At 46.1% G+C, this 144,179-nt stretch overlaps 1 protein-coding gene across 1 annotated transcript; it reads left to right on the forward strand.

Moving 5' to 3' along the window:
• Nucleotides 1–436: 436 nt before the first annotated feature.
• On the forward strand, nt 437–113,048 carry LOC138527556 (acyl-coenzyme A thioesterase 1-like). The gene is made up of 3 exons (XM_069638810.1): nt 437–1,056; nt 102,551–102,753; nt 108,659–113,048. Exons 1-3 carry the CDS (start codon nt 492–494, stop codon nt 109,277–109,279), a joined length of 1,389 nt encoding a protein of 462 aa, XP_069494911.1. The 5' UTR covers nt 437–491; the 3' UTR covers nt 109,280–113,048.
• Nucleotides 113,049–144,179: the final 31,131 nt, after the last annotated feature.

Consider the following 144,179-nt stretch of genomic DNA (forward strand, 5'->3'; position numbering starts at 1 on the left):
CCTTAAAAAATGTGCAATGTTCATCTATAAAAAAAGAAAAAAGCATGATCCAAAAACAAGCAACACGCCCTATTTACACTTAGAGAGGAGTTCATGCATATTCTCAACAAAAAAAACTGCAGTTTGTGCACAAACCGAGCAAAGGTCTCGGCCACCATGGGGAGGGGGGGTGATTTATTTACGCCTGTTCTGGCAGAGACCCTATCTGGAGACCTGCATGTCCCAGCAGCAGCTCCACTCGTAACTGCCCCTTGATCCCTTCCCTCAGGGGAGTTGCTAGGTCTGGAAACGATCCAGGGCTAAACTGATGTCGGAACTGTTGGGACTGGGGGCTAGCTAGTCTTTTGGCTGTAGCTCCTGAAATTCTATCCGGGGCTACAACCAAAAGATCAGGGGCTATAGCCCCCTTAGCCCCCCCCCCTAGCAACGCCCCTGCCTTCCCTCGGGCCGCCATTGCTTTTCCTGGGGTGGGGTGAGGTGCTGCGCACTTTATGGTCATGCTGCTGCTGAGGGGACGTGCCGCCGCCGCCGCCGCACGGTTCACTCCACGGGCGGCTCGTTTCTTGAGGAGGGCTCTGGCCCCTGCCCGTAGGGCCCACATGGCCTCCGTGAGCCTGGACATCGCCCCCTCCCCTAAGTGCCTGTTTGATGACCCTGTCCGCATCTCTGTCAGGGGTCTCTCCCCCCTGCAGGCGGTCACGCTCCGGGCTTCTCTCACTGATGAGACCGGGGTGCTTTTCCGATCCTCTGCTCAGTACACGGCAGAGAGCAGCGGGGAGCTGGACCTGACCCGCTCCCCGTCCCTGGGGGGCAGCTACACGGGGGTCGAGCCCATGGGACTGGTGTGGTCGCTGCTACCCGAGACCCCTTTCAGGCGGCTGGTGAAGAGGGACGTCTGCAGCCCGCTGTACCTGGACCTGGAGGTGCACGATGCCCATGGACCCCCTGGGCAGCCCCTGGCCAAGGCTACCAACGAGCGGGCCTTCATGGGAGAAGGGGTGCGGAGGATCCCGGTACGGGAGGGCAAGCTCAAGGCCACCCTCTTTGTACCCCCGGGTGAGTCGCGTTTGCAAGAATGCGAACATGTCACATTCCCGGCCAATGTTCGCAGTTTCCGTGTCCGGCGAGTGGGGTTCATCCAATGCTGTTTTTTTGTGAGCATTCTGGGACTTTTTGTAGTGTATTTATAAAATGGAAAGATGAAATGCACCAGAATGCTAAACATTAAACCGTGCATGGATGGGCTAGTCACTCTTGATATGGGACATCTTGAGACCCGCGTTACATGATGATATTCAGTCCTTCTAATTATTCCTGTTTGTGGAGGTCTGCTTAAATGTGTCTTTCAACGTTCAGATGTAAAACGTTAGTAGAGTGACCGACGACTCTGTGTCCGGGACGCCTGGATTCCAGACCCGTCCTTTTATTAGTTATTTATTGTGACAATTATGGATATTGGCTTTTCAACCAACCTAATTGAGCGTAATGTGTAGAGTACAATGGTTTGCAAAAAATGACTCGAATCTTGACTTGGACTTTGAGGGGAGCACACCCTGCCCATAGCGACTTTGTGTTGAGTGGCCAAGTTACCAATTTGGCCAGTCGTGTTCCCTTTTAGCCAGCCGCATTTGGCATCCGTGTGCTTGTATGGCCATGCAAAGAAGGGGGAGGGAGAAACTACACATCCTAGTATGCAGAGTGGTAATAGCTGCACAGAACGCACAGACCGGTGCATAAACAGGCAGAGGGGACATACAATGGCAACAATCTTCAATAAACGGTGCATTACCAAGTATCGAAGGCATACAACTATGCCAAAAAGCAGAGTAGGCATAACGTTGCTTTTAAAGGCGTGGAAAGCAAAGAAAGGTGATTATTAAGTGATGAGCTGTGCAAAAGACATAACGTGCACCAAGAGGCCTAAAAAACACTCCAAGCCATAACCTATGCTATACACCCCTGGGATTGAAGACATGGAAAGGGTAACAAGGCATAGGGGGGGGCATAGAAAGGTGTGGAAGACAAATTTTAATGGTGCATTGAAGGCACAAGGGGAACATCGAGGTGCACTAAAAGGCATAACAAGGGTGCAGTTAAAAGTCATGGTAGGTATTAAGCGGCACAGAAGGCATTCTCATACTTAGAAGGAATTAAGTCTAGGAAAAATAAAAGTGCATTGGAACTGTAAGGCATGGCAAGCTCATTAACAGGAATGGGAAGCTTAAAACGGCAAATGGTGCATCGAAGACTTAAAGGCACACAATGCAAAGAAAGAGGTAGGTTAAGAAGTATGAGAGAGCTTGCATAAAGAAGCATGGGCAGCTTTAGAGGCTTAAAAAGGCATGGCACACAATAAAAGTACGGAAGACGGGCACAGCCAAGTCTCGCGCTCCCTTCCTGATCTCACGCAAGGCCAAGATACTCGGATGACTCTGGTTTTGGCACTAGGCTGCATCCCTTATCTTAAGCTATGTAGTATTTGCACTGCTCCTTGCAAGCTACTAACTAGCCATCAAGTCACTCAAAATGTTTACTATTCGCATACACACAGCACGCCATTTTTTCCTCACCAAGAGTCAATTCTCATTAGCTTATGGCAGGGATTGGAATTGAGATTTGATAAGCAGGCGCTAAAAGCATCTCCTGGGTATCCAGCATTAATCAGTCATCAGGAGCTACCACTGGGGTACCACAAGGTAGTACGTGGCGTTCTGCAAATCGAACTGCCACATAAGAGGGAATCCTATTACTTTGTCAATTATTTATGACCCCTTCTGCTTTAAATGTCATATCAAAGGGTCCTATTGTTTATCAATTGCCAGTAATGCGCAGAGTTAAAGTCACATAGGCGTGTTTGTTCAGCATCCGTTGGCCTGGGGCGCCAATAGTAGCTCATGGTATCAAGCTAACAGGCTCTTCTAGGCTACAAGCAGGAGCTAAATAGCCCCCAGCTCCACCGCTATTTCGAACCCTGTAATGGTTAGTGGTAAATGCACCTTTTGAACCCTAGCCAATCGCTATGATAGCTGTATTGTAACCAGACTTTAGTCTGCAGATGGGAACGAAGGAGGCTTGGGGAGTGAGATGGTGGGAAATGGGGTTTAGACAATGAATGTCACATTTGGGTGTGGAAAAAAAACTCAGAATCAGGGGAAGAGAATTTGGTTGAGGTAGTGTGGATGGATGTTTTTTTATCTGTGTTATATCAGCCATTGTGAGAGAACATTTCTATGATTTCCAGCTAGGTTTAAAGCACAGCTTTACATTGAAGGAAATATCTAGACTGGACGGTGCTAGATGTGATGGCTTGATGGACTTTGGAGCTTCTCAAGCGGGCCCTAGTGGCAGGCTGATGATGCCGTATTCATGAATCGGTCTTCTCTGGCATTGAAACTAGTGGAGTGTTAAACACCTTTTATGAATAACCAGGGACTGACCCTGAATACTGTAACCTCCAATGTTATGCACTTGGCTGTAAGACCATTGTCGAGCATCACAATTGTCTGGAGGCAAACCGCTACTAAAGTATATATAACCCCTATGATTAGCCAGATGTACTTGCCCTGGAAACACAATATTCAGCTCAAAATTATACAGGCAGTGGGAGGAGTTATATGTTCTGCTACCAGTCTAAAATATTATCTTGTCAATCGGATGCTAAGGATATAAAAAAGCAAGTTTATGTGTATGGTTAATTATGGCACAGGCATAATGGGGAGATTGGACGCCAACGGATGCCCTGAAAGTAGTCGAAAATGACTTTTCTAGAAAAATTCTGCGTATTTCTCACTCAACGTCACCTTTTATTAGATGCACATGAAATTAAATTAGCTGACACTCTACCAAATAATTACACATCTAGCATTTAATTACACCTCAAGAAATGTGGGTAAATATCTGCTCCATTAAACAAGGTTAAAAATTAAAGAATTGATGAGCAGGCAACAAAACCAGGTCCTGGGTGTTGTGCATCACCCGCTAGTTAGTGGCTACCACTGGGAAGCAATAAGCAAGTACACGGTGCAACGCAAATCAACTTCCACATGAGATGCAAACTTCAACCTTTTGCCTGTTATGTAATGTATTCTGGATGTCTCTCAATTCTTTATACACAGTTAATGTCACACAGGCATGTTTGTAAAGCACCAGTTGGCCTGTGGAGCTAAATGTAGCTCCTGGTTCCAGTTCGTGTCAAACTAAGACCGCTTTCTTAGGCTAGATCCAGGCACTGAATAGCTCAAAGTTCAGAGCACATTTTTAACCCTGAACAATCACTCAATAGGCCAGTTTGATTGACATAAGAGAATTGGCCATTGCTACAGAAATACCATGGCTTTATTATATGTATCCTCAATTTTAAAGACTGGATTTTAGACTTTGTATACTGACCCATGGAGTATGCCAAAAATGCAAAGTACATAATTAAACAAACCCTAGCGAAAGTGGGTATGGATCTCGGAGCAGCAATGGTGGAGAGTAAAGAAAGGTAAGGCCCTACTCTTCCTGTCCGTCATACAATACTGTACCTTTTCATTTGCTTTGAGTAGTGAACCATAAGCACAGAGTAGTGTTTAATCGCCTTGGCAAATTACCGCCTAGGTTTTAATGAGCTTGCGTCCAGAAGAGAATGCAGGGGATGAAAGCGTCCCTTCTAACCCTACATTGGAACTGTTGCGACTGGCATTACACCCTGAATGTACCCAAGCTACGGGGAATTAAATTGCAAATTGTTGAGCAGCTCCTATTTTTAAAGCATCGCCCAGTAAGCAAGGGCAAACTCTGGCGAACAAGGCACTAGTACATAGTGTGCCCCAAATCTAACTTCCACATGAGGTTCAAAGTTTAACATTTTGGTGTGTGTGTGTGTGTGTGTGTGTGTGTGTGTGTGTGTAAAGGGACGTTATGGTTAAGTTGCACTATTAAAAACCTATGAAATTCAATTAAAAAAAAACGTTGTTAAAAGGACGTTATGGTTACAAGTAAAATCGAAAAACCTATGAAATTCGCCAGTTATGGTAAGCTAAGCAACCATAACTCGCGCCACCACCGTCCACTGCTAAGACTAACACCAAGGACATCAAAGTAAGCTGTCTTCCTCCACCTCATCGTCCTTAACAAATACTGCAACTACACAGCCTGATGTCTACGGTCATTGGGGTGTTATAAATAAATAAATACATAAATAAATAGGGCTACGGGCCATTATCATCCATTGCAGCCCCTGAAATGGCGAATAAAGGCCATTAGCACCCTAAAGCGGGAACCCAGGGTGTAAAACATAGATTTTTCTTCCTATAGCGGGACACCTGCGGCGTCCCGCTGTAAGAAGGTAGGAAAATCCTTTTCTAAGACAGCCAACATGGAAAGAGAAGGCGGGGCTCCATACACAGCCCCTCTTCCCTTGCCATGGCAGCCGCAAAACCCTATGAACATATTACCACAAGCACTTTCAAACCTATCCTGCCTTCGAATAACTTTACCAATTTAGAGAAATACAAAATATAGAGAAACATAGAACTTAGAGAAACATAGAGAAACACAGTATTACGCCCCTTCAATCAGCACTGCGAGACCCTGGCTCTCATAAGCTAGCTGTTGCCAGCCCCGCTCAGAGGACAGCGCTGCAGGGTGCCGACAGAGCATCAGGTTCCGTACACTCGCTCTGGCGCGAACCAAGTCCACGGATCGATGTCCCACCTGATCCATGTGGGCATGCATTTTTGTAATCTCGTGCTGTCAGTCCATGACGCACAGTTCCAGAACTTTCCCTGTGCAAAAAATAGGCTTGCTCATGGAAAAACCCAACTCTCTCTGAGATGCTCCCTGCTCGCTCCTACTCCTCCCTTGGAGCCCTCTCTGCGAAAGTACTGGAATGTCCTTATCAGCGTGTGGGCAAGGCCGTACCAGGCCTTCTCAGGGAAACAGGATTTGTTTACGAAGCCATGCAGGGCTACAGTTAGAAAGGCAGAATATTCTAAGAGAAGCCGAGATGAATTAACCCGATGTGAGCAAGCTCTAAAAGGCATGCACTCATAGCTTAGTGTTCATAGCGCTTAAGATTGGCTATCTAAGCGCTATATATGTGCCATAATGCTCCAAACACTCCAATAATGTCTCTATTAGCTACAGAACTGGGGCCTTCGCCCTGCCTGTCTATCTACAATGTATAATGTGACCTACCACCCCTACTAGGCCTGCATATTCCTTGTAGCACACTACTGCGTAATGGAGGTGCTACAACAGACTACTGTCAGAATTTAGCACATACTTTGAATAAACTATTGGCTTTCAGCGGCTAATGCTGTCATCTAAAGCCCTGATTGGCAAATTTGCATTTTGTGTATCACAACATTCCACCCCTATTCAAAGTGTGGGCGACAATGGGCTAATACTCATCAACATAGTATGTAGTGCAGTGATAAATGAGGTGGTGAAAGACCTTGGGGCTTTGCAAGAGGTTTAAGCAAACTATCTTCTAGCGGTTAGTCAGCGTGGCATGCAAGGTTAGTAAAAACACTACCTAAACAAAAATACCTACACAAAGTGAACATGGACATTTACTCTAGCCAAAACCTGGCCTACACAAAAAATACCTACACAAAGTGAACATGGCCATTTACTCTAGCCAAAACCTGGCCTACACAAAAATACCTAAATAATTATCGTATAACTGATTGTCAGTTAAAAAGCAACATGCAATATCAAGGCAATCCGGTGTGGTCTAATCTACAATGCACTATTGCATTTATGTATGGTTACCAATTCTAAACCTGGCAGCCTTTCACTCTAAGGGCCTACCCTCGCCCTGATCCCAGGGCATTCAAACGTGACTATGGGCTGTGTGATTAGACACTTCCCCCATGTATATGGAACCCAACCAGAAACCATCTAATTCCATGAGCAAGGTGAACCCATGGGCACCAGGTTATCTAAATAAAAACAATTCTACTAATTTGCATCAAAGCATGGCATGTGTTATTCATGCAATCAAAAGCAAGCGGTTTAATCCATATGTTTGCTGGTAGCTGTAGCTCTGTGTGCCAGTGGGTTGAGGATGGTCGCCCCCACTCGGAGCGAAAAGCCAACACCTGTGAAAACAGAAAAATAATATGAGGCCGAGAAGCCCAAAAAGAAACACACCAACACAGGTAACAAAGAAACATACAAGTGCTTTATTTCAAGCTACAACAGTTACCAAGTCAATTGACAAACGGATAGCTATTCGGCTCTCAGTATAACATAACGAACTTCAACGAGGGTTCGATGTGTTAGTGAGAGAGAGCGCATATTGGAATACCCGGGCCTTTTATACAATTTGTCCAGCCCTTGGCCAACCCTCTTGCGGGTTAACCATTCTGCGAAATATTTAGTTCTGGTCTTAGGGTTCCTTGCCAGGTCAATCCTTTAATATATGCATTTCGATTAGTTTCGCTGAATAAGTAGTACATTTACATATAGGTCAACGGTAGGACAAGGTCTCAGTTTGCGACCCCGACAAGTGGCCTGCAGGCATATTAATTATTCAGTTGTACGGAGGTCACAACGGCCAGAATCTTACTCAGAATGTCATTTGGCCTCCATTTTGATGTTCAGGGTGATTTCTACTTAACAAGAGAACCTAAAATGGCAGCTCAATCCAAGATGGCGGCTTACATTGGTTTCTCTAAGGTCAAGACCTTGCCATGGAGTTTGTTCGCACATGATGTTTAGACAACTTGGCATAGGCCAATACACATACAATTGTTACAATAGGAGACATAATATTGTTTCTATTCCGACAAACCCTCCTTTTGGCCTATGCCAAGTGCTAATACCATTTCTAATGTCTTTGTAAATAACTCCATGCATTGTCGTCCATACATCCTGAATCGTTATCTGTAATATCTATAGCCATTAAGTCGTTCACCAGAACCTCTTGCAACACAAACTCTTTAGATGCTGTATCTGGTGCATACATTTTGTGCCCTATCGTGCTCACTGCCTGAGCGCAACATCCCCCTAGCATTGCACATATACTAGGTAGACATCGGATACAGCAACAAAGGAGTAGCAGGATTCCCAAAATAACCATTATGACAGAAAGCACCTTCCAACCCCAGGATCGTAGAGAATCCCAGAACCAAGCACTAATACTCCAATCTCCCACGGGAACATGCACTTCTGAACTAAGGACGTGCAAGTTCTGTATTGCTTTGAAAATTGTCGGTGAGGAATCTGGTACGAAAACACAACAAGGGGACCCCACTAATTTACATACTCCACCACGTTCTGCCAGAATGACATCTAATGCCATCCGGTTTTGGAGCGCTACCAATCTTATTGCTTTCTGTTGCAGTGTCATACTGTAGAGTATATCCGTGGTCCGGTTGATGGTTCTCTCCAGTACTCTTGCTAGCCCTCTAATATTTTCAGAATTTGCTATCTGTCCCCAAAATGGCACAACTGATTTTGTTATATCTCCCAATATTTGCCCTGGGGTATCTCCATTCTCGTCCCGTCGTGGGCGAGCCTTAGAAACTTCCAAAGTACTAGCTATGAATACCCCAGGTAACAGGATTCCTAAATAACAGGTTCCCTGCCAATCCTTGGGCAACCAGGGAAATGCTGTACTACCGCAAACGAAATAGACAGGCCCCCCTACATACAGAGGCCTGTTCTCTCCGGTCAAATTTACAATGTTCACACAACCTTCAAAATCTCCCATTGACCGAGTGCCATTTCTTTGTACACAGAAGGGGACTGAATCGGGGCTATGGTTAATGGAGTAGGAAGGAGGCACAGCGTCCTTATTGCCTATCGGAGCCATTTTAAAGGAAATTAGAGTTTGGAAAGGAAGAGACAGTTTATCAGATGGCCTAATAGAAGCAACATTAGGCTTACTTATATTTGCAAAAAGCGAGCATCCCAGGGGAGTCAATTCACGTTTCTCAAAATTATTTAAATTAGTTCCATCAAAGTTCCCTGAGATGCTGTCATTCCAACGGCCAAAGAATAATGCTCTAAGAGAGGCATAGCAAGCAGTCGTTAAAGGTAAAGGGTGAATATACCATCCTAGCCCCTTGTTCCGATGTGGCGGTAAATGGGTGCAGATCCAGCAATTAGTCTTATTAAAAATGGCATGCGTTGAATTCATTATTATCATTAAAGTGTTATTATGGTACTTTCGTCTATGCTGGGAGTCCCTAGGTGACAGAGTATGAAGGTGTACAGAGGGAGTCAAAGCAGTAGGTACAATTTCAATTGGCAGAAGAGGCTCTAGAGGATACATTTCTTCAAAGTACCAGAGTCCCACGGCAGTAACTATACAAATTACTATTATCACAACACAGCAATACGTTTTCGGGGCCCAGGCACATTGTTCATTGTCCGAGTTGGTCACCCCTTTATTTACAAGTCCAATGCGAGCAGCAGCGGTGGAGGTGGCAGGCATCGTACTTTCTCAATCGACGACCCCATTGTTCTTTGCTGGCGACACTACGGTCGCGCGACTTCTTAGTCCTTCCCCAACCCTAGCCAGCAGAATCCCTTTCTTTTCAAAAACTTTCTTTTGCAAGAACAAACTCTCAATGACTCTTTTCTTTTCCAGATGCGCAGGCAAAACCCATGCCGCAGTTCTATTTTCTTCATCGAAGGTTGTACCTGGTGATTCCCAGTACTGTTTGATCCGGAAATAAGGTAACATCACTTCCTCAGGGAGGCAACGTATCAGAGGCGACGGAAGTCGCAGAACTTGAAACAACGTTTTCCGGAAGTGACCTTTCCAAAGAGTGTGGAGACAAAATGGACTGTTCCCCAAGCTCCACGGGCTCAGAGAGATTCTCCGACACACTCACAGAGCTATTTGCTACTCCAGGATCTGAGATTGTAGCATCAGCGAGGGGTTCTGCTTCTTCTGTAACGTGTGGCGTCGGGTGAGGAAGTTTCTTGACATGCGTCCCGTGGATCCAATGCTTCTTTCCAGCCACCCGCACTGCTGTCTGGGTGACCAACAGCACCTGGTAGGGTCCCCGCCAGCGAGGCACGAGGCAGGAAGACCTTTCGTAGGCCTTCACCAGGACCCAACTTCCAGGCTGAATATTGTGTCCTGGGCCCGTAAACCGTACAGGTAAAGCTGATTGAACCTGATGATAAACGAGATACAGATTTTTAGTCAACTGGTTACAGTAGTACAAGCAATACATTCTCAACCTCCCTCAATGCTTTAGGCTTCGGAAGACCCCAAATATTAGCAGGTCTCCCCATCACTACCTCAAATGGAGAGAGCCCAGTCTTAGTTTGAGGTGTGGCACGCATGGCTAACAAAACAATAGGTAAGGCGTCCGGCCATTTCAGTTTGGTGCCGGCGCATGTTTTAGCAAGCTTATTCTTTAGGATACCGTTATGTATCTCTACCAACCCAACACTTTGAGGATGTCTAGCCGAGTGAAATCGCTTTTCAATGTGTAACACTGTGCATATCTGCAAAATTACTGCTGCAACAAAATGGGGACCGTTGTCCGACCAAATTACTCTTGGCAGCCCAAATCGTGGAAAGAATTCCTTTACCATAGTCTTCGCAGTGGTCATGCCAGTAGCATTCTTAACGGGGAAAGCCTCAACCCATTTACTAAAAGCACAAATGATCACAAGGACATATTTTAGATTGTTACACCGTTCCATCTCAATACAATCAAAGTGGATGACCTCGAAGGGAACAGAAGGAGGCCCAAAACTACCCCTTGGAGTTACTGTCCCCTTCTCCACATTGTGCTGTAAACATATGCAATTCTGGACATAGCGCTGCGTGATCTTCAAAATTTTATCATTTACCCAGACTTGTTTTAACATTTTCGTGATCTGCTGAGCACACACATGCTTAGGACCATGTGCCATCGTAACCATCGCCAGCACATATGAATCAGGGAGCAACCATTTCCCTTCAGATGTATCCACCCAACACCCATCTTCATCTAGTTTCCCCATCCCTTCGGCCCACTTTTTAGACCCTTCTATCGTGGCATCGGCTTGGATATCTCGTACAGACCCAATACCCTAATCCATTACATAGGCATGTTTTGTTTCTCTTAGAGCATACATGTCTGCGCTAAAGTCTGTGGCCGTTTGCCTGGCTATCTGGTCAGCAAAAGCGTTCCCTTTTCCCACATCATCTATGACCTTACGATGCGCTGCACATTTCATGATCGCTAACTGACTATGGAGCGCGAGTGCCGAGAGCAATTGCACTATTAGGGGGCCATGCTGAATCTTGGTCCCATGTGAGGTTAGGAACCCTCTTTCCGACCAGAGCCTCCCAAAGTTGTGAGCCACCCCAAAGGCGTACTGGCTATCAGTATATATGTTTACTGTATGCCCTTCGGAGAGTTCACAAGCTCGGGTCAATCCTATAATCTCTGCGGCCTGCGCGGAGTTATGCGGAATTCTCTTAGTTTCAACAACCGTACTCAATGTAGTAACTGCATAGGCAGCTGTAGATGTACCATCCGGGAGTTTGAAGCAGGAGCCATCACAAAACAGCTCCCCTTCCGCATTGCCCAAAAGAGTATCTACAAGGTCTATCCTGCCCTTTGTTTGCTGTTCAGTAGTATACAGGCAGTCATGTGATTCTTCGTCACCGCAAACAGTATTTTGAGGGAAAGGTAGGAGTTCAGCCGGATTAAGAACACAACACCTCTTAATTTGAATGTGAGGGGCAAACAAAGTTAATTCATACCTCGTCAGCCTTGCAGAGGTGAGGTGCTGTGTTTGGGTTTTATTCAATAGGATATCTACAGAGTGAGGTACCATCAGGGTTAAATCATGGCCTAGGACCATTCCCTCACTCTGTTTTACAGACACGGCAGCAGCAGCGACAGCTCGCAAACATCTTGGCAAAGCGCATGCGACAGGATCAAGGGCGGAAGAGTAGTAGCCGCACGGTCTATTCTTCCCTCCGTGTTCCTGTGTTAACACAGCCAAAGCACATCCATCACATTGATGCACAAACAACATAAAGGCCTTATTGTAATTTGGAGTACCCAGAACCGGTGCAGAGCATAACTCGGCTTTGAGAAGCTCAAATGATCGTTGATGTTCCGACTTCCATGGCAGCGGCGAAGAAATGCCCTTCTTCGTCAAGGCCAACATCGGTTTTATCACTAGTGAGAAGTTCGGGATCCACAGCCTACAGTAAGAAGCCATACCTATTAAGGCTCTGACTTCCTTCTGTGTATTTGTAACAGACATGCCAGAAATGTGTTTTATTCTTTCAGGTGTCAATCTTCTCCCCTCCTTTGACAGGAGATAGCCTAAATAGGCGACCTCCTGACAACAATATTGAAATTTCTTAAGCGAAGCTTTATGACCATGTTCAGCCAAATGAATAAGCAACAATACATTGCCTTCTTTACAAGCACTTTCAGAATCTGCAGCTAAAAGTAAGTCATCGACATACTGAAGTAGTGTACAAGTAGATGGCAATTCAAGGTTGTCAAGCTGCTCTTTCAAAGCCCTACTATAAATGCTTGGACTTTCAGTATAACCTTGAGGTGCACGAGTAAATGTGAACGAACGTCCCCCCAAGGTGAACGCGAACAAATATCTACTATCCTTGTGTATAGGAATACTGAAGAAAGCATTCTTCAGATCCACAACACTAAAGTGAGTAGCTATAGCAGGGATCATCGTTAGTATCGTTGTCACATCAGGCACAATTGGAAATTGTGGGGCGACAACTTTATTAATAGCGCGTAGATCAATTATGAAACAGAATGGGATTGCATTGTCGCCTTTCTTGTACACGGGTAAAATCGGGCTGTTACATAAACTACCTGCAATCTCTTCGATCACTCCTCGATGCACAAAATCAGAGACAATGCGCTTCAAAGCACGCTCACCCTCAACTGATATTTTATTTTGCGGAATGCGTGGTAGTTTAACTCCATGTTTCAAAACTATTTTAACGGGTTCAACCTGTAGTACCCCGACATCATTGTCGTCAACCGCCCACAAACATTCCGGGACAACGCTAAACTCAGGAGGCAATGGTCGAGTCAAAAACTGAGAACTGGGAAGTTGCTGTGGTGAAACCGTCAGTCGCACTCCGTCAGAGGAACAATGAATTACTGCATTTAGTTTCTTCAACAGATTTAACCCCAGCAAATTCTCTCCACAGTTTGAAGTCAAGAGGAATGGACAATGGTCCGTAAAGGGACCCAAAGAAACAGGCACTGGCGAAGAAACCGGACAAGCAACTGGTATGCCAGAAAACCCTACAGAAACATTAGTTTGCCCTGACAGTGGAATGTTTGGAACCCGAGAATGATCAATGGAGCACTTCTGTGCTCCAGTGTCTATCAAAAACTGATGTTTCCTATTCCCCACTAACAATTCAACGTAGGGACCTTTTTGACTAACGGGAATAGGTGAAGGTTCCAAACCCTGCTTCGGGCAATCCTAACGAAATAAAATGTCATCAGAAGGAAGCTCTTCAGAAAGGTAGGCAGCAGAAGGGTGATCAAATATGTTTCTCGTGTCCACACTTGAAGTCTGATTATCCCGTGAAAAAGGTTGCTGAGGATCTTGCGAGAACTGACCTCTATCAGGCCCCCCACTCCGGGGCGACCTCTAGGTCATTTACCCATACACCCAAATGTGTTTTTTGACCTCTGTCGAAGGACGGGGCACCGTGCACGCCAATGACCTTCCTGGCGGCAACAGACACATTGATTAATATTCACAGGACCCAAGGGGACGTTCCCTTTCGGAACATACTGACCTCTGGTCTGTGAATTACCTCCTCTGGGATTTCTAACAATTTGCTGTAACAATACTTTAGTCTTTAAATCTCCTTTCCTCTTCTCTATTCTCTCTTTTTCATTATTAACAAAGTTCTCATAATACTGAGCCATGTGCAAAACTTCAGATTGGGATTTCGCCTGCCAAGCGCTCTCAGAAGACATAATCTGTGACTGGATGTCAGGCAGCAATCCACGTACAAATTTGTCCACAAACAACCTTTTCCCAGACTCTGTGCCCAAGTCCTGTCCACTGAAGTCAGAGAATACCTGTTCGAATCGATTAAAGAATTCGGTGGCACCTTCAGATTTTCCTTGAACACAGGCCGTAAACTTGTCCCAAATAATTATTTTCGCAGGAATTATGGTTTTCAATTTTGCGACAATTCTATCAGGCAAAGTGAGTATTACCTGAGGTGGTTTCTCACCAGCTGGTCTTTCCCCATCAAACCTAGTTATGTTAGCCCACGTATCTCCCAACCCTGGCACATCGTCTATTGTTCGAACCTGCTTCTATAAATCTACGGGCAGGAGTACAGGGAATAGCAAGTCAATATCACTTAGGGTGAACACAGAGGACTGTAAAACAGACTCTATCTCTTTGTAGAATCCTGTCGGATTTTTCCTAATATCAGGAATTGATTGTCTAATAGTGTTCACTTCCTGTCGCGAAAATGGAACGTGAACAAATTGTGATACATAATGTGCAGGGATGTCCACAGCGGGTGCACCTGTCCCAACGTTAGCGGGAATCTCAACCTTTGGGACAAATGTCGGCGGAACCTCTCTCATTGGCAACTGAGATATAGGTAATTCTGATCGCTTACTAAGCAACAGAGCCAGGTCGAGCGCTAAGGCAGCCGAAGAAGTGTCGGGCGAAAAAGCCCTCTTACAAATACCCAATAACTCTATAGGACAACTAACCTTCCTTACACATTCATCCTGCAGGTACTGTACCATTACCTGAATCACCTTCCTCTGCATTTCTACTGTATACTGACTATACGTGTCATATACTTCATCTGCCGGTATCGATGAATCCGAGATCCATCGAATCGTATCTTTGGTACAAATTCGTACTTCCTCAGATGCCGATTTACGACACGGAAGGAACCGTTTCTGTACATACATACTGTCGTCTTCACAATCCTCATCCCGTAATCTTTCTAAGTCCCTCCTATACTCAAATAACCTCTCAACATGACCATGTACTTTCTCCTCAGTGTCCCTCGAAAGCGCTAAAGTATTTAGATCCCTCAACCCTTGTGGGAGATCCGTATTATGTAATCTACCCCACATTACACATAAATGAGTCCCCAAACCTTCAATAAAAACATTTTTCTCGGGAAAATTGCCCATATTTGATAATGTGGAGAAAACGTCAGCTTGATCACCTCTCTCCATACAATGCTTAGCCCATGCAAATAATTCCCGTTTCTTTTCTGCAGAGACAGTATTTCGAGTAACAATCTTTGACCCCCCACCCTGATCAACTTCAGTCAGTACAGAACCACTCGGGAGCGGAGGGGCGGGCAAATTCAATGGAGGTGCGACTATTGGCGCAAGGGGAAGGGGTGGTAGAGTAGGTGGAGGAACAGCAGCTAGAGGAATAGGAACAATACGTTGTACAGGGGGAACAGTACTAACAGCAGGAATAACAGCACGAATGGGCAGAGCACCAGGGAGAGGATCATACGGAGGTGGCGCAGAGGCACCAGGCCTGCGTTCGTTTAACAATTTATCAATAAATTCTTCGGAAACATGAAAATCTTTAGAGGGATATATTTTCTGGATACCGAGTGAGAAAGCCCTATCCATATTCTTGACTGACTCTGAAAGTTTTTCCTTATCATATAACAACGCCTTTTCGGCATTCGTTTTATGACGGCGTGCATGTTTATCCCTACTTTTAAGCTGCTGCAACGCTTCTTTTTTCCAATTCTGCAAAACATCAAATGCTGCAGGTCTGGCCTTCTTCTTTAGCAAGACCGATTCTAGGTATTCAATACGGGGGATCTCGAAACTACCATCGATTGGCCACTGACATTCGGAGGCATGTCTGGTTTGTCTTTGCCAAATATCATTAAATACTATACTTCCAATGCCATGCTTACAGTACATAGTACACGCCGGCGACCCCTCCTGTGGTGCCGGGTGGCTAAATTCCAAAGATTGTCGATCGCTGCGGAGCAGAGCCCTAAAGCAGCTAGACAATTTCCCAGGCATTTCACAAAAAATTGGTGTTACCTGGTCAATAATTGTGTCTGCAGATACAATACGCCAAATTCAAATTGTCAGGGTTAAATTAAGAGTCGGGTCACGACTACACCTGACCAAACCTAAGGAGGACCGTACGGTTTACCAAAGAACTTACCTAACGAATTTTACCTTGTGTTTGGTGGTTTCGACAAATCTGCCCGCCTCAAAAATGGACCCTCGTCAAGATGCCGTGTCAGACCACACGACTATCGTCCAAGGATCGGATCGTGCAGCGCTGCCAAGGTATCGCGTCTCGTTCGGTCGGGCCCGCAGTATCACACCGTCCGATCCTGGTTCGATAGTCTGCGTCAATCCTTCAATGATCCGGCATCAATCTTGAGGGTCCCTATTTGGGCGCCAACTGTGAAAACAGAAAAATAATATGAGGCCGGGAAGCCCAAAAAGAACCACACCAACACAGGTTACAAAGAAACATACAAGTGCTTTATTTCAAGCTACAACAGTTACGAAGTCAATTGACAAACGGATAGCTATTCGGCTCTCAGTATAACATAACGAACTTCAACGGGGGTTCGATGTGTTAGTGAGAGAGAGCGCATATTGGAATACCCGGGCCTTTTATACAATTTGTCCAGCCCGTGGCCAACCCTCTTGCGGGTTAACCATTCTGCAAAATATTTAATTCTGGTCTTAGGGTTCCTTGCCAGGTCAATCCTTTAATATATGCATTTCGATTAGTTTTGCTGATATAAGTAGTACATTTACATATAGGTCAACGGTAGGACAAGGTCTCAGTTCACGACCCCGACAAGTGGCCTGCAGGCATATTAATTATTCAGCTGTACGGAGGTCACAACGGCCAGAATCTTACTCAGAATGTCATTTGGCCTCCATTTTGATGTTCAGGGTGATTTCTACATAACAAGAGAACCTAAAATGGCGGCTCAATCCAAGCTGGCGGCTTACATTGGTTTCTCTAAGGTCAAGACCTTGCCGTGGAGTTTGTTCGCACATGATGTTTAGACAACTTGGCGTAGGCCAATACACATACAATTGTTACAATAGGAGGCATAATATTGTTTCTATTCCGACACACCTGCTGATTTAACAATGTTCGCCATAAAATGCATCGTGTGTATTTAGCAGTCCTGTTGACCTGCCCTATGGCAGAAAAAATGTCTTCATAACTAAAGTTTTACCATCTGCAGTGGTGGCCAATACTTGTAGCAGTGTTGGGCGTATCAATGGGCCCCACTAGGCCAGAAGTTTTATAGCAGAGCTGGCATCAGAACCCATAGTGGCTAGCTTATTGTGCACAGTTTCTGTGTTAAAATCATTTAAGGCTCCTGTTACCCCCTGCTGCTCACGCAATTAATGAATCTAGCTCCCTAGCTACGCGCACTTTGGTGATGGGGCATAGAAATTGACTCCATTTGTAGCAGCTTGGTAGTACTAAGGAAACATTGCCTCGTGATAAATCTATGTCTAAGTGTATCACTGTAATAATAGAGGTGTGCATTACCAGCCTACAATTTAAATGTTGCCTTACTACTGGAAAATCTAACATGTTCACAGTTTCTACCTTGTGTGACTTGGAGAATACCCTTCTCCAAGTGGGATGCCTACCATATACAATATTAGATTTAGCTACAAACACCATACTACCATCCGGCAGTGGCTGTTTCATCGTACCATTGTGTGAAATGCATTTAGTCAAATTATAGTCCATAAAATCTTGGCGAGAACACTCGCTGCAGTTCTTGGTCAGAAAAACATAAAACATCAAACAAATTATTGGATCCATTCACTGAAACATTTGGGCCTAGGATTTCATAAGCACCAGTCATATGAGTCAGTGACAAAAAATGCCCGACAATGTGCCAGGCCAGTATGTTAGCAATTCCATGTGGATACTCATTTGTAGCGCTTTTCTAATGAATTACTCTAAATGTCTACAATGAAAATGTGACTCCTTGCATCAGTGTGCTGGAGACAGCCGTCCCCACAGAAACATGAAACTTGTTGGTTTAAAAAAAAACGTGTCACACACTGTGTCATAAAATCAAGTATGGCGTGTCTTGGTTTCCTTTACCCGCCTTAAGGCTGGCTGTAAAAGTATCCAGTGTTTCAAAGGTTACCATCTCAAATTAGAGCTCACACACTTGGCAGCATTACTACAAATTAAGAACCTTAACCTACGCACAGCTAACTTTGGTGTGCGCACTCATTTTATCTCAAAATATATTACGCTCCTGCTTGCATAATCCTGCTGCCCCAACAATTCATAAATCATTTTCCTGCCTACGTGCAACGTAGTAGTTTAAAAAAAAAAAAAAAAAGCATCTCTGGTTAAAGCAATTCAGTTGGAAGAGCAAAACTTTTCGTTTTTTCAGATTCATCTCAAAAGTGCATTTAAAAACCATTTTTCAATGTGTTAGCATTCAAGTGCTGTGTCACACAGCTGTTTGTGGTGCATGATGTCACAGTCCACAACCCATTGTCCACAGTCCTTTAAACAAGAAAGGCAAAACATATCAACCAGGTTATTTCCAGCAACTGAATCATTTGAATGTGCAGCATCAAATGTTTGATAACTAGCCAAGTCTGCACCGTGCCAGTTCAGCAAAAGTTATTACTCTGTTGGACACTTCTCGCAGGTTACAGAATAAATGTCCTCATACATCATGCATGTTAGCAGCATTGAGTGCGGTGCAGGACAGGTTCAAAGCTCACATATCATCTCGCAGTGACCTGCTTTCTCTGAGAATGCGTCTGCTTGACTGATCAGTGTCACCCGCAAATTGCACACATCTACCCCAATCATGGCACGCAACTGTCTTGGTTTTTTTGCCTAGGCAAAATACAAACAGAAATGTTAGGATTTCATCAAAAGTACGTCAGTGTTCTCCACGTTAGGATGTCATCAAAACTACAATATCAGCGTTATCCACCCCTTCCCTTAACACCACCCCCACCTTCAGAAGTCTCATCAGGTAACTACACACTTTATCATTTCTACCACAATTATTGGTCACCCTTCTTTGTGTTACTGGGGGATTATTTACACTCAACCATACAGGGTGTAACTGCCTAATCACAAACTCATTTGTGCAATGCGATCATAGTTGGTCAATGGTACTTCAGACTGATCTGTGATTTTAGAAATGCCATATAATAAGTACCCAGGTCGCACTTCTCAATGCTTTTCTTTGTCACCAAAGCGATCACGAATGCCAGGCGCCAGGCGCCAACTTGCAGCCAGTGTTTCATGATCTTGATTTAGGTTGCCCTGCTGGCATCACTCCATTTTTCAAAGGTAAAGTCTTTCAGTCCCATACCGCCTGCAGTTGCACAAGCAGCTTTGTTTATTTTTCTCCATACAGCTAGTGTCTTTCAAGCCTCTGGTTTTCCACCTGTCATTTTCCCAAATGGTGTCTGCCGATTTCTTGGGCCACCCCTTTGAGTGCGATAGTCTAAGTCAGTTTCTTTATTTGCTTCAACAAATCATTCATTCTTGCACTAAGCCGTGAGGCTTCTGGATCATGGCTAATGTGCAGTGTTCATGTTATACTCCAAAGCCCCGCTCTGCATGTTGTCTCTTGCAAAACGGCTACCTTTGTCAGTTTTGCTTCCATCTGGAACGCCATAATGTCTTTGTCAGTTACTCCAGCCCTGGCAATGTAGCTTGCATTTTGCCAGCTGTGTATTTTCACTTCTCAAAGCGCCTAGAGGTTTCTTCTCCAGTGCACAGCGCATTACTTCAGTTCACATCACATGGAGTACTGGGATGCAGCTTACACAGCAATGTCTCTTCACTTCACATCACATGGGGCATGGGGATGCAGCTTGCACGGCAATGTCTCTTGAAATGGGCGGCTGTCTTTTCTTAGCCCATTCACAGATGCACAGGTTCCCCAAATGTTCAGATGCGTGATGCGCCCAGTCTGCCATCTGCATGCAGCATTTATTTTCCTTCCAGTGTTGATACTGGGCAAATTCTTTACTTCTGATCAGCTCTGTTATTGCATGCCAGTATCAGAAAGCATGCGTACATCAGCATGTGTAAGGTAGATTGCGTTCTTTTTCATATTCTCACTCACGGCAATTATTGATTAGTTTTGTTTCAGCATTCTGTCTTTGCCCCCCCTCCTCTGTCTTTGCTCACACTGACGGTGTCTCTCACAGGGGATGGAATACAGGAATGTCATTGTTTATCTTTCCTGTGCACATGGCAGCGCCATACACACGCAGCAAGCTTGTCTCTTTGCTCTTAGGCCTATAACTCTTAAGGTGGGGCGGCCTCAATGGAAGGCACTCGTTTCAGACAGTTCATCCAGATTAACTGTTTTCTGCACTGCTCCAGCAACTCAGAAAAACTCCCATATCTGCCAGCTTCTATAAACCCCATTTTACTGAACAGGAGTGCAGCATTCTGCTTTCCTGCCTTCCTCCAACAGTTTTTTTTTTTTTCGCGCACCTCGCCCAAGACAGTGCAAGTTATCTTCAAGGCACAAGCTCTGCACAGCAAGACTCTTATTTTCAAAAGAGGCACTTTTTCTTGTCATCAGATTCAACTCCATGTAATTTTGCAAATCGGCAAAGCGTCTTTTAGCCTGTTTTAAAACAGGCCACTGATCAATGTCCCATTTAAAATCATGTTTCTTTCTGGTGACATTGTAGTTTGGCTTCACAAACTCACTCCAATGCACTGTGCGATCTTTAAAAAGAACCAGCAACCCACTAAATATTTGTGCTGTCTTATCACACACAGATTTTTCATTATGTTGTACCATTGCCAGAATATAACCACTTATTTCAGTGCATTTAAAACATGTCATGTGTAGTGCAGCTCCCTGCACGTTTTCTGCAAGAGCAACCCACACTCTATATTGCTTGTGGGCTGTAAATGTGTCAACAACATTTTTCACCATGTACCGCAGTCAACAGGTCACTATTTCCAAAACATACATCACTTAATAGCAACAGTACTTTAATTCATGGCATAGCGTGGGAACAGTCACATACTCTAGGGGCAGTTTAGAAAATATAAATTGTCTTTTCCCCCAAACCATTGCAAACTGATACTGCAATTTCAAATCAATACACAAAAATCGAAAATTCACATGCCATTCACTCACTTTCTTTTTTAAGTGAGTCTCTCACCCATTGTAAGCATGGCACAGCTAAAATGCAATGTAGCCATTTTAGTGTGTTTCTTTAAACAGAATGCACCACCAGCACATGGAATTTACAGTTGCCAAAAAACAAACCCTTTAGGCTCTCAACACAGATATTACTCTTTCTCCTAAACACGCCTCATTCCCACGTTATCTTCAGGAATGTGAAAACTTCAAAAGCATAAATTTATAAAGCGAACCTTCGCCTCCTTACATTACAGCCCCCCACTCGCTAGCACACTGGGGCTGGATCTCAATGTTTAAATCACTATTCACAATTTGCATGTCAAATCCTCGCAACTATTTTCCTGCCCTCATGACAGAATAGAGTAAGAACTCCGTCTCACTTTGCATTCCAAATTACAACTTTAACTGGGGGAAACCGCATGAAAAAAATCTTTCCTAATTGAACATAAATCTTTCTTCACCATTCATCGGAGCGCTTTAAACATAGCCATTTTCCCGCTTGTTTATCGCCTTGTGCTCCCTGGCTCCGTTCCCAAGCAGTAAGTCAGCCACGACTGATTTACTGAAGGGGAAAGTCTTAACTACACAAGCTATCGGCCACGGCAAGCCGATACCAAAAATGCTGTCTATTTGATGTCTCAGAGCTGCAGTGAGACCACCAAGAAAATGCGACAGCCTGCTCCTCACTCTGCACTGTGCTCTCTCATACAATTTGTCATTTCACAGCAAGGCACTGCTCTGCACAAATCCCCAAGCTGCCACCAAATGTCTTGAAATTGGGAAAATCTTCCTCAGGACCAGCCCTTGAGAGCAAAAATTACCCAAATCAGCCCAAAATACAGTTCTATTGTGCCGAGCAGTGAACTCATGCTAGTGACAAATGACACCTTCAAAATGTTTACCATTTATTAGAAAAAGCATAAACAGTAAAATTTAGCAGCATCTTGGGATTCAAGTTAGAGAAGATTACAAAACACAACACTTAGAGAAATACAAAATATAGAGAAACATAGAACTTAGAGAAACATAGAGAAACACAGTCTTACGCCCCTTCAATCAGCACTGGGAGACCCTGGCCCTCATAAGCTAGCTGTTGCCAGCCCCACTCAGAGGCCAGCGCTGCAGGGTGCCGACAGAGCATCAGGTTCCGGACACTCGATCTTGCTCGAACCAAGTCCACGGATCGATCTCCCACCTGATCCATGTGGCCATGCATTTTTTTAATCTCGTGCTGTCAGTCCATGACACGCAGTTCCAGAACTTTCCCTGTGCAAAAAATAGGCTTGCTCATGGAAAAAGCCAACTCTCTCTGAGATGCTCCCTGCTCGCTCCTACCCCTCCCTTGGAGCCCTCTCTGCGAAAGCACTGGAATGTCCTTATCAGCGTGTGGGCAAGGCCGTACCAGGCCTTCTCAGGGAAACAGGATTTGTTTACGAAGCAATGCAGGGCTACAGTTAGAAAGGCAGAATATTCTAAGAGAAGCCGAGATGAATTAACCCGATGTGAGCAAGCTCTAAAAGGCATGCACTCATAGCTTAGTGTTCATAGCCCTTAAGATTGGCTATCTAAGCGCTATATAGGTGCCATAATGCTCCAAACACTCCAATAATGTCTCTATTAGCTACAGAACTGGGGCCTTCGCCCTGCCTGTCTATCTACAATGCATAATGTGACCTACCACCCCTACTAGGCCTGCATATTCCTTGTAGCTCACTACTGCGTAATGGAGGTGCTACAACAGACTACTGTCAGCATTTAGCACATACTTTGAATAAACTATTGGCTTTCAGCGGCTAATGCTGTCATCTAAAGCCCTGATTGGCAAATTTGCATTTTGTGTATCACGGCACCGGTCCCAGGTAGACATAGCCACTTGAACACCATTTTCCGTCCCTACCGGCCATGGCCAGTAGCCAGATAGTCCGTGTCATAACCTTATGCCATGGCCCAGACAATCTGTCTACTGCCCACGGCCACAGGCTATACCTCAGTCATCAAAGTGATATGACTATTTTTTGTACCTACATTAATACACTTGTCAAAAAATAAAACACAGCACATTTGCAAAACCATGCTTTATTGTCCTTGCCAATGCTCCTCACGAGTTTGCTCGAAATCCGCCCACGTTTTATTTTTTAAAAAGTGTCAAAATGTATGTACATACAATAGTCATATAACTTAGCCCCCACTCGACAAAATCCATTCAGTCTTTACACAAACATTGAAGGAAGGTTTGGTCTATAATCTTTCTCAAAACTTTTGTCCACATTCGTCAAATAGCAACAAAGTTATAAGCCATCTAAAAATGTTGAGACCCCCCTCTAATTTCGCCCCCTCTTGAGAAAATCCCACCAAACTTTAGAAAACCATTTATATCTAGATCCAAAATCGTTTTGCCAAATGTTGTGCAGATTCGTCAAATGACACCACATTTATATGCCTTTACAATATTTTGGGACCCCCCCTCTAATTTTGCCCCCTCTTGACAGAATCCCAAAATATTTTGCAAAACCATTTAGGATTAGTTCTAGAATAAAATTGCAAAATTACATGCAGTTTCATTGAGTGGCGCAAAGTTATAAGCCATCCAAAAACTGCTTTTCCCCAACCCTGTAATGCAGAAATAGGTACAGATGTCCCAGGACATCTGAAGTGTCCGCGAACACCACAGGACTGCCCCCACACCACAGGACTGCCCCCAGGAGATCCAGAGTGTTCGCTGACTTTCGGGGGGTGAACAACCCATTTTTTGGCTTTTTATGTCCATATCCAATCCAATCCTCATCCCCCCACATCCCCAGAGATTGTTTGTCGAGTTTGACAAGGGAAATGCTGCTTTTAAAAAAAAAAGTTTTCACTGCGCTGTTCGCGGACCCCAAAAAAAGTCAGCGACGCAAGATGGTGGGCGTTTCAGGAAAACAGACGCATTTCACGTTTTCTCACCATCCAATCAGCGGCCGCGTCCCGGTGTCCGCGGACCACGCAAAAATCCGGGAATTTTTCTGACCAATCAGAGGCCAGTCCGCGGACAGTGCAGCCAATCAGAGGCCAGTCCACGGACCCAACAGGGAAGTGAGTCCGCGGAGCGGACATAGATATTACTAATTTTTTTGCTTTACATTTTGGTCATTTAAAAAGAAACTACTGGACGGATTTACACCAAATAAATGAAACACGCTTTCGGGACCAAGCTGCCGCTCCTGCCGCAAATTTGGTGTAAATCCGTCCAGCGGTTTGGGCTGTAGGCGTGAGCAAAGTTTTTTCCCATTATGTCTATGGGAAAAAAAGAAATTTTGGGACCCCCCCTATAACTTTGCCCCCCCCAGGACCAAACTTCACCAAACTTTGCAAAACAATTCAGAGTGGGCCATATACATATTTTGCAAAGGTTGGTGAGGATTCGTCCAGGGGGAGCGAAGTTATAAGCCGCCCAAAAAGTGCTCTTCCTATAGAAACCGCAACTTAACCAAAACTACACAGCCACTGTTACGCTCACCTGGCTCCCACAGAGGCGTCGATCGGAACTGGACAGCTGCAGTCTCCACCAATGTGACAAGTAGGGCCGAGATGACGGACTGGACTGGCCCACCTAGCTTTGTTTGCTTGGCCCGTAGGAATATTCTTCTGCAAATGGAGAAAGGGAATTAACCACCCGTGGAGTTGAGTGTAAATCCCCCCACCCCTGCTGTTCTCCCCACAGATCGCCTTTGATGTCCCCTCTTATAGTCTCACCTGATGGTTTGAAAAGATGAGCTCTCCATCCTGCATTGAGCGCAGGGGCGCGTTGATAACCAGTTGCTTCACTGGCTCGAAGGAATTGGTGAGTTCCAGAACAATATTGACTCCGAGATTCCCGGCAAGACACCGTAAGTATAAAGTTCGTAAGAGTTCAAATGCCTGACTTTCACTCTTGTCCGATTCCTTGCAGGTCGCAGCTTGACCCTAATGAAGAGTTTCTCGTGGCAACCGGTAGTATTCTGGTAAGGATTTGTATTTTCCAACACAGTTCGATAAAATAATGTCAATATGTAACCTGTTGCTTTCTCCCTTATTCAGGCGCTGAGAGAAAGTATGAAGTCTTGGGGAATAATACCTCCGGCGGTAAAATCAGGTAAGTCTATTGTGGTGAGGAGGGTTCCCCTTGTTAGTCCCTTTATTTCACCTTGCTGTCCTTTTGTTTCCCCCTTAGGGGCCGGGGTTCGGCAAAGATGCAGTGGAAGCTGCGCCAACCTGTGAAGAGGAATAGTACCCCCGGTGGTAAAATCAGGTGAGTCTATGGGGGGGTAACTAATATTCCTCTGTGTATTTCCTTGGCTCACCTTGCTGTTCTCGTCTTCTCCTTAGGTGCCGAAGTGCGGCGGGAACATGCAGGAGGATGCGGTGGAATATGATGATGCTGCGAAGGCCGGTGAGTTCAGTGCGGCGCTGCAGCAGGCGAGGCAACGCGCTTAAAATAACTTCTTTCTTCCAGCTCGAAGGCGCGATGGATCGGTAATTTAGGTAAGGATTAAAGGTATTAACCTTTTCTCCTTCTTTCTCCCTTTTTCTAGGAGCTCCAAACTCGAGGCGGGCGTGGCAGAAGGCTGGATGCAGACTTGCAGGCACGGTGAGCGTTACGCTGCTGGATGCAGAATAACGCGAAGCGCGTGCTGCTCTTCGGGCGTGGTTTAAATAGCCTCCAAAGTAGTCCCAGGTAAGTATGCCTCCCCAGCTCCGCCCGAGTAAAAAATAGTCCCTAAGTAAAGTAGTCCCTTCCAAGCCTCTTTTGGCTTGGAGCTCTTGCAGCATGGTCTGCATCAGGTAAGTTTGCAGCATGGTCTGCATCAGGTAAGTTTTAATCTAGGAGCCTGGCACCTATGGTGCCAGGACTGACTCTCCATATGAGCCTGGTGCCATAGGCGCCAGGACTGGACCCAAATAGCCCCTAGCAGGGGTTGTTGGGCTTGCTTAGGATAACTTGATGCCAGCTTCCGGGGTTGCTGGCCCTGGTCTGGGTCCCCGGGGGTAGGCATCATGACAGCACTCCCCCCCAAGGACCCTCCTAAAGTCGTTCTTCCCTGTGGTTTCGGTTTGTCTGGGAAATTTTTGTGGAATTTTTACACCAATCGGGGTGCATGAACATGGTCACTAGGTTCCCATGACCTTTCCTGTGGTCCGTAACCTTTCCAGTCGATTAAATAAAAGAGTTTTGACTTTATCAGCTTGGAGTCCAGGATGTTCTTAACTTCAAATTCGGGTTCTCCGCCTACAAGGATAGGGTCTGGTGGCTTGGTTAGTCTTGTCCCTGGTTGCACTGGCTTCAAAAGTGACACATGAAAGACGGGGTGAATTTGCATATTAGCAGGTAAGTCCAACTTGACAGCCTGTCAGAAAGCACCAAAGTATTAACTGAAAAGGATACGGCACTTAAAAGGATACAGGTGGTAGGGTCTTCCGGATCCCTATTCACGCGTTTTGATAGTTGTGAAGTCAAGTTAAGACCTTCCAAATGATACAACTCTCTGACTGGTAAAACAGGCAGAGCGATGGATCACTGGAAAGGGCGTGGGTAAGGTATAAGAAGTCAGCCTAGAACAAAATAAAGTATCATGAATAACTGCCCCAACCTGGGTATGATGGAATAGGAAATGTCATGAATGCACACACTGACCTTGAGTCTAGGGCAGATGAATCCAGCAGAGTCTCTTGCGGAATCCAAGGTAGAACAAACGACAAGGAAGGGAAGATTAGTAAGGGAGACTTATCCCGAACGGAACGAGGCTCACGCTAGATACCGGGTTGATGCACCACAGGATAGCGTCCAAAGTACTGTTCACTGTCACCTTCCAATTATCCTTGAAAAGTTTCCTTCCCACGTAGTGTAAAGTATAGAAATGAATCAATCCCCCTGTTAATAACACAGGTGCAGGAGTTGGAAATAGCGTTCCTTTTAAGGTATAAACAAAGTACACGCGGTTCTGGACAGCCGCGAAGAAAAGAGCGTGTGTGTGTGGATTTACACGCGATTAGGGATTCAGGCAATCCAGGCCAGCAGCGCTTGAAGACAACATATGCGTGTGGATTTACATGCGAACAGGATTCACACAGTCCAGGCCAGATCAGAAGCAGCGAGTGAGGTTTCCACGCTGCTTAAATACGTAATGCCGTAGTTCACGTGACGAAGCAGAATACACGTGAGTTAGCGACGTGAAAAGTGCAAACGTCGTTTTCCCGGCAACGTGTCGAACAACCGCCATTTGGAATAGAACGGTCTAGCTGTTCTACGAGCGTAGGAGGTAGGACCACGTCCAGCATGCATGACAGTGCCATCCCCCAAAGGGGCAACCTCTCCCCTTCTCGTGTGAAAACGCTTCAATAAAGCAGGAGCATGAATATTAGAAAGAGGTTCCCAGGATCTATCTTCGGGACCATAGCCCTTCCAGTCCACCAGATAAAACGGCCTACCAGAACGTAGTCTCATATCCAGTATGTCCTGTACCTCGTATTCATCCGAACCCCGCACAGAAATAGCAACAGGCCGTACAGGCAATCTAGTAGCTTCAGAACATGGCTTAATGAGTGACACGTGGAATACGGGATGCACTCGCCATCGTTGTGGCAAAGCCAGACGGACAGCAGCCGGATTAATTACTTGGAGCACTATATACGGACCAATGTATTTAGGCAATAATTTCTTTTTGCCAGGAATTCTCAAGTGCTTAGAGGACAGCCATACTTTCATACCAGCCTTGTAGACGGGTGCGGGTATTCTATGAGCATCGGCATAGAACTTGTCGCGTCTTTTAGCCTGCTCCAATTGCTGCTTCACTTTCCTCTGTAATTTCTTCAGATCACGAAAGGTACAGCCTGCGGCAGGAGTATCCAAAGACAAGCTGGAATCCAAAGGTATTGATCGAGGGTGCTGTCCATAAAGCGCATAGAACGGTGAAGTGCCTATGGCACTATGATAGGAGTTGTTATAGGCGAATTCAGCTGCCGGCAGGACCGTGAGCCAATCCGATTGGTACTGCAGACACAGACACCGCAGATATTGTTCCATAGTGCAGTTGACTCTTTCGGTCTGTCCATCAGTTTGAGGGTGATAAGCACTGGACATCCTATCATCAATCAGTAGTGCAGAGGTTAGTGCTCTCCAAAAGCGTGACGCAAACTGTGAGCCCCTGTCTGTAATGATTACTGACGGTAGACCAAAGAAACGAAATATATGTTGGATGAATAGGTCAGCCAGAACAGCAGCGGTTGGTAAACCAATACAGGGAACAAAAAGAGCCAATTTAGTGAAATAATCCACTACAACCCATATGGTATCGAACTCCTGGTTTGGTGGGAGTTCTACCACAAAGTCCATAGATATCATGTCCCATGGTTTGTTAGGGACAGGTAGGGACTGGAGTAAACCCACTGGTTTACCAGGAGTGTTTTTACATTGGATGCATACAGAACAAGTAGATACATGATCTATGACATCTTTTGACATGGACGGCCACCAGCACCATCTTTTGAGTAGTTCTAGTGTCTTCTTCCGTCCCGGATGGGCTGCGATCAAGGAATCATGATTCCACTTGAGGGCTTTATTCCGCGTTGAAGTCGTCGGTAGGTAGAGCACTCCTTGTGTGAATGGTAAACCGTTATGTACGTCCAGATTCATATCCTGGATAACTTGTGGATGATTTTTCACCCACTCTTGTACTTCGGTTTTTAAGGATGGTTGAACAGAACAACTACATATAACATGATCTGCCAACAACTGATTCTGTACTTGTGCTTCTTCCTTTGCCTCTTCACTCATACGGGACAATGCGTCCGACTTAACGTGTTCTCGGGCAGGACGCTATGTGACCTGGAAATCGTATGGGGCAAAAAAGACATGCCATCTGGCCTGTCGGGCCGTAAGGCATTTCATGGATTTGAATGCTTGAAGATTTCGATGGTCAGAGTACACTAACACCTGATGTTTGGCCCCAAGAAGATGGTGACGCCATTCTCGGAAGGCATCCTTGATAGCCAGCAGTTCCCGCTCAGTGACGGTGTAGTTCCGTTCATATGGGGTAAGTTTGCGAGAGAAGAAAGCCACTGGGTGCTCCTCCTTGGTTTCTGTGCAAACTTGTGAGAGTACCGCTCCAGTAGCGACACTGGATGCATCCGCTTCAACGATAAACTGGCGATCTGGATCTGGATGTTGAAGCACGGGTGCAGTGGTAAATGCCTCTTTCAATTTTTCGAATGATGCTTGGGCATTTGGGTTCCAACAGAAAGGAACTTTAGAACTAGTTAAGGCCGTCAAAGGAGCTACTGTTTTGGAGAAGGAATGAATAAATCTGCGATAAAAATTCGCAAAGCCTAAGAAAGACTGTAATGACTTGACATTGTGCGGAATCGGCCAATTCAATATGGCCTTCATCTTGGAACGGCTCATTCGAGCACCTAGATTGGTAATGTCATAGCCCAGGAATTCCACTTCCTGTGAATGAAAGACGCATTTCTCGGCTTTCACATAAAGAAGGTTCTCCCTGAGTCTTTGTAGGACTGTAGAAACGTGTTTGACGTGTTCCGAAAACGATGATGAATAGATCAGAATGTCATCCAGATAAATCACCACAAACTGGTCCATTATGTCCCTGAATATATCATTCATGAAGAATTGAAAAGTGGCGGGAGCGTTGCACAGACCAAAAGGCATCACCAAATACTCGTAAAGACCATACCGTGTCTTGAAAGCGGTCTTCCATTCGTCGCCTTCACGAATGCGAACTAAAGTGTATGCTCCTCGCAAGTCCAGTTTGGTGAAGTAACTGGAGGTACCTAATTGATCCAATAGAACGTTTATCAGTGGTAAAGGATATTGGTTTTTTATGGTAATGTCGTTAAGTGCCCTGTAATCAATACAAGGCCTTAGGTCTCCCTCTTTCTTCGGAACAAAGAATAGAGGAGACGCAGCAGGTGATTGTGATGGCCGTATAAAACCCATCGCTAAAGCTTTGTCAATGTATTCTTTCAACACAACGTCTTCTTTTGGGGTCAGTGAATATAAACGACCTGTAGGGATTTTGGCACCAGGAATCAGTTCAATAGGACAGTCGTACTGTCGATGGGGAGGCAATTGTTCTGCCTGGCCCTTGTCAAAGACATCAGCATACTCAGCATATTCGCATGGTATGGTAGCGTCGCTTTGATGTACCACGCTGATAGTCGAAGCTCCCACCATAGAGGCCAATATGTGTTGCTTGTTTGACACCTCCTGACTGGTAAAGCAATGTTCATTGCAATGAATCGAAGGAAACTGGAGCAATCCCGAAACCCAGTCAACGGCGGGATTATGAAGGGTTAACCATGCAAGACCAAGTATGATCTCGTACTGCGGAGCAGCTATGACATCGAAGACGATTTCTTCCGAATGATTATTCGATAATGTCATCTGAACAGATACCGTCTCCTGGGTTACCATACCCAAAGTCAAAACAGATCCGTCCACGGTATTAACCGTTTCAGGTTTGTTTTTGTTTACAAGGGGTATGGAACAGTTCTTGGCATATGTGATGTCTATGTAATTGTTGGTGGCTCCGGAATCAACCATGGCCTTGGAAACCAATTCTCGTTCCCCACAACGTAACGTCACCTCAACAATTACGGGTGCGTGTTTAGGAATGGTACTGGAGTCCGATGAAACACTCGACATAGGGACTCCTGCTGTTGTCGAGTTTTGGCGTTTCCCGAACGCTTGATGGGTTTTTTAGGACATGTCGCCAATAAATGCTCGGATGAACCGCAATACATACATAAATGGTTCTTTCTTCGGTTCTCTCGTTCTGCATTGGACAATCGGCCTCTCACGACGCCAATCTGCATGGGTTCGGGGTCGTTCGAGAGGACTGCCGGTGTCTCTGAACGCCCCGAGGCTTGCATGAAGGGCTTTTTCTCTCCTTTCCGAGCATTCCTTCGGGCATCGATTTGTAAAACCAAATCGAGCAACTCTGTGAATACCGTAGGAACCACCGGAACTGTAGCTAAGGCATCTTTCAGTTCTTCTGAAAGACCCTTGTAGAAAACAGCCGTTTTCTTGCCGTCAGGCCATTGAGTTTCGGCCGTTAGTTGATTGAACCGGGCAATGTAAGGCAAAAGAGGTTGATTGCCTTGTTGTAGATTAAGTAACTCCAGATCCATGGCTTGAGTAGCATAACGCATGTCAAAGACTTTACTCATAGCAGCCAAGAGATCGTCACAGTCGTACAACAAAGGGCTATTTGTTTCCAACAAAGGGTTAGCCCAAGCAGCGGCTGTGCCCCCTAAATGGGAAAGCACGAATGCTGCTTTTGTGGTTTGGTCAGGAAAAGATGTAGGACGGCAAAGAAAATGGAGTCGGCACTGATTAACGAAGGTTCTATAGGTTTTGGGATCACCAGTGAACCGTTCCGGAGGGGCCAAGGGAAACTGAGTGGGCATAACCACATTAATAGTTTCCTGTGGGGGTGTCATAGTCCCAGATCCAGATGCAGTGGCCATTGGAACCTGTGCTCCCTGAGGGCTACCGTGCATGGCGTCTTGCATAACGTCCATACGGTGCCGTAACATGTCCTGTGCCGTAACCATTTCATTTCTCAAATCGCTGAGTCAAAACAGCTAAAGGATCCGTACCCTCCATGGCTTCTGATTCTGTCAGAAAGCACCAAAGTATTAACTGAAAAGGATACGGTACTTAAAAGGATACAGGTGGTAGGGTCTTCCGGATCCCTGTTAACGCGTTTTGATAGTTGTGAAGTCAAGTTAAGACCTTCCAAATGATACAACTCTCTGACTGGTAAAACAGGCAGAGCGATGGATCACTGGAAAGGGTGTGGGTAAGGTATAAGAAGTCAGCCTAGAACAAAATAAAGTATCATGAATAACTGCCCCAACCTGGGTATGATGGAATAGGAAATGTCATGAATGCACACACTGACCTTGAGTCTAGGGCAGATGAATCCAGCAGAGTCTCTTGCGGAATCCAAGGTAGAACAAACGACAAGGAAGGGAAGATTAGTAAGGGAGACTTATCCCGAACGGAACGAGGCTCACGCTAGATACCGGGTTGATGCACCACAGGATAGCGTCCAAAGTACTGTTCACTGTCACCTTCCAATTATCCTTGAAAAGTTTCCTTCCCACGTAGTGTAAAGTATAGAAATGAATCAATCCCCCTGTTAATAACACAGGTGCAGGAGTTGGAAATAGCGTTCCTTTTAAGGTATAAACAAAGTACACGCGGTTCTGGACAGCCGCGAAGAAAAGAGCGTGTGCGTGTGGATTTACACGCGATTAGGATTCAGGCAATCCAGGCCAGCAGCGCTTGAAGACAACATATGCGTGTGGATTTACACGCGAACAGGATTCACGCAGTCCAGGCCAGCAGCGCTTGAAGATAGTGTGCGCGTGTGGATTTACACGCGAGTAGGATTCACGCAGTCCAGGCCAGTCGTACTTGAAGATAGCGTGCGCGTGTGGATTTACACGCGAGCAGGATTCACGCAGTCCAGGCCAGCAGCGCTTGAAGATAGCGTGCGCGTGTGGATTTACACGCGAGCAGGATTCACGCAGTCCAGGCCAGCAGCGCTTGAAGATAGCGTGCGCGTGTGGATTTACACGCGAGCAGGATTCACGCAGTCCAGGCCAGCAGCGCTTGAAGATAGCGTGCGCGTGTGGATTTACACGCGAACAGGATTCAAGCAGCCCAGGCCAGCCGCGTTTGAAGATAGCGTGCGCGTGTGGATTTACACGCGAACAGGATTCACGCAGCCCAGGCCAGCCGCGTTTGAAGATAGCGTGCGCGTGCGGAATTACACGCGAGCAGGATTCACGCAGCCCAGGCCAGCCGCGTTTGAAGATGGCGTGCGCGTGTGGAATTACACGCGAACAGGATTCACGCAGCCCAGGCCGGCCGCGTTTGAAGACAACGTGTGGATTTACACACAACCAAACAGCTCCAGGAATCAGCGTGTGGCGGAAAACACGCTATAGAAGGCCAAAAAGATAGCTGTAGAAACCTGCAAGGATGCAGACCGGAGGTTCAGCTACACAACGCCAAATGATTCGATCAGAAGCAGCGAGTGAGGTTTCCACGCTGCTTAAATACGTAATGCCGTAGTTCACGTGACGAAGCAGAATACACGTGAGTTAGCGACGTGAAAAGTGCAAACGTCGTTTTCGCGGCAACGTGTCGAACAACCGCCATTTGGAATAGAACGGTCTAGCTGTTCTACAAGCGTAGGAGGTAGGACCACGTCCAGCATGCATGACACAGCCACCGGGTTGATAATGGCCTTAATAAAGTAAGGTCCCAAATATCTGGGGTTAAAGGTCCGTGTTCCCTTTAGCAGTATATGTCTTGTGGCTAACATTACTTGGTCCCCTATCTGGTATTGTGGAGTATCACTTCTATGCCGATCAGCATCTTTCTTGTATTTTTCTTTCGCCTGTTTTAAATGTGTAGTTGCTTCCTTAAAGGCTTGTGTAATCGTAGCGTGTAGATGGTCCACTGAGGGCATTTCTAAGTGTTGGGGTGAGTCAAGGTCTGAGGTTCGAGGATGGTGCCCATATAAGGTATAAAAGGGGCTTTGTCCAGTTCCACAGTGTACTGAATTATTGTATGCATATTCGTCGATCCAAAGAATGTCTTTCCAATTACTCTCAGTCTGATGTAACATACAACGCAGGTATTGTTCGAGAGTCTGGTTGGTCCTCTCCGTTTGACCATCGGTCTGGGGGTGGTGACTGGTCGATAACCTCACATCGATTTGCGCCAATTGACAGCATTTTTTCCAAAAATGTGAAATGAATTGACTGCCCCGGTCAGAGACCAATATGGACGGAAATCCGTGTATGCAAACAATGTTTTCGAGGAACTCCTTGGCCAGGATTGAAGCTGAAGGTAATCCCTTTAAAGGAATAAAGTGGGCCATCTTGGAAAAAAGATCCACAATAACTAGAATGGTGTTAAATCCATTGCATGGTGGTAGATCAGTAATAAAGTCTAACGATAAGGTGTGCCATGGTGTAGGCGGAATGTCTAAAGGTTGTAAGTGTCTAGCTGGTTTTTTCTTTTGACTTTTGTTTTGGGCGCAAATGCCACAAGACATCACAAATGATTTAATATCCTTTCGCCAGGTGGGCCCCCAGAATTGTCTTTTAATTTTAGCTTCAGTTTTTGCAATACCTGTGCGCCCCTCCATTAGGGTATCATGATAACGGGAAATGACTAGCTCTTGTAGTTCCTTGTGTGGCAGAAATAGCCTCCCTTGGTAATAAGGCAGATCATTGGTGACAGAGTAGTCCGGGCCTTTTTTTACCCAGTCCTGCAGGGCTGTAGGATCAAAGAGTTGCTGGATCTTTACCTGAATGTCCTCTAGTGTATGTAGAGTAGTCATGCCAAGAATTCTTTGTTCGGAAATTATAGGTACTGGTTCTGGGTTCACTTCTGCCTCTCCCATCCCTATTCGGGATAAGGCGTCTGCTTTACCATTCTTACAACCTGGTCGATAGGTTATTACGAAATCAAACTCGGCAAAGAACAATGCCCATCGGAGTTGACGTGACGATTGGGCCTTGGCTGTCTTTAAATACTGTAAGTTCCGGTGATTGATGATCACAGTAATGGTATGCCTGGCACCGAGAAGATAGTGCCGCCAAACCTTGAAGGCGGATTTAATGGCTAATAACTCCTTGTCGGTAACTGCATAGTTTAACTCGGGTGACGAGAACTTTCTGGACCAAAATGCTACTGGATGAAGCTGGCCAGTTTCAGGGTCCTTTTGAGACAGGACAGCTCCCATGGCTAGACTGGATGCATTGGTTTCCACTATGTATGCAATTTCAGGGCGCGGGTGCTTTAATACAGGTGCAGACGTGAATTTAGCTTTCAGCTCTTGGAAGGCATTTTCAGCTTCTTCAGTCCACATAAAGCGTTTATTTTTCCGTAAGAGTGCTGTGATGGGATGTACAACATGTGAAAAATCCAGGATGAATCTGCGGTAGAAATTGGCAAAGCCGAGCATGCTTTGTACTCCTTTAACTGAATTTGGTGATGGCCACTTAAGGATTGCGTCCACCTTTCGTGAGTCCATTCAGACTCCCTTTGGGGTCAGGATAAACCCAAGGAATTCAACTTCTGTGGCATGAAAAACACATTTTTCCAGTTTTGCATATAGTTTGTGCTGGCGCAATTTCTCAAGGAGTGCTTGGACGTGCTTCAAATGCTCAGATTCTGAAGAGGAGTATACTAGAATATCATCGATATATACGACAACACAAACGTCAATGAGTTCACGAAGGACATCGTTCATGAAGTATTGGAAGGCTGCTGGTGCATTGCACAACCCGAAAGGCATCACCTGGTATTCGAATAACCCATACTTAGTGCGGAAAGCAGTCTTCCATTCGTCGCCTTCTTTTACACGTACCAGATGGTATGCCCCCGGAGATCTAATTTAGTGTATATACATGCGTCCTTCACTTGGTCTAGTAGTTCAGGGATCAGAGTCAATGGGTATTGGTTCTTAACAGTTATCTGGTTCAATGCACGGTAGTCTATGCACGTTCTGAGGTCACCTTCCTTTTTGGGCACGAAGAACAAAGCTGAAGATGCAGGGGACTTGGATGGGGGAATAAAGCCATTGGCAAGGTACTGGTCTAAGTATTGTCGTAGGTAAAGGTTCTCAGGTTCCGTAAGTGCATAGATCTTGCGACAAGGGGGTTGTGCACCGGGTATGAGATCGATTTGACAATCGTACGATCTGTGAGGAGGTAAGGTGTTTCCCTGTTCTTTTTGGAAGACATCCTGGAATTCTTGGTATTCTGGAGGTAGTTGCATGACTGCTGTGGTTACTGTGGCCAGGCCTGCGTTCTGACTTTTCTTTGGGCAACAGGTTTGTGCACAATCCGGGAAGGTTATTCTCTTCTCTCGCCAATCAATACAAGGATTATGTGTTTCCAACCAAGGTATCCCCAGTATTATTTGGAACTGTGGGGCTTTGATTAGATCAAACACAATAGTCTCTCGATGCCCATCCTGACCCAATAGTGTCATCTCTGCGGTGGAATGAGTTACAGGCCCAGAGGCAATTTCAGTTCCATCGACTGTGGTGATGACATCTGAGGTGGTTTTTCGGCAGAGAGGTAGATTCATCCTGGAAGCCAATTCATAGTCCACATAGTTTCCTATGGCCCCGCTATCAATGTATGCCCTTACTGCGTGCATACGCGATGGCTGCCCTGGATCTACGAGGACCATTGGTATGATGAAATGCGAGGTCTAAGTATCCTTCTTCAAGCTCGGCAAGCGGACCTCTACGCTTGTCGGGCATAGTCGTTTCCCAAGTCTGACTCCATATGGCTTTTATCAGCAGCTCCTACCACCTTCTTGGGTGGTTTTACAGTGCAATCCCGTAGGAAATGCCCAGAAGTTCCACAATATAGACACAATGGCATTTGCCGTCTCCTTTCTCTTTCCTTCTGAGTTAAGGATCCTTTAACCCCTCCGATTTGCATGGGTTCTGAAGGATCTGCTCCTTTGGGGTTAGCGTGGGCTTTGACCAACACCCGATTCTCAAACTTGGCTCGATCAGCCTTTCTGTTCTGAAGTCTGTGATCTAACTGGACCACTAAGTCTATATATTCAGCGCAGTCTTGAGGTGGGTTCACGACTTGAGCCAAGACATCCTTGAGTTCTCCTTGAAGCCCTCGATGAAATAACGTGATTCGTTTTACCTCAGGCCATCCAGTTTCCACTATCAACCTATTAAAGGTTGCGATGTAGGATAGAAGGTCCTGGTTACCCTGTCGTAGGGACAAGTTCGTTATCCAGGGCCTGTCCTTGGGAGTGCCGGGCAAATAGTCTTTCCATGCTCGTTTGAAAGCCCTGAAAAATCCGAAGAATTGCGTCATCCTGAGTAACTAGTGGAATTGACCAATCAGCTGCACTGCCGCTGAGATATGACAATACAAAGGCTACCTTGGCTTGATCGTTTGGGAAGGCTCCAGGTCTGAATAAAAAGTGCAAGCGGCATTGGTTCATAAACACGGCGAACCTTTTGGGATCTCCGGCAAAGCGTTCTGTTACGCTCACCTGGCTCCCACAGAGGCGTTGATCGGAACTGGACAGCTGCGGTCTCCATCAATGTGACGCGTAGGGCCGAGATGACGGACTGGACTGGCCCACCTACCTTAGTTTGCTTGGCCCATAGGAATATTCTTCTGCAAATGGAGAAAGGGAATTAACCACCCGTGGATTTGAGCGTAAATCTCCCCACCCCCGCTGTTCTCCCCACAGATCGCCTTTGATGTCCCCTCTTATAGTCTCACCTGATGGTTTGAAAAGATGAGCTCTCCATCCTGCATTGAGCGCAGGGGCGCGTTGATAACCAGTTGCTTCACTGGCTCTAAGGAATTGGTGAGTTCCAGAACAATATTGACTCCGAGATTCCCGGCAAGACGCCGTAATTATAAAGTTCGTAAGAGTCAAATGTCTGACTTTCACTCTTGTCCGATTCCTTGCAGGTTGCAGCTTGACCCTAATGAAGAGTTTCTCGTGGCAACCGGTAGTATTCTGGTAAGGATTTGTATTTTCCAACACAAACACAGTTCGATAAAATAATGTCAATATGTAACCTGTTGCTTTCTCCCTTATTCAGGCGCTGAGAGAAAGTATGAAGTCTTGGGGAATAATACCTCCGGCGGTAAAATCAGGTAAGTCTATTGTGGTGAGGAGGGTTCCCCTTGTTAGTCCCCTTGTTTCACCTTGCTGTCCTTTTGTTTCCCCTTAGGGGCCGGGGTTCGGCAAAGATGCAGTGGAAGCTGCGCCGACCTGTGAAGAGGAATAGTACCCCCGGTGGTAAAATCAGGTGAGTCTATGGGGGGGGTAACTAATATTCCTCTGTGCATTCCCTTGGCTCACCTTGCTGTTCTTGTCTTCTCCTTAGGTGCCGAAGTGCGGCGGGAACATGCAGGAGGATGCGGTGGAATATGATGATGCTGCGAAGGCCGGTGAGTTCAGCGCGGCGCTGCAGCAGGCGAGGCGACGTGCATAAAATAACTTCTTTCTTCCAGCTCGAAGGCGCGATGGATCGGGAATTCAGGTAAGGATTAAAGGTATTGCTCTTGTTCTAACCTTTTCTCCTTCTTTCTCCCTTTTTGTAGGAGCTCCAAACTCGAGGCGGGCGTGGCAGAAGGCTGGATGCAGACTTGCAGGCATGGTGAGCGTTACGCTGCTGGATGCAGAATAACACGAAGCATGTGCTGCTCTTTGGCCGTGGTTTAAATAGCCTCCAAAGTAGTCCCAGGTAAGTATTCCTCCCCAGCTCCGCCCGAGTAAAAAATAGTCCCTAAGTAAAGTAGTCCCTTCCAAGCCTCTTTTGGCTTGGAGCTCTTGCAGCATGGTCTGCATCAGGTAAGTTTGCAGCATGGTCTGCATCAGGTAAGTTTTAATCTAGGAGCCTGGCGCCTATGGCGCCAGGACTGACTCTCCATATGAGCCTGGCGCTATAGGTGCCAGGACTCGACCCAAATAGCCCCTAGCAGGGGTTGTTGGGCTTGCTTAGGATAACTTGATGCCTGCCTCTGGGATTGCTGGACGTGGTCTGGGTCCCCGGGGGTAGGCATCATGACAGCCACTACTGTGGCTGTGTAATATATAGCTCTATCCCATTGTGCTTTAAATATCATGTAGATCGTTCCTAATATTCATTTAGCTCTGTTTGAATTGGAATGTGTGTAACGTGGCATAGGTAGGTTTTAGGCCTAATTTGGCCTGGAGAGGAGTCAAAGTGAGCTCAAGTTAGCTGTGGGCCCTCATGCTAACGAGAATATTCTAGGCTGCAAGCAGGAGCTACATCGCTCCCAGCAATTGCAATCCTTGCAATTGTCCTTTGTCTGTGGTTGGAAATAGTGCAAGTGCTGTGATCTCCTCTGGAAAGACTGTTGAGCATTCCCGAATCAAAGACCCATTTGCAACAGTGGGCCCCATTTTCAGCAAAAGGTACCATCCTCGCTGGACCCCCATGTGAGTCTAGCTAGGCGAGGGTCCGCCCCCCTCCCCCCAGCTGGGCAACAAAGCCCTCTCCGGAATGGCCTGGACCACCAGCCATGTGCCATGCGCATGATGATCATGCTGCTGCAGGGGCATACTGCACACTGCACTAGGGGAAAGATGTAAGTATGGGTTTTAAACAAACACGTAGCGTAGAAACAAGGGACTGTGCCTGGCATCTGCTACCCAAATGTGCCAGCAAACCTTGTGCGTGGCCAGTTATATTATGCACAGTAATGCCATAAGGTAACTTATTCATGCTGGCTCTCTCTTTTTCTTCCAGAGCCGCGAGAGTGCCAGGGGACCACTCCGGTGGTGATAGTGCGCGGTACAAATATCCTTTAACATTAACATATCTACATGGCTGAACATTTTCTTGTTGGCTTTTCTCTTAATGCCAGTAAAAAATCTCCTGCCACAGGAAGAAAAAGTATTATTGAGGGCTGCTCAAATGCTTGCCCAATTCCCTCATCACCATGTAAGAATACTCTTCATGTTGACTTTGCTCTCAATGCAAGTAAAACATGCAATACTACAGTAAGGATGCTGGCGGCACAAGTGCACCTACCCTCCTCACTTAATAACACGGATCATATTGGCCTTGCACTTTTATGTGAGTAAAAATCCATGCCACAGAAATAAAGTCTAGTCTGCCTGCACCATTGTGCTACCCCCCCCAAGCCTCCTCCAAGTAATAACATTCATCTAGTTGGCTTGCTCAAAAATGCCACTAAAACAAGAAAACATCCAGACTCCAGTGTCACCTTGCCCAGGCCCCAGCCTTCGATGTATACATTCTCTCATCCATTGGCGGCTGATGATTTTTCTTTCTTAAATGTATTTTCATTTTAAATGGAAGGCATAATCATTTCCCACAAACATGACAGAGCCGACTAACCTAAATGGATTCGGGAGGGTGGAGTGGAGGGACCTGGAAGAGTGGGAGGCTTCCCCCAGAGATACAGTTTTGAATACTGGGTTGCAATGGTGCATTATACAGCACGCTAGACCTTTTGCAATTGCTTTGTAGGGTAATTTTGTTTTGAGCATAATTCCAGTAATGCTATTAGAAAACATGCACATTTACATACTGGCTCTGCCAATATATGTAAGAACATAATCCTTTTGGCTTTGCCATTAAAAATGCCATGACACAGTAGGAAAACATGTCCAAATTGGCTGCACCAAATTAGGCCTGCTTAGACACAAAACAACACCGTTCTTGCTTTACCCTTCATGCCCAGTAAAAAAAAGTCATGCCTCAGTAAGAAATGGCTAGATTGGTTGCACCGAAATCCCAGCCACTTAACCCAAATCATGCTTGCTTGATCATGGATGCCCAATGAAAATGCTGTCGGGGAGCTTCCTGGTTCCTGACATGCTCAGTGAAACCAGAGCAAAGCCATCTCATGCTGGAACTGAAATAAATCCATTCTGAAGTCTGAGCCCTCCACCTACAGGATATGTGGCTCCGGGGTCCCTGCTACACCAGTGCTACCATCCTGCATCAGGAACAGCACCCTGCTCATCCACCCAGGAAATGGTCTTCCATGGATGGCAGTAGGGAAACTGACCAAGTGCTGTTCGAACCAGGCAGGCCCCACTCCCAAGGCACCCTTTGGGTACACACTGCTGAACTTTGCATCTGAATGTTGCAGCTGACCCACCCCCAGGTTTGCTGTTAATCTAAAAAATAAGGCCAAGTCCCACAACACTTTTGCGACAACATCCACTCACCCTCCTCAAGCTATAAATAGTACCCTTACAGCAACCTCTAGCGAAAGTAATACCATGCCACCCCAAACTCACATGTTTACCGCTGCCCTCTCAAGAGTCAAATATGATTGCTTGACCACAGTCAGCCCCAGGTGAGCCAGGGACTTGCAAAGGAAACCTGTTTGTACAAAATTAGAAGTGTGCACTTAACACAGAGATGGGAGAAATGTCTCCTAACATCTGGGAGTGATCCACAAAGCACAAAAATCTCCTACTAAAGAGGAGTATATTCTGGTCTTGCACGCTCTCAAGAGCTCTTCTAATGGTGAAGCTTTGAAGTAAATGACACAGTGGAATTGGGTAACTTCAAAACTTATAATTATACATATAAATGCTCTGGTAAGCGTGGAATATGCATACTTCAAGCCCTGCTCTCCTAGTGGCTCCAACTGTCCTCCCCCTGCGACCGTGCTGTGGGCTTGACACTCTGCATTGCGTCATCCATGATACGATGCAATCCCACTACTACACATCCTCTGTCTTTCACAGAGATGCTGTTATTTCCACTAATCTGCATAGTCGTCCAGGTGACGTGGTCTCCGATACCTCCTTCCCCATCTAGATGTGGACAGTGATATATCTGATGTATCTGACAAGTAAAACGTTCCACTTCTCTCAATATTCCTTTCCCCACCAACCTCAACACCCACATCAACATTCATTCTCCCCATCTCTTCAACCTTTCTCGACTCCACCACAATCACCCTTTCCATATTCCACACCCTGCCATCTTTTGTCCTCAATGCGTGCTTGAACACCTCAACCATCTCAATAGGCACAGACCACCGACAACCATCACCACTCAAAGGTTAACTTGATCCTGACCCAGCCCCCTCCCCCACATGGGGAACACTGCGTCTCCTAAACAGTCTGCTGTCTTGGACAGCCTTGTCCTTCATATGACTCCCTCTAATCCTCTTCCACACCAACAAACCTCACCTCCATGCCTGACACATATCCCATCCAACCGGAAAGAGCCTTGTTGTACCCTTTCTTTCACTAGTGTATTCAAACAGAAACATTCCTGTGGTACAGTGTGAGGTAGATCTATGGGCAGCAATTGTTCTCTTTACTACCTCCTTCCACTCCTTTCCATTGGACCATGCCCATCTGATGGCATCCTTAATTTTCCTGTTATCTATTTCCACGATTCAATTAGTTTGTGGATGATATATGGCACTTGTCTTCTTTCGAAGTACTTTTCCATTTCTTTTGATTTAAATTGTGAACCATTATCAGTAAGGACCACACTTGGGTAACCCTCACGCTTACATAGTTCTTCCAGAAATTCACTTATACTTTTTGTGGTGGCATGAGGTGTCATCTATACCTCCACCCACCTTGTCAAAACATCCACAACCACTATGCAGTATATCTGACATCCATCACTCCATATTGGCCGAAGCACATCAATCGCCACTTTCTCCCATGGTCTTCTCGGTATGTCAGTTAGGCCATGGGACTTTTGTCAATCACACTAGTCAATATTAGTACAAAGGATATAATCCCTAACTCTCTTCTCGGTCTGGGCATCACATGCTGGCCATCAATAACTGTTCCTTATAACAGGCTTTGTCTTCACAATCCCTTGATGACTTTCATGATCAAGGCGTATTATCTTCTCCTTCAATCCCTCCAGAGGTACCAGTTTGTCTCCCCTCATGAAAATACCATCACATACATGGAGTTCATTCCTCAAGTTCCATAATCCTTCAACGCCTGCTTCTCTCGTAGTGTCTTTATTCGGTTCCCCTTCCAACTAATCTTTAATAATAATCTGCATTTTTGTCATCTTTTTCCATTTCTCCATATCATTCCTGTTTAGAAATTGTTGGTTCCCATACTTCACAAATTGCATTCTTCTCCTCATTGTCATTTCCAGGTTCCACACTATTGGTCATGTGTGACAATCGGCCGCGTAGTTCTTCACTCCTGGGATATATAGGATTGTAAAGTCGAACTCCTGAAATCTGGACACCCACCACCTTATTCTGCCAGAGACTTTATCCAATCCCTTAGTAGGGAAAATCTCGATCAATTGTTTGTGATCTGTATGCAGTTCAAATTTGGTACCTCAGACGTAACTTCTGAACTTTTCAGTGGTCCACTTAACTGCTAGAGCTTCTTTTTCAATGGTTGCATAGGCTTTCTCTGACCCCTTGAACAGGCGTGATGCAAATGCAACTACATACTCCTTCTTGTCTTCAATTTTGGAGAGCACAGCACTTGACACTGCATTACTTGCATCTGTGGTAATCACAGTCTGATGGCCCCTTTTATAATTACTTAACTCCGGTGCTGCTGCCCAAGCATGCTTGATGTACCGGAATCCTTCCTCACAACTCCTATTCCATGAGAATTGCACATTTGATCTTGATATACTTCGTAGAGAACGTGTGTGATCAGCGAATCCCTTGACAGACTTTGAATAATATTTGGCCATTCCTAAAAATGTTCTCACATGATCTTTCCAATTATTCATTTTTTAAATTTATAAAGCGCATAACAGCCCGCTGGCATCGTGGCGCTGTTACCAGAAGGCAACTTAGTTACATTGCACTTATAAGGTGTTATCCATGCAGATTACATACAGTTGGGTATTTGATCAAATGGCATTTTTATATGGTATAGTGTGCGTAGCTAACAGCTGTTGATTTCAAACAAATAGCAGTGTTTTGTTAGCTTTACGGAAAACTAGGTGGGAAGTTTTCGCTCTGAGGTGAGGCAGGGAGTTCCATGACTTTGGGCACTGTGAGGAGTTGGAGTAAGGTGTTCTAGTTGGTCTGCAGGATGCTGATTGTTTATTCTCTGTGTTAGGTAGTTAGGGGCTGAGTGATTGATGCATTTATGGGTGATGGCCAGAGTTTTAAAGAGGACACATTCTTGGATGGGTAGCCAATGGGTCTGTCTCCTAGCAGCAGAGATGTGTTCTCTTCTGGGAATGCCAATGGCTCAGTGGATCGCATTGTTTTGGATAGATTGGAGTTTCTCCAATTTTGTTTACTGATGTGCCAGCAAAGAGAACGTTGCAGTAGTCCAGACAGGATCCTATTATGGCTCTGGCAGTGGTGATGCAGTTTTCCTTTGACAGGAAGGGTCTGGCTGCATTGAGAAGCTTGGAGTGGTAAGCTGCGGAAGATGCAATGACGTTGACTTGCCTAGACATGGAGAGGTTGGAGTCTAGGTAGACTCCAAGTTGTTTTAACTGCCTGGGATACTGTGATTCGAGTGTTGTCGATCGTGAAGTTAAGGTATTGGCTGTCCAACTTCTTTAAGGTTTCAGTGGAGCCAATCAGGAGTAGTTAGGTTTTGTCCCCATTTAGGCACAACCCATTTTCTGCCATCCAGGCTTGGATGGTAGAGTAGACAGCGTTGAGAGACTTGGTGTCAGACTCATAATCACCAGATAGGGGGAGGAGGACTGGTGTGTCATCCACGTAGTTCGTGTATGTGATACCCAGCAAGACCAGAATGTTGAAAAGTGGTCTCGTGAAGATATTATATAGAGCAGGGGATATGCATGAACCCTGTGGAACTCTGCATTGGGTGTTGTCTGGTTTAGCAGAGGCTTGGTTAGAGAAAACTCTCATGGCTCTGCCTTGCAGGAATTATGTGATCCAGGCTGTGGCGATGGTGGAGAAGTGCGCTGTGTAAGAGAAGCTGTGGCAGGGGATGTTATGGTCTACCAAGTCAAAAGCCACTGACAGGTCCAAGAGGAGGAGTAGGGCAGGTGTACCGGAATCGTGTATGTCGTCCATTTGATTTTTTTAAATCAAGTAAGGCTTTTCCGGTTCTGTGGCGGGGGCGAAAGCCAGACTGACTGAGTCCGAGGAGGCTGTTAGCTTCGAGGAACTGTTGGACTTGTAGGTAAGCTGCATTGTCCCGAATTTTTGGGAAGAATGGCACAGTGGTTATGGGTCTGTAGTTACCAGGGGAGGGTACCAGGGGAGGTGGGGTCGAGTGATGTTTTCTTTAAAAGGGGACAAACACAAGCTTCTATGAGGCTGGTTGGAACAGATCCTTTTATTCTAGAATCATTTCGAGGCCGAAAGGCAGTTGCACGAATAATGGTGGAATCGCACGCATTGCAGACAGTGAATATTACAGCATTCATTTAAGATAAGGGGAAGAATTAATTTCTTGTGTGCTCAATTTAATTGATAGACGTTTGGTTTCGGGACCGGAAAATACCAGCTCGACTCTTTTACCCTGATAGATGGGAGTTGTTTCAGCTCTATTGGGGTGTCCTCCTATTTTTGAAAACTTCAGTTTCAGCAGAAAACCAGAAGAAATCTGACCGCACATATTCAGTGCGAGTCTCCAGCCCTGAAGAAAGTGGTTACATTTATCACTATACCACTGAAACCGGTCGGCTTGTTGTGTGATCTGAGTAGACCAATATGGATCAGGAAGATCCCTACATCAGAAAACCACCCCCCCCTTTTTTGATCCCAACACCAAAAAGGGATTTTTTATGGATAGGGTAATGGAGCTCACGAATATATAATTAAAAGTAGATCTCCAAAATCCTCCCCCTAAACAAATAGGAGTTACCTCTGTCTATTAGCCAGCTTTGACTGGCTTTAGCCTAGGTCTAACACTCTACAATTTTAATTAGTTGTAAAATCCAGAAAACGCGAATAAAAAAGTTATTGTTTATTTGGAAAACAATGTTGAAAATAAACCTTAAATTGTGTGGAACTTTGAAGGCAAGATCCGGAAAAATATGTTTTTAATAATGAAGTTATAACTCAGAAGAGAAGCAATAAATAGAATAAATGTAACTCGAATTTGAGTGTGGTGCAGTGAAATGAGGGCTGACACTGTTAGATTTGGGTACATCCACAACATTAAGCATGCAGTGAAAGCTGGCACCAGAATTTGGTACATCCACAACAATAGGCAGCAAATGCGGGCTGGCATCTGAATTGGGAGCATCCACAACAATAGGCAACAAATGCGGTCTGGCATCAGAATTGGGTATATCCGCAACAATGGGAAACAAATATGGGCTGGCATCAGAATTGGGAGCATCCACAACAATGGGCAACAAATGCGGGCTGGCATCAGAATTGGGTATATACACAATGTTAGGGACTGTGTGAGGGGTGGCAGCAGTGGTCCTGCAGGAATACATTGTTGACAAATGTGTGCTCAGGAATAGGAGAAACACTAGTGACATTGGCCATAGCCATGGTTTAATCAAGAACGTGAGGTAGCTTAGTGGTGGATGCAGCATTGTGCAGCCACAGGGTACAGGTTGTATGGGGAAGGAGCAAGGTTCTAACATCAACAGGCCTAGAGGTGGTGCATATCGTATCTCGGCATGCAGGAACGGTCACCAATTTGGGTCCCCAGATAGTCAGCATCAAGTGTCATTGTGGTGCCTGTAAGGCTGCAAGGCCTTTCTGCGTGGAGCGTTGCAGTAGTTCTGGTGGTAGCATGGGTCAACGTTGCGATGGGACTGTTGATCTGGGTGATTGTAGTTAGGTTAGGAGAGGCTGGTGAGCATCTGAGGCTGCTAGAGGATTTGGGTCCAGGGGTGGAAGTTGTGGTCCTCCAACCTAGCCGGTTATTGCTGGTGAAAGTGTTTGCGGGTGTAGATAAGACGGCCTTTGGGTTTGTGCGTGCGCGTAGGTGGGCACATCTGGTGGCTTGTGTAGGACAGGTTGTGGCTGGGTCTCCATGGCCCAGGAGGTGTGTGCAAGTGGCCACAGCAGGAGAGGAGTCACGACATGAGCCGGAGCCTCTTGGGACAGCTGGTGGCTTACCTTTGGGTTGCATCTGGTGTAGACTGCTGAACTCAGCAGGGCATCACAGCTGCGAGCAGCGGAGAGCTGCAGAGAGCAGCGTAGGCCTTTCCATTAGGCCTTCCCAGCATGGCTTCGAGATCATTTGTTCAATTGTACTTACTAAGTCCTTTTTTGGTGAAATCCCTTCCTTGGAAATCACATGGCCCAAGTACTCTATTTCTTTCCTATGCATTATTGACTTTTCCTTATTGAGTCATTCCTACATCACGCAACATTTTGAGAACTCTCTCCAGCCTTCTCTCATGCTCCTATTTGACTTTAGCATAGATTAAGACGTCGTCCACGAAAATGATTATACCTTTATCTCCACATAATATTTTGTACATAATCTTTTGAAAAATTGAGGAGGCTGAAATGAGGCCAAATAGCATCAAGCGATATTGAAATAATCCTTCTGGAGTAATAAACACTGTAAAATGACGAGATTCTTTATGAAGTATATTCTGATGGTATGCTGAGGTTGGGTCAAGTGTTGAAAAGAACTTTGCAGGGCCCATCATGGAGACCAGCACTTGAATATTAGGCAGCAGATGCCTTTCAGGTATCACAGATTTGTTAAATTGTTGGAGATCCACACATACTCTGACTTTGCCTGAAGCCTTCCTCACTACCACCACGGTGTCCCCCATTCTGAGGCATCAATGCTCTCCATAGTGCCTTGTTCCTTTTAGTTTTTTCGGTTCTGGCTTTACTTCTTCTCTCATGGACAGCAGTATGGGGCATAGTTTTAGTGCAACTGGTGTGCATCCTTTTTTTAGTAGAATGCGATGTGTGAACCCCTTCAAGCATCCAACTCCTTCCTTAAACACTTAATTTCCACCGTAACCCTTGTACGGTTTCAAGTCTTGAACCGCAAACACCTCTTCTTCAGCATTTGGATGAAGTCGTACCTTCAGAAGCCTCTAATGGGTCCAACTTAGAAGAGAGGATGCCCCCTTTTACGATACGTATACGCGCCCTTTAGCACGCCTTCCTTTAAAATTTAGAGCCGCTTTGAACCATCCAATCTGGTCAATCTTTACTGCACCATAATCTCTAGGATTTACGTGCACCTCATGCAGGTATTTGGGGCCCACTCATCTTCATTCCACGTCTGGGATGAGGGTGTATTTGACCCCAGAGTCAACCATCATACTGATCGGAGCACCATTTACCTGAATAATAGTCTTCGGGATGTCTGTGACTTCTTCCTCATCCCCAATGTCAGAAATACATTCCTCACCTTAATCATTCCCTTCATCCCCAATCCAATTAGTGGAGTCCTTATTTCTACAACATTTCGCTACATTTTCTCTCCCCCTGCATATCATCCTCAGCGCTGGACATATTGGACTGTTGGCAAGATGGACGGGACTGTCACACCTGTAGCAGGTCCTGGACATCCTTTGTTCCCTTGTGTTTTGACCTCGGCCACACATAGCCAACATCCTTCCGCTGCCCCTACCCATAGTTTCTCTGCCTTCACTGTTGTGCATGAGTTCTCATCATTGCTCCATTTTTCCACCCACCTTGGTTGCTTATCAATGTTATAGATTCACCACGTCTGCGATGCAGACTTGACCGAAATTTCTTTTAATCTGTCTTCCAAAGTCCTTGCACACTTCTCTGTATACTCAATTTCTTTGGCCACCCGTAGCACAGTCTCTAACATTGGTTCATCCTCTGCCCACAGCCTTTCTCTCACTTTGCTGCTCCTACACTCCAACATAAATTGCTCTCTTGAGTCTCTCGTCAAGCTGCTGATTAAATCTGCAGGTCCTTGCTAGTTTGCATAGTGCAGTAATGTATTCTTTGACACTTTCTCCCTCCTCTTGTATGCGTTTACCAAACTTGTACCGTTCGAGAATTGTGCTATGCTTCTTATCATGTTTGCTTATCTTTTTTATCGCCTTTTCATATTCATTCATATCTTCACACTCATCCGCGGTTAGGTCTGGCAAATCTTCATGTTATTTCTTTCCAGACGGTCCTAAACAATGTAAAAATAGTGACTTTTTTGCGGTCCACGCTGTAATTTGTGCCACAACCCACATTGGCGTAGTGTTCAAAGCCCTCAAGCCCCCTTTTCAACAAAAACAAAACAAAAATTCCATGGCAGGGATGGCTCTCCAGCCTCAGGTAAAAACATAGTAGGCGGAGGGACACTGTGCATAGCACTGTTTCCGCCACCGAGGATAGCTCAGGGGCAACGTGATTGCCTTGGGAGCAAGATGACACAGAGCAACACAGGTTCAATCCCCGGGTCAGCGCTTCGACACTTCTGGGTATTATATCATACCTCTGTGGGTAGCTATGGTAGTATGTTTCTTATGTAGTTATTGGTGCGCTGTTGCGCACTTTATTCTACTGATGCTTTCAAATGAACTTGTAAACTTGTACACATAAATTGGGTTAAAATTGTATTGAAATAGTATTTCCCACAAAATGTACTCTTTTTCTCAATTTGCTAATTCTTTGAAAACATTTATTTACTGGAACGAGGAGGAGCACTTCTATAGAATGCAGCTCATCATGTTGCTGCCCGACCCTTGTAGATGGCTGCCCGTCACGTGATCACATCACATGTTGGTATGTGGTTTCTTCTAATGTCCCCAACTAAAGTTTCTGGCACTCGGCAGGAATTATAACGGAGCAATGGAGCCGTTCCTAACGATGCCCGCTCACCTTGCTCATGTAACAGCAGATGCTGATTTTGCTTGCCAATTCTCTGTATCACCAAGGCGGGGTTCACACAGCTCCTCGCCACTTGAATTGAAAGATACGGCGGGAAGCCAGTGGAATTGGGTGTCTTATTAACGTATAATTATACATATAAATACCTTGGTAAGCGTGGAATATGTATACTGCGAGCCCCTCTCACCTATCGGCTCCAACCGTCCTTCCTCCGCCTCCAGTGACCATTCTTTGGGCTCGACACTGCATTGCGTCATGTAACCCGTCACGCAATGCAATCCCAAAACTACAAGCTGTGACCAATCTCTTTGAAAAACCTGCCGACCAGAGGTACCAAACGCCCGCAATCCTTCGCTTGAACGTTCAGGTGCAGCAGAATCGCAAGCCCTTGAGGATCCCCCTCCTTTCACAAAAGTCTGGCTGAGCATTTTGCGAATTTGGTTCAAAGAGTGGAAAGCATTGACAGCACTGGACACATCCGATCTAAGGCCTGTGGCTGATACCGAATCAAAGAACAAGATACAACACAGAATAAATACAAAAATAACTTTGTAATTGCTTTCCCTTGCTTGACATTCACCACAGCTCACGGTACTGAAGCTGCAACTTAAACTTAATGGGCAGCTAGACTATAGCCCAGCTCCAGCAGGCAAGCCCTTCAGTCATTGTGGCGGAGAGAGATTTAGTGAGGCCAGGCTTTGCAGCCAATGTGAGGGGAGAGACCCATAGAGGTCAGCTGTACAGCATAGGCACTGGCAGATGACAAGTGAGGCTACGCTTTATGTTTGTATTTTATTGATATTTATAAAGCGCTTTTGCCAAAGCGCTATACGTTAGTGAAGAAACGCTACAGTTCATAGTTGCAATGGAGGAAGAATAAAACACAGAGAGATTATCGAGTAGAGAGGAAATGGGGTTTAAATCGATTTTGGAAAATGTGGAGGGTTGAGGAAGCAAAGAAAAAGAACAGAACCGGGAGGCAATGCGGGGGAGTTTAGGAACAGTGAGAAGAAACTGAAAGCAAAGGGACCGAGAGGGAGAGTAGAATGAAAGTAGGGGAAATGAGTAAGGAAATACAAGACCATGTAGGTCTTTAAAAGTAATTAAGAGGAAGCAGTGATCGAAGTGAGCGGGAACGGTCAAGAGCGGTGTTCCACTACTTTTATTTTTCTCGGTGTACCATGCCTCTACTTTTCATTACCATATTCACCATTCTATAAAGAGAATTTGTCCATTCATGTTCCTGTGCAAGTGTAAAGTTGTAATAGGAGCCTTAGTTGCTAGTCACTTAAGCTACTGCAATGCCTGGCCGCAACAACTTGTCACATGTTGCACTATGCTTCTGCCTACCCTCTCCCCTGCCAAGACCACTGTTCCACTACCTTTTCCTGTACACTTCTACCACTGAGAGGAAGTGAAAGGATGGACGAAGGTCGAATGGTAGAAGAGTGATGGAGTTACGAAAGGAGAATGACAGGAACCAACTCTGTTCATTTCATACAACTTGAAAGAGATGAAGAGAGGGCTGGAAACGTAGCACGTGTGCCCGGGGAAGTCTGGTGAGGGAAGCTCTCCAGCCAGTATGACAGAGGGGGTGACTTCGGCAGTTTGAGAAGGGAAAAAACTCAGACAGGCCAACTTGTATGATCAGTGTGACTGGGGGCATCATGTGAGGTGAAGCTTGCATATCCGTGTGCGACTGAAGAGACCAAAGGAGGCCAGCTACGCTTTCCAGTAGGCTTGACATGGGGCTGACTCTGCTTTACCTAAGCTACATTTCTGTAATGACAAACTCACGGGATATCCACAAGTGCAGTCCATAGCTCAGCCGCCCTTTCACCCACTGGAAGGTCCAGAGAAATATAACTATTGTTGAGACTTGGCCAGCGTTGGCAACCTAGAACAGAGTGTCCTACTTATCCCGTCTACTGTGCATGTGTTTTGCAAGCTCCAGTCTCTTCTGCCAACGTGTTACCTGGATATAGACCAGTAAGTTGGGGACTGCAGATAATGGGTTACAAAGTTCACAGTATTGTAGAATTCTCAGAAACGCTCTTTGTGCCGAAATAGAAATGTGACTTCTCTGCCAGTGCCATCCTCTAGTGGACTTGATGTTGGCAAAAGGAATTACTAAACCGAAAGCTCTATTCAGTGACTATATATACTCCAGATTGGTCATGGGTGAATCTCTTGTTCAGTGGTTTGCAGAGACAAGAGAATGTCTGCTGAGATCTTCAGGGATATGCTGATCTCCGAAACCAATCGAAAGCTCAATTCTTCCTAGAAAGATCTCCATACTTTTCTTCTAGGAACTCAATCAGTTCCTCAGTCACCTGCCCAACAGTCTGAAGCGAAAGCCCACTCAGGCTCCAGAAATATATAAATGGACCTAGCCTGACGGATCGTACACCTTCATGTATTGCCAGTGTTTCCTATAGTACTAAACCTATTCCCTTTTGGCCGCGTAATAGCACTTTTGTAAATAATGCAATGTGGTGAATGTAAAGTTCTGTGTAAGCTAAAGGGTGTCCTGTACAGAATCAATCAGTGGAGGCTCTTCAGCTGGGGGCAGCCTGTTTAAGAAAAATCTGGGTTAATTGAATCTCATTTGCTATGCTTGGTCACTCGTGCATATTTGTGAAAAAATGTGTGCTCCTCCAATGAGACTAGTCGCCAGCCGCCACAGTGATCCTATACATTTACTCAAGAGTGCATGAGTCTTTCTAGGGGTTACTATGAAAATAATTGGTTCAGTAGTTCAAATCTGGCTCCTCTGAGGTAGTGTGTGAGGTCTGAGAGTAATCTGGCGTGGGTTTGTTTGAGTTTGTGGTGGTGGTACTGCAGGCATCACACGTTGGGGCACATGCAATAATGAGTCCTGGCTTAACATGTTCATGTGCACTGCATCTCATGCTCTCTGGCGAGTTGAAGGATTGTTTAAAAAAAATCAGTGCCTAGGAATTCTCGAAAGGGAAGGTCTTCTTGAATGCGCTGGACTGCAGGTGTTTCACACTCTCTGACCCTGCACGTCAAGCGAGTTGGCTTAGTGATGCATCTGACATTTTCAACTTCTCCTGACGCATAGTCTGTGAATTAGCAGAACTCAAGGGCCTTAGTCAATAGTTCTGTGTCCTCACCATTACAAGACATAGGCAAGTGTTAACAAATTGTACCGAATTAACCTGTTCCACATTTCTGGAGGAAGATTGTGATTCAAGGTAACAATTCTTAAGAAAACGGTTTTCGGACGCGACTTCAAGGGCTCTGGGAAAGGGGGGAAGGCGTGGAGAAGAGTCTGAAGATGGTGGAGAGGAAGAGACAGCCAGGCAGGTAGTTGAGAACAATGCAAGGCCTCCAATGTGTGCTCCTTCTCAGACGTCAGACCACTGAGGCAATTTCTGGATATTCTCTTAGTTGCATGTCCCAAACCAGGCATGAAAGCTTCATGTTCTTAACCTAGCAGATGACCGTTTCATTAACCCTGATCCAAGCAAGGGGGCTGTAGTAACGCCAGGCTCTATGACAAGTCCCTGCAATAGGATTGCTTGAATGACAGACTTTAGGGTTACCACCCTCATGCCGCTCCGAGATTGATGATTTAGCACAGGGTTGTCCAACTTCAGGCCTCGAGGGCCGGAAACATGTTGGATTTTCAGGATACCCCTCATTAATATTCACGAGATAAATGTACTTAAAATTATTCTAAATGTATGCATGTTTGTTTTCATGAATATTAATGAGGTATAACCTGAAAACCCATAAGTATTCTGGCCCTCGAGGCCTGCAATTGGACAAACCTGATTTAGCACCTTGGGTGGGTGCGTTCGCCAATTAGATTGCTTCCAACCCAGGCTGATTCTAACGATGTAGCCCAGGTTCCGAGTAAGCTGTTGCATCCGCCCTCATCTTCCCTCCCTGTACCTGCTGCTTCTTCCATCTGCTTGGCTCCTCTCTGTCCTCCCTGGCCCACACTTACCTCTTTTAGTCTTGCTCTGCTACTGCACCGCACCACCTGCCATGGCCTCGATGGAAATGGAAGATCTGCTTTGCACGGAGCCTTTCCTCCATTTCCATGGAAGCCTTATTAGGCAAGGATTTCTTTTGTGTGAACAAAAATAAATCTAGAACTCATTGCTTTCTGCTGCCCAGTTGGACACCTGGGTTGCTTCTAGTAATAACCTGTTCCTTTGGCTTTAAATGCTGGCATTGGCGCCAGGGCCCTTTTTATGTTCTGGCTTGTAACTTGGGCCCTGGGCAGTTACCAGCTGCCAACGCCCATAGAACCGGTTATTGATGCTACAGGAGCATTCTGCACATGAAGCGTGGCATGCTGCAAAACTAACCCAATGGCAAAAAACCTGCACGCTTAAATTCCAGCAAGATCAGTAGCATAGTTTGCCCACTGAAAAGCTCTGTGTATAACCTGCAGCTCAGAGGTTGAAGATGAGGTTAGCTAATTATATCCTTGTTGGTGGAATTAACATTTCTCCAGCATGGGGTCTGTCATGGATTCACATGCTCATGAATATTCCCCGTTGTCAGGCTGGGAATCCTTGGTAAAAGAAAAAAACAGTTTCACTTTCACTTATAAACTGTATTTCTCCTCTAAACCAATTACTGTTCCCCCCCATCCAAAGACAGTCCTTTCCCTAAGCCCCTCCTCTGGCATCTATCTTCAGATTTTGACCACATGCTTCAGTATTGGGAGTCCTCGAGTGTGCTCTCTGAGCTATTTGTATGTTTTTTTCGTGTTTTTGACAATTTTTGTAAAAAAAAAAGCCCATGTGCTTTTTCCTTCATCTGCCGACAGCAGGGACCCATTGTTGGTGAAGTTCCACGCCCCTCAAGGGTGAAGATCTTTGAAGATTCTAAAAGGCCTTTTGGCTCATTTCGCACCCTCCGACCATGAAGGAGGGAAGTTCCCTCTTCAGGCCCTGCACCAGATGCGGGCTATGGAATGTGTTTGTGGAGGACAAACACTTACAATGTCTCTGCTGCCTGCACCCTGACCAGTGCGAGATTTGCCTTGGATTTTCGAAATAAACATCGATGGACAGGCACAGTAGGCTGTCGGCATGGCTTAACGCCAAGGCCTCTGAACCATGCTCCATGCAGGGTCATGCCTCACCCAGGACCAGTCGGTACGAGGATCAGTCTTCTAAGTCCTTTGAGGGCGCCTCATCCGTGGGGCCCTAAGACGAGTCCACCGGGTTTGCAGCGGAAGCGGGTCCCAGTGGATAGGGTGCGATCAACATTACCTTTTGTCTCCATGGCCAGCCTATCATCAAGCTCCTCTTCAAAGAGGAAGTCATCTACCCCGGCTAAAGTACGTGAGAAATCTGAGAAGCTGCAGACAGGAGAAAAAGGCTGAACAACCCAAGCAGGTCCAACCGGCAAAAGACTAAGACCTCGTTGATGACTGCTACTGCCATGGCAGCTAAGGGCGCTGATCCTGTAAAGGTAGCTCCCACAGCTCAGAAGGTGTCCCTATCCCCAAGGCGCGACACCGCTGCAGTGACTTTGGCAAAGTCTGCAGGCACGCCAAAAGGTGTTAAACCGGCGCAGGCCCCAGTTCAAGACCCTCAGGGGGGGATGAGGGCGGCAAGGAGGCCCCAGGACAACCCTCCAAGAACGTCGCCCAAGCCATTGAGGTCTTGTCCACAGACGACGAGCATCATGAGTCCTTACACACGGCCCACGAGGACGTTGAAGAGGGGGAGGACGACAGCACAGGGCCTAGTTTTCCCGGTCTGCCTGCTCAGCCAAGGGACATTTGTTGGATATTCTGTCAACTCTACACACCTTGGTGTCAGAGATCCAGATGAGAATGCCTCTGGCTCCAGTACCTGTGGTCCCCCAGTGCCCCGATCAGCCTCCGGCGAACAAGAGGAAACGTCACCTAATGCCCCCCTTTCAACCTCCGCCACCACGTCGGGTTCCTTCTCCCCCACCAGACCCAGATACGGATACGGGGATGGATAAGGCCACGACGACAGATTCGGAAGAGAATATCATCACAGTGGATGGTGAATCTGAGCATTTGCATGCTTCACAAAGGGTGTCCCCACCGGATGAGGTGGGATCGGTCCACTCCAGGGTATCCAGAGGCCCCAAGCTATTCCAGCTGGTGCCCGAGGAAACCAAGAAAGAGGGCTTCATGTACCAGAGGCGCGAGGCCAAGAGGAAGACTATCATGGTGGTGCCCCTTCTTGATGATGTTTGGGATGAGGGCCTGGCCTTCATGAAGAACCCTTAACAAACAGGATAGGCTGGAGAAGAAATATAGGGTGCCGTACTCCGCAACCAAGTGCCTGAGGTTGCAGCCATTGCCGGATTCGGTGACATCGGCGGACGCAAGAAAACGGTCGGCCCTCCCGTCGTCTTCGACCCCTCCGGACAGCGAGGGGAAGAGGATGGACGCCGTAGGAAAGAAGGTGATTTACAGCACAGCGTCCCCTATCAATGGTGCCAATGCACTGGCGATCCTGGCCAGGTACGACAGGGAGTTGTGGTACAAGCTGGGGCCTAATATGGCATTCCTCCTCGACAATAAGAAGATGGGGGCAATCGCTCCCTTCCAGGAAGGGGAAGTGGCTTCTGATCACACCATCACAGTGACATTGGATGTCTTGGACACAGGGTTCTGGCAAATGGGGAACGGTGTCTGCTTTCGTCGCCAAGGCTGGATGAAAGCCACAAATTTCAGACAGGAAGTCCAGGCAAAGGTGTTGTACATGCCCTTTGACGGAGAGATCCTATTTGGGAAGGTCGTCGACGAGTCTCTCCAGGCCATCAACACGGATACAGAGGCGGTCCATTCCCTGGGCACTCTCCAGCAGCACCGCTCTTCCTTTCGCTCTCCCAGGGGAAAGTCGAGCGGGTCTGCAAAAGGCTTCTCCACATCGTACCGTCAATCTTCCAGATCCTCAACTCTGGAAACCTACAGCTCCTGGAAGAGGTACGGGCCATGCTGCGAAAATTGGTGATGGAGCTAGTTCCCCAACGGCTCTGGGGCTTAGGAGTCTATGCAAGATACTTTCTGGTCAGAAAGAAGACTGGCTGGGGAAGGGGGCCGGAGGCCCCTCCTAGACCTACAACGTCTTAACAAATATCTATGTCCCAAAAGTTCAGGATGGTCACGTTGCAACACATGCTAGGCTTGCTCTGGAAAAAGGAGACTTCTTGACGTCATTGGACCTGGAAAATGCCTATTTCCATGTCCCCATTCACAGCACTACCAGTTCAAGTGTCTACCTTTCGGGTTTAAGTCGGCCGCCAGGGTGTTCACAAAGTGCCTGTCTCCGGTGGCGGCCCATCTGCATCTTCAGGGCATACACGTATACTCATACCTGGATGACTGGTTGATCATACACTTATACTCGTACCAGGACGACTGGTTGATTTGTGCCCGCTCAATGGAGCTGGCCGACGGGCACATGGAGAGGACAGTCTGGTTACTGATGGATCCGGGATTCTCCGTCAACTTTCCAAAGTCCTGCTTAACAGCATTGCAGACCGCTCTGTTCCTAGGCGCCAGGCTGAATGCATTCTCGTGTCTGGCGTCACCCTCGAAGGAGAAGATATCAGCCATTCGAGGGAAGGTGCAACGGCTGTTGTTGATGAAAATGGCCACATTGTGGGCCATCAAGTCATTACTGGGCTTGATTTTGTCCTGCATATACCTCGTCTGGCTCTGCAGGTTGCAAATGCGACCCCTACAGGAATTCCTTGGTACGCACTGGATTCAGGTGTCCGGAGGCTTCACAGTCAAGATCCCTCTCGACGATGCGTTTTGTCGGGCGATAGGATGGTGGGGCATCTGCTCCAACATCGTTCAGGGCACAGGATTCCAAAAAAAACCATACCAGGAGACAGTCACCACGGACTCTTCCCTGGAGGGCTGGGGAGCCCACACCGGACATCTACACTCCAGAGGCCTGTGGCTGCTGGAGAAGGATCTCCATATCAACATCATGGAGCTACAGGCAGTGTTCTGGGCTCTCAAGTCTTTCCTTCAGTCTCTGAAGGGCAAGGTGGTGAGGATCTTCACAGACGACACCAACATGTTTTACATCAAGAAACAAGGGGGCACTCAATCCCCAGTGCTCTCCAAGGAAGCGCAGGACTTGTGGCACTGGGCCATCGGCCAAGGGATGTTGCCCATCCCTCTTCACCTTGTGTGAGTCAAGAACACCATTGCAGACTCCCGCAGCAGGGAACTGCGCTTCTGCCATGAGTGGGGACTTTGGCAGGAACAGGTGGACTGCCTCTTCGTCAAGTGGGGCAGGCCACAGATCGATCTATTTACGACGACTGCAAACTCCAAATGCCAGACGTTTGCCAGCAGATTCCACTAACCGAGGAGCCTGGGGGGATGCGTTCCCCTTCCAGTGTGAAGGGTTGTTTCTGAACACGTTTCCTCCTTCCCTCTCCTGCTACGAGTCATCGACACACTCGGACAGTGTCAATCCAGGATGATATGGGGTGGGCGAGGCAGATTTGGTACCCGGACCTTCTCAGCCTGTCAGCATCACCTCTGAACAAGCTGCCAGTGGTTCCGGATCTTCTCACCAGAGAAGGAGGTGCAATCCTTCATCACGACCCAGGATCGCTGAACCTGAGGGCTTGGCTCCTGCAGCCCTAGAGTTTGGAGGGTAGGAGTTGCCAGCAGACTGCAGGGAGGTCCTCACCAAAGCCAGGGCGTCATCGATGTACTACATTCACAAGTGGAAGCGTTTCGCTACGTGGTGCCGGTCACAGAAAATTACCCCTTTGACGGTCATGGCCCCACAGTTCCTGCCATACTTGCTATCCTTGGCCAAGGCTGGACTGGCAAACACCGCCATGAAGGTAAATCTGGCAGCCATCTCTCACTGCACCAGGTCACCAGGAAGATCTTCACTTTCGTCCCACCGACTCGTCAAGGAGTTTCTCAAAGGACTTTTCAGATCTTTCCCACCAGTGAAGACTCTTGTCCCGGCGTGGGAAATCAAAGTGGTTCTGACAAGGCTCATGGGGGGGCTCCCTTCGAGTCTCTGCATCACACCTTGCTCAAGATTCTCTCGTGGAAAACGGCTTTCCTTGTGGCCATCACCTCTGTCAGAAGGGTAGGTGAGATCCAGGCCTATTCTGCAAGCCACCATACCTGACTTTCCACAAATCAAAGGTGGTGCTATGTACGTACCTCTCTTTCATGCCGAAGGTTGAGTTGGAATTTCACCTCAGCGAGCCTTTGGTGTTACCTGTTTTGTTTCCCAAAACCTTCGTCACCCCCGGAAATGGCTTTGCACTCGCTGGACGTTGCTCGTGACCTGAAGTTCTACATGACACGCACAAAGTTTTTAGAAGACTTCACAGCTGTTCGTGAACTTTGGTCCTGTGAACCATTTAAAGATACCTCTCCGACTGCATCATGCACTGTCACCGGTTGGCCAACCGACCGCTGCCCGTCTGCCCGAGAGCCCACTCCATCAGAGTGATCACTGCGACGACTGCATTTCTGTCTGGTGTGCCCCTGCTCGACCTCTGCCGGGATGATACGTGGAGGTCCACTCACCTTCATGAAATTTTACTGCGTCAACAGGGATTCCATGGAGGAGTCCAGAGTCGGCCAAGCAGTGCCATGCAACTTGTTTGCTTCAGGTGAGTCTGTTCCAGGGGTAAGTGTAATTGCTTCTGTTGAGCCTTGCCACCTCCCGTGGTTGTGTAATGTTGTACTGCTATGTATTCGTTATTCATGAGCATGTGAATCCACGCCAGACCCCATGCTGGAGAAGGTTTAAGTTACTTACCAATAACTATCGTTTCCAGCATGGATCTGGCATGGATTCACATACAAACCCTCCCTCTGACCCCTCTGCAGCTCCTCTTGGTCATACTGCTACTTTGCATGCTTACCATATCTGAAGATGGCTGCCAGAGGAGGGGCTTAGAGAGAGGACTGTCATTGGATGGGTGCCGTATGACCCAGAGGACAGTGATTGGTTTAGAGGAGAAATACAGTTTATATGTGAACTATTTTTTCTTTTACCGAGGATTCCTAGCCTGACGATGGGGAATATGCATGAGCATGTGAATCCTTGCCAGACCCATGCTGGAGAACAATAGTTAGAGGTAAGTAATTTAAACCATTTCCAACATGTTCGGAAGTGTTCAATGTGAAGATTTTGCTACCTTGATGCAACATGAATGGTTCGGGTTCGGTCTAGAACTAGAGTACAGACCAGGTGCAAGTAATCGCTGCTTTTGAAGCCAGCTCTGTAATTGACACATTGATTCCAGCTTCCACTTCAGTAGTTGACAAAAGTTGTTTTTGACATATTGTTGGTACAGGTTGAGTTTCCGTCGACATGTTGTTATATCGGTGCTAAGGTAAAGATATTTTGTTTATTATCAGCACAAAAATGCCTTTTGTGCAGATCTAGAAACTGGCGACAGATTTTGGACTGAAATTTATGACATAGAACCAGATTTTCACATGACCCTCAGAAAAAGAATTGCAAACTATGAATTTATTTTCCTTCTTTTTAACCCGTTCACTCAGGCCCATGTGCTTCCAGCCTCTTGGATGTTCTGAATTGCAGACAATGGCATAAACCAAACGCTGGAGTCCACCTGGTTGCCACATTAAGTAGCCCTTGTGCAACCAGATCAATGGACTTCTCACACTCAGCCTAGGCTTCTTCTTTGCAGTCTGTGTATGGTAAATGCAAATGGCAGCGCTATCAATCCCAATGATGTAACGTAACATGATCTCAGTTCAATCTCCCAAATACTCACCATCACATCCCAAATTGCAATCCTTATTAACACCCCACTGCCCCCTCTCCCTTCACAGTGAGTCAGGGTCAAGGATTTGAGCCTTCTCACTTGCTGTTTCAGTGCCACGGAACATCCTTTTGACCTTCTGCAGTTTTAAAACCTTTTTACAAACTTCTCGCAGGATCAACTTATTCCTGAAATTCCATTGCTGCACCTACTGCCTTCTGATATGTATCCGAACCAATCCCTGCAGCAACCCTTCATTGTGTGTAATGATTACCCTTTATTCTGAAAATGAACAACAAACAAGGTCTTCCAGGTTCCTTTTTCTGCCAGTAGATCAGGGGCTTCGACCTTTGGTTCTCCTGATGTTTTGTGTTTCAAATCCAGTAAGTGTCACGCCTCTTCGGAGACGTTGGTCTTTGTGGCATCATTGGTCCCATGGATGATGAATTTCGGCCATTTTTCCTTCCAAGATGGCTGCCACAACGGACGGTGTGGGTCTAGACAATGCACAACCCAGCATCAGGAAAGCTCCACCCTCCTACTCGAGATTCAGTTTATCTGTCCCTGCTGACAACGCACGGATGCGTTGCTACTCTTCACAGACAACGCTACGTAAGTTCGTATCTAGGGATACCTTTCCAATGCGTCTTTCCTGCATCCAAAACTTTATAGCACCTAAATCTGTCCCTCGTTCTTTCCGACTTTCCGACTCTGCATTTCTACTCGACTCCTCTCCGACCACAGAGACTCCAACTCCTTCTCGCTCACACCTAATCAGGAATCTGGCGAGCAGACTGTTAGGGTTCATCGGTATGAAGGATAGATGTAAACAGACACCCCCTGGTTCAAACAGTAACCCTTAGTTGACACATTTCTTTCCCTTATTCAATATCTAGGGATTCCGAGTTCAGTCTTCAGACCCGTTCGTTCAACACCTGCTATTGCTGTTGTACACCCAAGCTCCTCTCCCACAACTTGCCAGGTAAAGACCCCTTACTTTACACTTCTTGCTCTCTCTATACTCCGTACTGTGCTAACGAATTTCCGTGCTTCATCAGGTGGTTACCAGAAGTCTCCTCTTCCAGCGTGATACACCTCCAAATCCTTTTTAAGGGTACCCTGAGAAATACTTACCTCAAATTTCTATCACTCACTTACCCTCATATACTTACCAAACTCTCTTCTTCTTTCTCTGTCAAGACTGCTTTCCACCAGTCTTCACCTGAATCTTCGCTGCACAGACAACATCGATCCTGCAGTCGCGGACACAGGGTTTTCTTCCCCAGAGGGTTTCCCTGAGAACTTTTCTCTCCTCTAGTCTTCTAGAGGTATGGAAAGGGGTTTAGGGACGCTTTCATACTCATCCCCCTGTTGGAAGATATCCGATCCAGAGAGAGGGAGAGAAAGAGAGAGAAAGGAGAGGAAGAGGAGTATCGGTGAGTCATTGAGATCACCTGTCAGTTACCTAACTTGTTCTGAATCCGCAATTATTACAGTAAGCCCTAGCCAGCATAGAGCTCAACCCTAACCAGTGTAGAGCTTAGCCCTAGCCAGCATACAGCTCTTTCCTAGCCAGCATACAGCTCCCGATGTTATGGACTTTGTTAAGATGGATTTCTAAACTCTGACCCCATGGGCAGAAGTTTAGGAGGCCACCCTAGTTTAGTGGAACTGGGGAACCTTCTGGACAAACCAGACCAATCTACGGTAGCTTGGCAGGCGGTCATGACTAAGTCTCAGGAGGGATGAGAGGGATCAGAAGCTCACAATGAGCACACACAGTGAAACTCCACAGATTACCCTTGGACAGATGTATATCAAAAATACATTTATTATAGGCCTTTATAACAATACATGATTAAAACAACAGTTCACAAGAAAACTGTTACCACACACGCTTATTCACTATGTAACATATATAAAAAATGCATTTAGCCTAATGCTGATGAAAGGAGAGAAAATAACCATAACCTGCAACAGAAAGGGGCACATTCAATACAGATATAGCATTAGGCAATTCTTTGTAGTCAATCCCTTCCTTAGGTAGTCCAGCCCAAAGAAGTGAGAAGCCTTGTGCTCAAAGTACAGCACTTCGTTAACAACGTGTGGTCGTGTGTAAAGCAAAAAGCAGGTTCTCTTCATGGGGCTGTAGCTTCTCAGGCAGGGGCTTGAGGCGATGAAAAATAATGTCCTACTGTTAGAGGAGGTTCTACCCTTTTAGATAGTGACTTTCGGAGTTCGGGAATATCTGGGGAGCGCATGCTAGCCCAGCCAAGGGGAGTATCTTTTAAGGGATTCTTATGCGTAAAAACAGATGGATGTGGCAGGGGGCCACCGGTAAGTGATGAAAGTACTCATCGACCCTCGACACAGTCCGGCCAATCTAGTCTACTCCGCTATTAGGTTTCAACCCTGCAGTTACAGTACACTCCGGCTCTCAGCGGCTGTGGGATGGGACGATCGTCCATGGCGGGACAGTAGCCTTTTCTCAGCTCTCGAAGAAAGGACAAGGATAGTTCCGGTGCAACATGACTCAGGACACAGTGGGGCAGGTCTGCAGGCATTTGCAGTGGCAGTCACCATAGCGGGGTGACACACAGACCGCAAATGCTCGCGGTGTGGCGCACTCTCATTAATCGCGATCCAGAGGAGATAGGCAATGAGTTTTGGTAGGAGAGTGCCCAGGACCATAAGTAAGCGTTTACCAAAGTGTCAAAGCTTAACTCAGTACGGCAGCGGTCCTGTGCAGGACCCTGGGTTTGAGCTGGACAGTTCACTTGATGCCCCAGGAACACTTCAGAAGGGGCTCTTTGCGAGGGTGAGCAGGAGGTGCAGAGAGTAGTTCTCACTTGGGTTGAGGCGCCCTTTCAGGCCTTATTTATTTATTTGTTCATTTGTATAGCGCACCAAACCCTCAAGTATCTGGGCTCTTTGCAAGGCTTACATTTCAGGACATTGACATTAAATTTCAGGTCATTATAATAAGTTGCAATTCACATGAGTTATTTTTGGCAATACATTTCATACGATTACAGTATACAGTCAATTAATGTGCATATACAGTCAATTAATATGAATATCTTTTCAGAGCTAACTTCAAGATTAGCTAGTGGTTCAGATGTTAGACCTCATGTATGTAGAACCTGGTTTTCACCTTTTTTTCTGAAGTTCCAAAATGAAGGTTCAGCTCTGATAGTTAAGGGCATGGAGTTCCAGAGTTTGGCCGCTAGAACTGGGAAACTTTTACCCCCCTACTTTCTGTAGTTAGTATCTGAGAAACTTTAGGAGATGTGCATTTGAGGAGCGTGTGGGTCTATTGGTTTGGGTTTTTCTGAATTTTTTTCACCGGTATTTACGGACCGTGCTCGAAAGGCATGTATGCGTCATAGATAGAGTTTTAAAGGCTATTCTGTATTGGATTGGGAGCCAATGGTCAGATTGCCTCGCTGGCGTGATGTGTTTGGTTCTTGGTATGTTAAGTGCTCCTCCTTAAGGCATTATTCTGGAGAACTTGTAATTTTTCTAAGTTATGGCTGGTAGTGCTTAGGTACAGAGAATTGCAACTGTCCTGTCTCGACAATATCAGAGCTCTGACTAAAGTAATGCTGTCTGTTATAAATGGTTTACAGGCATTAATTCTTTTTGCTGTGTAGGCTGTTGCAGATGCTGTGGCGTTGACGTGTCTCGTCAGGGTAAGGGATGAGTCTAGGTAAACCCCTAAAGTTTTGACTTCTTTGGCCGCTATAATGGTACTATTGTCGATGATGAATGAGTTGTACTGGTTGCCAAGTCTATTCAACCTATTTTGGGATCCTATAAGAAGAAGCTCAGTTTTGTCGTCATTGACACAATGACCATGTCTGGAATTTTCATTCAGTAGTTTCAAGTCTCAGTCACATGAGCCAGTGATCGGGATGAGGATTTGGGTGTTGTCTGCATAGTTGGTGTAGGAGACACCCAGTTTATCCATGTGGTCGAAGAATGGCTTGCTAAATATATTGTACAATGCAGGTGATACGCAGGATCCCTGCGGGACACCACAGGAAACTGGCGCTAGTCCAGCCGATGTAGTGGGTGCGAAAACCCTCATCGTCCTATTGGATAGGAAGGACTCTATATCCATAGTACAGCCTTAGGGGCGATTTCGGTTGCTGTAGTAAAGTGTTTGCCAAGGACTTATGGTTTACCAAATCGAAAGCCGCTGATAGGTCGAGTAGTTGGAGGAGCGCTAGCCTTCTTGGTACAATGCAAAAGCAGGTGTCCAACGAGAAAACAGCGGGGTCAGGGTGCCAAATCTTCCTAGCACATCACCGGCGGTCCCTCAGGTCTGCTCTTTTGTTAAGGATACTTGGCTCCTTCTGTAGTTCAGTGTGAACTTCAGTTAATCAACCTGGAATGGATGCAGAGCCCCTTCTCTTATCCAAGATTCGTTTCACGATCAAAGCTCAGTTAGCCAATGGAAGATCTGCTCTCTTGTGTGGTCCAATTGTGGCCCATGGAGGTTCCAGTCATTCAGGCATACTGGCACCAGTACTGTGGATTGGGACCATGCAGTTCCAACCCTCTTCCTGGGCATGACCAGGCAGTCCCAACCCTCTTCCTGGGCACTAGCACATGCGGCATGCAGGAGCCCGTGAAAGATGCAGTTTTCGTGGGAGGCTGCATGCCCAAATAAGAAAAACTTGGGTCTCTCGACCTTGGTGAAGGCAAAAGGACAAAATGGCCAAAGGACAGAACAAAAGACTTTGTGGCAGAGCCATTTTGAGCACTGGCCACAGTCTGGGGCGTAACGCGGTATGGCCCATAAAAACAAAGTACAAAATACGTTAAAAGTAAACTGCTGCCACCAGTTCATCCTAGGCAAACTTGTACAAACATAAAGAAATCCTCAGAGGGTGGCTAGAGCCATAAAACAAAAGGACCCCTATGCGCGGCAATGGAAGGTACTTGGCACATAGATAGAAAGTTACCAAGAAATGGCACCATAGTCCAAGACTAGGGGAATCATAGTTTCTCAGTACTGACAGCCCGAAGGACGTATCCGTTTCCCCATAACAAATTAGCAAAAGCCCAGAGGAGTGCAGCTGAAGGCTGTGCTCCACTGGATAAAGTCAGGTCAAAAGCAAAATGTTTGGGGGTTCACAAATGGAGGAAAAATGTACCTAAGGGGAATTATTTCCTAAGACTTCAAATCCAATAAGCCCCAGTTCAGCCAGCATAGTTAATGGTGATGTATCATGCAAATCCAAGCCCAAAACCCCTAGAGAGCTGCTGGTTGCAGACCCCCGAAGTAAAGATTAACGCAGGCATCCTGCAAGGGTCTGCTTTTTCATGGCTTTCACTCTTAGGATCCATCTAGGCCTTTCCGCGCTCTTCAGAAAGCTAGCTCCATGGTATCATCCCCTCTTCCTCTAACTATTCTTTGCTACGTCAGTATCCCAGTGTTTCCTGACCTAATTTATTCACACATACCTCTGCTGAGAGTTTTGTCAAGCCCTCAAACCCCATTGCTGTGAATAACGGGTCCACGGTATCGGACTGAGGAGACACAGCACCAAAAGTCTCTATGGTTGTTGCGCTTGCTCAAGTAGGGCTGCTACCTAATGTGACCTTGGTTTTAACTAGATCAAGACTACCTTCCAGCTTTCGTGTTGACTGTGTACTTTTTAGTTTGGACTATTAGGTGGTGCTTAAGACAAATGCGGTACCAGTAAAAATACAGATACCAAAGAGAATCCTGGAAGCAAGGGTCCCATTGAGGAAACCTTACCTGCATACGAGAAAGTATGATTGCCATTTGAATGAAATCCCGGAAGAAGCAGAGCAAGTGAATGGCCAAGATGAATGGTGACGTCATACAGAGTTGAGCTGACGTACATAGAAGAGATGCAGAGACAAGAGAATGCAAATATTCTACAAGGCATCAAGAAAGTATCAAGGATAAGTGACATCTTGGGACCAAGGTGAAAAACCTTATGCCCCAGAACTGATGAAGAAATCAAGTCAGTTTACACGTGTACAAATGCAGAGGAAACGCAAGCAGACTAAATATTCTTGAGGCTAGCTTTATAGTGAATAAATTGCGGCATGCGCCAATATATACATATATGCATAAGTGAGTGAAGATTGGATGTTTCCACTACGAACAATAGCAGAGCTGGGCTGGAAAAGAAAGGCCTTTTTTCCAGTGTGTCGCAGTAAGGAAACAAATGATTTATCAAGTAAATCTCAGAAAGGCGAGGCTGGATGAGCCATGAAACCAAGCCAAGAAGCCAAGGTCTTATCAGGCTGGAGTGAGCAGATATTGGATACAAAACTCCTGTTCAGAAGGCATGAACCAAACAGGGAAGACGTCGGAGGTCTATTAGAAAATAGTATTTCTAATGCACAAGAGGCTATATTGTTGTGGTCTTCAGTCACGTGGAAGTATGAAGTTGGACGGACGAGATGGTCACACCTACGCATGAGGGCAGAGTGTGCCTTCACTCCCTCAATTTTCCAGAGCTAAGAAACACTCCCAAGGACAAGTTCAAAGCCCTAATTGTCAGCAGACCACTGAGGTGATGATAGATGCATATGCTAATTGGTGGGAAGCTATGTTCAAGACGAGCTCACCAGTACCTGAGAGCCCTGCCTGTGTGCTGCTAACGTAGGTGGAAAAGTACTGACGAAGGCCAGAGTGTCAACCAATTTTAGGGGACCATGTAATCGAGGGTTCTATAGTTTGTGTAGCCAATAGGATGTTGTGTATATAGTGACGTTCATAGTGACCTGTTTAAGGGGCGGGCTAGGTTGCCCCACCTGATTTTAAGCAACCAATTACTTTCTTTTACTGTCCCATTCTAGTATAGAACGTATACTTAGACATTCCCTTAGTTCCAATCACTTCCTCCAGTAAGTTTATGTAGTTTACCACATAGGATGACGTTAGTAATACTTGGGTTAGTGTCACCTATGAAGATTTTTTGTTAGAAAACGCTTTTTTTCTAAGATGCATTGAGAGAATTTGCGCTGAGACGTCCGTTGATGTCCGTTGTACTCCCTGTTTTATATAGATGATATTAAAAAGTTATCCTTTTTGCCAACTACCTGAGTCGTTTCTATTATCGATGTATGAATAAAGTCTGCAACCCCATCCATCTCAAGGGTACTGCTTCTCATCTCTGGAAGTCACCCAGTTCACGTGGTAACAGAGAGAGGATGGTTAGATACCCATTGAAATAAGTAAGCTTAGGGGTTCCGGCAATATCGCACAACCTCTGCCATTTGGCTGAAAGGACGTGGAGCTCCCTGTAGATAGTGTTAGATAAAAACTTTAGGCTTGCAAGCTAGTGTATGATGGGTCCCCCAGTTTCTACAGTATCCCCTCCCGGCGTCTACAGGAAGCTGATCGAACGAAAAGTTGAAGAGGCGATAATGAGGCGGACAATCCCGAGAGTCGGAAGTTGAACATACGAATGGTGAGTAAAACTGAGTGAGGTGGCAAAATTGTGTTTTCGCAGTGAGTGGAGAAAGTGATAAGGGGAAAAGGAGTAAACGGAGGGAGGCTGGGGTAAAGCAATTTAAGAGTGATACGTTTTAAATATTGAGTAAATTGACTTGAGGAGAGGCCAAGAAATGAAGAGTGTTGTGAGGAGAGTCCACGATGGCGAGTATGCCTAGTTTACCTGCGTTTTAAAGAACGTAACAGAAGGAACAGCACCTAAAATCCCATAGCGGATTACGTAGGAGACGAACCCGGTTAAAGATGAGTTTATTATTATTACTTGGAAGAAGCAAGCATTAATGAATCATTTTCCGTGGTGTAGATTTTGTGATGGTAATTGCTGTATAGAAAATCTAAAACATCCATGTATTGTAGCAAATTTGAAGCCTTGAGATATGCTCTTATTGGTCCTAATGTGCTGGGCATGACTCTAGAATCCAGAGAATGGTGTTGGAGCAAATTTATGTGGGGTTACTCATTTAAAATGATTGTTTTTTTGTGCAGATTTCTTGAGAAAATGGTTGTTGAATTGGAGCAGAAAGAATCACACTCCACATCAAACAACCAGGCTTCAAAATTGATAGAATGAAAAACTGTATAAGGTTTTTAAGCATATTTTAACTGTTGTAAATTGGATTCTGAATGTCATTATTTAGTATGTTACGCAAAATGATTTATGAACTATGATGAAGAATTTTTTTGTAACTGTTGTAAAAAAGTTTGTTAATCAAACTAATAAACAACTTTTAAATAAGAAAAAAAAAAGATGGGTTTAAGGAGGGCAGGAGAAGTCTTGAGGATAAAGGGTAAGATATATGTGGCCGACCGAGTATGTTTGTCTGTTTTGTTTTATGTGATTGTGTAATGATGACGAAATAATAGACGAGATTGATACTCATAAAGAGGAGAAACGCAATAGTTAAAGAATTAAGCGTGTATTTAATGAACTTGAATTGATGGTAATTTTAGCACATTAAAGTAAAAAACATGATTATGAGGGTTTGGACCCTGCACTGATTGGTGCATGCTCATATTGTTTTGTTTTTCTTGAAAAGTATTATTGAAATCTGCAAAGAGTAAAGGTGAGTATTGACGATCAAAGACTGATGTGTCAAAATGGAGGATATTACTACGCCTATACACCTTTGCAAGCAATTGCCAAAGCATGCACCTAAGCTTAGACAGTACAGTGCAGAATGGGTTAAAGGAACCGCAGATAAAATGTTCATGCCATGGCCACAAGGGGGATCACTATCTAAGACAGTTCTGCAGCATATGATGACATATTTGCATGGTTCTTCGAGAATCGATCAAAATGATGGATAAAGATATACAGGTGCTTCTGTTGTGACGCACATGGCCAATGGGGAGTTTCAGGTGTTGGTAAGCGCACAGCTACTGTCTCACTTTTCAGTACAGGCTGCAGAATTAGTGGCACTGATTGTCACCCTCAAGAAACACGCGGATCAGGAAGTAACGGTGTATAGTGACTCCACCTATGTGACGTTAACAGTGCACTCAGGGCTAGCACTGGAAAAGGAGGGGCTACCTCCGAGCGGACAGCACTCCAGTGCAACATGCAGCCGTATTGACAGGCTTATTAAAGCACTACAACTCCCAGAAGGCATCGCAGTCATTAAATGTGCAGCTCATACTAAAAGGGTAGATTTTATCTCACATGGAAATCAGAAAGCAGACGAGGAAGCCAAACGTGTTGCATATTTAGATGACATTATGTCTTTTGAAATACTGAATGTGAATGAAAGCATGGTGGTGATGATGAGAGTGTTATAATAACCTGTCTAGGACACAATTGATAGAGATCCAGGGGAAGCACCCCAAGATGAGAAGGGCTTGTGGACGCGGAGAGGGTGTTCTTTAAACCCCCCTGAAGTGATGTGCGACAAGACAGTACTTGTAAACCAGTGATGTCTGTAGCCTTATTAAGGGTGGTTTAGGAACAGCTACACTACCCTGCGCACACAACTAAAGAGAACCTTGCTGCAACTATTGCAGAGGAGTGGTTAGTTCCAAATTTAATAGAACACATTGCATTTTATGTAGTAAATTGTATCGTATGTCAAATGTTTACTGCTGGGCACACATTGCACACAATTAGGTTATTCCTAGACCTAGTGGTTCCTTTCAGCATTTACATATCGACTATGTCGACATGCTGCAAGTATGTAATGGATATAGATATATGATTGTAGTGGTATGTCCTTTCTCGAGGTGGATTGAGGCTGGACAGTGTACACACTCAGACTTCACCTGTGTACCGAAATTTCTAGTACGAGAAGTGTTTCCCAGATGGGGAATATGTGAAATATTGAGATCAGATAATATTGAGATCAGATAATGGCCCTCATTTTGTCAACACAGTCTTTGAGCAAATAAGCTTGTTGCTTGGCATAAAGCACAAGTTTTCATCGGTTTATCACCTGCAAGCAAATGGTATCTTTGAGAGACTGAACGGCTTGCTTAAGGAAAGAATAGCCAAATTGAAGCTTATTTTGAAGACAGGATGGTTGCATTGCCTACCACTGGCATTGTATGCATTGAGAAATCAGCCAGGTTCAGACTACCATCTTACTGCACACGAAATAGTGACATGGAGGCGAATGACGACACCTCTCACACTTTTGGCTATGGTTAGAAGTGATGCCCAGTCAACTGCAGAACTGTTAGGAAAGAGCTAGGTGATTACCTTATTTGTATGACTTCAAGTATCTGTCATTTCAGCTCAAGCGAAAAGGGTGTGGGGCCGTGCAGAACACAGATGGAGATGCTTCAACAAGTGGAATAAAAGAATTTTGTCATCCCTAACTTTTCCCCGGAGAGGCGATCTTCATAAGGAATTTCATCAGAAAGTGGCACGAGCCATGCTTCGAAGGCCCTTATATAGTGGAGGATGTCACGCCGTCTGCAGTCAAGGGGCAAGGCAGACGTGCTTGGATTTTTCTTGGTGACGTAAATGTCTATGCTGGAGACATCCCCACACCCCCATCGGATGCCAGTATCAGGGAAGAACCACAGCACGTGCAGACTAGATCTATGGTGAGGAAGGACGAAAAAGCTGTTGAATAAAGATGAAGGGTTCAGTGAACTGTGACTTATTTCGGGACACTCTTTTCAGTTATTTAAAAAGGAGTTAAGGGTAGCTATTTCTTCTTGAGCCACAGGAGTTGTTGACATTGGGCTGAGGCATGCTTAAGCCTTGATTGAAAAAAAAAACATATGCCAAATCTGGAGTTCCTTTTTGACAACTGGGAGAGGGAACAGTATCCAGATTCATTACTCACTGAGTACCTGTTTGGAGGTACGCATGGTGGTACCTAATGACAACGTTTCACGGGTCATTCTTGCAGTTTTCATGTTCATACTGCGCGCATACCCTGCGTTTGTGGGGAGAACTAATAGTATTCATGTTTTCTTGCAAGATCCTTAGAATGGTCTGATCGTGAGTAGATTGCTCATAGCCATTGTTGAGCAGATTCTCCACCTTTCTGAGTTCGGTGAGGAAAACGCAAATACCCCTGTGACCATATAATGCACACAGCCTGTTCAGCCTAGTATTCTATTACCTGATTGAGGAGTGCCTGCATCTTGTTGGAAGGCAAACTGAAGTCTGAACATTCCTGAGAGACCCGAGGAACAATGCAGCGCTTAATGAAATTTTGATAGACATAACACAAGTAAACGGGTATTCTGTAAGAACATTAAGAACTGAATGAAACTTTCGTTCGAGGGTCAGATCCGAGGTCCACTGGTTAATGAACATTTTGTTTCATACTGAGAAAGAATCATCATGTCATCTGGTGAAAGGCCAATTTGTGGCATTCATTTGGAGATCGTATTCATCATCCATTAAGCACTCTGCTGATCGAGGAGAGTTGCAGAGCCTATTCAGCAGCTTCAAGAAGTAGTGCATAATGTTGCACCATTAAAAAATTGTTTTTCCTTGCTTAAAAAAGAAAAATGGGCAGCATTAGTAGCAATATTGTCAAGCCAGATCCTGAGATACGTCTGTACTATATAAAAAGCCATTGCTGTAAACGGACATACCTTTGCATGTTTATGTTTGCATTTTGGTCATAGTGATATTGCTCACAGTATGCACATCTTACTGTATAGATGTAAATGGAGCAAGGACTGCTGTGAGTCTTCCTGAAGGAGAGTGGGAAGGAAATGGAAACAGACAGGTGACTATCGTACTAGGCCGGTCAACATTTCAGATAGTGCTGGGGGGAAGAGTAAGGGGAGGTGGGACGAGACAGACGAGGTTGCTATCATACTAGGTCCAGGGACAATTCTGATAGAGTAAGTGCATCGAAGAAAGTAAGGGGAGGAGGGGAAGAGATAGGAAAAGGGAGAAAGGGAGAGGTGGAGAGAACAGAGTAAACTGTCAAAAAGAGTGGAAAAGCAAGAGGTGTGAGCGAATACAATTGCAGAAGTCAGTAGTAAGACATAATGTTGCAAGCCAGGATACAAGATGAAGATGGGAACAGCATGATTCAGGGCCACCATGAGTACAAGATGCAAAGGAAGTCCATCATGAGAGTTGAGAAAGGGTGACACACCGTGAATCAATGAAGTCCATAAAAGTCAAATCCAGCATTAGCCACAAGACGGTGATGGTGAAACCAGAATGTATCATGACAGACTCCTGTAGAATGGAGGGGGGAGGGGAAGCAGGGTAGACGAATCAAGTAAAATGGGCAACACCTGTGTGCGAAAAGGGGGACACAAGGGAACATCACAGGGGGACCAGAGGGGGTGGGGATGGCCTGTGGGGACAGAGGGTGTAAACACATGTTGGTGCATGCTTACCTGCTGTCTGAGCAGGGGGTTGGGCCCTCGGTCCTCCTGGTCCGAACAGGTCCAAACAGGAATTGCCCCTTTCTTTGCCCTTCATTTCGGATGCCCAGGTGAGAGATACCCTTGATGTAAGAGTTAAGAGCAGGAAGGAAGTGGCAGGGCTAAGAAGGTGGGTGGTGCTTAGGCCAGGTGACCTAGATCCACTTGCACCTGCTCCTCAGCTGCAAAGGAAAAGAGGCTGGAGGGCTCCTTAAGTAGGGAAATGAGGGGCAAGCAGGAAGGCACCAGGTGGTAGCATGAGGAAATCTAAAATCTTCATAGCTATTGAAATAGACGTCTAGACAGCACATTATCACTCAAAGCACTCTGCCGTACAAGAGGCCAGTTCATGGGTCGAGATGTCTATCTCAAATGGGCAACTGAATGGACAGATCCAGATGAAGTTGACTATGTCCAGGACACGAAGACAAGAGACAGAGCTCATACTAAGAATCATGTGATCAGATATGAGAAGCCTGGAGTAAAAGGAGCTGAAATCAGATGATAAGTAAACAGAAGACTTGAGAGTCCAGGAAATTCTGCAGAATAAGTTTGTTGATGGGAAAAACAGAGGCCAAATGCAGATTTGGGGATCGGTGCTATCACCTGATGGATGGGAAGGAGGAGTGGTTATCTGCAGAGCCTGGATGGTTATTGATTGTTATAAATCAGCCATTGACATAGTGCAAAATGGATGCAAGCCACTATGGCTGAGACTTGCTAAATTACTGACATGGGTCGAGGACAGAGAAGGACCCTTGCAGATAGTGCCTTTCGAAAGTGCAAAGCTGTGCTTCAGAAATAATGGCACAAGAAAAGTCGGAGAGAATCAGAACTGTGGTCGAATCTTTGATGTACCAGGAATGAAACTTGGAACAGCAGTGCTCATGGATCACTATTGGGCTTGTGGATCCAGAGCATATATGAAGCTACCCAAATGTTGGGTAGGACGATGTTCACTGGTGAATGTTCATGTTCCAGCATTGGTGATTCCTAAAAGTGACCTCAATCTTGACAGTTTCCCGAAAGCAGATGCACATCTGAGGAAGAAGAGATCTGTGGAGCTGATAAGAAGAAAAAAGAGGGAAAATTACTTTTCTGCCAAGTAAATAGAAGCTTTTGACTCTATCCCATATGAACACAGATTGGTCAGTCAGTCTTCACATTGATCTTTATGTCGAGAATCAAGGTTGGAGCAAATACCAAATGGCTGCAGATTACCAGATGGGAATTGCTGCAAACGATCAATACAACCATAAAGGGATTCAATGCTATCAGAGAGGAGATGAGACCCATACGATTGATGACTCTCCAACAGATACATCTTGGACATGATCACAGCTATGGATGGAGGTGTTTCTGCAAAAGTCGGAGCATCATGTTGCACATTCATACCTGCTCATGATGACGAGAGTGGAACATTGATTGAGGCCATAGAGATGCTGACGAAATTACACGTTCAGATGCTAGACACAGTAGAAGATATTGCTGATGACAGTCCGTTTGGATCACTCTTTTCTTGGGTTCCACAGTGGATGGCAGGCATGTTTAAGTTCCTTGGAGCCCTGATCATGTTGGTGCTGCTTGGATTCTGTGTGATTAAGATAATAATCACACGATGCAAGAAGACAGCAAAGAAAGCCAAAGGGATGAAAATCATGATTGATGTTGAATCGGGATGGAAGGCCAGAGACTTGACAGATGAAGAAATAAGAGACTTTGTGAAGGCCAGTATCCATGCACCTGAGGGAACGAAGTTCCTGTATCCAAAGAACCATAAGAAGTATGTGGGAAGATGGATCTATTGCAGCCCAAGTGGATAGTGCATGCTCATGACGTGGAACAAGGATGAGCTTGTGAAATCAGCTGGATGCTTGAAGGGAGTTATAAAGATATCAATCCCGAAGAAGCATTTCTTCAGACAAGGATGTCTAGGTGTGAAGGATGATGGGAGATTGGTCGATGAATCGCCCAGAGAAGGGAGTGTAGAGAAGAACCCAAGTACCCCCACCTCAACCTCTTCGCCCATATTGCCTATATGTTGGGAACCAGAGAGTGAGACACGTGCGGTACCAGTAAAAATAGCGATACCAAAGAGAATCTTGGAAGGAAGGTTCCCATTAAGAAAACCATACCTGCATACGAGAAATTATAATGGCCATTTGAATGAAATCCCAGAAGAAGCAGAGCAAGTGAATGGCCAAGATGAATGCTGACATCATACGGAGTCGAGCTGACGTACATAGAAGAGATGCAGAGACAAGAGGATGCAAATTTTCTATAAGGTATCAAGAAATTATCAAGGAAAAGTGACATCTTGGGAACAAGGTGAAAAAGCTTATGCCACAGAACTGTTGAAGATATCAAACCAGTTTACACATGTACAGATGTAGAGAAAAGCTAGCTTTGTAGTGAATAAATTGCGGATTGTGCCAATATATACATATATGCATAAGTGAGTGAAGATTGGATGTTTCTACTACAAACTATAGCGGAGCTGGGTTGGAAAAGAAAGTCCTCTTTTCCAGTGTGCCGCAGTAACAAAACAAATGAATTACCAAGTGAATTTCATAAAGGCGAGGCTGGATGAGCCATGAAGCCAAGCCAAGAGGCAAGCCAAGGACTTATCAGGCTGCAATGAGTTGATATTGAATACAAATTGTGTGAAAGAACAAAACGCCTGTTCAGAAGGCATGAACCAAACAAGGAAGACATCAGAGGTCTATTAGAAAATAGGATTTTTAATATTTTTAATACACGAGAGGCTCGATTTTGTGGTCTTCAGTCACGTGGAAGGATGAAGTTGCACGGACAAGATGGTCACTCCTACGCATGAGGACAGAGCGTGCCTTCACTCCTTGAATTTTACAGAGCTAAGAAACCCTCCCAAGGACAAGTTCAAAGCCCTAATTGTCAGCAGACCACTGAGGTGATGATAGATGCAATGCTAATTGGTGGGAAGCTATAGTCAAGACAAGCTCCCCAGCACCTGGGAGCCCAGCCTGCGTACTGCTAACATAGGTGGAAAAGTACTGATGAAGGGTAGAGTGCCAACCAATTGCAGGGGACCATGTAATCCTGGGTCCTATAGTTTGTGTAGCCAATAGGACGTCATGTATTTAGTGATGTTCATAGTGTCCTGTTTAAGGGGAGGGCTGTCACGCTCACCTGATTCCCACGGAGGCGCAGGTCTGGCTTTGAGTGCTGGTGCTTCTTCAATGGTGAAGCGCAGGACCCTGAAGATGGACAGGAAGGGCCCCTCTACTCAGGCTTCTCTGGCTCGCAGGAATATTCCCCTGTGCGTGAAAAGGGAGTATTACCTACTGACTGAGTTATGCTCAAGCCTCCCACTCTCCTCCAACCCTCCACGATACCCTTCCACGATTCCCCGTGAAGTCTCACCTTAGGGTCAGGAAGGATGAGCTCTCCATCCTGCTTCTGATGCAGGGGCGCGTTGAAACCCAGTTACTTCACTGGATTGAGGATTGATGGGAGTTCAGGTAAGCTTGACTATTCAGGTAAGGCGCTGTAAAAGTTCTGCTGCAAGTTCAAAAGTCCAAGCTTAATAATAATGTTCATTGTCTTGTTGCAGCAAGCGCTAATGCTTATGTCTTTTTCCCCTTAGGGGCCGGGGTTCGGAATGCCGGAGATATGGCGCCGACCCGAAGTGAAACGTGCAGTTCCAGTAAATGACAGGTAAGTTCTGGATGAGCGCTCGGGTAATGTCTTTGCATTCGCTCATTCAATGTCTTTGTCTTTTTTCCCCATAGGGGCCGGGGTCCGGAAACTGCCTGGAAGCGGCAAGACCCGAAATGAAATGGGAATGACCCAACAGGTAAGTCTTAGAAGGAAACTGAGCTTTTCTTATTCCTTTCCTTCTCTCACCTTGTTCTTGTCTTTTTCTCTCTAGGCTCAGGGAAGTGGCTGTGGATCCGGATGATCGCTGCTGAAGATGGAGGCGTCCAGGATAGGTGAGTGAAATGAAATGCAGCGCTGCAGCGATCGTAGCGAAATGCTTTTAAAAATGATGTCTTCCTTTTCAGGATCGTCGGTGTGATGTCTCCGTGGTGCTGATTTAGCAGGTAAGGTCTTTTGTCTCCCTTTGCAGGTGACCCAGGATACTGACAGGCGTGGCTGAGGTCCAGATGCAGGAGCTGACACGGTGAGCGTCCAGCTGCGAGGAGCAGAACAACGCGAAGCGTGAGTTGCTGATCGGGTGTGGTTTAAATAGCTTTGGGAGAAGTTCCCAGTGTGTATCCTTCCACCGATCAGGTATGTATCCTTCCCCGACCACACCCGGGTGGAAAGTAGTCCCACAGGTAAAGTAGTTCCATTCAGGCCTCAAGAGGGCCTGGATGTAGCAGCATGGCCTGCATCAGGTAAGTGCACATTAAAACACTTGAACACATGTCTAGCTTTATGAGCCTTGCGCCTAAGGCGCCAGGACAGGGGTCCAACATGAGCCTGGCGCCTAAGGCCCCAGGACTGTGTCCAAAGGGCCCCAGCTTGGTCCTGCTGGCACTCCCCTGGGGGAAATGATGCCTGCCTCTGGTGTTGCTGGGTCGGACCTGGCTCCTTGGTCTAGGCATCATGACAGTACCCCCCCTCAAGGCCCCTCCCAATGTTCTTTCTCCGGGGGTTTTGGCTTGTTCGGAAATCTCCGGTGAAACCTTTGTACTAATCGAGGTGCGTGGACATGGTTACTAGGCTCCCACAATCTCTCCTGAGGTCCATATCCCTTCCAGTCAACAAGATAGAAGAGTTTCAACTTTACCACCTTGGAGTCTAAAATGTCTTTAACTTCGAATTCTAATTCCCCTTCAATTTGAACTGGATCTGGAGGCTTGGACAATCGGGTTCCTGGTTGTACTGGCTTCAAAAGTGATGCATGAAAAACTGGATGAATTCCGCATGTTGGACGGTAGATCCAGTTTAAAGGCCACTGGGTTGATTATAGCCTTGATGGGGTAAGGTCCTATGAATCTGGGATTGAAGGTTTGCGGGCCCTTGAGGGGTAAATGTTTAGTTGCTAGCCATACCTGGTCTCCTACTTGGTAAGGAGGAGTTTTACTTCGGTGCAAATCAGCGTTTTCTTTATACTTTTTCTTGGCTTGCTGTAAATGACTTGCAGCTTCTTTGAAGGCTCGGGTTATTGTGGAATGCAGATGATTTACTGTGGGCATTTCCAGGGTCAGAGGTGGATCTAGGTCAGAGGTCCGAGGATGGTGACCATACAAAGTATAAAAAGGGGTTTGTCCGGTTCCAGAATGCACTGAGTTGTTGTATGCATATTCTGCGATCCAAAGAATGTCTTTCCAATTCAACTCAGATTGGTGTAACATGCACCGAAGATATTGCTCGAGAGTCTGATTGGTTCTCTCTGTTTGTCCGTCGGTCTGGGGGTGGTGGCTGGTGGATAACCGCACATCTATTTGTGCTAATCGGCAACACTTCTTCCAAAAATGGGAGATAAATTGACTTCCACGATCCGAGACTAATACGGAAGGGAAACCATGTATGCAAACTATATTCTCCAGGAATTCCTTGGCCAAGGTGGAAGCTGAAGGCAAACTTTTTAAAGGGATAAAGTGGGCCATTTTGGAGAATAGGTCCACAATTACAAGGATTGTGTTGTAACCAGCACAAGGAGGCAGGTCGGTTATAAAGTCCATTGACAGGGTGTGCCATGGTGCCGGTGGAATATCCAAGGGTTGAAGTAGGCCGGCTGGCCTTTTCTTTTGAGCTTTGTTTTGGCCGCAAATTCCGCAAGACAGAACAAAAGACTTTATGTCTTTTCTCCAAGAAGGCCACCAGAAGTGGCGTTTGATTTTTTCCTCCGTTTTAGCGATACCAGGGTGTCCTTCCATTAAAGATTCATGATGATGGGCAATAACAAGTTCTTGCAATTCTTTACTTGGCAGAAACAACCGCTCCTGGAAGTAGGGTAAGTCATCCTTAACGGTGTAATGAGGACCCTTTTGACTCCATTCCAGTAAGGTTGAAGAGTCTAGAAGTTGTTTTACTTGCGTTTGGATGTCCTCAATAGTTTGCAATGAAGTTAAGCCTAAGATTCTTTGCTCAGGTATGATGGGCACAGGTTCTAAGCTCGAATTAGGTTCTTCCATGCCAATCCGGGATAAGGCGTCCGCTTTTCCATTCTTGCAGCCAGGGCGATAGGTAATTACAAAATCAAATTCCGCAAAGAATAGAGCCCATCGGAGTTGTCGTGAAGATTGAGCTTTGGCCGTCTTTAAATACTGTAAGTTTCTGTGGTCCGTAATTACGGTGATGGTGTGTCTTGCCCCGAGAAGGTAGTGACGCCAAGCCTTGAAAGCAGATTTGATGGCCAGTAACTCTTTATCGGTAATTGCGTAGTTGATTTCAGGAGGAGAAAATTTTCTGGACCAAAAGGCCACTGGGTGTAGTTGGTTAGTGTTTGGGTCTCTTTGCGACAGAACAGCTCCCATGGCCGAACTGGATGCGTCGGTTTCCACAATGTACGGGAGATCTGGGTGCGGGTGCTTCAATGCAGGTGCAGAGGTAAATTTGGTTTTCAGGTCCTGAAAGGCTGGTTCGGCCTCAAGAGTCCATTTGAAGCGTTTGTTTTTCTTTAGGAGAGCTTTGATGGGTTGGACTGTTCGGGAAAATTCCGGGATGAATCTTCGATAGAAATTGGCAAAGCCGAGCATGCTCTGAACTCCCTTCACCGAGCTAGGAGATGGCCATTTGAGGATGGCGTCCACCTTTCGCGAGTCCATTCGGATTCCTTGAGGTGTCAGGATGAATCCGAGAAACTCAACTTCTGTGGTATGAAAAACGCATTTTTTTTCGAGTTTTGCAAATAGTCTGTGCTGGCGCAATTTCTCAAGAACTGCCTTAACATGTTTTCTGTGATCCGATTCTGAAGAAGAGTACACCAGGATGTCGTCAATGTAAACAATGACACAGACATCGATAAGTTCCCGAAGAACATCATTCATAAAGTACTGAAAGGCGGCAGGTGCATTGCACAAACCGAAGGGCATCACCTGATATTCGAAGAGCCCAAACTTGGTGCGGAATGCAGTCTTCCATTCGTCACCTTCTTTTATACGCACCAGGTGATAAGCTCCTCGGAGATCTAACTTGGTGTACACACAAGCGTCTTTCACCTGGTCGATAAGCTCAGGGATCAAGGGCAGAGGATAACGATTCTTAATCGTTATTTGATTTAGGGCGCGATAGTCTATACAGGTTCTAAGGTCGCCCTCTTTTTTCGGCACGAAGAACAGAGCTGAAGAGACAGGAGACTTGGACGGGCGAATAAAACCATTGGCTAGGTACTGATCTAAATACTGACGCAAATGCAGGTTCTCAGGTTCCGTAAGAGCATAAATCCTACTACAGGGTAGTTGAGCATTGGGTACCAGATCGATTTGGCAATCATAAGACCGATGGGGAGGTAACGTGTTAGCCTGTTCTTTCTGAAAAACATCTTGGAATTCTTGGTATTCTGACGGTAACTGTACAGGGGTGGAAGTTGCTGAGGCTAGACCCATAGCTGGATTTCTTGGATAACAAGTTGGTTCACAATCAGGAAAACTTATCTTCTTTACTCGCCAGTCAATTCTGGGATTATGTGTTTCTAACCAAGGAATTCCAAGAAGTACTTGAAATTGTGGGGCCTTGATCACATCAAACACGATTGCTTCCCGATGTCCGTCCTGACCCACCAGTGTCACTTCAACAGTGGAATGCGTTACAGGCCCTGAGGCTATTTCGGTTCCATCTACTGTAGTAATGACATCTTGGGTTACTTTCGGGCGGAGAGGAAGCTTAATCCTGGAAGCCAATTCACGGTCTATGTAATTTCCAATAGCTCCACTGTCGATTTATGCTTTTATAGCATGCAACTGCTGAGGCTGTTTTGGGTCCACGAGCACCCTTGGCATGACAAAATGCGAGGTCAAAGAGTTAGTTTTCAAGCTCGGCAAGCGGACCCCTACGCTTGTCGGGCTAGGTCGTTTCCCGAATCAGGTGTCCATAATTCGTTATCAGTAGCTCCAACCACCTTCTTAGGTGGTTTAACTGGACAATTTCGAAGAAAGTGACCGGAAGTCCCGCAATACAGACAAAGTTGCATTTGCCGCCTTCTCTCTCGTTCTTTCTGCGTTAATGGTCCTTTAACACCACCGATTTGCATAGGTTCGGATACGTCGGTACTCTTGGAGTTAGCGTGGGTTTTGATCGGTATTCGGGTTTCGTACTTGAACCGATCTGATTTTCTGTTTTGAAGTCTGTGATCAAGTTGAACCACCAAGTCTATGTAGTCTGCGCAGACCTGGGGTGGGTTTACTATCTGAGCTAGAACATCCTTAAGCTCTCTGTGCAGGCCTCGATGAAACAATGTGATCCTTTTGTTTTCTGGCCATCCAGTTTCCACAACCAGTCTGTTAAAGGTGGCAATGTAGGGCAGAAGATCCTGATTACCTTGTCGTAAGGATAGCAGTTCGTTATCAAGGGCCTGTCCTTGAGAGTGTCGAGCGAACAATCTTTCCATGCTGGCCTGGAAGCCCTGAAAATTCTGGAGAATGGGATCATCCTGATTTACCAATGGAATAGACCAATTGGCAGCACTGCCACTGAGGTAAGATAGTATAAAGGCTACCTTGGTCTGGTCGTTAGGGAAGGCTCCGGGTCTGCATAGAAAGTGTAAACGACATTGGTTCATAAAGACGGCATATTTCTTGGGATCCCCCGCAAAACGTTCAGGCGGGGCCAAAGGCATGTGTCCAGGTAGATTGATTTGTACCGGGTTATTCAAACCCATTGATGTGGAAATGTCTCCGGAATTAGGTAAAGGAGTGTGCCCTGCCTGGGCCTGTAATAACCTTTTGGCTAGGTCATCTGTTCTTTCCTTGGATAGGATCAGTTCTCTTTTAAGAGCGTTAGTCTCCTGGCGGGCTGAGTGCACCTCTGCCCGCAATTCCCCCAAAAGCTGGGCCTGCTGGTCAGTCTCGGAAGTCTCCATAGCGCCTGGGTGGGAAATTGTGGGTAGTCTTCGCGTTTTGTAATGCTCACCTGATTCCCACGGAGGCGCAGGTCTGGCTTCGAGTGCTGGTGCTTCTTCAATGGTGAAGCGCAGGACCCTGAAGATGGACAGGAAGGGCCCCTCTACTCAGGCTTCTCTGGCTCACAGGAATATTCCCCTGTGCGTGAAAAGGGAGTATTACCTACTGACTGAGTTATGCTCAAGCCTCCCACTCTCCTCCAACCCTCCACGATACCCTTCCACGATTCCCCGTGAAGTCTCACCTTAGGGTCAGGAAGGATGAGCTCTCCATCCTGCTTCTGATGCAGGGGCGCGTTGAAACCCAGTTACTTCACTGGATTGAGGATTGATGGGAGTTCAGGTAAGCTTGACTATTCATGTAAGGCGCTGTAAAAGTTCTGCTGCAAGTTCAAAAGTCCAAGCTTAATAATAATGTTCATTGTCTTGTTGCAGCAAGCGCTAATGCTTATGTCTTTTTCCCCTTAGGGGCCGGGGTTCGGAATGCCGGAGATATGGCGCCGACCCGAAGTGAAACGTGCAGTTCCAGTAAATGACAGGTAAGTTCTGGATGAGCGCTCGGGTAATGTCTTTGCATTCGCTCATTCAATGTCTTTGTCTTTTTTCCCCATAGGGGCCGGGGTCCGGAAAATGCCTGGAAGCGGCAAGACCCGAAATGAAATGGGAATGACCCAACAGGTAAGTCTTAGAAGGAAACTGAGCTTTTCCTATTCCTTTCCTTCTCTCACCTTGTTCTTGTCTTTTTCTCTCTAGGCTCAGGGAAGTGGCTGTGGATCCGGATGATCGCTGCTGAAGATGGAGGCGTCCAGGATAGGTGAGTGAAATGAAATGCAGCGCTGCAGCAATCGTAGCGAAATGCTTTTAAAAATGATGTCTTCCCTTTCAGGATCGTCGGTGTGATGTCTCCGTGGTGCTGATTTAGCAGGTAAGGTCTTTTGTCTCCCTTTGCAGGTGACCCCGGATACTGACAGGCGTGGCTGAGGTCCAGATGCAGGAGCTGACACGGTGAGCGTCCAGCTGCGAGGAGCAGAACAACGCGAAGCGTGAGTTGCTGATCGGGTGTGGTTTAAATAGCTTTGGGAGAAGTTCCCAGTGTGTATCCTTCCACCGATCAGGTATGTATCCTTCCCCGACCACACCCGGGTGGAAAGTAGTCCCACAGGTAAAGTAGTTCCATTCAGGCCTCAAGAGGGCCTGGATGTAGCAGCATGGTCTGCATCAGGTAAGTGCACATTAAAACACTTGAACACATGTCTAGCTTTATGAGCCTGGCGCCTAAGGCGCCAGGACAGGGTCCAACATGAGCCTGGTGCCTAAGGCGCCAGGACTGCGTCCAAAGGGCCCCAGCTTGGGCCCGCTGGCACTCCCCTGGGGGAAATGATGCCTGCCTCTGGGGTTGCTGGGTCGGACCTGGCTCCTTGGAGGTAGGCATCATGACAAGGGCTTGATTGCCCCATCTGATGTTAAGGAACCAATTACTTTCTTCTACTGTCCCATGTTAGTATAGAACATATACTTAGACATTCCCTTAGATCCAATCACTTTCTCCAATAGGTTTTTGTAGTTTGTCACGTAGGATGACGTTAGTAATACGTGGGTTAATGTCACCTATGACGATTTATTGTTTTAAAAGAACGCTTTTTTTAAAGATGCATTGAGAGAATTTGCGCTGAGACGTCCGTTGTACTCCCTGTTTTAGATAATTGATATTAAAACAGTTATCCTTTTTGCCAACTACCTGAGTCATTTTGATTATTGATGTATGAATAAAGTCTGCATCCCCATCCAATTCAAGGGTACTGCTACTCACCTTAAAGGGCTGGAAGTCACCCAGTTCACCAATCTTTAGCCTGTCATTATTTCAGCAGTCTGCTTGGAGTTAATGGTTTACTTACAGCTGCAAATGGTAGATGGAGTAATGAAAATGTTTTAACCAAGTGTGCCTTCAGCCACTTAATGTATATCGCCTTCCATGCACTGAAGTACTGTTGAAAAAGAGCAACGACAAAGCCAACGGTTTTGGCTTGAGGTATTAGATGGCCATTTGCCAGGTACTACCATCATATCCTCAGATAATCGCAATATTTTATAGCTAATGCCATTTTATGGCCAGGTAGTGCCATTAGGCCAGTGCCAAGCAAATGCCTACACAAAAGCCCAAACTGTTGACTTTGGTGCTTGTTTTATTTTATTGCCATCTGCTTGTAAACGTGTACTAATAATTTGTAATTAATGAGCATACTAACTCATTGTGGGCAAGGAGGGTACCATCCAAAGCGTAAAACATGATGCACCAATGCTGCAAACAAAACCAGCACATTTACAAACTGCAATACTGAAATATTTAATCTGGGTCAGAAAAAAATGTAATCGGCAAGAAAATGATTACCCGTGATTGATTTTACGACAATGTTTGCGTCGTATTTGAGGTGGTGTTTTGTGTGATTATTTGTGGCAAATTCTTCAGTGGCCTGGTACCATTGATCATTTTTTAAAAAAATATGTTTATTTTTGAAATAAGGCAGGGTGGCAACAATACAGAATTTTTATCAAAGCATGTTATGCATCATAATAAAGACATTTCTTTTCACCTCCCCCCCTTCCTTGTGATTTTTAGGCCTTTCTAAGGCCGAGCTCTTTATTCCTGTTCCTGTGGAGTATCCCCATTGTCCAGGACCCTCCGGGCCTGCTGGGGTTTATAGGTCAGGGCTGGGAAGTCTCGGTCAAAGTCAAGAATTGGGCTCCAATTCTACCAAAAGAGTTGAAGGAGACTTGCCCTGGCTGCCATCACCTTTTCTACGATTAGTACATCCCATATTTTCACCCACCAGAGGGGTAAGAGAGGACCCTCCACACATTTCCATGACTGGGCCACCACAATTCTACCCACCAGTAGGCATTGGGACAGCAATTCAGCTCCGGATCTTGGGTAGATCCCAGGGACTGGAGCGCCCAAGAGAATGGGTTCGGGGTCTAGGGGAAGCCTTGTCTGAGTGATTTCTGCGATGGTCGCTAAGCACTGCTTCCAAAAACTTTGGACTTTTGGGCAGGTCCACAACATGTGGAAGAAGGACCCTATTTGACCGCATTGTCTCCAGCAGGCTGGGTCGAGTGTATGGTTCATTTGGTGGAGTCTTAGGGGGGATAGTACCAACGCAGTAGAATTTTGTATGCACATTCTCTGTTCGTAATGCATGCAGATGACGATTGGGCGCGGGTCCAAATGTCCACCCAAGATTAGACCTAAATAGAGTCGCCCAGATCTGCCTCCCATTGTGCCATGGATCGGGTTTTGGAGGTAAGAAAACCCTTCTGGAGGTGTTTGTATAGAGTGGAGATCTTGCCCCGGATCGGGAGCTCCTTAAGAGTCAGTTCTATAGCTGTGAGGGGGGGGGGGGTGCGAGTAGCTGCTTGGCGGGTCTGTGAGTGGGAGCACCGGTGACGTAGCTGGATGTATGTAAATCTATCTTTTTCCTGAAGCTGGAAGATTTCTTTACATCGTTCAAAGGTACAAGGTTGACCTCCTTCAAAGAGCTGCCCCAAGGTCTCTAGTCCCCCTGTAATCCAGGCTTTGAAGTTTTGGGGGGTTGCCCCGGGTGAGAAGGCTGGGTCCAAGAACACTGGGGATGAGGGGCAGAGTCCTCTTGGAATCCCCTTTTGTTTTAGGGTTCTATCCCAGATGGAAATGGTGTGTTTGGTAGACAAAAGTAGTCTCTTCCACTGCCGCCGCATCGGTGGTGGGATGTGCCGGAGAAAGCTTAGAGGGAGGGATAAGCGTGATTGTTCCAGGTCCACCCACCTTGGGCGATTAGTAAGAGTTTGCCACGCCTGGATGCATGCCAACTGAGCTGCCATCTGGTATCTCTGTAGGTCTGGGACCCCTAGGCCACCAAGCTTTGCGTTACCCAGCATCGTTTCTTTAGGAATCCTGGCTTTTTTTCCCCCCTCCAAATGAATTGTAGCATTTTTCTCTGCAAGTTTCGAGAGCTGGTGTTGGGATCGCAACCGGGAGGGATGAGCATGTGTATAGAAATCTTGGAAGCAGATTCATTTTGCAGCAGTAATCTGGCCCATTAATGATATTTCTTGGGTGGCCCAGCGTTTCAGGTCAATTTCCAGTTCTTTGGAAAGTGGGGGAAAATGTGCATGGTAAATGTCTTTAGGGTTGGCCGGAACCTGAACCCCTAGATAGTTAATAGCCTTTAGCCTTCCATTGGATTGGGCACATTGGAATCCAGACTTCTCGCTCCTTTGGGGGTATCCCTATCCCCAGTGCTGCTGATTTGTTAAAGTTGATAGAGAATCCAGTGACCCTTCCATAGCTGTTTATTTCAGCTAAAGCGTGTGTCAAGGAGGAGCAGGGCTCTGTGATAGTCAGCAGGACGTCGTCTGCATAGAGAGCCAGTTTGTGGTATGAGGTACCAGTGCGGGGGGCCCTTGATCAAGGTATTCAGCCTAATCTGTTGGGCAAACGGCTCCATGATCAGTGCGAATAGCAGTGGGGACAGTGGACATCCCTGTCTGGTTCCACAAGACAAGGAGATAGGAGCGGAGAGGGTGCCATTGATTCTGAGAAGGGTTTTGGGTGATTTATAGTTAGCCAGGACCATGGTGCGAAATTACGGCCCAAACCCAAATGCCTCCAGGGTGAGCCTCATGAAGGTCCAGTCCACCTTATCAAATGTTTTGGTCGCGTCAAGCGGCATGAGTACTAGTCCTTGGGAATCCCGGGAAGCCAGGTCCACTAGGTTCAACGCTCTACGGATGTTGTCGGCCATGGACCGGTTCTTGAGAAACCCGCTCTGATCGGGATGAATTATGTCCGGCAGGATATGGGATAGGCGTGTCGCTAGGATCTTAGAATAAATGTTGGCGTCAATGTTAAGCAAGGCGATCGATCTGTAGGAGGCAGGATTTCTTGGATCCCCTGCAGGCTTAGGTAGGAGGACTGTAATTGATTCTTGCATGGAGGGGGTTATGACTCCTGTGTCTCTGAAAGAATTGAATAGTTGCACTAATGGCGCAAGTAGCTGGGGCTTAAAGATCTTATAGAATCTGGTTGAATAGCCATCAGGACCACGGGATTTGAGGGACTTTATGGCCTCGTCTACCTCCTCGCTTGAGATTGGAGCGTCCAAGATGTCTTGGGTTGAGTCTTGCCATCGGGGAAGTGCTGCTTTCTGTAAATATTCCGTTTGCTCCTCCAGGTCTCGTATTGGGGCGGTCATCACCTGTGCCAGATGATCTGCTGCCAGGTGTTGTTTGTCCTGATCGGCGTATTGTATTCTGCCTTGCGAGTCCCGCAGTCCAATGATTGTATTGTTTCTTTTTGCTTTAGCGAGTTTGGCTATTAGTAGGCTATTCGCTTTATTATTCTTTGCATAATAAAATTGCTTGGCTTTCCGCAGCTGGTGTGCTGTGTTTCGTTGTAGTGGGCTTCAATCTTTTTCTGCGCCATGTGAATAGCTCGTTGTGTTTTTGGGGACCAACCTTTTTCTTTGTGTGTCTTTTCCGCTTTCCGGAGTTCATCCTCGAGGATCAGGTGGGTCTCTCGCCTTTTCTTATGGAAGGCTACTCCCTGGGCTATTAGCTCCCCACGTATTAGTGCTTTCATAGCGTCCCAGGTGTTAGCGGGGGAAATATCTTTGTGGGGGTTTTCCTTAAAGAAGTTCTTAATTGCGTTCGCTATTGAGTCTCTGAGCGGCATCTCGTTGAGTATTGGATTGTACAGCATCCATCTGCTTTGCACAGTGGGGGATGGCTTGTGTACTCATATTTCCAGGGTCACCGGGGCGTAGTCAGACAGGATCATTGAGCCTATGGTTACGTCGTTGGCGAATGCGATTATTTGCGGGGATACCAGGAGGAGGTCTATTCTGGAAAATGTCCTATGAACGTAGGAATAGAAAGAGAAATCTCTTTCTGAGGGGTGAAGTATCCTCCATGAGTCTACCTCCTGAATAGATGTAGGAGTGACAGTGCAGAGGAAAAGTCTCCGGAGGAAGGTGGATGTGATTTATCCTTTGTGGGGTCCGGAACTCCATTAAAGTCGCTGCAGATTACAAGCTGGCCCTCTAGAGAGGGGGAGAGAGTGGAGCTCAAAGTCTCATAGAAGGTAGCTTGGTCTGTATTCTGGGCGTATACTGAGATGAAAGAATATAGCTGTCTCAGCAGTAGGCACTTCACGACTGTAAATCGGCCATACGAAAACGTTTTGTGTCCTAAATCTGGGGGTTTAACCTTTTCCTGAAGAGGATTGCTGTGCCCCCTTTTTTGGTGTTTCCCGAGGCAAAGAGTTGCTTTGGAAAGTACTGGGAGCGTAGACGTCCAAAGTCTGCTGGCAAAAGGTGTGTTTCTTGAAGCATCGCCACCGCTGCATTTTCGTCTTGGAGCTTTTGCAGAATTGATATGCGTTTGGCAGGAGAGTTTAGTCCTTTAACATTCAGGGAGGCAAACCTCAAGGTGTGGTGTTCTGGAGTGGGATGTGAAGTTGCTGGCGGGTTCGGAAGGGGAGAGTGAGGTGTGGATGGATCAGTCAGCATTTCGCAGGGTCTGTAGCTGCTCATTAACCTGCCTCTGAAATTTTTGCTCAGACCTCCAACGGGAGGGGCAAGATTTAACTGAGGGGGGGGCAATTTTGTGGAACTGGCACCACCCCTGGCCAACAGGGCCAAATAACTGTTTTTAGCCAACATGGCTAGAACTAAGAGCAAACTTAGTGGATCATTCCAAGGACTCATAACGCATAGATGGATTGTGCCTTGCAAATGGGCATAGGCTGGGGGGTAGGGCCCGCTGCTCCGGCTGTCTGGATCCATCTGCATGTTCGTAGGTGGCGAAACTCCATTGGGTAAACCGAAAACGGTTCTGGAAATGTGGAGGAGGCGAGCTGGGTCGGGCTGGGTAAGAGTTGGGCCCAGCGTCCCAGAGGCCATGTTCCGGCTTCAGGCTGCTTGGAGTTTCGACATTTCGGTGAATCTGTTGCGTCTCTGTGTCCGATCATTTCTTTCTCCTAAACCTCGGGACCTTTGACCATGAGTTTTGCTTAGTTTTTGGGGAAGCTGTGAGGTCCGTGCCAGTGACGTTTTCCGAGGCCGGGGGTGATGGGCATTTAGGCGAGGCTGGGTGCATGATCTTCTTGGCGTCCTCCAGGTGGCTAATCCTCCTCAGGGTGCCCTTGTAGGAGAACTGTAGGGCTGTGGGGAAGAGCCATCCGTAGAGGATTTGTTGGTCCTGAAGGAAGATAGTTAGGGGTCGGAGGGATCGTCTTTTCTGGAGGGTGAGGAGAGATGGGTCTTGATAAATCTGAAGGGGAGAGCCCTGAAAGGTTATTTCATCCCTGGTGCGGCTGATTGCTGAGATGGCTTCTTTTGTAGTCAAGAAGTGTACCCTGGTGATAACATCTGGTGGGCCGTCTGATTCCACCCCGCAGCTAGGGTGCAACCTGTGGGTGCGGTCTAGAAGGAGTTGTGGCTTTTCTAGTTGTGGAAGGAGGGATTGAAAAAAGTCACCCATATATTCCTCCAAGTCTTTGTCTGGGACTGAGGATGGAACTCCTCGGATTCGGAGGTTATTACGTCAGGTCCTATTTTCCAAGTCTTCTTGTTTGAATTCTAAGATTTCGCATTTGTCTTGGAGGAGTCTGATTGAGCGTTGAACTTCCAGCAAGGTGGCTGTGTGATCTTGGGTCCGATCTTCGACCTCTGCCAAGCTTTGCTTGGCCTCAGTCACTCTTTGGTCAGTGCTTTCTAGTTTAGTGGTAAGTTCAGTCATGCAAGATCTGAATTCAAATTTGATGTCGGCCATGAATGCCCGGATGTCATCCTTAGTTGCGAAAGACCCCTTGTCATCTGAAGTTTCCTGTGGAGAGGAGGCAGGGGGATCCTGTTTCCTGGATTTTTCGGTTGACATCAACATTGCGGCAATGTCTGGATTCTTACCGGACTTTAATTGTTTGTCCATCGTGTCTTTTGTGGGTAGAGGGAGGGTCCCACGCCTTTTGGAGGAAAAGTGGTGAGCAAATCGACCCCTTGGTCACTGGTACAATAGTTTAGCTGCCACGCAGGTCCCCCCAGGTAGGTAAAGGCGTATTGCTGGTGTGAATGCTGAGGTTACTTGTGGGGAGGGGGGTTCTCCGTTCCCCCAGGAGGAAGGCGACAGCGGGAGGGTCCTCCCGAGCCCACAGGAGGGGGAGGAGGAGGTCGAGATGTGGGCCGGGGCACCCCAGGAAATGTTCAGGAGAGGGGCCAGAGGGACTGTGTAGGCAAAGCCAGGGGGAGATGTCAATGCCAACTGGAGCTTCACCCCGTTCTTGTCACAGGCTAGGTGTTCCAGTGGGGGGTGTAGGGCCCCTTGATGGAGTTCAGGCTGGGTCCTTCCGTGGTGTGAGGAGCTCACTGGTTCCCTAAAGTGGAGCTTGTGCCAAGTTCGATGAACATGGATGGGAGGAGGGCTTTCCCTGCTCTCCTTCCGGTGCAACTTCCCAGCTCCCCCTCGCCAGGCCCAGTTGTTGAAGGGCTCCCACAGGCCACCAGGGTTGGTGAGACCATGAGGCCTTGTGTTGTGAGGTCCCTGGATGGAAGTGCGGGAGGGGGGGAGGGCCGGCTGCCCCACCAGCAGTAGAATCGGGTCCAAGGGCGGCACCGGCTCCCATGGGTCCCCCGGTGGAGAGAGGGCAAGAGGTGGAGGATCCCTGCTTCAGCATCCCCCCCCGAGGGGTCAGGAGTGGCCCCACAGATTGTTGCAGTGTCACCGGCAGGGTCTGGGCTGCCTTACTGTTGAGAGTCGTGTCTCTTTCCCAAGTGGAGATACGGCAGGAGCCAGCCGGGACTCTCGTGGATCCAGGGGGATTCTGAATAATTCCTCTATGGAACCGCGGAGGAGAGTAGCTGTTGGGGGTTGCTGGTATTAGGCCTCTCATGTTAGTGCTGGTCCCTCATTGTCTTCATTGCGCCGGCAGTCGTGCTCTTAATCAGGCAGGCTTTCTGCTTCAGTGCAGCGGGCTAGGGTGGAGATATTGTGAGCGAAGGCGGGGCTGGGTGGGCGGAGCGAGGGAGCTCCACGGCTCTTCCTCCAGGTGAGGGTTCAGTGCAGCTTGCCAGGCGGGGTGTCAGCTGCCGTGTATGGGGACCCTCTGATGGTAGGGCGCCGCTGAGGGGCTCAGAGCGAGTGGGCACCCCTCATCTCTTCTCTCCTCCCCCAGTTGTCCTCGAGCCCTGCAGTCCTGTCCGCCATCTTGGAACCCTCGGGATGGCGGGCGGAGGAGCCGTGGAAGAATCTCACCTGTATTTCGCCGTGTTCAGGTCAGACGCGCTTGAGAGTCGGTCAGCAGATGCCCCTAGGTTTCATGCATCATCATAGGGGTTTTCTTCGTGCGGCGCATTTAGTCATGGAAGCAGCGGGCATCCCACGGAGGCCATCAGAAGAAAGTCTGCATCATCGGTGCTCCAGGCCACGCCCCCCCGGTACCATTTTTAAAACGTCCATCTGCAAAGTCCACTGGGTAATTAAAGTGGCCCACGCGGACTGTTTTAGCATTGCCGTATCCTAACCTGCATTTGTGATAAAGGGCCACAAATATCACTACATTTTGCAGCTCCCAGAAGTGGCGTGCGTGCTGCTGGACCTCACCCACTGCTTCCTTAAGTCATCACCCCAGAGATGATTAATTCCCACTGTGTCAACAGCCACGTCTCATGAGACCAGCTTTGGGGACATGGCACTGGATCTTCCTTGTGGCAATAATGCCTGGATAACTTACCAGTAATCTTCATTACTCCTAGTCCTACTGTTTCTCGTCCCAGATTTCTGGCATTCAGCAGGTGAGCGAAGCGTGGCAAGAGACCCTCCTGGGCCCTATTGTGTAATTTTGGCTCTCGGTGCTGTTGGTTTCTCCTTCCCACCCCTCCCCAGCATTAACTTCTGTATTTCCTGATCCCTCCCGCCTCCCAGCCCTCCCTCCTCCTCTGATTGGTGTGTTTGTTGGTTCATCACTGACCTTCCCAGGCAGTCCTCTGCCCGTGCAGCCCCCGCAGCTAAGGGCTCCAGGGCAAAGGGTGGCTCCAACAGAGGCGGCTCCAGCTGGGGTCTGCAGGTGTCAGCAGGGGAAGCCACAGGCCAGCCGTCAAGCAGCAGGGACTAGTAAGGTAGGAGTGGCCTGGGTGAGGAATAGAGCCATCACTCTACCCTGATAAACCCTGCCACATAGCAACCTTACCTACACTTGAGTAATACTGTGATTAATAGCCTGTGCCATGCTGGAAGAGCGCTGTGACATTTATGAACGTTTTTACAGGACTCTTAGACATAGGTGTGTTTTTCTGCAGCATTCAACTTGCATTGTGAACATTTTCAAATTGCATTGTAAAAGTATTTAAATTGCATGTGAAACCTTGACCTTTTTCCTCACTATGCGGGACTCTCGGACCTAGGTGTGTTGTCTCTGGTGTTTAAACTACATTGTGAAAGTAGTTCTGTTCTTTGGTTTTGCCTTCTTAGCAAAGCTTTCATCTAGCAAACTGTTCTACTATTGTCTGAGCTCCTTTTGTCTTGTTCAATTGTCTACTATTGTCTCATCTGCTTGTGCCTCTCCCTAGTGTTCTCCCCACCCCCTTCCTCTTCTCTCCTCTCCCTACCTACTCTATGGTGCTCTGTGTTTCTCCTATCTTTTCTAACTGCTTCTCTATCTACTATCCTGCTCTCCTCACTAAATCTGGTAGGAAGAAGTTTAAAAAGGACATCCTGGTCTCCAACCCAGGCCTCCCTATCGCTGAAACCTATACCAGTGCTTCCTCCAGGCAAACCCTCACAACATCCTCTCTGTCGCTCCCTCGCCAGACCTATGGACTCTCCATATGGTCTCTGTGCTTTCTCCTTGCCCTTCTTCTCCCATTAATGGCGGCACCCGGTTTGAGGCCCTCCTGACCTCCTTCCTCTCTTCTAAGGTCATCATTAATGTTTACCTGAATGGTACCATCTTGGTCCAAGGCCCTCAGGCTAACCTTCTCTTTGATAGACGCCTCCCGCTTCTCATTAATTTCCTTTCTTCTCCTGTTTTCCCCTCTCTTCCCTCCACGGCTTCCTTGCTTCCCCCGACTGTCTACTCCTTGGCTGCCTTGCCCTCTCCTCTTTCCTCCTTTGCCCCCCCCCAGGCTTCTTCTACACCTCCGCAGGGCGTACCTCTGATTTTTACCCCTCAAGGACCACAACCTCACTCCTCTGACATCTGACGCCTCCTTGAAGAACTTGACCTCGACTCACTGAGACATGGTTCACGGCTACCTCTGTCACGAGCTTTGACACTCTCCTCCCTGACGACCTCGTCTCTCTCTCTCTCTCTCTCTCTCTGTCTCTCGCGCTCTGTCTCTCTCTCTCTCTCTTCACTGTGGTTACCATCTATTGGCCAACTGGTCAGATCTCCTCCTTCCTCTCTGAGTGGGCGGACCTCTCCTCTTCCCTCCTTGTCTCAACCACGGAACTCCTTCTTCTTGGAGACTTTAACAACCACCTGGATGCTTCCTGTCCTTACTCTGGACTCTTTTGCGACTCTCTCTCACTCTCTAGCCTTCCCTCTGGCCCGACTCACTCTGCAGGCCACACTCTGGATGTTCTGATCTCTACAGACCTTCTCCTTTCTATCCCTCTTGCCACTCCTCTCTCCTGGAGTGATCACTTTCTCCTTTCCTCCCAGCTCACACTCTACAACCCTCAGGCCAAGCCAACTTCAGCACTGCCATCTACCTTCTTGGTTATCCAACCCATGAAGCGTGTGTCAGTTGAGGCTTTCACTGCCACTTTCTCACGCCCCCTTCCTTCTCCAGCTGACTCACACCGTGACATGGCCATTTCTTTGCTCCACTCTGCTATATTTGATACTCTTGATGTTCTTGCCCCTGTCATGAGGATCCGCTTGAAGCCCAAAGCGAAGTGCAACTCCTCGTACAACTCAGACCTCGTCGGCCTTAAACGCAGGTGCAGGGTGGATGAGAGGGAATGGCGTACTTCCAGTGCACCCTCTGACAAACTGGGCTGCAGCCTGCTCCAAAGGCAATACCGTCTCTCTGTCCGCACCAAGAAGAGAGCCCTCAGCCAAGCCCGCGTCTCTGCAGCATTCCAACAACTCGGCCGAACTCTTTAAAATCTGCAAGGAGCTGGCCAATCCTGCTGGAGTCTTTACCTCTCCTGGCCCCTCCCATGCCCTCTGTACTCTGCCCTCTGTATGGCCATGGATTCTCATTTCATCTCTAAAACCAGGACATCCTGTCCTCTCTCTCTTCCTCTCCTCCTCCTCCCTTTTCACCCCTCTCTTCCTCTAGCCCTCCTGTGGCCACCTCTCCTCCCCCCTTCTCTGCCTTTCCCCTTTTCTCCCCAGACAAGGTTTCTAGACAAGTCCGATTTATGAAAGTCTCATCAAAAGAGGCTCTCCCCTGTTCCACTAAAACCATCAAGGACCACATTAACACCCTGGCTCCTGCTTTGGCTGACTTCTGCAACCACTCCTTCGCCACTGGAGTCTTCGCTTCCCCCCTGAAGCACTCCCTTGTGTACCCTCTTCTTAAACCCTCAGCCGACCCCTCCTGCCCTGCTAACTACCGCCCAATCTCCATCACTCCTTTTCCTGGGCAAATCTTCACACTGAATTGGAGCCACTTTTATAATCAAGTTCTGTACCAGCTAGTTCTCCAGCAGGGAAACTAGCTGGCTGGAGGCATATGGGGCATCAAGTATAATCAAGTTAGTGTTCCTTCTCATGAATTACACCCAAGTCCCTTATGCTCCTGGCAGTATATCTGAACCCAGTATTTGGTTCTTTCAAAGGTACTTTGATTTTCACGATTATGCCCATCCTGGCTGCTCACACCTGAGTGCTCGGAGGGGTATGCAGGTAATGAACGACACTTAGAGTCAGCTGAATTATAGATTTAATGATGGGCAAAGCAATTGGGGGTTATTATGTCCACCGATAGTATTTCTACACATTATTTACAGCCAATGTTTGTTGAACACGCCACAGACACTACAAAGTATTGACATCATGGATGACCTTGGTTGTTCCTCTGACGAATGTTCTCAATGACAAGAACAAGAACAGAAGCATGTTGGGTTGTACAGAAAGCAGTTAGAATTTGTTTCGATATACTGCTCTATGCAGCGGGGTCTTGATCCTTCTTACATTGACTAGTGTAGCGTCGGTTCTGGCACTGTGTCACTGGGTGAGGTGCTGGGTATTTGACTGGAATCATATAATTTTTATTTTGTATTGTGGTGGCTAATTATATAAGCTAAACATTTCTACAGAGTGTACAATAAAAGGAAATAACTTTCTCATGCAAGATAAGTAAGATATATATTGTTATACTTTCACAGATTGTAGGTGATTGATATTTACCATTGCTGCATGACATCATACCCCTTTGCAGATGCCCACGAATGAGGGGATCTCTTGTGTCTATATACAAGGATAGCCCTTCTGACATCCTTGGAGGCCCAGTGCTCTGCCTCCGGGGGGAGGGTGCGGTTTAGGACTAAATTACCGAAAAGAAATGGTCGCATATACCAAAAGTTCTACAAATGCTACCACCAAAGGTTCGAACACCAAAAGTTCCAACCTTTGGTGGTAGCATTGTAAAAAAAAAAAAAAAACGCGGCTGCGGGGGTGTCCTTTGCATTGCCCCGCCCCCTATACTTTATGGTATAGTGAGGGGGGGATATGGGGGACACCCCTGCACCATTCCGTAATAAAAAAAAAAAGAAAAGAAAAGGACCCTGCAGCGCCAGTTCCCGATCACGGAAGTGAAAGGGAACTGGTGCTGCAGGAACCCAGCGTGAAGATGAAGGTAAGTGTTTTTATTTATGTTGGGGGTGTGGGTGGAGGGGTGTTATGGGTGTGTTGTGGGTGCGTGAGAATGTATGTGTGTTCGCATGAAAAAGGTGCGAACATTTGGTAGTTCGCACCTTTCTCATGCGAACGATTTGCCCGTGCTACTTTTATCCACGTGCAAATCACTTAGATTCGGAGGACGCGGGGAAGAAAGATGGAAGGACAATCTCTGGACACCATTTTAGGGAGAAAGTAGGGATGACACTTGAGGAACAGGGTTTCAGGGGAGACTACCAAGTAAGGGGCTTCACAGGAGAGGGCACCGATCTCACACAGCCGTCAGGCCGAGGTAAGCATCAAGAACATGATATGGATCTCTCCCAGAAGCTCAAAGGCGGGGGCGTACTGCAGTATCCTCATGACTAACTGGAGATCACAGGGGGGCAAACCAGAGGCAGAAACAGGCCTAGCCAGCGAGAACCTCTCATGGAGCTGCCCCACCAGATCCAGTAATTTGCATGACTCCACCTCAGGACCCCCAAAAGAGCTGATGGCAGCCTTCTGAGCCCACAGGGTGGAGACGGAGAGCCCCATAGAAAAACCATCCTGTAGAAACAAGGACCGGAGTCCCGGAATCCAAGGGAGAGGGGGACCCCTGCACTAGACACAAGTTCTTCCAGTGCTGTTCATAGGCCCTTAGGGTGGAGGGACCTCTGTCACATTGGATGGAGGATACAACCTTATCCTTATCTGAGAGTACCTCAGGCGAACCCTTTCAGTTTCCAGGCCCCCAGACCCAGCGCTTCTGCCCCCCCCATCCCCTGAGGGCACTGCACAGGGTCCAGGCCAACTGTGAGGGGAGCAAGGTCCAGTAGGAGCATAAACAGTATCTCAGGGCCCAGAGAGGAACTGCCAGAATAACCTCTGACTGCGAGTTCTGGATCTTGAGCAAGACTCTGGATGAAGGGGAGGTGAGGAAATGCATACAGGAGTCCTATCGGCCAAAGAGTGGACATAGTGCCTATTCCCAATGCAACCTGGGAGGGTAACTGGGAGAAGAAACTGGGGACCTTCACTTTCAGGGGCGAGGCAAATGGGTCCTGAATTGGGGTAGCCAACACCCTGCAGATCTTCTGATATGCCACCTTGCGCAGGTCCCAGTCCGCCGATGAGAACACCCTGCTGAGTTTGTCCACCACTGTTTTGTCCTGACCCCTGATGTGGCAGGCTGACCAGACCAAGAGATGTGCTTACGCCCAGGCCCCAAACTGCAACGCCACGGACCGGGAGCAGGAGCTTCCCTGCCTGTTGATACAGGCCACTGTGGCAGTGTTGTCTGACCAAGATCGACTTCTCCTTAAACACTGGCCTTATGTGCCCTGAAGACTGCCACGAGTTCCAGTTGGACCTGGCTGCTTCTCGGCTGGATTGCAGCTTTTGGTGTGTCTCACCCAAGACTAATGCCCCCCAGCCCCTACCCGGTGTGGCTGGCGTCTGTGGTATCAGTAGTCGGTGACGGCTGCATTGGTCAGGTGAAGCCACCACTGAAGCTTCTCCGAAAGAGATGGACCCATAGAGACCAGGGCATCAAAGACCAATGAACCCTCTCTCCAGGGCCTATGTAGGTGAGGCAGCAGGGGCCTCAGATGCAGCCAGGCCCATGGGACAAGGAAGACACATGATGCCATGTACCCCTGCACCTGAAGGAAGTCCTTGGCCGGAGCCTGGCCCCGTGCCAGCAGAAGATCCAGACTGTCCCGTAACAGGTGTGCCCTGGGAGCAAGACCCGACCCCACGTCATCCAGAACTGTGCCCTGGTGAACTGCAAGTCCTGGGATGGCCGCAAGTGCGATTTTGATCAGTTGATGAGGAAGCCCATAGTCCTCAGCAGGGTGCACATGGACTTTACAGGCCTGATCAGCAGATTTTCTGATGGGTCCTTGAGACAATCATCCAAATACGGAAATGCCTGGGTTCAATTTGAGTGAAGAGCGTTTACAATCGGTCCCATCACCTTGGTAAAGACCCATGGGGCTGACTTGAGGCCAAAGGGCAGTGCCCAGAGCTGGAGGTGGACCTTGCCCACCCCAAACTGTAGGAACTGTTGATGGCACGTCCAGATGGTGACATAGAAATATGCATCCTGTAGGTCTAGGGAAGCCAGGAAATCCTAGTCCCGCACAAACGGAATGGTCCACTGGAGACAATCCATCTTGAAGTGCTGAGTTGGAATAAAGCCGGTTAGGGCCTTCAAGTCTATAATGAGCATGTAGTTCCCTGATGGCTTGGACACCAAGAACACAATGGAGTATACCCCTAGACCCCGTTCTCACTGGGGACCCTCCATATGACTTTCTTGACCTTCAGATCCTGGAGAGCCTGCTGCATCGCTAACCTCTTGTAGGAACACCTGGGGGACCAGTGAATCAATGGTGCCTGAAGGAAGGGGCGGGGATGTAAACTCTATCCTGTAGCCCCGGTGCGCCAGGTGGTTGGCCCAAGGCATCACTAGAAAGCCAGGTCCACTTGGTCCAGATGTGTTTCAGGTGACCTGGCCTTGAATGGTATCTCAGAGGCTGTCAAACTGGGAGGGAGGACCAGGTTCTGGCATTTGGCTTCCTCCACAGGTGCCCTGCATGCTTGTCCATCTTAAAGACCTGGTGGACTTTATCTTCCAAGGAATCACCAAACCACATTCAGCCCTCAAAACAGATTTTCAACTCCATATTCTTCAGGCAGGAGTCCGTTCGCTAAACCCAGAGGTGCAGGTGCCTCTGCCCTGCATCACTGACATGGCTGCAACAATCACCCCGTCATAAGCAAGAACCGACATTAACTGCACTTGTGCCCTCACAGCCCGAAGCACTGGAATATGATCCGAACCATCTTCAACAGCTTTGATTGCCGACTTCAGGCCCCCTAAGGCCGTTTCTGCAGTGTAGGCGAAGTGGGTGGCCAAACCGAGGGCCAGATGCGCCATACCATAAGTTCTTTAGGGCAACATTCAACCTCTTCTCTGTGGGATTCTTGATGGCGTTCTCTGCGGCCATGGAAGACCTCCACACCAGGCTTGGGAGGATGTCGTCCACCTGGACGGCCTGCGGCATGGAGGTCTCTCACCCCCTGAAAGGATACAGCTTCACCAAGAGCCTAGGTACCACTGTCTTGTCTGTCTTGGTCCATTCCCTTAAAATGTAATCTTAGATTTCCGTGAGAAGGGGAAGGCCTGTTTTCAGGGTGCGCTTAAACTGTGGCGGTGGAGTTCTTGAGATGGAGCACCGAAGGGGGCTCAGAGTAAAGTCCCATGTAGTGGACCACCTGTATAAGGACAGTGTTAGTAGCTTCCTTATCAAGGTATTTCCCCTTGAATTCCTCACACCAAGAAGGTGAGTCATCAAAGCTAGAGCAGGAGGACTCGATGTGAAGGGGGGGCACCATGGTGACCTCTGATACCCTTCTCCTGCAGGGCTATGAGTCCTCCTCCTCTTGGGTGGTTGAGGTGGAGAAGAGGAGGAGGTTGAGGGAGATCTAGGCTCCAGGGAGAGCAGGTGGAGGTTGAGGGAGACCTAGGCTCCTCATGGAGCTTTTTCTCAGCATGCTTCCCTATGGCAGCCCAGAACCAGCATGGGACACAGCACAGCAGGCAGGAGCCTTAACAAACAATGTGACCTGCAGGCCCTGGTGTAGTAGAAACAGAGATTCCTGCAGCCGCACCGGAGATCCACTCCATGGGCCTGGTGTGGCGGTGTCTATCCCTGACTAGGAGAGGTCTCCTCAACTGCTGCCCGACTCTATGCATGGGTGACAGAAGGTTCCTGGGCCGCAGGCTCCCCTGCTCAACCGAGAAATATTCTTGGCAGGAGATCCCAGGAGCCATGACCACGAGCAGACTGTCTGCCTCGGAGAGGTATTCCGGCTCTTGGATTGAAGGGTGCCTGCCCCCCAAAACCCTGCCCCTTCCATGTTCTGCTTGAGGAGGAGGAGGAGCAGTGGAACTCCACCCAAGGAGTCCTTGCCAAAGGCAGGAACTGAAAAGACTGATGTGTTGTGGGAGGAGGGTTGTTATGACCAGTGGGCGGGAGCCATAGGCTGGGCCGGAGGGGAAAAAAGAATGGAATGGGAAAAGGGTTACTTCACAAATTGATATTGATATTTTATTTCTATTGCGCTCGTACACAGGTGTTTCAGAGCGCGACAAGGCAAGGGAGGGGAACAGGGGAGAACAAAAACAATGATCTTACTAGGCCCAGTGACATTGAGAACGCGCAAGTGCATGGGAGAGGGGGAGATGAAAAGTGCATGGAAGGGAGGAGAAGTGGAAAGTTCGAAGCAAAGAAGGAACAGATAAATAATATTAAATAAATAATAAAGGCAACAAACTGTGGTAGTGCAGCCAGCAATTGGCTAGTGCTGGGTTTGAAGCAGCAGACAGGGTAGGTCTGATAAATGCATAAAGAAAAAGCGGGTGGGGGTGTATGGGTACAGATACAGACCCCAGTGCAAGGGGAGGCCCAGATGCAGTACAGGAGTGTGGCAGGGTAAGCAGGTACCTGGACCCAGAGGACAGGGGGTGGCTAGGTGCACGGTGCCAAGAGAGAACAGATCAGCAGGGAATCGGGGGAGCGAAGGCAGAAGCAAAGAGGAAGGTCTTGAGGTGCTTCCGGAACCGGAGATGGTTCTCCTCAAATTTTAGAGTGGCAGGGAGGCTGTTTCTGGGGGAGGCCCCAGTCGAAGTCAGAGATCTACCCCCAGCTTGTTTCTTTGAAGAACGACTGACCCTGAGGGAGTTAGAGGTAGAGGAGCGAAGTGCTTGAGAGGGAGGTATTTGCAGAGTATTAGTACTGGGATGAGTATGAGGAAGGGGGATGTGGAGGACCGAAATGGAGAGCAGGAGGCACAGGGCTTCTCATTTTCACAGCCACAATGAGATTCACAATGAGGCCATTAAAAAAGATATACAGAAATGCCTATTTCATCACCTGTAATATTATAGGAACTGGGGTAGCCGTTTGAAATACAGTCGGTGGTAAGTACTCTATGATTACAGGTGGAATGCTGCCTGAACAACTGCCAGTGTTTACCTCCATCCAAGAGGCGGCAGTAAAAATGATAGGCCTTCCCCTGATAGTGTTGAAGCTTTAGTAAAAGGAAAATGCTAGAACTTTCCTTCACTACAGGAGAAAAACTCCTACCTGGGGTCCCTAAAGGGAGTGAAAAAGGAAGCATATCTTATATCCACCTTCTTACACTCATTGCAATGCAGTGTAGAGATGGGTAAAAAAGGCCCTCTTTGCATTACTAAAAAAATGTGCAGTGGAGTTAAGATTGGCTAGAGTACAGAATCCACTTCCATCTTCAAAATAAGGATGGAAATAGTAGGCACAAAATATTTTTACACAATCCATGCACATTTATTGAAATACTGCAGATGTTATTTCAGTGAATTTGCATTGTTTCGTGCCATAATGGTTTTTCTGTAATCTGCCGAGGCCCCCAAGAATACTGTAAGTAGTAAACCTGGGGCTACAATATTCCAGTGTCTTCATGCCCTACGGTTTTAGGACAGATGGGTTGTTTCGCATTCTCTATTAATTACACCAAGGTTTGCTTGTGTTTATCTTGCATAGAATTAAGTAAAATGTAAACTGCTGGGGCAGTTAACCTAGGAATTAACAAACAACTTCCGAACCCTCCCCTCTCGGAGTGTCTGTGATCGTTGCCTGGCATGATATGATATGGCATTTATAACACGCCTGTACACAAGTGTTTCTAAGTGCGAAAAAAATGGCATCCAAAATGTTGTGTAATCATTAGTCCTGGCTCTACTTTTGTTCATCAAAAATAATTTCATAGTTACTTTTTTTTACTGTAATTTCATAAATAGCATGCATTTCCATGGATACAACAAACTTCTCTTGTTTATTTCTTTGAGTGGGAGGATTTCTTCTTAAGGTGGGGTCACTGCTGCGCCTCTTTCTGTGGCGCATGCCCAACGATGCGCGCAAGTGCAGTCGGCATGACCATCTGAAGTCCGGACTAATGTTCATTACTAAATGGAGGATTGTACGCGACTTTATCGCCATCTCTCATTAGGGTGCAATATCTATAGTCTTGGTATATTCCTCAAAAAGAGCCCCCCATGACCACATGTTTGGTGTTTTATATAGCCCTGCATACCAGAATTTAAAATTTCAGAGGGCCTAATTTCAGTTCTGCGATGCAGGTCGTGTAAATTCTTGTACTCTCATTTTTTTTGGCAGTAACAGAATTGATTGCTGGAGGTAAATCCTCCACTTTCCCTTAACAAATTTACCACACGGAAATAACTCCAGCGGTACATATGCCATAAATCCCCATGATATGGAATATGCACTCCGAAAATGGTGATTTGCCACCACTTGTAATCCTGCAGCAACTCCACCGTACCAAGTTTGGCTGTGATTCAGTGGATTTACTGCCAAATTACCACAACATTCGTAGTGAGCCACAATGTTTAGTCACAGGTGTTAATTACCATTACTCACATTGTAATACTCCATTTATAACCACAGAAGAATGGAGGAAGTAGTCGGCCAGGAGGAGTATCGAACCCTTGTCGTAGCAGCAGTTCTTAATCGGATCCGTGCGTTGTGTGTAGTGCCACATAGCTGACTTCCACCTCAAAAGCAAACTTGAACTTTTTGTACATGTGATCCATTAAGCTGTAACCCTTCTGGTGCTTACGACGTGTAGGCCATGTCCTTGGGTTAGCACTGCTGCCAAATGTTTGTCTTGTATAAGGAGTTAAATGTCTTCCAGTGGGGTTCTAATGCTCATTTTATACATATTTAGGGTTAAATCTGCATGGCAATGCTGGTACGACACCAGCTGGCCCGAGGCCCAGTTTAGCTTCTAGTAGCTGTTGGTTTCAAGTTTATAGTGCTCATTTATGATGCAAGCAGGAGCTAAATAGCTCCCACAGTTTTAATACCTGCCTAAATATCCAGGATCCTATAGAAAAACTATTTATAGACAGTGGACTCTTAGGGGTATTGTAGCTGTGTATATTTTAGATGGATCTGGCCAAATATTTTATTACATATTTTCTGAAGATGCCAATGTCTTTCCCCTTCCACTTTCCAGGACCAGGTCCTTTTCCTGCAGTCATTGACTTGTACGGGACTGCTGGTGGTCTCCCAGAGTACAGGGCGAGCCTCTTCGCGAACAGAGGATTTATGACGTTGGCGCTGGCTTACTTTGGTTTCGAGGACCTCCCCCAAGGCCTAGATGCGCTACACCTGGACTATTTTGGAGCGGCTGTGGAATTTCTCCAGATGCAGCAGCAGGTACGCATTCTTATGTTATTATCCATCTTCCGCTTTCCAAAGTGAAGCCCTGCGATCAAGATGGTTTTAAGTTTGCGCACATCCACCATAGACCACACAGCAGACTGTTTACCTGTTGGGGGCTGGCACCTATAACCCTGCACTTGCGTTTTTGCCACGGGAGAAGGCGCACAGTGTCATGGCCACAGGTCCGGCAGTCTGTTGTGGGACTTGCCTTGTCCTTGATGTTTGTTGTGCTGAATCAGGCTGGTAGCCGTGATCCATTACGACGCTCTTCGTTCCTGTTTGTTTGTTTTATTTATTTCTATAGTGCACCTGACCTTGAGGTATCTGGGTGCGTTTGGACATTTGTAAGATAGTTACAGACATAAACAAAAATAGTCCAATTACAATTACATTTGTCGAAACCCATTGGGCAAACATACAGTTGATACGGACATGGGCATGTAGTAGAAAAACAGTTACACTTGTAAGGAAATGTAGGGTAAAACTCCTAATCTGAGTTCTTACTGATTAGCCAGCAAATGGCGTTTCTCCTGAAGTTAGTGAACAGCTGGGTCGTCTTGATGGCAGGTGGAAGGGTATTCCAAAATTGGGCCGCCATGACAGGAAAGCTGCTCTCGCCTAATTTTTAGCCGATCTAGTCACTTGTGTGGAAGATCTGATTTCCGTTAGGTAGGGTGGGACACACACACAAACCCTGAGGCACTCCACAAGTGATAGGTATGGGGTCAGCAGCTGCAGTCGGGGAGAAGACTTGCATGGGCCTGTTGTTTAGAAATGATTTGATCCAAATGATTGCCGTCTGGGAGAAATGGGCTGACGTGGCAAGGTGATCAAAGAGTACTCTGTGGTCGGCCAGGTCAAAAGCAGCCGATAAGTCCAGAAGGAGCAATATTGGAAGTCTTCCTTTGTCTTTGAGTTCGTCAATCTGGCTTTTTAAGTCCACCAGGGCCATTTCGGTCCCATGTTGAGGTCTAAAGCCAGATTGTTGGGTCCCCAAAAGCTGATTAGCCTCTAAATATTCTTGGATTTGCAAGTATGCAACCCTATCCAAGATCTTCAGCAGAAATGGGACCGTGGTGATTGGCCTGTAATTTGTGGGAATAGGGGGAAATAAGGATTGTATTTTAAGTAGTGGAAGTACCCGGGATTCCTTGAAGTTAGTAGGTACAATACCTGTTGAGAAGGAGACATTGATTAATTTGGTTATGAATGGGGCCGGTCTCTAGCAGCATCTTTGATAGTTTGTGCCGGACAGCTATCTCCTTGGCACCTAGACGATTTCAGGAAGGCAATGATTTTTTTGTACCTATGGTACCGATACTTTAGAGAATTTAAAGCCTTGGGAAGGTTGAATAAGAGGCTCTTGAGGCAGATGAGTCGAGGCTAGGTTGGTTAGGTTACGTCGTTTGTCTGCTATTTTAGTTAGCAAGGTGCCGATTTTATTGGTGAGAGCATTCTGAATGTTCTTGCACCAAAGTTTGTCTTTTAGGCATGAGTCGGTAGGGAGGTTGGGCGTCTCCATTTCTCTCAAGATGATGAAGAGCTCTTTAGTGCTGGAGCTAGCTTCGTTAATTATATTGTTATAGGTGTCATGTTTGGTACAGATAATCTCTTCTTTGTATTTAGCAGAGAGGTTGGCCAGGTTAGTTTTGTTCTCTAAGGATGGGGTATGTTTCCATAAGGTTTTGAGTTTTCTTTTTTCAGATCGTAATGTTTTTAACTCTGGGGTGAACCAGGAGTTCAAATGGGCTCTTGGTTTGCGTTTACGCATTTTGAGGGGTGCAACTAGTCTAAGGCTTTGGTCATTGAAGATTTGTAGGCGTCTACTAGTAAGTTAGGGTCGGTGGTATTCAGAAGAGAGTTTAAGGTAGTGATCACCAGAGGCATAATTGCGTCTGCAGTAATGTTTCGTTTGTTTCTTGTTGGGCATGGCAGTGCTGTAGGGCTAGTTTTTTAGGTGGATTTATTAATGGCAAAATCAAAAGAAATAAGATGGTGATCGGTCCATGGTTGTGGTAGGATATCGGTAACTGTGATATTACAGTTTTGGTCTTCTACCCAATCAAGGGTCCTCCCTTTCTCATGAGTAGGCTGGGTAATATTTTGCATGAATCCATGTTCGGTAAGGGAGTTGGCTAATGATAATGCTTGGAGGTCATTAGGGTCATTAAAATCTAAGTTGAAATCGCCTAGTATTAGAATTTATAAAGAAGTTTTGATATTGTCAGTAGAGTCATCATGTCTTCCTCAAAAGAGCCTATAGGCTCTAGGGGTCTATAAATCAAATGAATTGTGATGGTACTTGTATGAGATATAGGCAGTTTGGCTGAGAGCAATTCGCAGGAAAAGAGTAACGGTGTAGTGGCTATTCTCATGTCTAAATTAGTTTTAAAGATGATGTCAATACCCCCTCCTCTGCCGTCAGGTCTGTCCACTCTAATGATGGAGTAGTTGTCTGGTACCGCTGGTAGAAATGAAGGGCCAGCAGCAGCATGCAGCCAAGATTCTGTTACGGCTAGGATGTCCCGATTTTTGGCTAGGATGATGTCAGTTATGTCAGTGGCATGAGCTATCATGGACCTAGCATTTATTAGTGCACCCTTGATCATTGGTTTGGAGTCGTTGGAGATAGTGGCGCTAGGTTTAGACTTTTTTGGATTCTTATTTTGGCTATTTGAGATTTTATTTGCAGCTTAGATCCCCATCGGGGAATTTTTCTTGATGGTTGGAGTACGTTTATTATGGTTGACTTTGAGTAAAGGCTGGTTGTAAGTTGGAAGCCTGGAACACAGTCTGCAGTTTCTGTCATTAGTGTGGCACAGGAAGAAGAGGTCTTGTTGCATATGGTGTCAAGACATAACTTAGGAAGGAATGTGGTAGGCCTGATTGAAGAATTAAAAATGCTGAGTTTTAATGATGGTAGAAAGGGAGAGGCTCTGATCTCAGAGGCATGGACTTTAGTTGTGATCATATTTAGGCAGGGGTGTGCCCACTCGTAAGGTGTGGCGGTGGAGAGTTGCGGTGGGCTGCCCCGGTAAGATCTAACACTAATAACAATAGTGGAATTAAGGTGTGCATATTGTGCACTTTTAGACCGTTGTAGTATCTAAATTAGCTAATGTAGGGGTAGATACCATGTGAAGGAAGACATCATGGTGGTTATGGGTATCATTGTCAGATTGCTCGGTTTATTGGTTGCCATGGTGATATGCACACTGACTTCCCGAAAGGGCTTCCACTGTTAAGCAGTGCGCCTCAACGCTCCAGTAGACCCTGCCCTGTGCACTGACTCCTGTTGTTACTCCATTATCTTTTTTGCCCTGGTCTGCGTTTCTAACCAGCCTTCTTTTCTTTCTCTGTACTCATTCAGGCCCTTAGCTCCCTGATTTCCTTGCTCTCCTTTTTTGGCCCCTTTTTGAATTCTGCTCTTTCATCCTGTCCAGTTTCCCCTCACCCTGTCCAGTCTCCCCGTATCTGATTCTGTTGTTGTTCGCTGCTGCCTGCACATCGCCAGCATGTGTCCTGCACTTCGCCTACCTGTGTCTTGCATGTTGTCTGCCAGTGTCCATTTCTCATCACTGCTTGATTTGGCTCCCCTGTCAGTGCTTTGCACTGTCCTTGTACCATGTAAATCAGGGGAAGCCAGACTCGTGGTACTGGGAGGGGATTCCTGGGTTCCCATCCACTCGGGGATCTCCAGGGCTCTCTGTGCTATATCACACGACGACCGAACAAGACCAAGGGTAAACCAAGCAAACACAACGTAGTCATTGACAGTTTGCTCAATTAGAAACAAATACCTTGCAGTAAAATGCTCTCTAACCCAAACATTGAGGCCTCCAGGACAATACTTTGCACATAGAACTTAACTTTAGCAAATCAGGTGATTTCTGCCCATTTTGGTACCATCCAGAAGGGGTTTTAGTTGTCTATGTGGAACGTGTTGTGTTTGTGCAAGGTTGTCCAACTACAGGCCTCGAGGGTCGGAATCCTGATGGGTTTTCATGCTATCCCTCAATAATATTCATGAGAGAAAAATGTGCATACAGAGTCATGGTATGCAAATTTATCTCATGAATATTAATGAGTGGTATCCTGAAAATCCAACATTTTCGGCCCTTGAGGCGTGGAGTTGGATAACCCTGGTTTAGGGTGTGTAACAGAGTTCTGCAACAACTACAATTTCCATGAGCCCAAGCCAGCATAGACAATGGCGTTGCATAATTTGAGCTGTAATCCAAAACATATGGAGAGCCTCCAGCCCCTGGTGTAAAAGAATGATCTCCGTCGGTTTATAGTCATAATGTCGACAAAAAAATGTCGACAGACAAAAATATCGAAAAAATAATGTCGAAAATAATAATGTCGACATTCTATACTTTTAATGTAAAAAGTCATAATGTCGAAAAAAAAATGTCGACATTTTTTTTTCGACAATATGACTATAAACCCTTAACACTATCAACACCTCACCCAACACCCTCCTGCAACCCCCCCCACACCCCACACCACCACCCTCCCACCCCTCATATGCAACACATTCTAATTATTTATATATTTATTTATTTATTTTTTCAATAAATAAATAACCAACAAAAAGTATCATTTACTATGGGGGGGTCCCCCCCCAACCCCCCCTCACCCAACACCCCCCTGCCACCCCACCACACCCCCTAACCACCCTCTCACCCCTCATACTCAACACAATCTAATTATTTATTTATTTATTTATTTATTTTTTCAATAAATAAATAACCAAAAAGAGTCTAATTTACTATGGGGGGGGTCCCCCCCCCAACCCCCCCTCACCCAACACCCCCCTGACACCCCCCCACACCCCCCCCAACCACCCTCTCACCCTCATTCCCAACACATAGTAATTATATATTTATTTATTTATTTATTATTCAATAAATAAATAAACAAATAAATAAAAAGAATATCATTTACTATGGGGATGTCCCCCCCAACCCCTCTCACCCAATACCCCCTGCCACCCCCCACCCCTCATACTCAACACATACAACACAACAATAAATATATATTTATTTATTTATACAACATTTCGAAAAAATGTCGACATTAATGTAAAATGTCGACATTTTTGTATGTCGACATTATTGATTTTCGACATTAATTTGTCGACATTTTGACTGTCGACATTATTGATGTCGACATTATGACTGCACACCATCTCCGTCATATGCTAGCATCATTGACTGCACTTAACGTGACATTTCTTGGGGTTCGTGGCAAAAACCAAAGATTCAATAGGAACATGAGCCTAGATGCCCCTGAGATGTAATAAGACGTTGTAGTAACGGTTTGTTTCAGAAATGTATGCTAAATATATTTCCTGAGTTAATGAAGGCACATTTTCTAGTGCTGCTCGTCTATTTTTGCCCATCAAAATAATAATTCCTAGCTTGGAGGGGGACGAAAACGTGCATCGAAATATGTACTACCATAACAGGGCTGTAATTGCCCTGACCCCCACATTGTTAAAGCAAAATATTAGTATCTGGTAACCTAGAACATCTAGGACTTTAACGCATTGAATCCCTATTCAGAATCAGGGGTAAATACAAAGACTTTGTTCCACAAGTTGGTAATTGAGGGTAAAATCGGAGATTTGTACGAAAAGGATCCTGGGCATTTGACCCTGTGGAAAGTGTCAAAACAGAAGTGTACACACGAGGGAACATGACAAAAACAAAGGTTGGACTATAATCTGCCTAGCAATCATTAATGACTAAACAAGACTGAGCTTGGCATTGGCCTCTTTGTTAAACGAATCCAAATAGATCTGTGTTAACATTTATTTGATAAAAGTTTGTAATAAACTGTGCAATCAATTAGAAATAAATTAACTATTTTATGTCTTTTCTTTCTCTGTTAGGCAAACGTTTCTGGGATTGGAGTTCTAGGTATCTCGAAGGGTGCTGATCTGGCTCTGTCCATGGCCACATTTCTTCCCGGCATCAAGGCAGCGGTCAGCATTTCTGGCTGTGGTGTGAATGTCTTGACTCCGTTGCACGGCAATGGATTCACCCTGTCTGGCCTTGAGTTAATCTCTGAGAAGATAGTGTTTACTGCTGACAATGCAGCAAATTCATTGGAAGCTCTAGGAGACCCCGCTGATCCAGCGAATGCGGGTTGTCATATTCCAGTAGAGAAATCCCCTGCCGCTTTCCTCTTCCTGTCCGGCCTGGATGACCAATTCATTAAAAGTGCCTTGTTCTGCGAGCTGCCCATTGCACGCCTACGGAAGCATGGGAGGGACGTGGAGGTTCACAATTATGATGGTGCAGGTCACCTCCTAGAGCCTCCATATTTACCCCTGTGTCAGGCTTCCTACCACAAGTTCATGGGGATGTCTACAGTGTGGGGAGGGCAGACAAAGAAGCACGCACGGGCTCAGGAAGATGCGTGGTTTAAGATCCAAAACTTCCTTTTTCGACATTTGTTGGACTCGAATGCGAAAAAGCCTAACCACTTGCATTCGCTATCCACTCTTTGAAACAAGAAAGGAATCTTGAAGTCACCCTGATGATTTTTGTTAAATAAGCATTATTAACTTGGTTGGAAAAGCTGTGATCTGTTTGTTGGCTATCAAACGCACAATGGTGATTTTGTACTATGACTTTTTACACAACCCTGACTTTTTAGAGGCAGATTAAATTTGTTTTTTAGTAATCCGTGACCGCAGTTGCTAGGTCCTATTATTCAGTGAACACAAGCCATTTCCATTTTTACGCTAACATTAGTGAAGCCGCTCACACTGAATCGAACAATGTTTGCTGTGGCTGAAGCCAGCTGATTATCTGTTTCTCTTGCACAACAGCCATCGTCTAGCCATTGAAGCGCTATGCAGCATTCTCTAGAGAACTGATTCTTCCCCGATTAATTTGGGAGCCTAAAACAAAACTACTGCAGACTAGGAGGGATTGAAATCTAGAAAATATAAAATGAATTAACGAAGAGCTTTTAAAACCTCCCATATTAAAACGTGCATAAAGAATCAGACTTTGAGTGGGAAGTGCAAGGGGTCAATTAACTGCAGTGTATTGTAATTGTCATTTGTGTAGCGCCTTCCACCATTGGAATGGTCCCAACCTGCTGTTGGTTGAATGCCCTCGGGTGACCCGAGTGCAGGTATGGGAAATTCGTCTGAGGAGTTATTAGAATGCGTGTGTGCACTTTAGCCATTCCCGAAGGTAGGAAGGGGTGGCCAGTCCCAGCAACTATCCTTGTTGCACTGACATATTGATGGGTGCCGAGAGGCATTCAGGAGAGTGTGGGAGAGCAGGAGACTCATTATGCGTGTAGCAAGACTGCATTTTCTTGTCATGGGGGATAGCTGCATTCTAATGGCAGGTGTGCTGTGCGATGTGTCTTAGAATAGTGTATGATAACGGATGCGTGCGGGTGGGTGGACGTACCTTCGGCAATCTTCCATAAGCATAAAGTGCGAGTACCTGTGTGTCTTGGCTGGTTTGTTGGTTTACTGGATGCAGCGGAAATTAGGCACACATTGCCTAATCTCTGATATTGACCTAGATTTGATACTTTGGCTACACTTTGATATTCAACTTAATTCAGTACATTTACTACGCTTTGATATTCACCTAGATTCAGTATATTGGGTGCATTCTAATATTCATCTAGATTTAATTCATTGGATGTACTCTTAATTGCACTTAATTTTAATACATTGGCTGCCCTCTGAAAGTCATCAAAATTTAAAAAACTACATTTTAGCTGTAGTCTAAATGCACATAGTTATATTACTTGGCCTACAGTGCGTTAATAGTCTATTTTCAATGCATATGCTACACTCACAAATATTCACCTAGGTCCAGTATATCAGCTCCACCCTCTAGATACTGTACATTGGCTATATTCTAATAGCAATAAAGACAATACATAGGTTGCACCATAACTTGAGCCTAGATCCAGACATGGCAGTATTCTAAAAGTGCACCTAGATTTACTATGTTGGCTATATTTTAATATGCATTTATATTAAGAAACCTGGCAATACTGTAATAGAAAAGGCACCGAGATTCAATACACTTGCTACACTTTAATGTGCATCTAGATTCAAAGCTACATATTTAATTAAAATAAACAGAACACAGATTGAAATAGTCACAGGTTCAAACTTGAAATAATGGCACATAATAAACTACCAACCATACAAAGAAGTCTGCCTGGGCTTTCTCAAATGGCATTTGTGAAATTGCACATCAAGTCTAACAAATAAGTTCATCCACTCACTGCAGAAGACCTCCCTGCACAATCGGACCAGGACAATGATGCAAACAAACCACAAGTAAGACAGTGATCTTATAACATATCAAAACAAGAGGCAGATCCAGCTCCTAGACTGGCTACCCAAGTACCCGTGTACTCTAGAACACAGACCAGACATCTTGGAAAAACTGGCAAGGTCTATTTAAGTCAGTCACCTTAGTCTCAATGACAAATGGGTTGGAAAACGCCACGCATATGATCCTATGCCTTGACTGCACTCCTGCCTCTTCACTGGTTAACAAAAACTGGATAATGTCAACAATGCAGGGATACCATTCACCCTTTAAGCAAAGAAAACAGACATCAAATATACTGTTCCCTGCAGTGGCATTCAAACTGTGGGGCTGGCCCCTACAAATTTGCAGGGTGGTCCCAGAGGCCATTTTGAATGAGAAGATAACATGCGTTTAAAAGAAACTAGGCAGGTCTGTCTGTTGGAAGGTCTGACAACAGCATTTTTGCTAAAGGTGGGAGCACAGCATAAAATGTTGGGAAAAATCCACATGATTTAAATGCATCTATTACTGCGAATCTGAATCCATTGAATGTTTTTTTTTTCCCAACTAACTTTAACGAACATATTTAATATCCCAAATCAAACCCTCACCTATTTTTCCAGTGCAATTCGTTAAAAATGTGATTAGATCGGATTTTCAGTAATGGTCTGCAATGAAATGTACGTATATCATTTGGAAATACTGGTGTAGCCAACATAGTAAATTATATTATGTACAAATATAATGGGAAAGGTTGACTGGCTGAGGACAAGTGAGAATATGAAATCTTTTAAATACATACTCATTCAGGCAAATGAAATAAAAGACGAGGACAAAACAAAAATAATGAATGTTTATCCTGGGCATCAATCAGGGGTGGACTGGTCTATAGGTAACTTTGGAGATTTCCCAGTAGGCCTTTGCACCCTGGGCCCCTTTTGTGTGGTATTTCCAAATGTTGCCATAGGAAAAGCATTGGGCTTGCTGAAAATGTGTAATATGGGGGCACTTTGAAAATTATTTACAGGGCCTCTGCTGGTTCCCAGTCCACCCCTGGCATCAATTTGCTGCTAAAAAACAAGGGGGATCCTGGGAGTCCCTCTGCCAGATATTAATCCTGGTTACAAGGGCCTTACCCAGATTCTTTAACTCACTATCTTTCACAGAGGAGACATATCCAAAGCATATCAGTCTTGGTCCTGCTGCCACCACAATAGAGTGAAGAAGCTTGGCCCATACTTCAAAAGTGCCCACAGGGGAGCTCTGCACTCTGGGCCCTCCAGAGACCCATATGCCTTCTGGAATGTCACTAGCGCATGTGTTTTGTTCTAGTGCTGCTTAAAATTGTCACTGTGACAGTTTCTAAAACAAAGTGGCGTTCGATGGGCGAGGGAAATCTCGTTGTCTGATTTGTGGGCTGAGAACATTTTTATAATAGAAACCCAACCAAACTACTTCCTCAATATTGCTTTGCTTCCAACTGTTCCTGCAACTACTGGATAATACTATAAGCACAAGCCACCAATACTTGTGATTGCACCCCTGGAATATACTACACATTGGCCTTCATTTGACAGTATAGCAGTCGGCACCCTGGAAATTCAGAACAGACACTACTGGAAGGAAATCACTAGTAGTAAGCTTCTGAAAAAAAGGGCAGTGCCCCCTTTTGCTGCAAGCAATCTATAGATTGCTAATTGGAGCAAATAAGTAAAGTGAGGCAAAAGCTTAACTCTAGCAGCACAACTTACTTCTAATCAGTGGCACAGCTAGGTTTTGATGTCAGGGGAGGCAAAGTGCTCCTAAGGTGGCACCACACCAGTCTGGTCAGAGAGGGGTCAGGTCACTACCACTTCCGTACTTTTTACAGGCTTAACTAGGAACTGTTGATAGGTATACTTTTTTGTGCATTATGTCTGTATGTTGCAGCAGCGTTTATTTGGTGTTCAATTATAAATTAAAACAATTACTATAATGTGTCTGTTTCAGCATTATTGTTCTCCTTCTCTGTCTGCAAACTGCTAATTGGAATACTTTTTTATCCAATATGAATTTCATCGCCAGGTGGCGACTGTCCTGATTCTATAAGGACCTTATGCATTTGTTCTGGCTCAAATGTTCCTGTTATGACAAACTTGGACGTCTCCTAATTGTTAACTGAGCTGGTCTTTGCTATTTGTTTTGATAGCAATGCCCCTTGTGAGATACACGTGGGACTTGACGTGCTGCACTTATGAGATTTGAGAACAAGTCAACTCTTTCGCACTAGTGGCTACTCGCGTGAAGAATTGTGCCACTTATTAGAACCATGGGCTGTGTAGAATTTGAGTTCTCTTCTATTCCTGGCCCTTCTATGCTACACAACGAGCATTTGAATTGCGTTTTTTGCAAAATAGCTGTGTGTCTGTGTTAGTCATATACACACAATCCTCTTATATCAAAATCTGAATATGCACGCCTAGGTTGGGAGCCTGGTTTTCTCTGGTGCATACTGCATTAAGTCGCTAGCGCAACCTCACCCTTACATCTCTCAGGCTAACTGTGAGACTTTGGCCAGAGCTATTGTATGCTCTAAAATTGATTATTGTAGTAATCTACTAGGGAGTATGAATATGTCAGACTGTTCTAGACTCCAAACAATACAAAATAGTGCGATGAGGGTCGTTACAGTGCTCAACAGGAGAGAACATATATCGGATGCCAGACGCAGCCTGCACTGGCTCCCTATGGAGGCCATGATTGAATTTAGTTTATTATTGATTACCCACAAGTGTCTGATGGGTTCTAGCCCATCATATCTAAGTGAAGCCATGTTCAGCAAAGCAAGTACGAGGACCCTCCGATCCAATAATACCAACCAGCTCAAGATCCCCTCCTGCAAGCTCACCCAGGCTACTAAATGTGTTTTTTTTGCAGCAGCACCTAAGGCCTGGAATTCAATCCCGCTCGACTTGAGAGAATTTTGATTGACGGCCATGTTTAGGAAAAAGCTGAAGACTTTGTTGTTTGGATAAAAATGCTGAGTTCAGGATTACTGTTTTTCTTGTGTTTTTGAATTGTCGGCCTCAATTATTTGGTCTTTTGTGTGCAAGTCTGCGCTGGTGCGCATTACAAATATATTAAAGTAACGTAAAAGCAAAAGGACAATAATACTGACATTGGAGCTGGATGACTCATGGACCTTTGTCACACTGCAAACGCAGTGCGGCAGTGACTTACTGGAGCGCGACTTCTCTCGATGTAGGATGCTTAAAGTGGCCAGTGCCTTTTTAGTTGCTAATAGCTCTAACCACTTATCCTTGGGTGTATGTCACATGCTATGGGTAGTGAACTGAATCATGTCAAAAAGCTCCTCAAGCGCTGAGCAGCCTCTATCAGCACAAAGCCCTTTAAATCCACAAGGTGGGTTTTAATTGAGCTTTCAATTGATTTCGGTTAAGAGGTACAAAAAAAGCCAATATCCTACATGTGTAATTGGTAGCTCAATCCTGTTTGGTATTTGTGAAATGTATTGTTTTTTGTTTAGAAACGCAAACTTTGCACTGACGATTTCCCTGGTTGAAAGGAAGTTTGGTGTCAGACACGCCTTCGAGGTTGGAGTAGCTTCTGTGCTTGCTTAGGTGCAGCTACAATACATCCGAGAATTGTTTGCTTTAGGGCTCGTTTAGTATTATTCTTTACAGCTGTGTCAGGAATCGTGGCCGAACCAAGGTGAGGTAAAACAATTTGCTATGTGAACTATGAGAAGTTGCTTTGTGAATATAATACTCCCTGGATGTCAATTTCGATCAGAAATGATTTACAATAACTCATTTACACATGGGGGAAAACATTCCCACTGGTGCTGACTTTTGATTTTCACTACAGTGGCAGAAGAACCAAATGTCACTATGGGGGCAGAAATTCCCACACACAGAAGCGAGGGAGCCATATCCACCCCCATGTCCAAAAGACACCATTTACAACATGTTTAGCAGCAGGAATTGGGGAAAGAAAACAGCATTTACAGGCAGCTCTGAAGATTTAACAAATCGGCACTTGTCGCCTAAACTGCCGAGCTGGCTTTGCAGAACTCTGCTTTTGGAATCTGTTTTTCTCCAAGCAGCTTGTTGGACGCCGCGGCCACACCACATGCTCCAAGCATCGTGAAGATAGAAGTGACCCTTTGTTTGTAGACTATCTACTTCACTCAGCAGAAGAAGCAAGGATGTACAGAGTCTGAATTAGCCGATTCTGGTAGGAGCGTATCTTTCACTACTGGGCTGGCCTGGGGCTGCTGGGGGCTGCATGCACTTCTGTCTCCACTACCTAGAATTCACTTTCTATCATTCAGTGACACCGAAATGTTCTGTGGTCGTGAATGATTAAACCTTTTCTGTTTCCCCTCCACATATCCCCCCACCCCCCTCTTTCCTCTTGGGCACTAGGAAGCAATTGTATTTGCAGACTGCACCTTATGAAACCACAACAAATATAAAATAAAATTCTGAACTTGCTTTCTACTGGAGCAGCACAGATGAGAATCCTGGAAATATCCGTAGGCAGGCGCTTGAGGACCAGGACTAGCCGGGACATGTGGGTGAAAACTGGGAGGAGCCCATAGGATGTAATATAAGGATTGGTTATTTATATAGCGCCTTTGCCAAAGCACTGTACATGGAACATATTTACATACAATTATCACCCAACCAAAGGCATTTAAGGAGCCTCACCTGGAAAGGGAGGGGGCGCTGAGGCACGCACCATTGCAAGAGCAAGTAAAATGGCTGGATGCACGGAGCGTGACGCATGCAACTCGACATCGGATCACCGCCAGTAGAATCCTAGCTGCAGAGAGGGTGCAGTAGGTGGAGAAACACAAGGGAAAGGAAAACAACCGGCCGGAGTAATGAAGCAACGAGGAGACTGACACTTTAGCTTTACGCGAAAGCTAAGGCTACAACGTGCAAACCCAGCCGGCGCCAAGACAAGACTGCATTTCAATTGCAGTTTATGGCACAAAACCTTTGTGGTCATTTCAACATTTTAAGAAGCTCTGTCACGTGGTACGCTTTGCGGAAGTAGTCCAGCATTAGCAACCGGCCTAAGTATACCAGGCAACCTGAATCATGGACACAGCTTGCAGCAAGAGCTGGGGTTTTTCAAGTTCCAATTCCACTCAGTTTAAAAAGCATGTTCCATCTTTTGGAACGAGCGACACAGTGCAGTCCCACATTTTCTGCTGGGAAAGAAAGAAAGGCATGGGATAAGAGCCAGAAGACATAAGAGAAAAAACACTGGCAAGCACAGAGAATAGAGGATCCAGGTTTATGCAGTGGGCAGCAACTGCTGAGAAGGTCCACGGCTGGGCATGGGTCCGCAAAGACTCTGGGATGACTTATCAAGTGATGAAGAAGACGAGCCAGCGGAATTAAGCACAACAGCAGAGCCAGCAAAGGAAAAAGCCAAAACGGGAGAGCAGGACAGCAAGAAAGACACAGGAGGGGACAAGACAAACACTAAAGTCCACTCTCAGTCTGCACCAAGAAGAGAGCTCACATCCAAGCCTGCGTCTCTGCGGCATCTAACAACGCGGCCGAACTCTTTAAAATCTGCAAGGAACTGGCCAATCCTGCTGCAATCTCTACCTCTCCTGTCCCTTTCCAGGCCCTCTGCACGGCTCTGGCTTCTCACTTCATCTCTAAAAATCCAGATATCCAGTCCTCTCTCTCTTCCTCTCCCCATCCACCCCTTCTTTGGCCACCGCCCCTCCCTCCTTCTCTCCCTTTCCCCTGTTCTCCCCAGACAAGATTTCTAGACACGTCTGATCTATGAAGGTCTCATCAAAACAGGTTCTTCCCTGTTCCTCCAAAACCATCAAAGACCACATTGACTCCCTGGCTCCTGCTGTGGCCGACTTCTGCAACCACTCCTTCGCCACTGGAGTCTTCCCATCCCACCTTGTGCACTCCCTTGTGCACCCTCTTCTCACGAAACCATCTGCCGACCCATCCTGCCCTGCTAACTATCGCCCAATCTCCATCACTCCCTTCCTGGAAATACTGGAAAAGCTGGTCATTTCCCAGCTTAATCTTCACACTGAATCTCTCGGTTTTGTCTTCATGACCGTCAGTCTGGCTTCAGAGCTGCCAGAAGCACGGAAACTGCTCTCCTGAACATCCGTGAAGACCTGCTCTCAAACCTTGACTCCAACACCCCCTGTATCCTCATCTTACTTGATCTCTCTTCGGCCTTTGACACAGTCAACCATTCCATCCTGCTCAACCGTCTCTGTGAAAACCTGGGTATCACCGGTCAGGCCCTGGCGTGGGTGACTTCTTTTCTCTCTGATTGTCTCTCCCAGGTCCAACTTGGGTCCTTCCTCTCCTCTATCTCTATCTCTACCTGTGGTGTCCCCCAGGGGTCTAACCTCTCTCCCTGGCTGTTCAACCAATACCTGGCACTTCTTGCCCACCGCATTGCCGCTCTCTACCCCCACCTTTCAGTGCTATGCGGATGACACTCAGCTCATTTTCAGGCTACCTTCGGCCACCTCTTCTCTGTCTCTCATCTCTGTCTGTTTGTCTGCTATCTAGGAGTGATGTGCCACCAATGATCTCTGCCTTAATGCCAGTAAGACTGAGATTCTCCTCATCGGCACATCCGCTCCATCCTTTCCTGTCAATCTCTGGCCGGCTGCCCTTGGCCCTCTTCCTGCTCCCACCGGTGAGGCTAAAAACCTCAGGGTCATCTTCGACTCCACAGTATCCTTCTCTCCTCACATCTCTTACGTCTCTAAGAAGTCACTCTATCAGCTGCACCTCCTCTGAGATAGTCTTCCTTTTCTCTCCTTCCTCTAGAAGCTCACTGTCTCCAGAGCTCTGTTTCTATCTAGGCTGGATTATTGCAACAGCCTCTTTCTAAATGTGCCTGCTTCTACTCTCCATCCTCTGTAACTAATCCAGAACAGGACTGTGAGACTTGTCCTTGTCTTGTATCTCTCCAGGACTGAAATCTCTTCACTGGCTCCCAGTGGCTGCGAGGATTAAGTTCAACACCCTCTGCATTGTCCACAAGGCCTTCTGGGGCCTGGAGCCTCAATAACTTCAACTCTCTCTTCCTAAATATCTTCCTTCTCAAGCTCTTCGCTCATTCGCCTCCAACTCCATCAGGGTCAGTCGCTTCTCCAAGGAACGAGTTGGTAGTAGACCTCTTTTCCTCAGCTGGGGCCTCCCTCTGGAACAGCCTCCCTGCCTCCTTGAAACATGACGAGAATCATCTCCAGTTCCGGAAGCACCTCAAAACCTTCCTCTTTGCTTCTGCTTTCTCTCCTCCTCTCCCCTGCTGAATTCCTGGCTGAACTGTACTGGTTACCTGGCCACCCTCTGATCTCGGGCCCAGGTCCCCCTCCCCGCCAGTTACACACCTGCACTGCCTCCATGGCAACCCCTGCACTTGGGGACTGTTTTCTGTATCCCTACAGTCCCCCACCAGCATTTGACACCTGATGTCTGCACTTACTCTTGCACTTGCCACCAGCTGGCCCTACTTCTCATAATGTTTTAATTTATTCTATTTTCCCATGTACTGCACAGTCCCGCCCCTCCCACTCCGCACTTCTCCTCTTCCCACTTCCCCTGCACTTGCGCGATCTGAATGACACTTGGCTTAGTACGATCGCTGTCTCTGTCTTCCCTCTGTTCCCCCTCCCTTGCGTCGCGCCTTGAAACATTTGTGTATAGGTGCGTTATAAATGCCATATCATATCATCAAGGTAGAAAAGAAGCATGACAGAAATGTTTTTTAAAACTTTGCCTTGGAATCCAATGCGCAGCAGGAAGCCTTAGCAACAGCAATTTTTTTTAAAATTTATTTATAGTGTAATTGGTTAATTAAAACCTTAAACACTTATACGAATATACAAATATAATGTCATTAAATCATTAAAACAGGTACATATTAAAACATGTTAAAAGCATTTGTGCATAGAGGCATACATTGATGATAGTCTAGGTCATTTGTTCAAGTTAAGTGATGAAATGCAAATGCTCAATTTCAATTTCATTTTACATAATCGGTGAGGTAGTGCAATTGATCAATTTAGATCTCTGAGCCCTCAGTCTCCTTAGGTGAGCCAAAATAAAGTAACTCAAGAAGTTATAACATTCTCCCATTTCTTAATAATCTCTTTCCAAATATAAAACGCTGCACCTACATACATGAAAGCAGAGGCCATAGAAATACTTGACGAAAACTGATCCGTTGATTTCATCTTTAGGTCACTAGTCAAGTCTTTGTATTCCCCTATATAGCAAATTTTAACAGGCTAGAAAAGTGAATGATTTAGCTGGGGGAAAGCATGTAACCAGCACAGAAGCAAATTATGAGGGGACCGCGGGGGGAGTAAGGGGTCTTCACTAGGACACCTGAGAGCCTGGGAAGGGGGAGTAGAGATACCAACAGCACAACCCCTTCCAACAGCAGAATCACCTACATCGATGGGTAATCTGGGCTTGGCACATTGACATTGTGGGGGGATGCGCAGTTTTAAGGGAAATTAACAATACGATTGTTAACAGAGACATACCCACAGAACACAACATCAGTCCCGTCAGCCACAGTTTAAGTTTGGATAAACTAGCATGGAATCTGGATCAAAAAGCGAAAGCAAAGATATGGAGAAAGGCATGTGTAGAAATACATTCTCGCTATTTGAAGCCAAGAAAAAGGCATACGATGTATTCAGAGATGACAAAAAAGAGGAAGAGAGAAAAAAATCACAGGTGGAGCAAAACTTTAGTAACTGGTCAAAATCATTTGCCATCATGGCTACTGTAATATTAGAAAAGATCCCCGAAGATGGTACTGCATTAGTTTCATACCAACACAAAATAAGACAAGTGAAAGAAACGTTTGGGGGATGCATGGTTAAATTACGATGGGGAAGACAGGGAAGCAATGGACACCCACCCAGATTTGGGGTGGGATGAAATAGAGGCAAATATGTATATTCATGAGGTTTTGAAAACCAAGTCTCTCCTCAGCACCACAAATACAGTACAGGTAATCAGCAAAACAGGACAGCATAGCAGTAACAAAAATGCAGAGGGGGAAAACCACCAAACTAAGAGTGAACACCCCTTTTGGAAGAAGCAGCCCTGGGGGGCTAAGTCAAATACCCACAGACAGCAAGCAAGACATACAACTCTGTCAGGAGTAGCATCTCATGTTGGACATTTGAAAAGGGTTTCTGCTCCTGGGGAAAGGAGTGTGGATACAAGCATAGCTGCAGCAAGTGCGGGGGCTATGGGGGCGGGGTCATCGCGTCACACGGTGTACCAGGCTACCAAGTAAGGGTACCAAACAAGAGGAATCGTAACTTTAGTCTGAAACCAGGCAAATTACCCATAAAGATCATGAGCATCAAACATTGGGTGGAAAGGTATCCAGACAAAGAGACGGGGCGGTTACTCAAAGATGGGTTTATGGAAGACTTCCATATTCCATTCAATGGCCACTGCTCAACACAAATTCCTCAAAACTTAAAATTCGCCAGGGGGAACACAGCAATAGTGAAAGAAAAAATACAGAAAAAAATTAAACTAGTCAGGGTGGGAGGTGCTTGGGACTCCCTGCCTTTTATCAGCTACATCTGCTCTCCTTTAGGGCTAGTGCCCAAGAAAGAACAGGGCAAATACAGACTGATACACCATCTATAATTTCCACCAGGCAGGTCAGTGAATGATGGGATCCAAAAAACTGATACAGTGGTGTCATATACCAATTTCCAAGAAGCCCTCAGAACCATCGGAACATGTGGCAGGAGCACACTGATGGCAAAAGTTGACATTGAATCCGCATTCAGGCTCCTCCCGGTGCATACGGAATCACAACCCTGGCTATGTTATCAATTTGAAAACAAATTCTTTGCGGACCGGTGCCTGCCCATGGGATGCACAATATCCTGTGCACTATTAGAAAAATTCAGTTCCTTTTTCCAATGGGCATTCTCAAAATCAATGCCAGAAGCCTGCATAGTACATTATCTGGACGACTTCCTAGTAATGGGCAAGCACGGGTCAGGAGAATGCAGTCAGGCCTTAGCTAAATGAATACAAATGGCAGGAGAATGGGGAATACCACTAGCAGAAGAGCAAAAACCACTGATCCTTCCACAACCATAGCATTCTTAGGCATAGAAATAGACACAGCAGCCGGCGAATGCAGAATCCCGGAGAAGGAAAGGGATGATCTGATTAAGAACATCAGAAAACGAAAACGAACAAATGAATAGATCCAATCACTGGCAGGAAGTCTCAACTTCACGGCCAGTGTCATTCCACAAGGGAAAGTGTTTTCTAGGAGCCTAGAGCTGAGAATCAAGGGGGTTAAGAAACCCCACTTGCACAGCAGGAGGTTAAAAGGGATTAGACATGTGGGAAAATGCTCATAACAATTTCAAGGCGAACATCATATGGCGCATGTCATACAGCCCAGCAAAAGATTATTGTTCACTGATGTAGCAGGCAGTAAGGGTTTTGGAGCCATCTTGGACAAAGCATGGTGCGCAGGACCATGGCCCGAGCAGTGGCAGGAGAGAGGCCTGTCTAGGAACATAACATTATTAGAAATTATCCCCATATGGATCGCGCTCAAACAGTGAGTAACTAAACTGGACAACACAGAGCGGATAGTATGGTCAGATAACATGACAGTAGTCCGCACAATAAACAGAAGGACAATGACCTGCCAATGGGTGTTGAGAATACTCGGGCCATGACTACAACAGCATTACACAGGAATATTGAAATTAAAGCTAAACACATTGCAGGGGAAAATAATGTGGTTGCTGACGCTCTATCTCGCCTTCAGTGGGAAACCTTTCAACAGCTCATACCAGACACAGACCCAAGAAGGACAAAGGTTCCAGAGGAATATTGGGAAATCCGGGTACAGAATTGAAGGCAGCTGTTTGGTCAACGCTGAACGGCCGGGCCAGAGCAAAATCGAACCACGCACCTCCAAAACGGGTGCCAGCACAAGCACCTCCTATGCTTTAAAGCATGAACACTCATCAAGTGTTCTGATGACTTTAGCTAGCAAAGCACTAGCTAACAGCACAACAAAAGAATACAGTAAGTGTCTGGCCACTGTACTTGAGGTTACAAATACAAACAACCTGGGAGGTAAACACATTTTTAGAATGGGCCTATGCGCAAAACAAAAAGGATTGGGCAAGTGGTCATTTGTCAGCAGTAGAATACTTTGCTAACTTCAGGGAAACTCAGACCCAACACAGAGTGCGTTAATCAGTTATGCCCTCAAAGGTTGGGGGAAAATGGGAGGAACACACAAAGACAAGGGGCGGACCCTAAATTTAAAAAAACAAACAATACTCCTAATACCTTGGGAGAAACATGTTCACACAGATACGAAGCACAACTTTTCAAGACAGCTTTTTCACTAGCATACTGCGGAGCATTAAGAGTCAGCGAACTAATAGCATTGAGCACAAAAGCATAGGATGGGCTGGGAATGCTAGAAACACGGGTAAGGGAAACGTGCATGTACTTAGAAATATTGAAAACCAAAACGGGGGAAAATTAGCATGATAAACCTGTATTGCATAGAGGATCGAGTTAACTGCCCAGTGTGCATAGCGAGAAACTATTTAAAAGTTCGGCCCCTTCTTGGGGGATGCTTTTTGATTCATGAAGAGTACTCAGCCGCTTCCAGTTTTAAGCGGTGCTTAATAAAACCATAACAAAGGCAGGTTGGGAGAGAACAAAATTTGGTACACATTCCTAAAGAATAGCTACAGCCACATCTGCTTGGTAAGGGGAGTTGGGTGCACAGAAAGTAAAACAGAACAGGGGGTGGGTCTCTGTTACAAAAGATACATAGGACCCAAACTAACATAATCACATTTCTTTGACAGAACACAGAGAACACTGTGGGACGGCCTGGATCGTGTGTCACTCCTTTTATTTTCAGGACAGGGAGATGGGCAGAGGAATCAAGGTTGAACCCACATTTTAAGAACACCAACATACTTTGGTGGAGCACCAGGGACATGAATTGGGATAAGATCCATGATAAGCTGGCGGTTTTAGAGACCCACCAAATTTCCTAATTATACATATAGGAGGCAACGGCCTGGTGCAGAAGGGCAGAAGACAGTTGCTCAATGACAGATGCACGTCCTTAGCAGGAATATTGCATAGCTGGAAGGACACTGAAATCTTTTATTCAGAGATCCTCCCCAGAAAAACATGGAGCAGTATCATACAAAGCAATAGACCTCACTAGGAGGAAAAAGCTAAACAAACGTTTTGAAAAATTCTGCATCAGCAGGTGCATCAATTTTACTAGGTCCAGCGCCATAACCCTCGCAGACCCAGATCTCTTTCACAATGATGGGACTCGCCTCTCAGAGAAACACATGGAGAAGCTGCACAATGCAATTCTCGCCACCCTAATGGAAAGAGGATGCAAATAGAAAAAAGACCTTTTGAGGGGTTCGCGGGGGAAACCTGGACAGCCGGGATCCTATCCAGGTGTGGTGGCACGTGTCAGGGGGACACCCACTGGCTCCTGCGCCCAAAAGGACTTTTTTCATTTTCTTAATGTGTCAGTAATCTTTGGGTAACAACCCAGCAAGGCTTGGATGAGGAGGGGTAATAACATAAGGGCCCCAGGGACCATAGCTGCTCCTCAGTTTAGGGCCAGCGCCGTGAAATAAGTGCACCATATGGAGCTAAAGGGTGCCGCCGCATAAGCGGGGACTGCATGGTCACATTAGACATGTACAGCGGTTAGAAGTTGTACAATATTAGCAAAAGCACTATGTGCAAAACACCTGTGCACCCATTTGATTAGCAATGCTATACTAATATTTTTAATGTCACCAGAAGGTATTAGTACCCAAGACATAAAATGAGCATCAATACACAGCATGTTTGTGTACCGCTGAAGTAAAACATTAACGAGAAGAGTCAGGGCTTGCACATTTTTTAAAATTCTGCGAGGTATGTAAATCGAGTCACTTAGTTTACCTACTCAACCTAGAAAAAATGCACTCGACACACAGCAACGGATGACAACAAATGTAATGTGCTTTTTGTAAAATGGTGCATGTCACCACAAACCTACTAGGTTTGGCACACTGTTGCCACCCAGAGGCCAACTATGCACAGTGAAACTTTTATTTGTCATTTACAGCTAAGTAAATGTTACATACAAGTTTCAAACATCTCTGGCAGAAAGGGGTACTCGCCCTTCATAAAATCTACTCGACTATGCAAGCCCTTGATTACTGTCTGAAAAATGTAAAAGGTTAGCCGCATGAAAGGACTCGAACAAATAAATGATCAGAAAGCTCTGAAAAAAGTTTGGCAAGCTCTCTCCCGCAGGTGCTAATATATATTGCAATCATAATCCTAGAGCAAAGCGAGCTCTGGAGGCTAACTACATTGTATGGTATTGCGGTAATCTGTAGATGTACAGACTGAATGGAACTATTGATTACTACTTTGCGTAACCACTAGTTGGCTTTGTGTATTCATTATGTAAGAGGAAAGAAAGTAAGCGACTAAGAGTGGATGGTGTAGCAGGCAGAGAACTGGGTATCTTAGGTGGAATATTGTAGTTTGCTGCCCTCTCGCTTTCAGGGTAGCCGGTATAAAGCGTCATGGTGATAAGATAGAATGTCAAGGAGTATGGGATCAGCTTATGGGTTGAGCACCAGTTGCACAGGTGTATTCAACCAGCATGTCACAGACCTAGGTTTGCCATCAAATGGCTGTGTGATCATGCACATTTTCAAAGGTGTTCATCTGTCAATATGATGCTTCTTCCCCAACAAAATTAAATCTAGCTTACACTAGATTTAGATACACTAACCTGAACTTTACTGTAAAGTATTGAGACAATGCAATGTTTTACAGTAGCAATAATGTAAATATGTATTATGTAACAACTTAGATTTGAAGAAATGTAAATGCATGACTTTCTTTTAACAAAACTAAACTTAACACATACTGGTCTTTGGCAGACAGGATATAGTTGGCTTAATAAAAGTATAATCCCGATTACCTGTGGTTTTCAATTATTTAAAGAAGAAAAAAACTTCTTGCCTATCACTTCAGCCAAGGCCTTTATCAATTAAGAGCGGAGGGGATGATTACTGCTGCACTTACTCGCTCTCTCTCCATTAGCCCATTTGAACTTGAAGTGAACAGAGAAAAGAGGGTAGAGAGAGCCCTGAGAACAAGAGAAATGTAGGGTGAGCTGTATTTTCATTGAACAGGGTAACGTAAATAGCTATTTTTGCTACCCAAGTGTCAATTTAATTAGCAAACCTACAGAATTGCATAGCAAATTGCTACGGGACACTGCTATTTTATGCTTTGTTCTATTTCGAATGCTTGATCTGCTAGTCCTGTTATTTTGACCTCTTTATTTTTAACTTGATGACAAATTCAACCATTCTGTAGAATGTCTCGGTTTTTCTTGGTATGCTGCTTGTCGATTTGTTTTCCTTGTTTTTATATATTCCGTATTTTATTTCCTGGGTGGTGTCTCGATTGCTGAGTGGCTTACAATGTTTCACTCTGATTATGTTCATTATTTCATGAGTTGTTGGTGTTGTTTTATTGATTGTGAGTTGCTGGTATTACATTTCTCCCAGTAGGTTCCTGATTCTCTCCAAATTCCCTTCGTACTTTAAAGTGGCTCTGCTTTTTCCCAGGAGATTGAATTTGTAGAAAATAACTTGTCATTTCTTCAGTGGCTGTCTATTTGTATGCCATACACTAGAGGTATGGCACTACCTCTATATCACAGCGGGGATTACCCACACAGCATGTGTCCACCTGCGCTTGTTTTGTGTGTTCTACCAAACCACCAAAGTGCCTCCTGGATATTATTCATTACTGACGCTAAGCAGTCTTTTCCCTTGCCCCTCTTTATTGGGGCGAAACAAAAAACCCAAATGGTGTAAATAGTTGTGTATTAAAAGGGTATGATGCTCCTGAATGAATTGTCATGGAGTGGAGCAACAGCCTTCTTCTAAATCTGTCTGCTCCCACCATCCGCCCTCTGCAACTCATCCAGAACAACACAGCAAGACTTTTCCTTGGCCTCAAGCCCAGGGATCGTATCTCTCCAGGACTGAAATCTCTGCACTGGCCCTCAGTGGCTGCAAGGATTAAGTTCAAACCCCTCTGCATTGTCCACAAGGCCTTCTGGGGCCTGGGGCCTCAATACCTTCAACTCTCTCTTCCTAAATATCTTCCTTCTCAAACTCTTTGCTCCTCCGCCTCCACCTCCCTCAGGGTCAGTCGCTTCTCCAAGCAACAAGTTGGTGGTAGATCTCTTTGGCTGGGGCCTCCCTCTGGAACAGCCTTCCTGCCCCCCTGAAACTTGAGGAGAACCATCTCCGGTTCCGGAAGCACTTCAAAACCTTTCTCTTTGCTTCCGCTTTCTCTCCTTCTCTCCCCTGCTGATTTCCTGGCTGAAACTGACACTGCACTAGCTACATGTCCACTCCCTGATCTCGGGCCCAGGTCCCCTCCCCCGCTAGTTGCACACCTGCACTGACTTCCCTTCCTTGCAACCCCGCACTTGGCGACTGTTTTTCTGTATACCTACAGTCCCTTTAACAGCACTTTACACTTGATGCCTGCACTTACCCTTTACCCTTACCCTTGCTAGCTGCTGGCCATACTTTACTTATTGTTATTTATTCCATTATCCCTTATACTGCACTTTCCCCTTCCCCCTTCCTATGCACTTGCTCGATCTGAATGTCACCTGGCCTAGTAGGATCGTTGCCTGTTTCCCTCTATTCCCCCTCCCTTGCCTCGTCGCGTCGTGAAACACTTGTGTATAGGCACATTATAAATGCCATAGCATATCATTTAGATCTGCAATGGTTCTCATTAATGGAGGGATACTAAGATCGCAGACATCAAATATTCCCAACTGGATGAGCTACTGTTCTTTTTACCTTTTTTCCATTAAAGGAATTAGGTTCATATGTTAAATTGTTACTTTGGAGGTATGAAATAAAGAGTATGTAGATGTGAGATATAATTATGGGGCCAAGAGTACTCCCCACTGCCCCCCCAAATCAACAGTGCCACACAAATGGACCTTGATATTCTATTTAGCCCTATCTGTGACTCATCTAGAACTAGTGAATCCCTCGCCCTTTTACAATATTAAACCAAGACCAAGCCGCTGCACGGAAAGAATATATTTGTATTCATTATTATGGAAAATGTAACATGTGCACCACTTCACATGAACAACTTATATTTTAAGAAATGTAATTGTATTAAACTTAACACATACTGGTCTTTGCCAGACAGGATATAGTGCTCTTAATAAAAGTATAATCCTGATTACCTGTGGTTTTCAATTATTTAAAGAACCACATGATACACCACATTCTCTGTGGCACCAAAACAAAGATTCCATACAAATCATTCACCTTTTGGGGATAAACAGTAACAAAGGATCTGAGATAACACCACATGTGCGTTAGTCCCCCGTAAATAGAATACAGGTCAAATGAACATTTTAGTACTTTTATCACCTACAAAACCCTGCAATGCCAAAACTATGCAGCACCTTCAACACATAGCAAGATAATTTAACTACACCATGGACTTTGCATGAGGTTCACTTTTAATTTACATTTAGCACCTTGAAGCCTTGAACGGATCATGAGCTTCGCACTAATGCTTCTTTTTATACAAAGTTTAATTTAAATGAAGTGCAACATTTTACTTTTCACAAACAATTTTACACATGTAGCAATCTATATGGTTATCTCCATGCGGGCTTAGCAAGGCATCACAGTATGGTTTAACTGCCTCACATGTAAACCGAATTTTGACTGGCACTGCGCCGTTGGCAAAGTTGACAGTCCTATTGCACAACGAACCTTTCAGAACAGGCACTTTTCCTTTATCTGGAAATTCTTTTCATCACCACTCTGCAATGCAAAATCTGTCTTCCCTCAGGAAACACTTTCTGTAGAAAGTGTGCTTTTCAAATCAGGGACTTAATTCCGTTTAACTTTGGAAGACACTTTTTGTGTCCCAGCACACTAAGCCAATTATTCAGTAAATCATTTTAGACCCCTCTGTCTTAATTCAGGGTTTAGGGAATGGTGAACAGTGAGGAATTTCGTTTTTAATGCACCCCGTCCTTTAGAGAATTTTGGGGATGGCAAAAATAAATAGCAGTACCCAATTACTTTACAGACTATATTTCTATCCAGGCGGACAACACGCAGGATGCCAAGGGATAACCCTGTTAAGGACATCCAATCCACATTACGATCATATATGGTTCAAGGCAAAGAAGTGCCCAATAGCAATCGTACATCTAATGACCACCACAACCTTTAGAGTTAAATGAGGATCCAGCAAACCATACCAAGCCCAATACAATTCTAACACGAGCATTGCCCACACTCCCAAGGAGCCCTTGAATTTGCTACCAATGCCTTGAAAAAGACCCTGTGTCGAAACAGGTTTTAGCTGAAAGTGGCTGAAACTTCCTTTCAAGTGTACTGCATTACAAAATAAACAGTTTGTTGAAAAATGTTACTACTGATGTACTTATCACTACTTATCAGGGTGAGTGTGACCAACTAGTACTAATCTGCGATAGCCTGCATATATGTTCGAGGTTGGGAGTAGAGCCTCCAGGTTCTAGTTGCGCTGCACGGGTTACAATTACTTTTTAGGACTCGAGTGCACTGATAGTCAGTCATACTCATCCAATAGTTTGTATATTTCTATCCACTCTGTTATGATGTTGATTTTGAATTTCAACAAAATTCCCCAGTGTAATTTGGCTATAAAGGGAATTAATTCAATTACTGTTTAATAAAATGCTACAGTCTACTCCGTTTGCTCCCACCCAGTAATTAAGGAGAAGGTATTAACTCAAACAGAGCCCCAAACACACTTGATTCTGTTGGACAAATTATTTACATAGAAAGTTTCAACTTTTGGTGCTCAGGAAAGACATCAGTGATTCTGAACCCTCTCTTGGGGAAAAACAAAGGTCTGGTCAGGCACTTTAGTCATGGATAGTCACCAGCATTCATTCCTCTATTTGGCTATCCTTGCAAAAATCAACCTCTGTCTCAATTTCATGGCCTCCCAATTCCTGTCTCCCAGGCAATATTAATTCAGCAGAAATATTTCAATAGTTCCACCCAGATGATTTTATGTCGCTCTCACTGATTCCTATTGTGCAACCAATTCTATTGACTTAACCCGCCCCCACAATTAATACAATTAGGAGGGACCAGCTTGTTGCTTCTTGATTTTGAATGAACACCTACAGTCCTCGCCGCCCCCACCTAGCATCTCTCTGTGGATACGCTCCTGGAGCTATGAAGTTTAGATTAGGGGATGTATCAGTCCAACCACTGGAATTGACATTTTTACACATGTTAGTTTTTGCACTGGAAAAATCCTACATGACCCCTTTCTTTAATCTACAAATAAACCTAACAATGTAAACATATTAACATTACTCTCGTGCTGCACTTGATCAATTGACTCCCATTTCGGCACAAGGTTGCAGGTTTCGAACAGCGTTTTTGCTTTTTGCAATTTTCTTGTCAGTATCATCAAATTTTACATGTTACAAGCTCCTACCTCTCTGATTTTCGGTCTCATGACATTATCTGGTGAGCTAGAACCCAATTTTAAGTTGAAGCTTGAGTTCCCATGGTTGAATTGTTATGTGAAGTAAATCAACAGAACAGCCTCGTTAATAAGCTTTCCAGTGATACCTGCATGGTTCCTGTGCGCCTTGTGGTTCTTGAGAAAATTAACAAAATCCATTCCTGCATCTACTCGTATAGCCAACTCTTAATTATATGCATATCTTTACTTCACTTTGCATATTTAGGTTTCATTTCCCCACTGAGCATAAAATCTGGGCATCTGTTGCCTTTGTTGACTTTGGCCTGCAATTAACCCATCATCCTTTCTTCTCCCAGTGCTAATGGGTCATCTTGTAGCTTATCTTAGAGAGCAGGCCCCCATAAAATTCCTTCTTGGTCACTGCCTGAGTGTTCTGACTAGAAACTGAAGCCATTTCTCAGGAAACCGAAACTGGTGTTTGAATGTCACAATTACATTACAGAAACTGCCATGTGTTAATTTTTAAAATAATTACGTCTTGCCATCAATGTCCTTTTTCCATCATGATATGTTCACATTACTCTGGCAGGGGCATTTTTACTCCATGTGTTCGTTATTTGAAGCTGCAGATGCACACTTTTCCATGATAGCAGTGTCTGTGTTTGCAAATGATCCCTTTAGGCATCGGTCACCTTTAATGAAAAGTAGGCCTTTTTTTTAGCTTTGACAATTGCATGCAAGGTCCACTTAGTAAGTGTATTTCTCTTTCTTTGAAAACTGCATTTTAATGTGGCAGTTCAAAATGAAATGATACCTTTTCAGTTTGGCACATTTTAGGCCCAACGTAACCAAATGCAGTTCCTTTTTGTCTTGGGGTGAAAATACCTCACATACATAACTAATTGGGGTTCCTGGAGGGGGGTTGTATGGGTTGGAGCAGGTGGAAATTTTCCTAGAGAATTTTTGACAGGTGGTTTTTCTTGAATAGTCTATTTTACTGTTGAAAATGAATACAAATACATTTTTACCAAAAAAAGGTGTGAAGCCATGTTCCCCTGTGCAAAATACTGTTGCCTTTCCATTAATTTATTAATGTGCACACCAAACGAACTATTGTAAGGAGTGCTAGTCTGTTGCCATGTTCTGTATCTCATATGCAGAATGCATTCATTTAGCAGGTTCGGCTATCTGACTTTTTTACGTCGGACAGAAGCATTTACACTGTTATCCATATTAACTGTGGGGACAAGCCCCTTCAGGCGCAGATGCTTCTATATGTTAGAACATCCTCCTTTAACTCTGAGCAAACAAGAGTACCCTCAAAGCCTCTTTTGAGAGCAGTTCTGTTTCTATGGGGGGAACAGAATGGTACCAACTAGATGTATTTTGGGGGAGTCCTTTTTTTATGTCTGCACTCAAGACCCTTGTTGAACCTCAATTTTGGTGTTAATTCCAAAACCTTTGTTGAGCCCTCAGTCAATTGAACCTAAAGTACAGACACTCGTATTGTATACTTGTTGGGACAATACCAGAAGAGGTTAGTTATGTTACAAATCTTTATTCAGCGGCTTCCATTACACTTGGTTAAATGGACCAGGCAAGAAAAATAAACCAAAGAATTACCCAAATAAAGATATCTTCTCCTAGGAGTTGGCAACTCTGCTCCTCCCTCAAAAGAATCTCCCAGTCGCTACATCCCCTTCTCTTTCAAAATGGGTACAGGCATTTTCAGAAATGTGTGTTCAAAACCAAAGGTTAGATTTGCAATCTTTTCAAAGTCTTTGGATTTTCAACAAGACAAAATGTCTTTCAAAGTATTTCTGAGTTTCTCTAGGGTGTCATTCACTGTCCCGTTTACAGTTGGATGTACTTCCTTTTTAAGGTTTTGTTTGAGGCTACCTGCCTACAGTTTTGTGGTTCTTTGGTGAGGCACTGACCACACAGGAAATGCAGTAGAATTGTAGCACATTCTGCCCAGACTTCTCACAGAAAGGACAAATGCACTTGGCTTTCAGTGATTGGTCGTCTGGGTTTAAACTGGAGGTACCCTGTCAATCATTGGCGGCTGCTCATATGTGCCCTGACCTCCCTTGATGCTATGGATTCCCAGTCCACTTGCAGTCTTCTTCATCGCTCTGGAATCTTATCATGCCCTATTCTCTGTCCATCAATTCTTTGAAACTCTTGCCAGAGTTCAATGCCCTGCCACATGCCTGTTCCTCCTCCCCTGCCTCACATGCACACCCCATAGGTGTGGGGGACGGGCCCCCCTCTCTGAACTCTTCTCACCTGTCTTGGTGCCTCCCTGGCTTCTCTCACCCCTCCTTTTACAAACTCCTTTAGTGATCTTAGGTTCCCCAATTCCCCCTTTGCTCTCCTCTTCACTACTTCCTCCTTTCTTCACGTAATTTTCTGCTCCTCCCTGGTTCCTCTTTTGACCACCACCTCCTTAGATCTTACTCTGTTCTATTGTGCTCTAGCACCTTGAAGCGTCTTTTGTGCTAGATGGAATTACAAATCATGATCTCAGACCAAATAATCTGACAGACTCGAGGAATATGACAAAGCATTACTTTATTCTCATTTAATAAAGCTGGAAGAACCGACAGGCCTCAATCTGATGCATGCACACTCACATAGTAATCGAGGTATCTACTTCTCTTATAAGCTCCCCAAAAAATTCTGTTACTCTTTAAATGTATTATTTACAACACAATCCCTTCCTCTATTTTTGCCACCTTCGTTGTTCTACTTGCATCTGTGACGCAGCTCAAATCCCTCGGCATATACTCTCCCACAACCAACCAGTTCGCCTTCTGTCCACTGGGTACCTGCAGGGGACTAGACAGAAATTTCATCAAAGGGGGACCTGCCAACCAAATCTTCTTGCATGTGACTCTGCACGCCGATCTCCAAATGAAGGTCTGCGGTCTTCTAGCTAATGGGGGGAGCAGCCACGCATCTGGGAGTCTGGATCTGGCCTAGATCGTTTAAACCGTAACCATCCGCAACGCAACCAAATGTGCTCTAGCACCTTGAAGCTTCTTTTGAGCTAGATGGAATTACAAATCATGATCTCAGACCAAATAATGGGATAGACTCAAGGAATATGACAAAGTATAACTTTATTCTCATTGAATAAAGCAGGGCGAACCAACAGGCATCGGACTGATGCATGCACGCTCGCATAGTAGTTTCATTACATAGAGGTCTTATACCCCAATATGCATCAGCTATGATGTCATTCTACGTGGCAAAATACAAAACCTATTGAGGGAAGGCATTAGTTATGGGAACATATCTACTTATAGAACATATAAGGATTAGTGCATCATTAGCTACCCACTGTCTGTAGGGACGCCTTGAACTACCTCTAACTAAGTAAAGTACTGATAATAGCGGATAAACTGTCAGTGGTTTGGTCTATGCAACATTCTATGTTAGGTTGTCCCTCAACCCCACTGATTGGTTGGCATACTATCCCAACCTTGTCTTTTGACTCTTTAGCAGCATGTACGTGAAACGAAACGTAGGTGTTTGATTCCTGTCAGACTACTCCGAGTTTTCCCAATTAGTCTATCATCTCTCATGAGTAGGCCATAAACCAAAGTCTTCTGGTTGTGGTTGACCTTGTTGACTGCTCACTGTCTTGGAAGATTCAAGGGAGTGTGAGCACATCGCTATGTTGTCTGAGGCTTTCATGAATAGCCCTTGTTTTCGACTACTGAGTCACGTGTGAAGAGACCACACTTTTTTCCATTTCAGCCTTCTATTTACTGCTATTTGATTTAATTATGCAGGGTGCTGTTACCCCTCTTGGCTTCTAGAGACTTGCTCACTCTACCCCATATGATCTTAAACAGTTTTAATTGACCAACAGCTGCCTCTTGCAAATGTTTTCTTCTTATTCAATCTATGAGGAATGTCTCACATTCAGAGCTTATCCATGTAACTCCATTTGTGCTCTGTGCTTATTCCTTAAAATAGCATCCTTAATTCTGGGCCAACCTTAACTCATCGTCGGCTCTGCACACAGAGCTGTTTTCCTGTGTCTCCTGATTGTACAGCCTTAGTCTGTCTCTGAGGTAGGTTGGTTGAATTCAACATGAACCAATGTCCATTTTTGTATTATGGCCATCCTAGTCATGTTATATATTCCTCTATAGCAAGCCTCTTTATGTTTTCTTTCCACGTTGTGCTACTGGGTATTTATAGTTATTGACCAGCAAGTTACTTCTTTGTTTCCACAATTACTTTAGCTTTAGGTACATGTTTCTGTTACGCTCACCTGGTCTCCGCGGGGGCTTTGGGGTATGGTTGGAGCCCTCTCTTGACTCGACTCCTCGGAATCGCCTTCCCCTCTAGGTTGTTGCTGGATCTGCTGCTCAAAATACGGATGTTGCCCCTGAGTGAAGATGAGAGGCAATGAAAATGGAGTGGGGATATCGTGACTTCCCCCAACCCTTTTGTGCCAAAATACAGTGTGCAAGCGCTTTCCCATACAAGCTCACCTGTAGTTTTGTAATGTTGAGCCATCCGTTCTGCTTATCCTAGCAGGGGCGCGTAGAACGGACCGAGTTGCTTCACTGGTCCGTGGAAGTGTTGATCCAGACCAGCTGCGACCAATCCACTTAGAAGGTAAGTCTTTTAGTTATGATTATTGTTCGATTAGACTGTCTATTTCGTCTAATAATAATTCTTGCAATGTCTCATTCCATCCCCATAGGTACAGAGAAGTAAATTGGGACCGAGGAGGATCCGGAAGTCCCTAGAGGCTGATGGAGTGTCAACAGTGACAGGTGTGTTGGTCTTTATAAGGAAAATCTAGTCTCTTGTATTTTGTGGCCAATCGTCGTTATGCACATGAGTTCTAACCATTTGTGTTCTTTATTTCCTCGTAGATGCAGGCCGATGATGAAGAATGGCGTCCGGATGCTTGATGAAGATTTGCGGTTGCAGGATGAAGTTACTGCGGAGATAATGGAGCGAAGAGGAGCTCCGGGTAACTGGGCGCCTGGATTAGGTAAAATGAAGACTCCGACTCCGACCGTGATGGAATGCAGGTAAAATGCGCGCACAGCGATGTAGTGGCTGGCAGCAGGTAGGGACCGCCCTCGGCGATGGAGTAGCTGGATTCAGGTAGGCGGGGCGCACAGCGATGTAGCGGCTGGCAGCAGGTAAGGAGCGCCCTCAGTGATGGAACAGCCGGATCAGGTAAGAGGTGCACACAGTGATGTAGCGGCTGGCAGCAGGTAGGGAGCGCTCTCAGAGATGTCTTCAGGATGGAGCTGCAGGAATCCCGTGATGCACAGGTAAGCACAGCGGAGAGCGTTACGCTGCTGAAAGCAGAATGACGCGAAGCGAAGGCACGTGGATGGGTTGGCCTTATATGGGCTGGCTCAGGCCCCTCCCTTTAGCCCCGCCTACTGACTCCACCTTGCCCTTCTCTGGGACTTTGGCACGTGCCTTCCAGTGCTGTTCTATGGCCACGCCTTACCCAGCTGCACACGCCCTTGGCACAGAGTGTGCAAGGCACACTTTTACATGACCCTGGCGCTGGAGGTGCCAGGACTGGGTCCAATTGGACCCTGAGGATGAGGAAGGACTTGGCCTTATGTCCAGTGGCCATGACAGCACGTGCCCGCAATGCCAATCTCACAGGCGATCCTCTCCCTGGTCCAGGCTTGGTGGGATTGTTACGATGAAACCACCTGATTAGTCGAGGCGCATGGACAAATTCCGCAGGCTCCCAAGTGCGATCTTGAGATCCATAACCCTCCCAGTCGATTAAGTAGTACAGTTTTGATTGTACCATTTTAGAGTCTAAGATGTCCTGAACCTCGTACTTCTCCTTTGATAATTTCAGGTTCCAGTGGTTTTTTGATTCTAGTCTCAGGCTTCACACGCTTTAAGAGGGAAACGTGAAATACAGGATGGATTCGCATATTGTCAGGTAGATCTAGCTTTACTGTGGCTGGGTTGATGATGGCTTTGATGGGATAGGGCCCAAGATACATGGGGCGGAAGACCCGAGCCCCTTTTAGTGGTATATTTCTGGCCGCCAACCACACTTTATCCCCGATTTGGTAATGTGGAGCTTCCCTTTGATGCCTGTCAGCAAACTTCTTTTGTTGTAATTTGGCTCTAGTTAAGCTCTTGGTTGCTTCCTTGAGGGTTTGGGTAATAGTCTTATGTAGGGAGGTGATTTCTGGCATTTCTAGCTCATCAAGTGGGTCAAAGGCAGATGTCCGAGGGTGCCGACCATTCATGATATAGAATGTGGTTTCTCCCGTGCTAGTGTGGATAGAGTTATTGTAAGCAAATTCAGTTCACCAAAAAACATCCTTCCAGGATCCTTCAGTCTGCTGCAGCATGCACCTCAGGTATTGCTCCAGCGTCTGATTAGTTCTTTCAGTTTGACCATCGGTCTAAGGGTGGTGACTGGTAGAAAGGCGAAGATCAATTTGCGCTATCTTTCAACAACTCCTCCAGAAGGCTGAGACAAATTGTGTCCCCTGATCAGAGATCAGTATTGTAGGGAAGCCATGTAATTTGACTACTTGCTCTAGGAACACGGTGGCCAGGGTTCCAGCAGTAGGAAGTCCTTTTAGTAGAATAAAGTGTGCCATTTTAGAGAATAAATCCACCACCACTAAAATTGTGTTGAAGCCGTCACAGGGCGGCAAGTCTGTAATGAAGTCCATGGACAAAGTATGCCAAGGGACCGGTGGTATGATTAAGGGACATAATAATCCTGCGGGGCTGGCCTTTGGGATATCTGCTGTGAGCAAACCCCACAGGTCGCAATAAATTGGGCCACATCCTTTCTCCAAGTTGGCCACCAATAATTCTTCCTGATCTTGGCCCGTGTTTTAGTAATCCCGGGGTGTCCCTCCACTAATGATTCATGGTAGTTGGCGATAATCTTGTCTTGGGTTTCTTTATGCCTAATGTATAGTCTCCCCTGAAAATAGGGTAAATTGTCCATGACGGAGTACTGTTCTCCCTTATTCAACCATTCTTGTTGGGCGGTTTGATCCATTTGAGATTGGAGGTCATCCTTTAATTCTTCCCAACAGGCAGTTACTGCGATCTGGTTCTGAATTCGTTCCTCCGGAATAATGGGTACTGGTTCTGATGGTATAAATGCGTCCTTCTTATCGCCCATTTGTGACAGAGCGTCAGCTTTTCCGTTCCGCACTCCTGGTCGGTGTGTGATTATGAAATCATACTCCACGAAGAAGAGAGCCCAGCGAAGCTGACGAGATGATTGGGCCTTGGCTGTCTTTAAATACTGCAAATTGCGATGGTCTGTGATAACGGTGAGAGTATGCCTAGCACCCAGGAGGTAGTGTCTCCAGTTTTTAAGGGCTCCTTTGATTGCCAACAGTTCTTTGTCGGTTATAGAATAGTTATTTTCAGGTGCTGTAAAGTTACAGGACCAAAATGCTTTAGGATGTAACTGTCCGGTGGCCGGGTCTCTCTGTGATAACACTGCCCCCATGGCCACGCTGGAGGTGTCGGTCTCAACCACGTAAGGTAGGTCGGGTCGAGGATGCCGGAGAACAGGGGCTGAAGTGAAAGCTGATTTCAATTCCTGGAATGCTTTTTCAGCGTCTGGGGTTCAAGAAAACGTTTTATTCTTTCTTAGCAAAGAGGTGATAGGGTGGCCGATTTGCGAAAATCCCGGGATGAATCGCCGGTAGAAATTGGCAAACGCGAGTACACTCTGCACTCCTTTGGTTGATGTCGGAGATGGCCATTGAAGAATTGCTTCCACTTTACGAGTGTCCATGTGTACCCCTCGTGGGGTAAGCATAAAGGCCAAGAACTCGACTTCCAAAACGTGGAAAAAACATTTTTCTAGTTTGGCGAATAATCTGTTCTTACAGAGTTTTTCCAAAACAGCTCTTACATGGCCCTCGTGCTCCTCCTTAGATGCCGAATAAATGAGATATCATTGATATAAACAAGGACACACAGATGTCTAGCAGTTCGTGGAGTACGTCGTTCATAAAGAACTGGAATGCGGCTGGTGCGTTGCATAGCCCAAAGGGCATGACCTGGTACTCGAAAAGCCCGTATTTGGTTCAGAATGCTGTCTTACATTCATCGCCTTTTTTCACTCTGACCAGGTGGTAAATCCTCGTAGATCTAACTTTGTATAGATTTGAGCATTCTTTACTTGATCGAGTAGTTCAGGAATGAGTGGCAGAGGATACCTATTTTTTACAGTAATCTGGTTTAACGCCCTATAATCTATACAGGTCCTGAGGTCCCCTTCCTTTTTTGGTACGAAGAAGAGAGCTGAGGAGGCTGGAGACTTGGATGGGCGGATGAACCCATTAGCTAGATACTGATCGAGATATGTTCGTAGATGCTGATTTTCCTGCTCAGTCAGAGCATAGATTCTGCTGCAGGGAACTTGTGCTCCAGGGACCAGATCGATTTGGCAATCGTAAATTCTGTGTGGTAGCAGGGTGTTGGCTTGTTCCTTTTGGGACACGTCCGCAAAGGTTTGATATTCGGAAGGCAATGAACCCGACATTCCCAGGATGGGCTTCTCCTTGTGTTGTAGTTTCCTCACATCCTTAAGGTAGTAGCTCTTGGTAAATTTTTGGGGAAAGGTCAGCTTTCTTGTGCACCAGTCGATCCTTGGGTTATGGGTTTCAAGCCATGGCATTCCTAGGATCATTTGGAACTGGGGAGCCCCTATGAGATCAAACTAAATGCTTTCCTGATGACCATCCTGACATGTCAGCATTACCTCATCGGTGTGTTGAGTTATTGGCCCAGAAGACAGCTGAGAGCCATCCACGGCAGTCACATTTTCCGAGTGTGGTTTTTGCTGAAGTGGGAGGCCTATCTGTGCAGCCAACCCCTGATCAATGTAATTTCCCACTGCACCACTATCAATGTAGGCTTCTAGAGCATGTATTCTTGATGGTTGTTGGTGATGGGCTATTAATACCGGAATGACCAGGTGTGAGGTCGTTGCAACTTTCTTGATTCCGCTTGACAAGTGGACCTCTACATTTGCCAGGCATCCAAGTTTTCCGGCTTCTGTTCCTTGTCTTTGTTGTCATTGTCCGTGGCACCTACCACTTTCTTGGGGGTTTTGTAGGGCAATCTCGTAAGAAATGTCCAGCTTTTCTGCAATATAAACAAAGCCGCTGTTCCCTCCTTTTTTCCCTTTCAGCCGTAGAAATGGGAGCTTGTAATCTCCCTAATTGCATAGGTTGAGGGGTTTCATGACCCCTGGCCTGAGTGTCCCGAGGCCTTATGTAGACTCATTTCCCTTTCGCCCTTGTGCGGTCCATTTTTCGGTCTTGTAATCGGTGGTCCAATTGCACAGTTAGGTTGATATAGTCTGCACAGCATTCGGGTGGATTAACAACTTGAGCTAGTACGTCCTTTAACTCACCATGAAGCCCCCGGTAAAACAGTGTGGTCCTTTTCTCCTCCGGCCAGTTGGTCTGTGCTATGAGGTGGTTGAAGGTGGCAATATAAGTCAATAAGTTGTGGTTTCCTTGTCTCAGGGATAGTAGTTTGTTGTCTAATGCTTGTCCTTGAGTGTGTCTGGCGAACAGTTTTTCCAATTCCCATTGGAATTCTGCAAAGTTCTGAAGTATTGGATCATCCTGGGCCGATTATGGTATAGACCAATCATCTGCACAGCCTCCCAAATAAGAAAGCACAAAGGCCACCCTTGCACTGTCATTAGGGAAGGCTCCAGGTCGGCACAAAAAATGGAGGCGGCACTGGTTCATGAACACAGCGTATTTGTTCGGGTCACCAAAGAAGCGTTCGAGTGGAGCAAGTGGAACCGCCCCTGGGAGTACCACCTGCACTGGTGTTGAGGGCTGCGGCAAAGGAGTTGGTGTAATTCTGGGTAACGCGACTTGTCCTGCGTGTGCCTGAAGCATTTGCCTTGCCAGGTCATCTGTTCGTTCTCAGGCTATAATAAGGTCTCTCCTCAGGTAATTAGTCTCTTGTATTTATGTATGCACCTCAGCCCATAGCTCCCCCAATATTTGGGCTAACTGGTCGGTTTCAGAAGTTTCCATAATGCCCAGGCAGAGATTTGGAGAGGCCTCACATTCTGTTACGCTCACCTGGTCTCCGCAGGGGCGTTGGGGCACGGTTGGAGCCCTCCCTTGACTAGACTCCTCGAAATTGCCTTCTCCTCTAGGTTGTTGCTGGACCTTCTGCTCGAAATACAGGTGTTGCCCCTGAGTGAAGATGAGAGGCAATGAAAATGGAGTGGGGATATCGTGACTTCCCCCAACCCTTTTGTGCCAAAATACAGTGTGCAAGCGCTTTCCCATACAAGCTCACCTGTAGTTTTGTAATGTTGAGCTATCCGTCCTGCTTGTCCTAGCAGGGGTGCGTAGAACGGACCGAGTTGCTTCACTGGTCCGTGGAAGTGTTGATCCAGACCAGCTGCGACCAATCCACTTAGAAGGTAAGTCTTTTAGTTATGACTATTGTTAGATTAGACTGTCTGGATTTCGTCTAATAATAATTGCAATGTCTCATTCCATCCCCAGAGGTACGGAGAAGTAAATCGGGACCGAGGAGGATCCGGAAGTCCCTAGAGGCTGATGGAGTTTCAACAGTGACAGGTAAGTTGGTCTTTATAAGGAAAATCTAGTCTCTTGTATGGTGTGGCCAAGTGTTCGTTATGCACATGAGTTCTAACCTGTTGTGTTCTTTATTTCCTCGTAGATGCAGGCCGACGATGAAGAATGGTGTCCGGATGCTCGATGAAGATTCGCGGTTGCAGGATGAAGTTACTGCGGAGATAATGGCGCGAAGAGTAGCTCCGGGTAACTGGGCGCACGGATTAGGTAAGATGAAGACTCTGACTCCGGCCGTGATAGTATGCAGGTAAGATGCGGGCACAGCGATGTAGCGGCTGGCAGCAGGTAAGGAGCGCCCTCAGCGATGTAGTAGCTGGGTTCAGGTGAGTGGCGCGCACCGCGATGTAGCGATGTAGCGGCTGGCAGCAGGTACGGAGCGCCCTCAGCGACGGAACAGCCAGATCAGGTAAGAGGTGCACACAGTGATGTAGCGATGTAGCGGCTGGCAGCAGGCACGGAGCGCCCTCAGCGATGGAACAGCCAGATCAGGTAAGAGGTGCACATAGTGATGTAGCAGCTGGCAGCAGGTAAGGAGCGCTCTAAGAGATGTCTTCAGGATGGAACTGCAGGAATCCTGTGATGCACCGGTAAGCACAGTGCAGAGCGTTACGCTGCTGAAAGCAGAACAATGCAAAGCGAAGGCACTTGGATGGGTTGGCCTTATATAGGCTGGATCAGGCCCCTCCCTTTAGCCCCACCTACTGACTCCACCTTGCCCTTACCTGGGACTTTGGCACGTGCCTTCCAGTGCTGTTCTATGCCTACTAGCCGGTCAAGTGGCACAGCGAGTAGAGCGCTCGCTTTGACATCGGTGCAGAGTCTGCTAACGCAGGTTCGAATCCCGGCGGGGCCAAACTCAGCCTTTCATCCTTCCGAGGTCGATAAATGAGCACCACACACCGTGGGTAATAATAAGCAGCGCTCAGATACCTGAGGGTTCGTAGCGCTATATAAATGCCAAATTATTATTACGCCCGGCCCAGCTGCACACGCCCTTGGCACAGAGTGTGCAAAGCACACTTTTACATGAGCCTGGCGCCAGGACTGGGTCCACTTGGACCGTGGGGATGAGGAAGGACTGGCCCCTTGTCCAGAGGCCATGACAGTTTCTCTTGGTGCTTCAGTTACATTGTTAAGTATTTTCATATTATTTCAGCATAGGCTCCTATATCTTGTTTATGACATCACTCTGCCCTAGTCAGATTTCTCTTAACGTACGTCCATGACGTCCATATGTGCATGCTGACTTCCTTCCATGTAGCATCCTTCCGCACTTTGTGCAAGGGTACATTCGATATGGCTGTCTGAGTGCATAACGTCTCTCATACACTTGATGCGGTATGGGAACAAAACAGGGGTCCATTTACTGCTCTTCTGCTGTTCCAGCATGACGGCAGTGAGGGGGCGGGAGCTAGTGAGAAAGAGTCTACCTGCCCCTCTACAATCCCCCCTCTGGTTGAATTTTCAACCAAATTCTTTTTCCATGTTCTCCTTCTCCTCTTCTTCATTTATCTGTATCTTCTTTTCATCCTGCTTTTTCTTTGAAATCCAAATCTCATCCTCTGCCCCCTAAGGTGACCTGCATTCTTCATATGTTTGTCCACACGCCAGGTCATGTGACCGCAATCGCCAGATGGTGGACAGATTATTCACCGTCCTACATCTTTTTATGATCCTTGGGATAGTAGAACTTGGTTCTTGGAGGTGCAAGGGAACTCTTCTTTATATTCTCACGGGTACTGGCCTAATTTTGCATCTGCTCGTCCATTCCAGAGTGTATATCAATCATGATCTTCATCCCAATAGCTTTTTTTTGCTGTCTTCTGGCATTGTCCCAAGATGGCCCTTATGAGAAAGAATCCTAGCAACACAAACTCTAGTATTGCTCCAAGTATGTTGAAAGCATTTGCCAGCCAGGTTGCAATCTATGACCATGAAAACCAATCATCTCCTGCTGTTTCATCAGCTTCATCCTCCATTTTCATATGCATGGTCGTCCGCATAGTTATGCCCTCTGCCAGAGTTCCATTTCCTCCATCAGATGGTTGGAATGTACAGCAAGAAGGCCCAATCTTGGCTCGCATGCCTCCTTCCATTGCTGTAATCAGATCTAGGACATATCTGTTCTGTAAGGGTATCAGCCTGGTGGCTCTCAATTGTTCTCTGATAGCATTAAATCATTTTATTGTTGCGTTAATCATTTGCAGCAGCTCCCATCTTGTAATCTGCAGCCACTTGGCGTTTACTGCAGCATGAAGTCCTGGCAAGAATATAGCTGTCATTATCATTGCCGTCTTGTTGAACAGTTTATACTTATCTGGAATATTGTCCTAGGCCTCCATTGATTTTGCTGAGAAATAATTATCTTTTGCCGAAAGAGGTTGAGCAACCTCTTCTTCCTCAGGTGCTCATCCAATTTTGGAATTTCATCCATATGAAGGTCCCTTTGGGGGATCACTGGTGCTGAAACATGTATCATTACCATAGAACATTTTCCTCCCCAATTCTTAGGCCACTGCATGTAGGCTCTGGATCCACAGGCCCAATATCGGTCCATCAATACTGCAGTTCCTCCATTCATTCATGGGACTTCGATTATCTGTATACATCCTTTATTTTCTCCAACTGGGATCAGGCCATCATTCCTGAAGCATGTTGTTGCATTCCTTAATGGTATTCTAGGTACAGGTCCTGCTTCATTGTCGACCCATTTGAGTAATTTTGAATACTTGACCCACGATCCTAGGCATTTTCTACTCACTGTCTTCACGATGCTTGCTGATTCTTTCTTCAATAGATGTGCAGGGCAGGCCGATAGACCTTCTTCCCATCCGGTACTGGTGAAAACATGTCCATATATCACTAGCTGAGGTCTCTCTCCTTATCTTGGCTCTCTTGATTTTTCAGTCAACAATTAAGCTTCTTCGCCTGGACAACCTTTATTTGTTCTCCAATCTGGGATGGATACATATAAGTTGTTTGCTTGTCCATCCTAGTCCATTTTCCATCCTTCTTGTTTTCACATGGGTGTCTTCATATGGGAATGCCACTTTTCCGAACGAGTGAGTAGGGTGACCAATTCTACTTAAACTAGATGGGACGGTCGCGGGAGAGATCGGAGGCCCTAACCAAGAAGCAGCGGATTGCAAGGGTTCAGGTGAAGCAAGAGAATGGGCAGCGGTAATGGAAAAAGTAGAGAGACGAGAGAAAGAGGAAAAGGAGGAGCGCAAAAGAGCATGCAGGGAGAGACAGAATCACGAGAGTGTGAGGAGCGAGAGGCACCGAGACAGAGCTCTGGTATGTGACAAGAAGGAGGGCAGAAGAAGAGAAGGAAAGGCAAGTGCAAATAAAGAAGGACAAGAGGAAGTTGGAAGTGGATCAGCTCCTTAGAGAGCGACAGTGCAGAGAATTAGATAAGCGTACTGTGAGGAAAGTGCAAATAAAGATGGATTTAGCACCTTTCAGAGATGATGAAGAGGGAGAAGAGCAGGGGAGGCCAGAGTGAGACCGAGGCAGGAGACCGAGCAGGGTGGCCCCGCTGCTAGACAGAGACAACATGGCGTCCTCCGTGAGGGGGGAGTGCGGAAATATGGGTGATCTAGAAGGGAGCGCAGTGTTGAGGAGGCTAAGCTTCCAGGAGAGATTTGATAGTGCTGATGGGGATACAGGGTCTGATGATGACTTAGTGGTGAGTGAAGATGAGGGGGCAGGGCGGTCCTTCCATCGTTCTCAAGGGAAGAGCCAGGACTGAGATGCAATGTGGGGACACGATAAGGACATAGATGGACTAAGGCAAGACACGGGGGAAG

This window comes from Ambystoma mexicanum, chromosome 14 (assembly GCF_040938575.1).
Source record: "Ambystoma mexicanum isolate Mex_15411 chromosome 14, UKY_AmexF1_1, whole genome shotgun sequence".
Taxonomy (NCBI): domain Eukaryota; kingdom Metazoa; phylum Chordata; class Amphibia; order Caudata; family Ambystomatidae; genus Ambystoma; species Ambystoma mexicanum.

Bases quoted from the DNA above. Each gene is read 5' to 3' on its own strand.
- LOC138527556 (XM_069638810.1), top strand. From the start codon at position 492: ATGGTCATGCTGCTGCTGAGGGGACGTGCCGCCGCCGCCGCCGCACGG. The intron at 1,057-102,550 runs GTGAGTCGCGTT...TCCACTTTCCAG, and splicing joins CACCCTCTTTGTACCCCCGG to GACCAGGTCCTTTTCCTGCA. The intron at 102,754-108,658 runs GTACGCATTCTT...TTTCTCTGTTAG, and splicing joins TTCTCCAGATGCAGCAGCAG to GCAAACGTTTCTGGGATTGG.